This window comes from Phytophthora ramorum, assembly GCF_020800215.1.
Source record: "Phytophthora ramorum isolate Pr-102 chromosome Unknown Phyram_PR-102_s0009, whole genome shotgun sequence".
In the NCBI taxonomy this organism is placed as follows: Eukaryota; Oomycota; class Peronosporomycetes; order Peronosporales; family Peronosporaceae; genus Phytophthora; species Phytophthora ramorum.
Window position 1 is genome coordinate 1,172,969 of NW_027150655.1, and position 136,780 is coordinate 1,309,748.

General features: G+C 53.4%; 37 protein-coding genes across 38 annotated transcripts; 21 read left to right on the top strand and 16 right to left on the bottom strand.

The window, feature by feature from the left end:
* Positions 1–1,452: 1,452 nt before the first annotated feature.
* Positions 1,453–2,064, top strand: KRP23_10052 (uncharacterized protein; the record flags this gene model as incomplete). Its single annotated transcript, XM_067895687.1, has 1 exon — positions 1,453–2,064. One exon carries the CDS (start codon positions 1,453–1,455, stop codon positions 2,062–2,064), a length of 612 nt encoding a protein of 203 aa, XP_067741881.1.
* A 1,005-nt stretch (positions 2,065–3,069) lies between these two features.
* Positions 3,070–5,190, top strand: KRP23_10053 (uncharacterized protein; the record flags this gene model as incomplete). The annotated part of the gene is made up of 2 exons (XM_067895688.1): positions 3,070–3,555; positions 4,513–5,190. The coding sequence occupies 2 exons, from the start codon at positions 3,070–3,072 to the stop codon at positions 5,188–5,190; spliced, it is 1,164 nt and encodes a 387-aa protein (XP_067741882.1).
* Positions 5,191–12,613: 7,423 nt separating this feature from the next.
* Positions 12,614–13,868, bottom strand: KRP23_10054 (Cyclin-K; the record flags this gene model as incomplete). Its single annotated transcript, XM_067895689.1, has 2 exons — positions 12,614–13,101; positions 13,187–13,868. The coding sequence occupies 2 exons, from the start codon at positions 13,866–13,868 to the stop codon at positions 12,614–12,616; spliced, it is 1,170 nt and encodes a 389-aa protein (XP_067741883.1).
* Positions 13,869–14,212: 344 nt separating this feature from the next.
* KRP23_10055 (Small conductance calcium-activated potassium channel protein 1) lies at positions 14,213–15,772 on the bottom strand (the record flags this gene model as incomplete). Its single annotated transcript, XM_067895690.1, has 4 exons — positions 14,213–14,707; positions 14,776–15,062; positions 15,132–15,603; positions 15,686–15,772. The coding sequence occupies 4 exons, from the start codon at positions 15,770–15,772 to the stop codon at positions 14,213–14,215; spliced, it is 1,341 nt and encodes a 446-aa protein (XP_067741884.1).
* A 105-nt stretch (positions 15,773–15,877) lies between these two features.
* On the bottom strand, positions 15,878–17,962 carry KRP23_10056 (uncharacterized protein; the record flags this gene model as incomplete). Its single annotated transcript, XM_067895692.1, has 2 exons — positions 15,878–16,644; positions 17,701–17,962. The coding sequence occupies 2 exons, from the start codon at positions 17,960–17,962 to the stop codon at positions 15,878–15,880; spliced, it is 1,029 nt and encodes a 342-aa protein (XP_067741885.1).
* A 509-nt stretch (positions 17,963–18,471) lies between these two features.
* Positions 18,472–20,550, bottom strand: KRP23_10057 (uncharacterized protein; the record flags this gene model as incomplete). Its single annotated transcript, XM_067895693.1, has 2 exons — positions 18,472–19,238; positions 20,256–20,550. 2 exons carry the CDS (start codon positions 20,548–20,550, stop codon positions 18,472–18,474), a joined length of 1,062 nt encoding a protein of 353 aa, XP_067741886.1.
* Positions 20,551–20,937: 387 nt separating this feature from the next.
* KRP23_10058 (uncharacterized protein) lies at positions 20,938–23,028 on the bottom strand (the record flags this gene model as incomplete). Its single annotated transcript, XM_067895694.1, has 2 exons — positions 20,938–21,633; positions 22,591–23,028. The coding sequence occupies 2 exons, from the start codon at positions 23,026–23,028 to the stop codon at positions 20,938–20,940; spliced, it is 1,134 nt and encodes a 377-aa protein (XP_067741887.1).
* Positions 23,029–24,432: 1,404 nt separating this feature from the next.
* KRP23_10059 (uncharacterized protein) lies at positions 24,433–26,460 on the top strand (the record flags this gene model as incomplete). The annotated part of the gene is made up of 2 exons (XM_067895695.1): positions 24,433–24,804; positions 25,762–26,460. 2 exons carry the CDS (start codon positions 24,433–24,435, stop codon positions 26,458–26,460), a joined length of 1,071 nt encoding a protein of 356 aa, XP_067741888.1.
* Positions 26,461–28,137: 1,677 nt separating this feature from the next.
* On the top strand, positions 28,138–28,680 carry KRP23_10060 (uncharacterized protein; the record flags this gene model as incomplete). The annotated part of the gene is made up of 1 exon (XM_067895696.1): positions 28,138–28,680. The coding sequence occupies one exon, from the start codon at positions 28,138–28,140 to the stop codon at positions 28,678–28,680; it is 543 nt and encodes a 180-aa protein (XP_067741889.1).
* A 174-nt stretch (positions 28,681–28,854) lies between these two features.
* Positions 28,855–29,343, top strand: KRP23_10061 (uncharacterized protein; the record flags this gene model as incomplete). The annotated part of the gene is made up of 1 exon (XM_067895697.1): positions 28,855–29,343. One exon carries the CDS (start codon positions 28,855–28,857, stop codon positions 29,341–29,343), a length of 489 nt encoding a protein of 162 aa, XP_067741890.1.
* A 271-nt stretch (positions 29,344–29,614) lies between these two features.
* On the top strand, positions 29,615–30,228 carry KRP23_10062 (uncharacterized protein; the record flags this gene model as incomplete). The annotated part of the gene is made up of 4 exons (XM_067895698.1): positions 29,615–29,662; positions 29,748–29,825; positions 29,886–30,029; positions 30,100–30,228. The coding sequence occupies 4 exons, from the start codon at positions 29,615–29,617 to the stop codon at positions 30,226–30,228; spliced, it is 399 nt and encodes a 132-aa protein (XP_067741891.1).
* An 89-nt stretch (positions 30,229–30,317) lies between these two features.
* On the bottom strand, positions 30,318–30,764 carry KRP23_10063 (uncharacterized protein; the record flags this gene model as incomplete). The annotated part of the gene is made up of 1 exon (XM_067895699.1): positions 30,318–30,764. One exon carries the CDS (start codon positions 30,762–30,764, stop codon positions 30,318–30,320), a length of 447 nt encoding a protein of 148 aa, XP_067741892.1.
* A 136-nt stretch (positions 30,765–30,900) lies between these two features.
* On the top strand, positions 30,901–31,868 carry KRP23_10064 (N-alpha-acetyltransferase 20; the record flags this gene model as incomplete). The annotated part of the gene is made up of 6 exons (XM_067895700.1): positions 30,901–30,978; positions 31,063–31,153; positions 31,269–31,541; positions 31,606–31,631; positions 31,689–31,746; positions 31,837–31,868. The coding sequence occupies 6 exons, from the start codon at positions 30,901–30,903 to the stop codon at positions 31,866–31,868; spliced, it is 558 nt and encodes a 185-aa protein (XP_067741893.1).
* A 155-nt stretch (positions 31,869–32,023) lies between these two features.
* KRP23_10065 (uncharacterized protein) lies at positions 32,024–33,445 on the bottom strand (the record flags this gene model as incomplete). The annotated part of the gene is made up of 1 exon (XM_067895701.1): positions 32,024–33,445. The coding sequence occupies one exon, from the start codon at positions 33,443–33,445 to the stop codon at positions 32,024–32,026; it is 1,422 nt and encodes a 473-aa protein (XP_067741894.1).
* A 2,833-nt stretch (positions 33,446–36,278) lies between these two features.
* On the top strand, positions 36,279–38,147 carry KRP23_10066 (uncharacterized protein; the record flags this gene model as incomplete). Its single annotated transcript, XM_067895703.1, has 1 exon — positions 36,279–38,147. The coding sequence occupies one exon, from the start codon at positions 36,279–36,281 to the stop codon at positions 38,145–38,147; it is 1,869 nt and encodes a 622-aa protein (XP_067741895.1).
* Positions 38,148–38,277: 130 nt separating this feature from the next.
* KRP23_10067 (DNA polymerase delta small subunit) lies at positions 38,278–39,896 on the top strand (the record flags this gene model as incomplete). Its single annotated transcript, XM_067895704.1, has 3 exons — positions 38,278–38,286; positions 38,433–39,699; positions 39,781–39,896. The coding sequence occupies 3 exons, from the start codon at positions 38,278–38,280 to the stop codon at positions 39,894–39,896; spliced, it is 1,392 nt and encodes a 463-aa protein (XP_067741896.1).
* Positions 39,897–40,272: 376 nt separating this feature from the next.
* KRP23_10068 (Dual specificity phosphatase Cdc25) lies at positions 40,273–40,761 on the top strand (the record flags this gene model as incomplete). The annotated part of the gene is made up of 2 exons (XM_067895705.1): positions 40,273–40,626; positions 40,699–40,761. The coding sequence occupies 2 exons, from the start codon at positions 40,273–40,275 to the stop codon at positions 40,759–40,761; spliced, it is 417 nt and encodes a 138-aa protein (XP_067741897.1).
* Positions 40,762–41,124: 363 nt separating this feature from the next.
* Positions 41,125–42,420, top strand: KRP23_10069 (uncharacterized protein; the record flags this gene model as incomplete). The annotated part of the gene is made up of 1 exon (XM_067895706.1): positions 41,125–42,420. The coding sequence occupies one exon, from the start codon at positions 41,125–41,127 to the stop codon at positions 42,418–42,420; it is 1,296 nt and encodes a 431-aa protein (XP_067741898.1).
* Positions 42,421–42,597: 177 nt separating this feature from the next.
* On the top strand, positions 42,598–45,026 carry KRP23_10070 (Acylamino-acid-releasing enzyme 1; the record flags this gene model as incomplete). Its single annotated transcript, XM_067895707.1, has 2 exons — positions 42,598–42,943; positions 43,030–45,026. 2 exons carry the CDS (start codon positions 42,598–42,600, stop codon positions 45,024–45,026), a joined length of 2,343 nt encoding a protein of 780 aa, XP_067741899.1.
* Positions 45,027–45,103: 77 nt separating this feature from the next.
* On the bottom strand, positions 45,104–45,661 carry KRP23_10071 (uncharacterized protein; the record flags this gene model as incomplete). The annotated part of the gene is made up of 2 exons (XM_067895708.1): positions 45,104–45,314; positions 45,414–45,661. The coding sequence occupies 2 exons, from the start codon at positions 45,659–45,661 to the stop codon at positions 45,104–45,106; spliced, it is 459 nt and encodes a 152-aa protein (XP_067741900.1).
* An 801-nt stretch (positions 45,662–46,462) lies between these two features.
* Positions 46,463–47,836, top strand: KRP23_10072 (Protein 2 in picA locus; the record flags this gene model as incomplete). Its single annotated transcript, XM_067895709.1, has 1 exon — positions 46,463–47,836. The coding sequence occupies one exon, from the start codon at positions 46,463–46,465 to the stop codon at positions 47,834–47,836; it is 1,374 nt and encodes a 457-aa protein (XP_067741901.1).
* A 693-nt stretch (positions 47,837–48,529) lies between these two features.
* On the top strand, positions 48,530–49,951 carry KRP23_10073 (putative O-acetyltransferase; the record flags this gene model as incomplete). Its single annotated transcript, XM_067895710.1, has 1 exon — positions 48,530–49,951. One exon carries the CDS (start codon positions 48,530–48,532, stop codon positions 49,949–49,951), a length of 1,422 nt encoding a protein of 473 aa, XP_067741902.1.
* A 1,589-nt stretch (positions 49,952–51,540) lies between these two features.
* On the bottom strand, positions 51,541–52,362 carry KRP23_10074 (uncharacterized protein; the record flags this gene model as incomplete). The annotated part of the gene is made up of 1 exon (XM_067895711.1): positions 51,541–52,362. The coding sequence occupies one exon, from the start codon at positions 52,360–52,362 to the stop codon at positions 51,541–51,543; it is 822 nt and encodes a 273-aa protein (XP_067741903.1).
* A 4,614-nt stretch (positions 52,363–56,976) lies between these two features.
* KRP23_10075 (uncharacterized protein) lies at positions 56,977–58,810 on the bottom strand (the record flags this gene model as incomplete). The annotated part of the gene is made up of 7 exons (XM_067895712.1): positions 56,977–57,102; positions 57,212–57,231; positions 57,566–57,619; positions 57,687–57,718; positions 57,857–58,433; positions 58,504–58,611; positions 58,741–58,810. The coding sequence occupies 7 exons, from the start codon at positions 58,808–58,810 to the stop codon at positions 56,977–56,979; spliced, it is 987 nt and encodes a 328-aa protein (XP_067741904.1).
* A 754-nt stretch (positions 58,811–59,564) lies between these two features.
* On the top strand, positions 59,565–62,402 carry KRP23_10076 (the record flags this gene model as incomplete). Of its 2 annotated transcripts, none has more annotated exons than XM_067895714.1 (1): positions 59,565–62,402. In XM_067895714.1, one exon carries the CDS (start codon positions 59,565–59,567, stop codon positions 62,400–62,402), a length of 2,838 nt encoding a protein of 945 aa, XP_067741905.1. The 2 variants fall into 2 exon arrangements, with proteins under 2 accessions (XP_067741905.1, XP_067741906.1); XM_067895715.1 differs by having other exon boundaries at positions 61,953–62,402.
* A 305-nt stretch (positions 62,403–62,707) lies between these two features.
* Positions 62,708–64,887, top strand: KRP23_10077 (SNF-related serine/threonine-protein kinase; the record flags this gene model as incomplete). The annotated part of the gene is made up of 7 exons (XM_067895716.1): positions 62,708–62,780; positions 62,842–62,882; positions 62,942–62,971; positions 63,042–63,874; positions 63,948–64,152; positions 64,222–64,320; positions 64,390–64,887. 7 exons carry the CDS (start codon positions 62,708–62,710, stop codon positions 64,885–64,887), a joined length of 1,779 nt encoding a protein of 592 aa, XP_067741907.1.
* A 66-nt stretch (positions 64,888–64,953) lies between these two features.
* Positions 64,954–65,324, bottom strand: KRP23_10078 (Tubulin-specific chaperone A; the record flags this gene model as incomplete). The annotated part of the gene is made up of 2 exons (XM_067895717.1): positions 64,954–65,221; positions 65,281–65,324. 2 exons carry the CDS (start codon positions 65,322–65,324, stop codon positions 64,954–64,956), a joined length of 312 nt encoding a protein of 103 aa, XP_067741908.1.
* A 247-nt stretch (positions 65,325–65,571) lies between these two features.
* KRP23_10079 (Adenylosuccinate synthetase) lies at positions 65,572–67,233 on the bottom strand (the record flags this gene model as incomplete). Its single annotated transcript, XM_067895718.1, has 1 exon — positions 65,572–67,233. The coding sequence occupies one exon, from the start codon at positions 67,231–67,233 to the stop codon at positions 65,572–65,574; it is 1,662 nt and encodes a 553-aa protein (XP_067741909.1).
* Positions 67,234–68,074: 841 nt separating this feature from the next.
* Positions 68,075–68,332, top strand: KRP23_10080 (uncharacterized protein; the record flags this gene model as incomplete). The annotated part of the gene is made up of 1 exon (XM_067895903.1): positions 68,075–68,332. One exon carries the CDS (start codon positions 68,075–68,077, stop codon positions 68,330–68,332), a length of 258 nt encoding a protein of 85 aa, XP_067741910.1.
* Positions 68,333–68,724: 392 nt separating this feature from the next.
* On the top strand, positions 68,725–70,422 carry KRP23_10081 (Adenylosuccinate synthetase; the record flags this gene model as incomplete). Its single annotated transcript, XM_067895719.1, has 1 exon — positions 68,725–70,422. One exon carries the CDS (start codon positions 68,725–68,727, stop codon positions 70,420–70,422), a length of 1,698 nt encoding a protein of 565 aa, XP_067741911.1.
* Positions 70,423–71,031: 609 nt separating this feature from the next.
* On the bottom strand, positions 71,032–72,681 carry KRP23_10082 (uncharacterized protein; the record flags this gene model as incomplete). The annotated part of the gene is made up of 1 exon (XM_067895720.1): positions 71,032–72,681. The coding sequence occupies one exon, from the start codon at positions 72,679–72,681 to the stop codon at positions 71,032–71,034; it is 1,650 nt and encodes a 549-aa protein (XP_067741912.1).
* A 105-nt stretch (positions 72,682–72,786) lies between these two features.
* KRP23_10083 (Isoleucine--tRNA ligase) lies at positions 72,787–75,945 on the top strand (the record flags this gene model as incomplete). The annotated part of the gene is made up of 1 exon (XM_067895721.1): positions 72,787–75,945. The coding sequence occupies one exon, from the start codon at positions 72,787–72,789 to the stop codon at positions 75,943–75,945; it is 3,159 nt and encodes a 1,052-aa protein (XP_067741913.1).
* An 815-nt stretch (positions 75,946–76,760) lies between these two features.
* KRP23_10084 (Ankyrin-3) lies at positions 76,761–79,619 on the bottom strand (the record flags this gene model as incomplete). Its single annotated transcript, XM_067895722.1, has 2 exons — positions 76,761–78,539; positions 79,251–79,619. 2 exons carry the CDS (start codon positions 79,617–79,619, stop codon positions 76,761–76,763), a joined length of 2,148 nt encoding a protein of 715 aa, XP_067741914.1.
* Positions 79,620–79,943: 324 nt separating this feature from the next.
* On the bottom strand, positions 79,944–81,061 carry KRP23_10085 (Inhibitor of growth protein 4; the record flags this gene model as incomplete). The annotated part of the gene is made up of 4 exons (XM_067895723.1): positions 79,944–79,947; positions 80,059–80,276; positions 80,345–80,905; positions 80,969–81,061. The coding sequence occupies 4 exons, from the start codon at positions 81,059–81,061 to the stop codon at positions 79,944–79,946; spliced, it is 876 nt and encodes a 291-aa protein (XP_067741915.1).
* A 110-nt stretch (positions 81,062–81,171) lies between these two features.
* KRP23_10086 (uncharacterized protein) lies at positions 81,172–83,214 on the bottom strand (the record flags this gene model as incomplete). Its single annotated transcript, XM_067895724.1, has 1 exon — positions 81,172–83,214. One exon carries the CDS (start codon positions 83,212–83,214, stop codon positions 81,172–81,174), a length of 2,043 nt encoding a protein of 680 aa, XP_067741916.1.
* A 10,886-nt stretch (positions 83,215–94,100) lies between these two features.
* KRP23_10087 (uncharacterized protein) lies at positions 94,101–94,421 on the top strand (the record flags this gene model as incomplete). Its single annotated transcript, XM_067895726.1, has 1 exon — positions 94,101–94,421. The coding sequence occupies one exon, from the start codon at positions 94,101–94,103 to the stop codon at positions 94,419–94,421; it is 321 nt and encodes a 106-aa protein (XP_067741917.1).
* A 1,086-nt stretch (positions 94,422–95,507) lies between these two features.
* KRP23_10088 (uncharacterized protein) lies at positions 95,508–96,155 on the top strand (the record flags this gene model as incomplete). The annotated part of the gene is made up of 1 exon (XM_067895727.1): positions 95,508–96,155. The coding sequence occupies one exon, from the start codon at positions 95,508–95,510 to the stop codon at positions 96,153–96,155; it is 648 nt and encodes a 215-aa protein (XP_067741918.1).
* Between the last annotated feature and the right edge of the window lie 40,625 nt (positions 96,156–136,780).

Consider the following 136,780-nt stretch of genomic DNA (forward strand, 5'->3'; position numbering starts at 1 on the left):
GCGTGTCTGGGCGGAATCACACCGCTGTTGGTGCACCAACTCACAGACACAGAGTCGGTAGGGTGGGTGACCGAAATGACCTTCATCAGAGCCGACACGCCGAGTCAGTTGCGTCAACGGTTTATCCAGATCCAAGTCGTCGATCAGAGGTTCAAGGAGCCATCCTGGATGCATCCCAACATTGGCGGCGAGGCTCAGTATGTTCAAGGGCGAGCTGACGAGATCGCAGCTATTCACGAAGAGCTCGACGCACACGAGAAAGAAAACAAACTGGGAGAGTGGACAGCCACATCTATCGGTGGCAATGACATTATGTCCAGTGTGTTATTCTCCACGGGGCAAACCATCGCAAAAGCCGGGAAATTGGCACCCGTGACCCAGTTGCTCGTCGCTATTGTGATTTACTGTCTTCGCTGGGTGTTCGAAGAGGTCATGAGTGCTGTGCCACTGAATGGAGGCTGCTACACTGCGATATTGAACTCGGGGCCGAAGAAAGTGGCGGCCATCGCTGCAGTTTTCAGCATTTTGTCGTATCTGGCAACGGGAGTGGTGAATGGAGTATCGGCCATGAACTACGTGAACGAGTCTCTGTTTGAGCTGCCCGTGATGATCTGCTCCATTGGACTGTTGGCCATGTTCGCGCTTCTGTGTCTAATGGGCATCGCGGAGAGTGCTTTCGTGGCACTGATCCTCTTTTTGTTCCACATGTTCACGCTCACCCTGCTAGCAATTTTTAGCATTGTGTACATCGTGCAGCACCCCTCTGTCTTCATGGACAACATGAACACATCGCTCCCTGATGTGACGATGTTTGGGAATGCTGTACAAGGTGGTACTGTCTGCTCGGCCCTGTTTCTAGGCTACGGAACCGCAATGTTGAGTGTGACGGGGTTCGAGAGCTCTTCGCAGTACGTGGAGGAACAAGCCGCCGGTATGTTCCCGAAAACCCTGCGCAACATGTGGGTCTTGTCCAGCACTTTCAACGTCATGTACTCATTGCTGGCGCTGGCAGTTGTGCCGCTTGACACGATCATCTCGAACCAGTCGACGCTGCTGTCGTACATGGGAAGGTTGAGTGGCGGTCGGTGGCTGGAGATTCTCGTAGCAATCGACGCGTTTGGCGTGTTGGCTGGCGCGGTTTTGACGGCCTATGTTGGAATTGTTGGTTTATTCCAGCGGTTGGCCATTGACCGTGTACTTCCTGGCTTCTTGCTCAAACAGAACTCGTGTCGTGGAACGAACCACTTTATTATTTTAGCCTTCTTCATCGTGTCTGCGAGCCTCGTGTTGATCTTGGATGCTGAAGTGACGGTGTTGTCTGGTGTCTTCGCGCTCGCTTTCTTGTGCGTGCTGCTGTCGTTCACGAGTGCCTGTTTGTTACTCAAGATTTATCGCGAGGAAATCCCGCGCAAAAGAACAACATCGTGGACCAACGCTTGCTTCTGCCTGGGTATGATCACGTTGGGAATTCTTGCGAATGCGTTCTCCGATATCAAGGCGCTGTCGTATTTCTTCATCTACTTCGCCGTCTTCTTCCTGGTCGTGTTCCTGATGCTGACCCGCGTGAGTCTGCTCAAGGGATTACTCTACATTTCGCGCAAGCTGTTGCTGCACTTCCGAGGTCACAGTGAGTCAGTATCCATGCAGCAGCTCTCGGTTCAGGGCCAGGCTTTTGTCGGCAGTGTGAAGATTGCCAAGACGATCGAGACGATCAAGAACACGCCTGTGGTCTTCTTCTGCAAGGTGGCCAACTTGCCCAAGATCAACGAGGCGGTGCGGTACGTGATGCAGAACGAGCACACGTACTGCCTGCGACTCGTTCACGTGTGCGAGCCGGATGCGCCTGTGCCGCGTGAGTTTGAAGACGTGGTGAACTTGTTTGACCACATTTACCCGTCGATCAAGATCGATTTCATCGCCGTGACGGGAGCGTTTGACCCGGCGATGGTGCAGTGGCTGTCGAGATCGATGGCTGTCCCTACGAACATGATGTTCATGCGTCAACCCGCTAACGAGAACATCCACCGCGTGTCGGCGCTTGGCGTTCGTGTCATCACTGAATAATGAGTGCATGCTGGACCAGAATTGGCGAATCCTACGAAAAACACAACAAGAGAAAAATTTGCAGTAGGTGATTCTATCCCGTGGCTGGCAGACACTGAATTATTTTACTGAGACCACCAGCAAGTCTTGATTTATGCTATTGCGCTCCTTCCTCGACATCTTCGCGTCGGCGGAACATATTAAGCGAAATTGGATATAGAAAACCTTCACAGCGAAAGTCGAAACTAACTTGATGAGCTTCGGAATATGCTTCCATAAGCACAGTCATCGCGGCATAGATTGCGTGCATGGTACACAAGCAATCTTCACGAGCGGCTGCCGAAACTGCACCCACGACTGGGAACAACGAAGACCTGCATGCACGTTTGCAGAACGGATGCAGGCTCGCCAAATAGCGGCAAAAAATATTCGCGTCAAGTCGGCAAACTGACCACGCAGACGGTGGCGGAGAGTAGAGGTCTCTCTCCTGTTTACAACTGCTCATCATCGATCTGAAGTGCGTCCACTTGACACTCGGGCGATCACCACAGGCTGTGGTCCACAGCAATCCATCGCCCACCAACGCCGTGAGCAGAGGCGACAGTCCCATCCTCTCCCGCCGCAGAATCTCTTTCGTGCCCACGACGTTTTGCAACGAGGACAAGAATAATCTACCAAATGTGCACTCTCAAGCATTGTTTTGAAGACCATATCTTGGGCTCGTTCCTTCCTGCATGTATTATGTATTATATCAAACAGCAGCGTTTCGGATATCTTACCCGAACCTTCCAGTTCACTTGCCAAGTTGGCAGCCCCTGATTCCTGTTGCCGCGTTTATTGCCGAATAACGATGGCTTCAAACGCGCAATGGCCAGCCAAGACTGTGCCGCCTACCCACCAAAACGTAGTCTGGACAAAGTAAACAAGCGACGCGTCTCTCCCTTCAGTTTTCAGCTGGACGACATACGATCCTCAGTTGGCAATTTGCTCTGAGGTGTTCAAGTGCCTCATTCCGTAGTGAAAGTCATGCCCACGTCCAGCAGAGAGCTCCGTCTGGACTTGCTGTCTCCGCAGTCGCCAGCGGGAGACTACGCGCCCCTGAGCGGCATCTCGTCGCTGGCCGTGCACCCGCCCCCAGACTTGGACTGGGTGAGCGAGATGAACTTCCTGCGCGCCGAGACGCCGAGCCAACTGCGCCAGCGGTTCATCCAGATCCAAGTCACGGACCGGCGGTTCAAGGAGCCGTCCTGGATGCACCCCAACATCGGGGGCGAGGCGCAGTTCGTGCAGGGTAGCACAGACGAGATCCACGCCATTCGAGAGGAGCTCGAGACCAACGACAAGAAGGACAAGCTGGGAGAGTGGACGGCCACGTCCATCAGCGGCAACGCCATCCTGTCCAGCGTCTTGTTCTCAGCGGGCCAAACCATCGCCAAGGCGGGAAAGTTGGCGCCCGTCACGCAGCTGTTCGTGGTGACGGTGGTCTACTGCCTTCGCTGGGTGCTGGAGGAGGTCATGAGCGCTGTCCCGTTGAACGGAGGCTTCTACACGGCCATGCTCAACTCGGCGCCCAAGAAAGTTGCGGCCATTTGTGCCGTGTTTAGTATGCTCTCGTACTTGTCGACGGCGGTGGTGAACGGCGTCTCGGCCATGAACTACGTGAACGAGTCCCTGGTGGAGATCCCCGTGACGGTCTGCTCCATCGCGTTGCTCGTGGTCTTTGCGCTGCTGTGTCTCATGGGCATCGCTGAGAGCGCGTTCGTGGCGCTCGTCATCTTTGTCTTCCACACCTTCACGCTCACCCTGTTGGCCATCTTTAGTCTCGTTTACGTGGCGCAGCACCCCTCCATCTTCGCCGACAACATGGACACGTCGCTCCCGGACGTGACGATCCTCGGCGGCGCTGCAGACGCCAGCAACGTCGCGTCGGCTCTGTTCCTGGGTTACGGCACGGCGATGCTGGGGGTGACGGGGTTCGAGAGCTCTTCGCAGTACGTGGAGGAACAAGCCGCCGGTATGTTCCCGAAAACCCTGCGCAACATGTGGGTCTTGTCCAGCACTTTCAACGTCATGTACTCATTTCTGGCGCTGGCAGTTGTGCCGCTTGACACGATCATCTCGAACCAGTCGACGCTGCTGTCGTACATGGGAAGGTTGAGTGGCGGTCGGTGGCTGGAGATTCTCGTAGCAATCGACGCGTTTGGCGTGTTGGCTGGCGCGGTTTTGACGGCGTACGTTGGCATTAATGGGCTCTTCCAGCGCCTGGCAATCGATAGAGTGCTACCCAGCTTCCTACTCAAGGTGAATTCGTGCCGCGGCACGAACCACTTTATCATCTTGGTGTTCTGCGTCGTGGCTTCGAGTCTCGTATTCATCTTGGATGCCGAAGTGACGGTGTTGTCTGGTGTCTTCGCGCTCGCGTTCCTCTGCGTGCTGCTGTCGTTCACGATTGCTTGTCTGCTACTGAAGATCGGCCGTGAAGAAATCCCGCGCAAAAGAACAACGTCGTGGTTCAACACTTGCTTCTGCCTGGGTATGATCACGTTGGGAATTCTTGCGAATGCGTTCTCCGATATCAAGGCGCTGTCGTATTTCTTCATCTACTTCGCCGTCTTCTTCCTGGTCGTGTTCCTGATGCTGACCCGCGTGAGTCTGCTCAAGGGATTACTCTACATTTCGCGCAAGCTGTTGCTGCACTTCCGAGGTCACAGTGAGTCAGTATCCATGCAGCAGCTCTCGGTTCAGGGCCAGGCTTTTGTCGGCAGTGTGAAGATTGCCAAGACGATCGAGACGATCAAGAACACGCCTGTGGTCTTCTTCTGCAAGGTGGCCAACTTGCCCAAGATCAACGAGGCGGTGCGGTACGTGATGCAGAACGAGCACACGTACTGCCTGCGACTCGTTCACGTGTGCGAGCCGAAGGCGCCTGTGCCGCGTGAGTTTGAGCACGTGGTGAACTTGTTTGACCACATTTACCCGTCGATCAAGATCGATTTCATCGCCGTGACGGGAGCGTTTGACCCGGCGATGGTGCAGTGGCTGTCGAAATCGATGGCTGTTCCTACGAACATGATGTTCATGCGTCAACCCGCTAACGAGAACATCCACCGCGTGTCGGCGCTTGGCGTGCGTGTCATTACGGATTAGACGTTCACGAGTCTACTTCGGCTAGCGAGTGGACTTGCTAAGTTAAAGAGAGAGCTCGAGTTTGCTGTTTCGTGTCAAGGATGATCGCACCGCTTTCCGGTATCCGGATACTGTACCTACATGTTCACGTACATGTACACGGATGGTTTGGAAATTGACTTTCGGTTCGCAGTGGTAGACTGCCGCAATGATTGCCAGTTTGCGACAGGTACTGGTACAAAAGCTCACGTGTGATAGGCAGGCACTCTGCAATCATGGGATGTGACTCCGATTAGCATGTCCGACTGCCAGTCGGCGACTGGGGAGTTGGTCATTGTCCATTTCTCCAGTTCAGACTGAGAGCGCAGTCGCCGCCGCGTCACTCTGCAGCGGCATGTCGTCGCCTCTTTTCATCTTGGCAGTGTTCCTCGCAATAACTGCAGCAGCTGAGCACCGCAACACGCTGCACAACTTGCAGAATGAGACGATGACAGAATGGCCATCATTGCGCTTCCATTTCACCATCAAGCGCGACGCCATGCAAGTTCACGGCCACTCCGAGTTCTCTGTGCTGGCTAACCCTGTTGTGTCCACCAATGGCGATAACAGTGACAGCGTGCTGTACGACACCTTTGCTACGTTCGAGGAGGACTCGATGATGCACACCTACACACTCGTAGACGGTATCGCGTACGTCTCCGAGAGCTCTGTGGACGATATCAGCGTTGACCCTTTGGTGAAATGCGTGGAGTCAGGAGTTCTGATTCCAATCAACTCGATCGTGTTGGCACTCAACGAGGCTGTTCCTGTCTCGAGTATCTCATCGAAAAGTAGCGGAACCATCGAGTGTTCCAGTGGGAACACGTTCAAAGCCACAGTAAACGGTTTTGATCTCGGATTGTGTTTCTCGGATTCTTCCGGATTCACGATGTATGGCAACGATATGAATATCGCCGTGGAGTATTTGGAGAGTCGTGAAGACATTGCCGCGCCAACGATCAAGAGTGACGTGAAGAATGAGTGCGAAAAAGTGGCGTCGGCTAGCTCAGTGACATCGATCGGGAGGTCATTTCTGACTGGGGCATCGATTTCTCTCGAGGATACGAGAGAACTGCGAGCTGCGTTCGATTTCGATTTCTCGATTGGTGATGATGATACGTGCTCGTGCAAGTCTACGCCACGCCCATGCATCTTTATCCACGGGTTAGGAATCCTCCAAGAGGCGCCGGAAAACCTGGACACGTTCCCTACCAAGTATTGGGGCAACTCGACCGTGACTGCTCATGCTCCATGCTGCTCGTCAATTAAATTTGCGCTGCTGAATACGATGAATAACTCCTGGACGGACGATGCCCAGCAGCAGAAAGTGTGCGATCGAGTTCTTGCGGTTAGCGAAACCAGTCAAGGAACTGCAATTTCAGACACCATCATCATCACGCACTCCATGGGCAATCTCATACTGGCTGGTGCAATTGCTTCAGGCAAGTGCAGCCTTGACTCTAACGTGTCGTGGGTGGGCTTATCAGCGCCAATGCGGGGGAGTATGGCCTCCAACTACTTCCAGGATTCCTGCAAGAACGAGACGAACGCATATGTCGAAAAATTAGTGGCGAAGACCGGCTATTGCCCCGCAGACGACGGTATCATCTCTCTTGCGTACGAGGGAGACGAATACAGCTCTACCGAACTAGATGCAGCGTATGCGGCTGCGCAGCAGGTTTATCGGCGACACGTGACAGCCGTAATGTGCAGCGACGGGTTTTCCGGCCTGCGGTCAGATCGGCAATGGTGGTATTGGGTGCTAGGCATCGTCATCCCCCATAAATCCTTCGACAGCGATGGCATGGTGGAGCTCGATAGCTGCGCCGGTGGATTCTCCCATTTAATGTTTGGAGACACCTACAAGGATCGATTCTACGTGACAAAACTCAACCACGCAGACACAGCGTTCCGGAATGGCGACGCACTCTTCAATAAGGCAAAAATGCCTGTGAAGTGGTTCGAGTGTCTTCTGTAGTTGACAGCTAAAGGATAAAGCAACAAGAAGATAAAATTATTATGAAGCTCGCGGATTTTCGTTGGGTTTTGCTTTGGGAGGGGGGGGGGGGAGGAAAACATCTTCACATGTCAAGTCGTGATCTGGATATGCTCGACCGACGACTTCAAGTGGCACAAAGGTTGAACGTAGCGCGCCAACAAAGCTGAAGATAAGCGGTTGACCAGCAAAAAATTCGAGTTGAGCTCACTGTCAATTTCAACACGAGGCCTTCTCTCCCGGATGGGACGTCACCAATTCACTAATGCGTAGAAGTTCTGTAGAACTTAATCATGCTCACGAGGAGCGTAAGTCTCTAGTATTGGTGCTCTATGACACCTTCGTCCCGTTCACTGAAGGCACAACAGTGTACGATTACACGGTGGTGGACAACGCGTCCTGCATGGACGACAGTTCTGGGGATGTGCGGAGTCAGATGTCTTGGTTTTGATCGATGCTATCGTGTCGGCACTGAGCGAGGCTGTATCTGTGTCAAGTACCTCTACCAGCAGCGGAAGTATGATCAAGTGCTCCAGCGGTAATTCTTCCAACGCTACGGTGCTTCGGGTTGTGCTTCTCAGACTCGTCGGGTTTAACTCCCCCCCCCATTCACCGATGTCAGAGGGTACGACAAGTCTGAAATCCAGAGGCGACTGCTCAACGGATGTCACGTCACGCGACCTGCATGACGAGACTGAGCACCGTCCAAGTTTGCTTCAAGACAAGACGTAGCAGAAAAGTTTACTAGTGTCGTCGTGTGCCTATCTGGAGGTGGGGAGGGTTGCATGGTGATAACCGGCTCAGGCATTAGCCCTTTCGGACTCTGTAGGCTACGTACCTATAGGAAGAAGTAAATGGCGAAGCAGTGGCAACGTCTTATTCAGTTATACCAATCGGGCATTTACTGCTGACTGGTGGGTTGTTACCCGACGAGGGCACGAGAACGCTAAAACCCGCGCTTGATTTCTCGTTGAATGAGGCGTCTGCAAGTCAACACCGTGAACTTGCATCTTTATTAACGGCTAAGGAATCAGGACACGGGGACTCCAGAAAACCAACACTCTTTACTAAGTATTGGTTGATCACAGTGAATCATGCCTGGACGGAGGATGCCCAGCAGCAGAAAGTTTGCGTTGCAGCGAGCAAGACTCCATGCAGTCAAAAATCAATGATTTCTGACACCATCATTGTCACTCACTCCATGGGAGCTCTGGTGCTGGGTGGCGCAATCGCTTCAGGAAAGTGCCATCTTTGCTGTAAACATAACAAGAGAGGGCATGGACTCTGGATCAGAGCGGTCTCTTGTGTACGAAAATGAGGAATACAGTTCTGTAAACCTCATTTTCGTAAGCAAGAGACCGCGGACGCATGTGGCAGGGGTGATGTGCAGACCGGGCTCATTTCGGCAGTTCTGGCTGCTGGGTGTGGTTCGCAAGAATCCAGCCAAACGACGGCATGGTCGAGCTCCACAACTGCGCTGCCGGGATCCCGACATGCGTGTCAAACTCAACCACCTCGGCGTGGCCCTCCAGAGTGGTGACGCACTCCTGATGCGAAGATGCCAGTGCCATGGTTCGAGTGTTTTTTTTGTAGGTAAGCGTAGGTATCGATCATTTCCCAGCCTGATACATTTCACCCGAAAGCAGACTCGCTGAACGGCGGCATAATATCGATGCCGTGTCAAAGCCCATGATAAACCACCTGATGCCACCGAACCGAATACCAAGCCCCTGGAATTCCTATGTCCCAAGCATCCTCAATGTCAGTTGAGTGGCTGGTTGGGCACAACTCTTGACGGCGTCAATGATCAACCGCAGATCATCCGTCACCCTTACACTGTTCGAATTGCCTCCTAACTGTCGATTGCCTATTCATAAAAACACCATCACCATGTCGTCTCCTCTGCTGCCTTCGCTTGTAGTCATGTTTGCAGCCTTCCTCGCATTCGCAGCTGGCCAGAGCAACTTAGTGCAGGATGGCACGACAGCCGGATGGCCGTCCCTGCAGTTCCGCTTCACGATCAAGCGCAGCGCCATGGAAGTTCATGGTGAGTCCGACTTCTCCGTGCTGGCCAACCCTATCATGTCTTCGCTCAGTGATCCCAGTGACAACGCCAGTGTGCTCTACGACACCTTCACTGCGTTTGCGGAAGATGACATCCTCTACAACTACTCGCTCGTGGACGGCGTTGCATACGTTTCTCGTGGCTTTTTGAATGGCAGCAGTGTCAACAACCCCCCGGTGAAGTGCATGGGTGCGAATATTCTGCCCCCAGTGAACTCGATCGTGGCAGCGCTCAGCGACGCGAAGCCCATTTCGACTATTTTGACGAGCAATGGCAGTACGATCCCATGCTCGAGTGGCAATTCTTTCAAGACTTCGGTGAATGGCATCGATTTTGGACTGTGCTTTTCGGGCTCGGCAGGATTCACGATGTATGGTAGCGACATGGATATCACGGTGGAGTACGTCACGAAGCACATGCATATTCAGGCTCCGACCCTGAGCGAGGATGTGAAAAATACGTGTGAGAAAGTGTCATCACCCAGCTCCGTGACATCGATCGGAACGTCCTTGCTCACCGGAGAATCCATTCCCTCCAGCGCTACGAGGGAGCTGGAAGCTGCGTTTGAATTTTCTCTAGAGGAGTCGTGTTCATGCCAGTCGATGCCGCGCCCGTGCATCTTCATCCATGGTCTCGGAGTTATTACCGAGGAGAAGGAGAATCTCGACTCACACGCATACTGGGGCAATTTGACGGGCCACACGCCATGCTGCTCGTCGACGAAGTACGCGATGCTGAACACGGTGAACAACTCCTGGACCGACGACATCCAGCAGCAGAAAGTTTGCGATCACGTGCTGGAAGCGAGCGATACCAGCGAGGGAACCACTATTTCTGACACCATTATCATCACGCACTCTATGGGCGGCCTCATGTTGGCAGGAGCGATCGCGAATGAAAGGTGCAGCCTGGCTTCGAGCGCGACATGGGTCAGCACCGGAGCACCAATGACAGGAAGCATGGCATCGAACTACTTTCAGGAATCCTGCAAGGACGAGACCAATCGGTTCATGGAGAAATTTGTCGAAACGACTGGCTATTGCCCCGCAGACGATGGAATCAAGTCTCTGGCTTATCAACGCGAGAGCTACAGTACAGCAGCACTGGATAGGGCATACACGGCTGCACAGAAGGCATATCGACAAAATGTGGATGCCGTGATGTGCAGCGATGCGTATTCAGGAATTCTTTCGTCGTACCAGGTAGGCTTCTGGGTGCTGGGCAGTGTGGTCTCTCACAAATCGAAAAAAAATGACGGCATGGTGGAGTTCCACAGTTGCGGCGGCGGGTTTCCTGCATCCAAATTCGGCAATGATTACCACGATCGCTTCTATCGAGCGAAGCTCAACCACTATGATGTGGCGTTTAAGGCCGGTGATGCACTTCTCGATAAGACGAAGATGCCGGTGAAGTGGTTTGAGTGCCTGCTGTAGGGTTCATGTGTAAAGTTAATAGACTACCGTATACTCGTAGTAGTATAACTACATTTCCGACGTCCTAAACGTACTTTGTATGTCGTGGTTCGAAGCTACATGTATTTAACCGGGCCTCTGCTTCTTTTTGTTTAGTTTGTGAATAGTGTCAATGTCAAAGTTGATTCTTTGCGGCTTTCAGTCAAGGGAGGCGGTCATGTAGGCTCTTCGGGAGAATATGCTGATCCGAACTTTGCTTCAAAGCGGGAGGAGACTAAACCTTCGACAGTAATGTGGAGCGCGATCCACTGAAGCGCGGGCTCGAGGATTCCTGGGGGTTAGATCTGATGTGGCGATTGCTATGTGAGAACTCATATTGACAATTGCTACGTCATTCCTCGTTATTGGAAACAAGCAGCGCACAACTCACCATTCCAACTATTTATTTTGCCGTTCGGGACGCTCGAAACATTTGGAATCGTTCCGAATACAAGAAGTAGATATTGAAGTCGTTTCTCCTTTTTTCATTTTGAATCGAGAGCGCGCGAAAGCCAGGTTTAGTTCTTTTCCGACATTCATAGGCATGGTTATGTGCAGTAGTGGGTCGTTCAGAGTCTTGTCGAAGTGCCTACTACTTTGTTGGACGCTTGCCAAGGTGGTTCCGTACAAATCGGACGATAATGGCGGCATAGTGGAGTTCCAGAGTTGGGCTGCAGGCATTCCGCGGTCTGAGTTTGGCGATACCTGTTATGATGGCTTCTACACGCCGATACAACATTTGAGGATGGCGATTCACCCTTGAACGATACGAAGAAGCCCGTGAAGCAGTTTGAGTGCCTGCTGTGGGTAGAATAAACCTTCGATGGCGCCGCAAGTGCATGCTGAGCCTTATCGATCGTGATATTAAGAGAATATGAAATGTGAACTACCGATGAGAGCAAAACCACCGGACTCGTTCAGACTCGTTCAGACTCGAGAGACAAATGAAAGTACTGCTACACCTCAGAATCAAGTGATAGCAATTTCCAATACAGAAATACGAACATCTCTGTAAATTTGCTGTTGTTTGGTAAACGTACTGCCTTGGTGGCCTGCGGTCGTTTTAGAGCGAAACAAGCACACGAATTGATAAGGCAGAAACGCTTTCACAGTCGATGACCTCTTACTTTTTTTCTTACACGTGCATTGGTATCTCCAGCACTGTCCACCCGGGCGTACCGTGTTCCGTCAAGGTGTCCTCCGCCGCACAACCTCGAAATAATCCGGTGGCGTACATCGCGGTCTTGGCGGCGATGGTGTAATATCGTTCAGAAAGTCCTGAGCTATCTGCTTCAACTTGGCTAGTTAGAGCCTACCACTTGCACTGAGTTGCAATAGGTTCGGTGCCTTAGAGCGCGTGGGGTGTTCGTATAGAAGCTTGTATGTTTATGAAGGCATCAAATTATGGCTGAGTACCATGTTGATTGACTCGCAAATTGTTCACTTCTGACCTCGAGCCCAGGACGACATCAACTACTCTGCAAGCGTCACCACCTGCACATGCAACGTCGATTATTTTGTTTACAGCTTTTTTCTCACAATCACCAGCAAGAACAAGTCAACAAGAAATCGTGATCCCTTTGAGGCACTTGGAGCCACGCACTTTCAGACGCCAACTTCAGTGTCGAGTGTCTGTCGTACGAAGACTACTTTGATGATAAGCAACGGTGTTACGGTAGACGATTTTTTACTTTTTACTTTACGGAGGGTTCCATGTAGTTTGGCAAATATACAGAAGCTCTCGCTTCGTATGCAGGTCGGAATGCTGTTTCGTGCTTAGTTCTTCACTGCCATAATATGGTTTCGGGATGCTTGGGTGCGGAACTGCATTCCTTCGCAACGAATATCACCGGAAGTTGGCAAATTCATCCGGTGATCACGCTCAGGCGATGCTTATAGCGCAAACTTGGCCTTCTTGAGACTGCGGCCGTTGTCTGCAAAGGAAATCGTGCGCTTCCGAATAACTGGAGCTTGTGTGCAATTCTCCATTGGGGAGTAGAGCGGGATGCTCTTCTCCACATCACATGGGTCTGACGGACTCGATGGGCTCTGCTCACCCTTGCCTTGGCCCTTCACGATGACCACGCAGTCATCGATCCAAGCCGTGGTCTGCTCCACAAAGGCTGCGTCAATAGAAGGCGAGCCGTCCACGATCGGGAACAGAACCTCAGCATCCATCTCGACCGGCTTGAAGTCATCGTCCTGCGGCTCGGACGTCATGGGCTCTGGCAGAACAGGCCCACGCACGCAGATCTCGCTGGGCTCGTTCGCTTCCGTCTTGTCGGAGTGGAAGATGGCGACCAACTCGACCAGTGCACGAGGGAGCGCACCGGTGTCAACAAATGGGGCCGTGTAGGCTGACAGCACGTGTCTTGCGGCATCTAGTAGGGTTAAAAGAAGCAACTATCTCATGAGTTCAAAGGCTCAAGAGTCAACATACACACAAAAATGCATCCAGTGCAGCACCTTTCAAGACGTCCACTGGCGTCTCCAGCACTGTCCACCAGGGCGCACCGAGTTCCGTCACGGTGTCCTCTGCCACACAGCCTTGAAACAGACCGGCAGCGTACACCGCAGCTTTGGCCGCCAGCGGAGCGTCCACTGCCAGACACGTCCACGTGATGGCGCTGTCGTTCAGGAAGCTCCAGGCCGTCTGCTTCAACGTGAATTGCAAACTGTCCCCCATGTGTGGCAGCGATACAACTTTGTCCACCTCGGCCGCGATGTAACAGAAAGAGTGGTCCACTTCCAGCTCGAAGGCGAGTGCAAGCAGCACATCCCCCTCCAACTGAAGAAGCTTGCCGGCTACTTCCGATGACACAACCTCTGACGTGGTCAGCGCTTTCGCCAGTCGGCAAGCGTCCACGCCCTGCGTCTCGTGGTCCTCGGCCTTGGCGGCTAGCAGCAGGCACGCAGCCGCCACGTAGCGCTCGTCACTCGTGTCCAGCGACCGCCGCATGAAGAAGCGGTGCAGGAACACGCAGGCGGCGCGTTGTGTGGCCAGCGACACGTGCAGCGCGGCTGCCAAGCGGGCGATGAGGCGGCAGGCTTCGCTGCGCCGCTCTAGCTCCGAGGCGAGCGAGACTCCGTCGCGGCGAGACGGAGAGCGCTGCAGCTCGGAGGCGGAGAAGAGCCAGTCGGAAGCCATGGGGCCGAGCCGTGAGGGGCCTGGGGGCGAGGAGGTGGAGCGAGGCAGGAGACGACGGGGCTTGGCTGGTGGTTGGTGTCGGGCTTCTTGGCTGGAAATGGCTGAGGCGGTGACGACCGACCATTGGTCAGAGCTTAGAGGAATTTAAACCAATCAATGGCACGGTTTTCAGCCAATCAATGACGAGTAGACTTGAAGAAAATAAGTGGCACTGGCTTTTTGACGAGGCCAACATTGAATTTTGAAGTTGAAGTTTCCTGATACTACGGCAAACACAGCTCATCGCAGTGCGGAAACTATCCACAAAAGAGTTCATTATTACACCTTTACAGGAGCAGACTCTGTCAGCTAGTCCTCGCTCTCACTGACAGTTCCTGCTTCAGTGCCGCGAGCCGAGCCGCCTTGGCTTGAATACGCCCGAGGATCTTCACCTTCTGCGCCGCCATCCTTTCCACCTCGGCCAGCACAGTGGCCTCCATCTCTGCGATTTGGTCCTCGAGTGAAAGTTCAATGGAAGGTTTCTTCATCCGCAGACTGCGAGCCATCCTCATCGTAGAAAAAAGGTGGCGCTGATCACCAACGTCAGTTCCTCGCTGCAAGTTCCCTGATCGCCACGCAGCTTGCAGAAGCTTTGCTGCATTTTGACGCGTTTCCTTCTCCCACCACCCGAGCTCGATGAGATACCTGACCTGCTTCTCGCTTGGCGAGAGGTCGAGGAAATTGAAGAAAAGCGACTGGATTAGCGCCACGATGAGCACGCCGCAGAACATACCGCCCATGACTGAGAACGCGCGACCAAGATACGTCACGGGAAAGTAGTCGCCCAATCCGGTCCCAGACTGCACACACACAAACATCAGTTCTTGAAGAAAGCTCATCCAACTAATATTCGACTGCACGGTCTTACCAGCGTCACGACAGTGAACCACACCGATTTCCAGTAGTTGTCAAATGCAGCTTGAATTGGTCGCTCCAAGACACGCACAATTGCAGCAGTGAGCAGCGTGTTCAGCACCGTCAGAGGCAGCAGCACATTCAACGGGTGAAGTTTGAAGATGGCCTTGAAATGGAAAAACGGCTTCATGGCGTCTACACCGTTCAGCGATCCCACGAGCGAGATCCACGGTGAGTGTAAAGCAGATGAACTGCGCACGAACCGCGCCAACAAGTACAGCCTCGCAGCCATGAACACACCTGCATCACAATATCCACTTCTCAGCAACCAAAGCTTCGAAACTACAGCTAAAATCACCATTCGCGCACCTAACACTTCCACAGGGTATTGGTACACCAAATAGCAGGAATTGCCATGCCTCACACCAGTAGTTCCTCGCCCCAATGGCTCGCAGATCGAATTATCCTCAGCACTCGGAGCTCCGTGTAGTTGCACGATCTCAAACTGCCCGACAACCCCTGGCGGGATGTGGAAGCTGCAGACAAACAGCTCCAGCAGCAGCAGCAACGGTCTCCATAGTGAAAACCTGGCGCTTTTGGACGGGACGGCACTCTGCAACTGGTTCACGCGTCCGTCACAGCGATACCTGAGCACCAGCAGCGTGGCCAGCAAGACAGTGGACGCCGACACGAAACTCTTGAGTACCAGCACCAGCAGCTCCGATTTTGCAGAAATGTTGTCATTCCGTTGCACAATTTCGTTCTCCATGAGCATCAAAGCAATGCCCAGCAGCCCCACAACACAGGAAAAGAGCTCATAGCGTCGACGCCGTCGGAATTGCTGGAAATATCAGGAGTTTAGACGGCAAACACACAAATTAGACGCATTTCGTAGTGCTCGCGGGTTGTATGAGGGCCGTCACCTGCTGGAGATCGAGGAGGAACTGGACGGGAGGGGGCTGGGCGCTGGGACTCGCCGTCTTGGCGAGAGCCTGCGCCTCCAGACGCATCAACGCGAAATCTCAGATAAAGCAATATCAAAGACCATTTTTGACCAATGGAATAGAAGTTGAAGTGAAGTTACCTTTTTGTTGAAAATGTGCATTTTAGTATATCTAAGCAGTGATGACACGCACTCCAGCCGTCGACACACGCTCGGCCGACAGAATATCTGGCTGCGTGATGAACATCATGTTGCGCGGCACGTTCATCGTACGGGACAGCCACTCGATCATCGCAGGACCGAACTCGCCGTGCACCGACACGAAGTCCACGCGGATCTTCGGGTACATGCTGTCGAACAGCGTCGCCATCTCGCGGAACGAAGCCAGCACGGGCGCGTCCGCCTCCTCGTCCGCGAACACGTGCACGATGCGCAGCGTGTGGGTCTGCTCGTTACGGCGCACGTAGATGATGGCCTTGTTGATAATGGTGAGGTCCGGGACCTTGCAGAAGAAGACGATGGGTGCGTCGCGAATGCTGACGATGGTGCGGGCGATCGTCCGTCCGCCACGAGCGCCCGTGTGCTCCACCTCAGGAGTGCCATCCTCCGCCATTCCGGCAAATGCCTCTTTTCCCGTGCGCGAAGGACACACGCTCTGCAAAAACACCAACACCACACGAAGGATCGTGACACGCTCAAACATGATGAACATCGCAAACATCACCACGATGAAGTAGATGGAGAAGTACATGAGCACCGACGGATCACCAAGCAAGTTGGAGAAAATGCCCACCACCACGAGAAGGAACCCGACGATTACAATGGCCCACGACGCGTGGATGTCGCGCGGGATTTCGGAGCGCTTACCCTTGAGTAGCATGCAGGCACACGAAAACATGGCCATGAGTCCAAGGAACGCGTACGTGTAGACGCCGTTCACTGTCGTAGCGTCGGCATTCAGGATCAACACAAGGCTCGACGATAGCAAGAAGTAGAGGCCGATGATGTAGTGGTTGGTGCCACGCAACTTGTTCTTCTTGGACAGGAATGCCGGCAGCACACGATCGCTCGCTAGGCGCTGGACAAGACCACAAATACCGACGTACGACGTCAGCACGGCACCACAGAGCACGACGAACGCATCGATGCAGACCCACGTCTCGAACCAACTCCCAACGGCCACCAGTCCGACCTTCGCCAGCAGGGCTTCTTCGTGCGCGTAGATGCCGTCGTCGCCGCCAAGTGGGAGCACCGCCAGGATGCCTCCGCCCAAACCGAGGTTGAAGAAGGTCACGAGTGCCCACATGTTGCGAAGCGTCTTGCGGAAGACACCAGGGGCCTGCTCCTCCACGTAGTTGGACGACGACTCGAAGCCCGTGATACCCAGCATGGACGCGCCAAAGCCGAAGAAAATGGCCGTGAACACATTGCCATCAAGCATGGAGCCCGCGAAGTCCACCTCCGGCAGTTCAGTGTGCATGTTGTCACTGAAAACGTGCGGGTGTTGAACACCGTAGACGATGCATGACACAAAGAGAATACTGAGCACGACGATGTGGTGCAAGAAAATGACAACAGCCACACGCGAGCTTTCAGCGGTGCCCATAGCCGAGAGGAGGGCAAACGCGCCGAGGAGAATGATCGTGCAGCCGACAATGGGGATCTCTACTTGGTTGTTGAGGTAGCGCACACCCGACGTGGCCGACACGACGCCCGTGGCCACGTACGACAAGATACTCAAACAGGCAGCCACTGCAGCTGTGCGCTTGGATGTGGTGTTGAGCAAAGCATTGTAGGTACCGCCATTCAACGGGATGGCGGTGACGACCTCTTCGTAGATGAAGCGGAACGAAAACAGCACGGCCGACACCAGCACCAGCGGAATGAGCATCAACTTGCCAGATTTTGCGGCGACCGACGATGCCGAATACAGCACACTCGACAGAATGTCGTTGCCGCATATGGCCGTCGCTGGGAGTTCGCCCAACAACGTACGAGGCTCATCGAGCTCAACTTGGATGTTGGCCAGTTCAGATGGAGGAACCTGCACGTGCTCCGATGTACCGAAGCCTGGGAACTGCCACGTCGGACCCCTGGGGCCGCTGTCCACAACCTCGAGCTCAATCTTGCGACGACGTAAGTTGATGGCACGCGAACTTGTCACGGAACTCACCAGCTTTGGTGAGGACGCCTCTCGATAAAACGCTGTGGGCGACGAAGCCAACAGGGACCCAGTGGCGTTGGTCGTTTCCTCCATGGTTGCTGAGAGCTAGGCGGAAAGAGAAGTGAATTGGTGCTGAAGCGTTTAAGCACCACGGGTTCCAACGCCTTGAATCTTACCACCCAATCCAAGGCAGAGAGAAGCACATGCCCGATTGGGGCGTTAAATTTACTGGAGCCCCTCGACAGCCGTTTAGTTTTTTTCGATCCACTCGTGGTCTAGCCGGCATGAGACCAGAAGGTTTCGAATCCGTTTGGCTTGGCCTCCGATATTTTTAAGCTATGATACCGGTAGACGGTGGCTCGCTGGCAGGATAACATGGATAATGTTAGGTTATCCAGCGTCATGTGCACATGTAAATTGGAATTCACGCTTGGTGACGTCGCGAGTATCATAGGTAATAGTGGGGGCAGAGGTAGACATTTTCCTGGTGGTTTGCCATACGACTGCTGTTTCACGAAATTGTTTGCATGGCCGTCAATAGGCTCATGCTTGTCAATTTGTCTCTCGCTACAATCGAATTGAAATGCGTATCAAAGGAACACCTACGCTGTAATGACTCGCACGCCTGCCGTCGACACACGTTCGGCCGACAAGAAGTCTGGCTGCGTGATGAACATCATGTTGCGCGGCACGTTCATTTTTCTGGAAAGCCACTCGATCATCGCTGGGCCAAACTCGCCGTGCACCGACACGAAGTCCACGCGAATTTTCGGGTACATGCTGTCGAACAGCGCTGCCATCTCACGGAATGCGTTAAACACTGGGCCATCCTCTTCCTCGTCCGCGAACACGTGCACGATACGCAGATTCTGCGTTTGTTCATTTCTCCGGACGTAAATGATGGCTTTGTTCAGGATCGTCAGGTCTGGCGTCTTGCAGAAAAACACAATCGGCGCGCTGCGAATGCTCACAATGGTTCGAGCAATGGTGTGGCCACCGCGTGCACCAGTGTGTTCCACTTGGGCCGATTGGTGCGTAGCAAGACCAATTGCAGCAGCCTTGCCGTACCGCGAGGGCGCGAGGTTTTTCAGAATGACTAGGACACTCCGAAGAATCATCACACGCTCGAACATGACGAAAATGACGAGAGCCACTACGATGAAGTACAGCGCGAAGTACATCAGCACCGACGGATCACCGAGTAAATTCGCGAAAATGGCAATAACAACCAAAAGGAAACCCAGCACCACGACGGCCCATGGCGCATGGATGTCCGTCGGAATCTCCGATCGCTTGCCCTTCAGCAGCATGCACGCGCACGAAAAGAGCGCCATAAGGCCCAGGAATGCGTATGTATAAACGCCGTTGACTGTGGTGGCGTCCGCATTCAGGATAAGCACAAGACTCGATGACAGCAGGAAGTAGATCCCAATGATGTAGTGGTTAGTGCCCCGCGCCTTGTTAGTTTTCGCCAGGAAAGACGGCAGCACACGATCGGTAGACAACCGCCGCACGAGACCGCAAATGCCAACGTACGAGGTCAGCACGGCACCACACAGTACCACAAACGCGTCGATGCAAATCCACGACTCGAACCAACTTCCCAACGCCTCTCGACCAACCTTCGCTAGAAGGGCATCCGCGTTGTTGTAAATGCCTTTTTTGCCGCCGAGTGGTAGCACTGCAAGGATGCTTGCTCCCAGGCCCACGTTGAAAACTGTCACTAGCGCCCACATGTTGCGGAGTGTCTTGCGGAAGACACCCGGTTGCTGCTCCTCCACGTAGTTCGACGACGACTCGAACCCTGTGATACCGAGCATAGACGCACCAAAGCCGAAGAAAATGGCCGTGAAGACGTTGCCATTCAGCGTTGACCCTGCAAAATCCACCGCTGGGTACTCGGTGTGCATGTTGTCGTGGAACACGTGCGGGTACTGAATGCCATACACGACACTCGCCACGAAGAGGATCGATAACACCACAATGTGGTGTAGGAAGATGACCACCGCCACCCGCGAACTGTCGGAGATCCCCATCACGGCCAGCAGCGCGAAAGCTCCGAGCAGAACGATCGTCGACCCAACAATGGGGATGTTCACTTGGTTGTTCAGATAGCGCACACTGTTGGTGGCCGAGACGACGCCCGTGGCCAAGTACGACAAGATGCCCAAGCACGCCGCAAAGGCAGCAGTGCGCTTGGACGTGGTGTTGAGCAGGGCGTTGTAGGTGCCGCCGTTCATGGGGATGGCTGTGACGACCTCCTCGTAGATGAAGCGGAAGAAAAAGAGCACACACGAGACCAGGAGCAGTGGAATGGGCATGAGTTTGCCCGACTTGGCCGCCACCGACGACGCTGTGTACAGTACACTGGACAGTATGTCGTTACCGGAGATGGCGGTGGCTGGCAGCTGTCCGAGCAGCTTCCGGGGTTCCTGAAGCTCCTTCTGAATTTCCACGAGCTCGTCATGCGGGACTTGTACGTGCTGAGACGAGCCCGAGCCTGGGAATTGCCACGTCGGGCCTCTGGGCGCGCCCTCCACGATCTCGATCTCGATCTTGCGGCGTCGGAGGTTCACGGGTCGAGAGCTGGTGCCTTCGCTTGACAGGCGAGGCGAGAAGGCCTCCCGGTAGCTGGTGCTCGGGATCTGGAGGCCATTGGCGAATTCTTCGTCGACCGCCATGGCTACTGAGACTGGAAGACGGACGGGACTTGACTTGGACGCTGCCGATTCCGAACTGACCGCCGAAGGAACTTGGCGTTCTCGAAGCTGCTCGTCCCAGCTTTTGGATACTTTTCAAAAGTTTTGAGTTCCACCACCTGATTACAGATGGCTTCGCCCGCCTCACCGGGTACATGCGGAGCTTTGCGCACTGCTGTTTGTTTACCACCAGAGGTGATTCACCTCCCTTGTAGGCACTGATCAACGGCGGAAGGGACCGGATCCATGCATCGGTAGTATCCTCTGCAGTACATTAGTTGTAAGTGCCTCTATCACAACCACGAAGGTAAGCTTCGCATAAGAAAATCTTGACTGTATTCACAAGCTAACTCATAGTCGCTACATCGATCATGCAGTGATTACGCGCACGCCGGCCGTCGACACACGCTCGGCCGAGATGAGGTCGGGTTGCGTGATGAACATCATGTTGCGCGGCACGTTCATCGTACGGGACAGCCACTCGATCATCGCAGGACCGAACTCGCCGTGCACCGACACGAAGTCCACGCGGATCTTCGGGTACATGCTGTCGAACAGCGTCGCCATCTCGCGGAACGAAGCCAGCACGGGCGCGTCCGCCTCCTCGTCCGCGAACACGTGCACGATGCGCAGCGTGTGGGTCTGCTCGTTACGGCGCACGTAGATGATGGCCTTGTTGATAATGGTGAGGTCCGGGACCTTGCAGAAGAAGACGATGGGTGCGTCGCGAATGCTGACGATGGTGCGGGCGATCGTCCGTCCGCCACGAGCGCCCGTGTGCTCCATTTCAGACGAGCTGTTCGGTGTGAGGCCGACTGCAGCAGCCTTGCCGTAGCGGGAGGGCGCCATCTTCTTCAGCAGAATCAATGAGAAGCGCAGGATCGTGACGCGCTCGAACATGACGAACATCGCAGACATCACCACGATGAAGTAGATTGCGAAGTACATGAGAACCGACGGGTCACCAAGCAAGTTGGCGAAAATGGCAACCACGACGAGGATGAAGCCGATCACAACAGCAGCCCACGGGGCGTGGATGTCGCGCGGGATCTCCGACCGCTTGCCCTTGAGCAGCATGCATGCGCACGAGAACATTGCCATGAGTCCGAGGAACGCGTACGTGTAGACACCGTTGACTGTAGTGGCATCAGCGTTCAGGATGAGCACGAGGCTTGACGACAGCAGGAAGTAGAGACCGATGATGTAGTGGTTGGTGCCGCGCAGCTCGTTGGTCTTCGCAAGGAATGCTGGCAGGACTCGGTCCGTGGAAAGACGGCGCACGAGACCGCAGATGCCGACATACGAGGTCAGAACAGCACCGCAGAGCACGACGAAGGCGTCAACACAGATCCACGACTCGAACCAGCTTCCAATGGACTCGCGTCCAACGTTGGCCAACAAAGCTTCCGAGCTGTCGTAGATGCCACCTTCGCCCTCCAGCGGCAGCACCGCGAGAATGCCAACGCCAAGACCCACGTTGAAGAAGGTCACGAGTGCCCACATGTTGCGAAGCGTCTTGCGGAAGACACCAGGGGCCTGCTCCTCCACGTAGTTGGACGACGACTCGAAGCCCGTGATACCCAGCATGGACGCGCCAAAGCCGAAGAAAATGGCCGTGAAGACGTTACCGTCCAACATGGAACCGGCAAAGTCCACCTCGGGGAAGCCGACGTGCATGTTGTCCTGGAAGACGTCTGGGTGTTGGATGCCGTACACGACACACGACACGAAGAGGATCACGAGGACGACGATGTGGTGCAGGAAGATGAAGACGGCCACGCGCGAGCTCTCGGCGATGCCCACGAAGGCCAGAACCGCAAAGGCTCCGAGCAGGACAATGGTCGAGCCGACGATGGGGATGCTGATCTGAATGTTGAGGTAGCGCACCCCCGACGTGGCCGACACAACGCCCGTGGCCACGTACGACAAGATACTCAGACAGGCGGCCACTGCAGCCGTGCGCTTGGACGTGGTGTTGAGCAGTGCGTTGTAGGTGCCGCCGTTCATGGGGATGGCAGTCACCACTTCCTCGTAGATGAAGCGGAAGAAGAAGAGCACACACGACACGAGCAGCAGCGGGACCGGCATGAGTTTGCCGGCCTTAGCAGCCACGGACGACGCCGAGTAGAGGACGCTGGACAGGATGTCGTTGCCGCAAATAGCGGTGGCCGGCAGGTGGCCTAGCAGCTTCCGAGGCTGCTCGAGCTCCGTCTGGATCTCGTCCAGCTCCCCCTGCGGCACCTGCACATGCTGGGACGAGCCCGAGCCGGGGAACTGCCACGTGGGGCCCTTGGGGGCGCCCTCCACGATCTCGATCTCGATCTTGCGACGCCGCAGGTTCACGGCCCGGGAGCTCGTGCCGGAGCTGGGCACCCGCGGCGAGGCCAGCTCCATGTAGGCCGTGGCCGGCACCTGGAGGCTGCCCGGGATGCTTCCGCCTTCTCCTGCGCTCGAGACCATTGGACTTGGACTGGGGACTTGACGGACGCACTTGACTCGGACGCGGCGAAAAGCGGAATGGCAACCGCTGAAGCGGGTGCGCTTCGCTTACTGGAGCGCGCTTAAACTTGTCCGAGCCACTTCAATACTGTAGCAGGGGACAGGCTGTCGGGTGTAAATGTATACTTGGGCCGAGTCACGGGATCATTTTGCAGGCTTTGAGGCGGGCGGTTTAACAGTTTGAACGAGACTGCGGCTCGTGCCATCCGTCCTGCTCGCCACCTGGACGGCACTCGCCTTCTCTGCCCCAGCAATTCCTCAGGGCTTTGACAGACCAACTCATTGGCACCGCACAATGCAGACGCTCGAGAAGACTGCGGCAGTTGCTTCCGTCCGGATGCGGGCATGCTCGGCTTCCGGATGGGGTGTGGACGTCGCCCCGCCCGCCGCAGCAAGGTGCGAGAATGTTTGCCAGGCGAGTCACTCCTCCCGCCAGACGCTAGGAAACCAGCGGACGACATGGGTTCGCCCAATCTCACTTGACACCCGGCGCCGAAAAAGGGCAGCGCGATGCCTCGTCACATGTTAAAATCCAGTGCCGACTCGCGAGCCAAAGTGATTGCAGCGTCCAGCAATCGATGCGGACCGAGCAATTGCCGACCAGGACTCGCAGTGCCACTCGCCTTCCACGCGGCCGCACTATCCAGGTCGCGTTCCAGTGTCACCAGCTCTGTGGGGCTTTCAAAAGTGGATCCCGGATAGGCTTCGACAACTGGGCTACGTGTACCGGTAGATGCACTCCGACAGCCGTAGTGTGTGGGTGCTTGGTCGCCGCGTTACCCCGGCGTTTGTTATCGGCCAGCACAGCCCGTGCACGAAATATTGCCGGCAGATTTGGTTCCGGCGGGGATGGTACATGGTACACGTAGAAATTCGACTAAGATTGGCTCTCTGCCGCATCTGCCTTTTCAGTGAATGCATTCTGAAGACTCTTCCCTTCGCTCCACTGCTCTCTGTCAAGTTTTCCCGCATGAATTTTAGAGTGGACGGAGTGACAACCGCTTGACAACTGTTGGAACGTTTCCTTCGGCTTTGCCTGCCGGTCTTCGGGTCGTTCTCAGAGGAGCGACCGACCCCCTTTCGCCCACGGGAGGGCCGACGCGCTCCTTTCCATCCGAGTCGCTGGTATCCGAAACGAGCTGCCCCAGCAGGATGTCACCTAGCCTGGAGAGGGGGTGGCGCGGCGGATTCGGCGATAGTACCGAGCCCCACCACTGCTCCCGTAGTGGGCGCTGATAGTAAAGCAGAGCACCCACGCCCTTGTAGTCTAGTGAGCAATCGGAAAACGCAGTTCTCAGTTCTGTTCTATTCCTCATTTCACCGAGTCAATCCCAAGTCAAGTCAAGCCAAGCCTACGTGAAAGCCATGGACAGCTACCTCGAAGTCGCCTCCCCGGTTCCGATCCTGGCCAGCGGGCTCAACGTGCGCCGTCGCAAGATCGAGGTTGAAGTGGAGGAAGGCGCGGCGCGGGGCCCAACCTGGCAGTTCCCACGCTCCGGCACCTCACAGCACGTGCACGTGCCCGATGCCGAACTGGCGGACATCCAACACCAGTTGGACCAACCGCGCAAGCTGCTGACGGAGTGGCCAGCCACGTCCATCAGCGGCAACGACATCTTGGGGAGCGTGCTGTACGCCGCTTCGTCGGTGGTCGCCAAGGCGGGCAAGCTCATGCCGGTCTCGCTCCTCATGGTTGCTACCGTGCTCTACTTTTTCCGCTTCATCTACGAGGAAGTGGTGACTGCCATCCCCATGAACGGCGGCACCTACAACGCTCTACTCAACACCACGTCCAAGCGCGCGGCTGCCGTTGCTGCGTGCTTGAGTATCTTGTCGTACGTGGCCACGGGCGTCGTGTCGGCCACGTCAGGAGTACACTACCTCGACACCCAAATCGACATTCCCATCGTGCTTTGCACCATTGCACTGTTGTTCGCGTTTGCGCTGCTGGCACTTGTCGGCATTGCGGAAAACTCCCGTGTGGCGCTCGCCATTTTCCTTCACCACATCGTTGTGTTGAGCGTGCTTGTGGTGTCATGCGCTGTGTATGCCATCAAAAACCCGCACATTATCCGTGACAACATGAACACGGAATTCCCTGAGGTGGACTTTGCCGGGACCATGTTGACTGGCAATGCGTTCACTGCAGTCTTCTTTGGCTTCGGATCTGCCATGCTCGGTGTCACGGGCTTTGAGTCGTCATCGAACTACGTGGAGGAACAAGGCCCCGGTGTCTTCCGAAAGACCCTACGCAATATGTGGGCTTTGTCTTCCGTCTTCAACGTCTCACTCGGAGTCGGTATCCTCGCCGTGCTTCCGCTTGGAGGTGATGACGGTATCTACGCAAGCGCCGACGCCCTACTGTCCAAGGCAGCGGAAGTGTCCATGGGAAGCTGGTTTGGCACCTGGGTCAGCGTGGACGCCTTCATTGTGCTTTCCGGCTCCGTGCTGACGTCGTACGTGGGTATCTGTGGTCTGGTGCGCCGCCTCTCGACGGATCGCGTCCTGCCGAGCTTTCTGGCCAAGACGAACAAGCTGCGAGGCACGAACCACTACATCATCGGAACGTACTTCCTGCTGGCTTCCAGCCTTGTGCTGGTGCTCAACGCCGACACAACCATCATGAACGGTGTCTACACGTACTCGTTCCTGAGTCTGATGGCACTTTTTGCGAGTGCTGCGATGCTGCTGAAGGCCAAGCGGTCCGAGATCCCACGCGACGTGTCTGCGCCGTGGCCTGTACTCGTGCTCGGCTTCGTGATGGTGGTGGTTGCGATCTTTGCCAACTTGCTGGGCGATCCGTCGGTGCTGATGTACTTTGCGCTGTATTTCATCGCGGTGGCCTTCGTCATGTTCGTCATGTTCGAGCGCGTCACGATTCTTCGCTGCATCCTCGCTCTCATGAAGAAGACGGCACCTTCGCAGTACGCGAAGCAGACGGCTACCAATTACTTCCGCACTCGTGACACGCCCGAGGTGGAGCACACGGGTGCTCGAGGTGGCCGAACCATCGCTCGAGCCATCGTGAGTATCCGCAGCGCTCCCATCGTCTTCTTCTGCAAGCGGCCGGACCTCACGATCATCAACAAGGTGATCACGTACGTGCGCCGCAACGAGCAGACCCACACGCTTCGCATCGTGCACGTGTTCTCGGACGAAGAGACGGACGCACCGGTGCTCAAGGCGTTCCGGAACTTGGCGGTGCTGTTCGACAGCATGTACCCGAAGATCCGCATCGACTTCGTGTCGGTACAGGGCGAGTTCAAACCCGCGACCATCGAGTGGCTGTCCCGTACGATGGACGTGCCGTGCAACATGATGTTCATCACGCAGCCCGACATGGTCTCGGCCGAGCGCGTCTCGTCCGTCGGTGTCCGCGTGATCACAGCATAGCTTTTGCTTGGAGGAGTTGCAAACCTCATGGAATAAGGAGGAAGTCGAATATGAGTTCATTGAAGTGCAAACGTTTGTTGTTTGTGTGCTCTTGTCGTCGTTGTGACTGGGTCAACCAACATCGAAGTGGGTTTCACTCTGGATTTTCAGGTCAAAAAATGTGGGTGAGTTGAGTTGAACGGTACTCGTCTCATTTTTACTTTTGCGTGCTGCCACGTCCAACGTTCGCTGTCGAAGACCAGCATGGCCGCAGCAAGCGTGAGGCGTCGAACGATTGAGATAGAAGTGGTGGAGAGTCCGTTAGACAGCCCAGGGTGGCCGATTCCCAGCCTTGGCTCCTCTCACGTGCGAATACCTGAGGCAGACATCGCGTGCATCCAGATAGACCACCCCCACGCATTGCTACCCGAGTGGCCTGCCACTGCCATCATTGGCAACGATTTCCTGGGCAGTGTACTGTACTCCACGTCCAACGTCGCCACCCGAGCTGGAAAACTCACTCCTGTCCCGCTCCTCATGGTGTCCATTGTCGTACAACTATTCAAGCTCATGTACATCGAGGTGATCACCGTTATCCCCATGAACGGCGGCACCTACAACGCTCTACTCAACACAACCTCGAAGCGCGTGGCGGCTGTGGCTGCCTGTTTGGGCATTGTGTCGTACGTGGCTACCGGCGTCGTATCCGCTGTATCGGCCGTTCAATACCTGGCCACCCAAGTGAACATCTCAGTTGTACCCTGGACGATATCCATTTTCTTCGTGTTCGGACTTCTCGCATTTATGGGTATCACCTCAAGCTCTCGCGTTGCACTCGCAATCTTCCTTCACCACATCATGCTGCTAAGTGTGCTGGCGACGTCGTTCATGGTGTATGGCATTCAACACCCCAACGTTTTTCGCGATAACATGAAAACGGAGTTCCCTGACGTTAACTTGGCAGGATCAACACTGAGTGGCAACGCATTCACAGCACTGTTCTTTGGCTACAGCGCCGCAATGCTCGGTATCACGGGCTTTGAGTCGTCATCGAACTACGTGGAGGAACAAGGCCCCGGTGTATTTCGGAAAACTCTACGCAACGCTGCGCTCCCGACCACCGTCTTCAACGTCTCACTCGGAGTCGGTATCCTCGCCGTGCTTCCGCTTGGAGGTGATGACGGTATCTACGCAAGCGCCGACGCCCTACTGTCCAAGGCAGCGGAAGTGTCCATGGGAAGCTGGTTTGGCACCTGGGTCAGCGTGGACGCCTTCATTGTGCTTTCCGGCTCCGTGCTGACGTCGTACGTGGGTATCTGTGGTCTGGTGCGCCGCCTCTCGACGGATCGCGTCCTGCCGAGCTTTCTGGCCAAGACGAACAAGCTGCGAGGCACGAACCACTACATCATCGGAACGTACTTCCTGCTGGCTTCCAGCCTTGTGCTGGTGCTCAACGCCGACACAACCATCATGAACGGTGTCTACACGTACTCGTTCCTGAGTCTGATGGCACTTTTTGCGAGTGCTGCGATGCTGCTGAAGGCCAAGCGGTCCGAGATCCCACGCGATGTGTCTGCGCCGTGGCCTGTACTCGTGCTCGGCTTCGTGATGGTGGTGGTTGCGATCTTTGCCAACTTGCTGGGCGATCCGTCGGTGCTGATGTACTTTGCGCTGTATTTCATCGCGGTGGCCTTCGTCATGTTCGTCATGTTCGAGCGCGTCACGATTCTTCGCTGCATCCTCGCTCTCATGAAGAAGACGGCGCCTTCGCAGTACGCGAAGCAGACGGCTACCAGTTACTTCCGCACTCGTGACACGCCCGAGGTGGAGCACACGGGTGCTCGAGGTGGCCGAACCATCGCTCGAGCCATCGTGAGTATCCGCAGCGCTCCCATCGTCTTCTTCTGCAAGCGGCCGGACCTCACGATCATCAACAAGGTGATCACGTACGTGCGCCGGAACGAGCAGACCCACACGCTTCGCATCGTGCACGTGTTCTCGGACGAAGAGACGGACGCGCCGGTGCTCAAGGCGTTCCGGAACTTGGCGGCGCTGTTCGACAGCATGTACCCGAAGATCCGCATCGACTTCGTGTCGGTGCAGGGCGAGTTCAAACCCGCGACCATCGAGTGGCTGTCCAAGAAGATGGACGTGCCGTGCAACATGATGTTCATCACGCAGCCCGACATGGTCTCGGCCGAGCGCGTCTCGTCCGTCGGTGTCCGCGTGATCACAGCCTGAGCTTCTGTGCAACAACCACCGCACATTCGTCGCTTCAACTTGCGTTTCCTGTAAATGTAGCTCGAAGTAAGTAGTAATGCCTTTATAATAGCTCATAAACGCACAATACGTGTGTAATTTGCACATTCGAGCAGCTCATTAGCCGTTATTCCGGAGGTTGAGGACGCTGCTGCCATGGGTGTCACGAGGCGGGCGCTGGGGTCCGAGGTCAAGTCGTTGCAGTATTTCCTGAACCGCACAGCCGTGCTGAACCAGTACCGTGAGTTCCTGCGCACGACGAAGCCGCTGGCCGCCGACGTGCGGCTGGACGTGCGGCGCCAGATCCGCTCGGGCTTCGACGCCTGCCGCTTCGAGGAGGACGAGCGCCGCGTGAGTCTCTTGCTGCGGCTGGCGGGCGATCAGCTTAAGATGGTGAGCGACCTGGTGGATACGGCGGTGGCGCAGCAACGCAGCGCGGATGGTGCGCGCGACTGGAAGAAGGGCGATTGGGCCGCGTCCGAGCAGAAGGCGGCGGCTGTGAACACGCAGGACACGTGGATGGACCCGCCGTCGGACGGTGAGGATGGCAAGGAGGACGTCAAAGGACGCGTGGGCGCTGGCTGGCCCTGGAAGAGCGGCAAGCGCACAGACAAACTCAACCTGGAAGGCATCAAGCGGCGCTGACCTACAGCTGCGAACTTTTGCTACTGGGAGCTGCTGGATACATCTAGACGACTACACACATAGATAGAGAAGACGTGACAGAGTCTGCACTGCTAGAGACGCAGGAAGCAGCACCTTCATCGCTGCCGCATAGACATTAAATGCTACAGGCCTTGATATGCCAATCGTAATCGAGTACGACAGGGATACTCGATATCTCGGGTATTTTCGCCCCCAGAAATCAACTTTGACAGTCAGCAAGAAGCAGAGAAATACTTCAAGTGTCATCCTCATGCCGTCGTCCCCAGTGCACGCCAACGGGCAGGCGGCCATCCTGAAGGTTGCAACCTGCCGCCAATACAGCAGAACTGAACGCTTAGCTCCCAGCTGACCTGTGTCTCGATTGCCTCCTTTTGTGGCTGCAGCACACGAACATCACGCTCAACTCGACGTTCACGACGGCGCTCGTGATGCCCTCGCTCAACGAGAACCTGCTGCAGAGGGTGCGCCCACTAGCGTAACTTAACCCCCTAGCGCAGTTCTAACTGATGGTTTGACTCCAGGACGTGTTCGACTACGACTTCAGCCGCGAGCGCATCTTCTTGGAGATCGCAGACGCTGAGATCGCTGCCATGCGCAAGGCCGAGGAAGAGGAAAAGGTGGCAGCAAGCGAGAAGGACGACTCGGACGACGAGCTGGCGCGACAGGTAACGTGTAACTTTACGTGCAGTGGCTAAATAACCAACCTGACGACAAACTCTTTTTTTCTTCGTGCAGAGTGCAAAGCTGTCGCTGTCGAGCAGCATGAGCAGCACAGGCCACCAGGACGCCACTCCAACCAAACCTCGCAGCACTAGTGAAGAAGACGTAGCAGCCGCCATCTCGGCGTCTCTCCGTGAATACTAAGCGTCAATACAGAGCTCGCAACCAATTCGAGACTGATGAAAACCCACTGCTGGCAATTGGTACGTATCATTTGATTATCTTTGCTGCCATTACCGCACGGGGTTGTCTGGGTGCACCATGTTGTATGCCAGCCAGTACAGTCGCCCGTAGTCCACGAAGATCTCCTCTCCTAACCGGATGTCTCTCATGGCGACGACAAGGGCCTTGTCCTCCTGCGGCCGCTTGTCGAAGTGAACGTTGAAGCCCCCGCGGTGGCCTCTGCAGTCGTTGATGTACCGTGCCAGAACCTCCGGACAATTGAGCGCGTCGATGTATTTGCCATCGCCCAACTTCATGAGGAACGACTTGTCCGGCAGCTTCCAGGCTTCGCGATTGGGTAGCACCACCCCCGTGTACTCGCAGACAATGGACCCTTGAGGATGTTTCCTCGTGGCAAAAAGACCCTTGCCAGCACCCGGGATTGTAGAGTCGCGGACCTCCACGCCGTCGTGAAGAGGTAGAGCGTATCCATAACGTAGAACGCCACCTTCGTCCATTATTGTCGGCTGTGCCACGCATCGTTACATGACGAGAGAACTGTATACATTCGTATAGGTACGGATTAGATATGACGTTCCTATTGGTCAGAAGTCATTTTTTGCTGGTAGAGCAATTTGCGATCACCCAGCCGCCATGACGTCCACGCGCAAGTTCTGCTGCGACGACCTGTTCCGCTTCAACAACGTGAATCTGGACGTGCTCACGGAGACGGTGCGTGTCTTGACTACATCTCCATGCTCTTTTCATCTCTCTACGACGTGTGTTGACGGAGCTATGACTGTTTATGTGGAGCAGTACAACATGTCGTTCTACCAGCAGTATATGACCAAGTGGCCGGACTACTTTCTGGTGCAAGAGGACCCGAACGACACCATCATGGGCTACAGTGCGTTACGCTCTCCAATCCGCTGCGATTGCACCCATTGCGGCCTCATTTGATCAGTAGCAAGCTCTAAATTGCTGTGTTCTACCTTTGCCCTACCTTGTTCTACCTGCTTCAGTCATGGGCAAGGCGGAGGGCCAAGGCACCAACTGGCACGGACACGTGACGGCGGTGACGGTGGCTCCGGAGTTCCGCCGCCTCGGTCTGGCCAAGAAGCTCATGGACTACCTGGAGAACGTGTCGGTAGAACTCTATGACGGCTACTTCGTGGACCTGTTCGTGCGCGTCTCCAACTCGCTGGCCATCAGCATGTACGAGAAGTTCGGCTACTCGGTTTATAGACGTGTGCTTGGATATTACTCAAGCGCCGAGGACGGGGAGGACGCATTTGGTACGGCATTGTGGTGGTGGAGGCTGACTGAAGACCGGGTACTGACGTCTGTTGATTGATGCAGATATGAGGAAGGCGCTTCCTCGAGACGTGCATAAGAAGTCGATCATACCATTGCCGCATCCGATCACACCAGATCAACTGTAGCGCGAGAGATTTCCATTCGGAGTGAAGGGGTTTTTCGCTCAGGAGGTCACGCAGCCAGGTGCGCAGGTATCGGAATTTGCTCTGCTATAGCGTATAAATGAGATACCAGCGTTCGTGCTTTTCCTGTGTTGGTGCATCACCTTATCAGGTCTTGAAGAGAGTCACGAAACACCGACGTGAGTACGCAAATAGGGCAATAGATTAATTTTGTTTTGCTGCTTCTCTTTATCCCCCAGGTTCAAGCACTGTTGTCCTGAAGGTTTTGCATCGCCACTTGCAGTTTGCCGACAGCAAACACCATAACCACACGTGCGACGTATATGACACAGATATGTTCATTCCTGCTCTGGAGCTTCGATGACGAACGCAGTGGGTGCGTGGACGATGGGGTCGTTACCCTTGCGCTGGGGTCGCTTAGGTGGTAGACCACGAGGACGTGGGATGCGCGGTGCAGATCCTAGCGGGAGCAGCTTTCGTCGACTTTTGTCTGTGCCGACGATGCGCGTGCTTTCTCTCTCTTGAACACCTTCGGCTGGCATCGACGAGGATCGGTTGTTGATTGTGAACACCACCTTGGCTGGGCTGTTGATCGGAGCTGCGACCATTGGAGCTTCGACCGTCACGGCCGCTGTCCTTGTGGCCACCTCAAGACGCGGAGGACTTGAACTCTTCCGAACCCTACGGTCGGCAGTGGTCTTCGTCTCGATCTGCTTGACTGGGGCATCAGGCCGTTCGTTCATCGGGACACTAGCTCGCCTCATCTCGGGCCTGTCTTTCGATACGTCCCACAACAAGTCGTTAACGTTGAAAATAATCTGACGGATGGCGTCGTAGAGGTATCGGCCTTTTGCATTCAGCATCGCGTCCTGGAACCACTCGGACTGCACTCGTAGCACGACTCGCTTCAGCCGCAGCTCCTCTTTGCTCAGGTCACCCTGGCTGGTCTCTTGAGCAGCGACTTTCATGGTGCTAGCGTGAGCCAGAATCTCCCTGAGCACCACGCCGCCAACGCGCTTCTCCGCTGCCAACCGCTCGTTGACTCGTACCACGAAGTCCATTGGCACGACACCTTCACTGCTAGACTCTTTTCTCTGGCGACTAGGCGAGTACTCATCGTAAGTGTGAAGTTTTGTATTCTGAAGGGCACTCAAGTCGCCCCGCTTGTCCTTGGCCATCAACTCACTCTCTCCGTACTTTGAAATGGCAGCGGACACCATCAGGAGGTCTAGTAATTCCTGCTGCGAGTCGTTAATATGGACGATGCAGCGCAGCACCTTGGGGCTCACAATGTAGTTGACCCACGCGTTCAAGTGCTCCCGAGAGAAGGCGCTCCTGCACTGAATTTCGCTCGCCATGTCGGGCTCATACGTCTTGAAGAAGTGGAGGAATCGGGCGTAGCGCTCGTCGCTGATGCGGCGGATCACCTTGGCTCGCTGGACGCTGTAGGACTCGACGTCGTGCAGCGCGAAGGCGGATCTATCTCCCGGTCGGTGGCTGAAGCTGGTGGCGTCACTGATCGACCTCTTGGTCCTCATGGACCCGTCGATCGTCGACCGAAGTTTGTCGCCGTCGTCGGAGCGCGGCACGAGCGAGGACCGAAATCCAGTGGGCATCACCGCTCTCCACACCACCGGCGCATGGTCCGAGGCCGAAGCAAGCGACGAGTTCCCGCCGAGCGTGTGCCGACGGTGCATCGGCGGCCGCAAGCCCGTGAAAGCATCGTCGTCGTCGCCGATGACCTTCACAGTCTCCGACATGATGGCGAATGAGGCCGTTGTCTTTCTGAGCGGCGAGGCACGCCCTGGTGAACTGTACCAACTGTTGAGCGTCGTATCGCGACGCCTATCCGCATGCCAAGTTGGCAACTGACCATGCGCTTCCAGCTGGCCAGCATCGCACAGGATTACCCCGCCACACGTTTTCAGAGACTCCACAACTGTCGGTCGGTCACGGGTGTTTCGGTGCCACAACCGGCGAGCAAATGGCCGACAGCGAAGCCAAGGATAAGGCGTTTGACAACTAATGCCGTCGAAACGCTGTGGAGCCACCCGAGCCATATCGTTGAAAGTGGCTGTCGCCGTCGTCTCTTGGCTGCGGGCAAAACGGCGATTCACTGCATCGAGGAGACGTTCGGTGCGCGGAATCCCACACGACGGACATAGATGAACGTTTGACAGGAGTTTCTTTTGTGCCACCAGCGTTGACAAGAGAGCCATCGCGGCTGTCATGGCCGCCGCTGACTCTGATCTTGTCGGCCGTTCTTGACAGCCATCTTGTCCCAACCAGCAGTCGTTGGCGAATTTGTCAGGCCATGAAAATGCTTTGCAGGCAACCATTAGGCCGCATCGAATTCATATTTTCACGAAGACTTCACATACGACACTAACGTTACCTGTACATGGTACATCAAACTACGTGCTTACTGACCGGCGTTGCCACGTCGAGGATGACCGGGCCCCATCGAGACTCGAGTCGAGTGGAGGTGACACTTATTCGGTTGCCTTTGCCCAAAAGGTTGGTGACAATGGAAGTCGTGAAGAAGCACTGGAAGTCCGTCTTACGGACATGGCGAGCTCGCTGCACGCTCCATGCGGTCAGGTTACCCACCGCAGACGGCTCGATGGTCTTGCTTGTGTTTATCTTCGTGGTCTGCGTCGCCTATGCATGGTGTTGGTTCGAGCTGGGCTTGGGTTACATTTCACTTCCGTTGCGGGAAGTTGACTTCACGTGCCAAATCAATCGTGGTATCGCCATGTAAAACTCAGTAGTATTCTCAAGGCCATCCATCTACATAGATGCTTCCCTCACGCGGTCGACGCTTTTGAGACGCTAATACATGTACACCTTTTATCTTCCCTGTGCTTCTTGGCACTAGGAGTACCCCTCCCTTTGTGCAGAAATTCCAGACGCACGCATTCTCAGTGAAGAGTACAGTGCCTTCATCCGAGTCCCTTGATGAGATATAGATGGATTCAACTCGGCAGCGGCGAGCGTGGACATCGTATCGGGGAATATTGCTGCGAAACTGAAAGCTACAGTCCACATGTAGTTGGCATGTGTCCTCGCAATTAAAAACAACCTCCGGGGGCAACTCCAGCTCGTATCGAAAACGCTCTCGTGGATCACGTCCACGTGCAGGATACTACAATACTCTGTTGAGCGAAATGGACATTGTTGAAAAGTTCTGAGTGGACTAGAACTCGTGACCATCATGCGTTCTTGTTAGAGCGAAACCGCATATCTGGTGTCGAATTGCCTCTCGAGAACTGTTACTGCTGTTTGACTTCGACGTATTTTCCTTGTATCGGCGATCCGAGTTGCCATCTTTCTTGAGGCGCACGTTGACCGTGTTTATTGGTAATTTCTCAGCAGCAGCTTGAGATGACGTCTTTGCTGGACGCTCAGACGCATTCTTCTGTGCAGCGTTATTTATCACTGAAAGCGGCGCTGGAGGGGGAACTGCACCAATTAACGACTCGTCTCTTGTTGGCTGACTTTTGTTTTCACGATAGCGACGATCAGGGCTATCGTGGCATGCAATTCTTTTCCTGCGTCCGAATCCTTTTTGGCCTTGTCTTGAGCGGCATATCTTTCTCGAGCAAGAATATTTACCTACCGCAGCCGAGGTTTGTTCTTAGTGTCGTCCCAAAGAGATGATGCGCTTGCTTGAGTCGAGATCTGACAGCGTCGTAAAGATACTCACCTCTAACTTCGATCGTGGCGTCTTGGAACTGGTCAGACTATACCTGTTTTACTATTCACTTGAGCCGAGCACGTTCCTTAAGTATCTGGTTCGTCTCCGTCACCACAAGACGCAGGTTATTGTTGCGGTTGAGAATTTCGGCAAGATCTTCGCGTCCAGCAATCAATTCACGCTTCTTGCTGAAAGTGCTGCTATTTGAACGGGACATTGCTTCATCGTACGTTGTGAAATAGTTGTGGATCTTTTGTACTGCTCTAAATTCTCGCCGTAAAGCTGTCGAGCTCGCCGAATGCTTTGCACAGCAACGTCCCCAGTTCGAAGGCATCGGCACGATTCTGTGTTGAAAACATATTCCGTGGTGGCATCATGTTCGACTTCGTAGCTTTAGGTGATCCAACATTGGCGGAGGCCTTTACCGGAGCGTTCGGCTTCGACCTTGTGTCCATGCCAATCCTTCACGTTAACTTGTGGTTGACGACAAATGCGCTGTCGACGGAGGTGATTCAGTTGTTAGCGGTCAATTTGTAAAACAACAATCAATAGTTCATCTCCTAAGGCTCAGCAAAGGTAAAAATCTCAACCTGCAAATGTGAAACTCAGATCATGCATGAGTCTGTCGCTTCCTCATACGCATCACAACCACCTGGTACGTGGTGAATGCTCAACTTAATATTGCTGTTGTTGATAGGCATTTCCGAAACGCCGGCGGTTTCTTGTGGTATTATGACACCAAGGCAACGTGAGATCAAGACACCCGCAAAGACAATCATCGCATTCCCAGCGTGGCCTCCTATTTCGGGATGAATGCTCAAATGTGGTTTCTGTCGATGAACTTACGGACCATTTTAGTGCACACTTCCTTCACCTTGGTTTGTTCAGACTGATCTATGGTGAACCCAAGCGTTTGCCACTACGGCATCTTGGCGCGTGTGTACGTCGAGGAAGACCAATGGGCTGAAGAAGAAGAGCTCACCAAAGGATGCTTCAAGCCGAACAAAAAGTCACCATACAAGGCCGACAAGGACCTGCTGCTTGCATTGGGCGAGTCCCACCTTTTTGTACTCCGTCGAAGACAACAGCGGACTCGATCGTGCGTTTGCATGTCACCCCAAGAGCTCACGTTAGAATGCAGCACACAGCAGCGACTAGCCAGCGAGTTCCAGTGTCCACACGTGCTTTCGTATGATGGCTTTGAACAGTGGGCAGCGATCGGGTATTCGTCCATTATGCAGGTGCAGCTCACGTTCAGAACTGTGACGCCGCCCGGTCAATCTGGCAAAAAGAGCGGTCTTGCAGCGCGAACGAAAGACTTGGTAGTGGTGGTAAAGGATGGAAGCAGGTTGAGGGTCGATTTTGAGCACAATTTGGCCCGAGGTGCGTTCCTGGACGCACTGATGACCGCATCAGCACCACACGTGACGCTTGACTTGGACTACGCAGATTTGGCAAAGCCGAGTCCGCTTTCGGATACCACTAACCATCCTGTCGAGGCTGCTGCAGAAAATACCGAAGAGCAGGAGGGGGCAGCGCGGATGGTGTTTGAATTCCAGAGAGCAGCATCTCGATTAGCAGTTATCCTGGCTTTGGAGATAGACGGCGAGGACCTTGACGTGGCACTATACGGGGAGACTGAGCACGAATCTACGCCCACGGAGAGCCTTTCCAGCGTCTTCACCAGCTCGGATCAACCATTTTTGAGTTTTAGCTTCCGAAGGGAGGTTCTACGCAAAGCGGTGGAGGCCAAAGTACAGCTCGCCTTGCAACTTTCAAGTGATATCGAACTGGACAACCCTCACTGCCATTTTCTGCTCGGCACGGCGATGGAGCTGTCCCGTGTTCTGGACGAGCCGGACTTGTACGCGCTGACGTGGCTAGTCAGCGGATTTATCAATCTGCAGCGGGCTTTGATGGCAACACCGGCAGGCTCGACAAAGCTGGCCCAATCGCAATTGGAGCACGCCATTAAGATATCGCGCGAGCATTCTCTACGACTACAGCTAGCTCTTGCGTTGGCTTGCTGCGGCGACTTACATCGCCTAGGTACACGAAACGCAGCTACTGCAAAGTCGCTGTTCGTGGAGGCAGCGAGACTCATGCCGACAAATGCTCTGGACGTCGTGGGGAAAATGCAGCTGCACAACAAGATCAACCAGTCGAGCGTGGCACTGTCACCCCGACAAGAAAGTGAAACACAAGACAAAAACGTAGTGGACCTGTGGAAGGCTCTGTCGACGGCTCTGTCGACTCCAACGACGAGTCGAGACCCGCTGTTGCGTGCTGTAGTCAAGAGCAGCACGGAGCGTTCTCGCTACTGCTTTGTCGCGGTTCATATGGCAACTGGGGGTACCAGCTTTGCAAGACCGCAGAGATTGCGCGTGTACTTCACCGAGCAGTCGACGTTCGAGTGGTTGCGACAGGAGATCGCTCAGCGGTGCAACGCTGTGCCAATGCACGAGCTCGAAGATGACGAAGCGGAGTCAACCATCGCTGAAGTTGTGGGATTCTACGACTCGGCAAAGAAGAACCAGTCCATGATCCCATGGAGCGCTCGTGTTGTTGACGTTGCCCGGGTGGATTGGCACATTCTGCAGGCGGTGGTGCACCAAACCGAGCGACCTGAGACACCGTCGTCAAATCCATCGCCCAGACACAGTGTACTCGCTAAAACGGCGCCAACTGTGGCGGTCCGATGCTCCAAGTGCCGCACACAGATGCAACTCAAGGACGTGGAGGCGCATTCCGAGACTTGCAACTAAAACATACCAGCCTGAGTATCGGTAAAGTTGAAGTGGACTTTCATTTGAATAAAGTATGTCTTGTTATGTAGCAGTTATGTACCGTTATGTAATCTAACATAACAAACAACCACTTCCCAAAATGGCGCCAATGACAACGGTACGTCCTGCGCGCCTAAATGCACCGCTACACACGTATTTCCTGCGCCTCCTACTGCGGCCCACTCGACGGATTTCCCCTCATCATGTAGCTGACTTCTTCTTCTTCATTCCTGTATCTGTGGCCTGGCCCACGTCTCTCCACAGACATTGCGCCGCTCTGTCGAGTACACACCGACGTACCAGCGCTTCGTGCTCAAGCAAAAGTCGTACGCGCAGCAATTCTCGCACATCTACGTGAGTCGGTTGCAGCAGCTTCGGGATGTAGTAGCCGTACAAGTGCAAGAACACACTGGCGGCCGCGTGCCCGTGTTGTCTAAGGTCATCGACCTCAAGGCCGACGGCCGCGAGTGCGTGCTCATCGGCACGCTGCTCAAGGTGCTGGAGGCCAAGCCGGACCTGTTCGACGCCCTCACGAGCGAGACGGGGGTCACACCCATCGAGAAGATCCAGCGGCCGCTGGCCACCAAGGACGACGAGCTGCTGCTGGAAGACGAGAGCGGCCGCGTGCAGCTCGTGGGGGACATGGACGTGGCCAGGTTCGTCACGGGCGTCGTCCTCGCCGTGCGCGGCCATGTGCCGCAAGACGGAGCAGGAGGACAATTCCATGTGGAGGAGGTGTATCTGCCGTCCTTCCCGCCCCAACATCCTCTGCCGAGTAGGCAGGAGAGTGAATACGTGGCTTTGGTGTCCGGGCTCAACATCGGCCGCAACAATGACAGCCAGCCACTGAAGAACCACGTGTTGGTAGACTACCTCGCTGGCCGACTCGGAGATGAGAAGGAACGGGAGTTTGTAGCCAAGATTGTACGGACAGTTGTTGTGGGCAATGTGATGGAGGCCGCGAGTGATGGAGATGTCCAGGTGCCGACGATCAAGCGTAAGACGGCCGAGGAGTTGGCCCTGGAAGGAGAACCTTTGAAGAATGCCGATGAATTGGTGTCGACGTTGGCTGCAGCCATGTGTGTGGATTTGATGCCGGGGGCGTCGGACCCGAGCAATTACACCTTGCCGCAGCAGAGCTTCCACCCGTGCTTGTTCCCGCGCAGCTCGCACTTTAAGTCCTTCCGATGTGTCACGAACCCGTACGAGGCGCAGGTCGGAGGCGTTCAGCTGTTCGGGGACGCCGGTCAGCCGCTACGCAGTCTGCTGCAATGCACACTCCCGAAGGGCAACGATGACGACGAAGGTGGAGATGCTAGCACGACGACTGAGCAAGACAAGGCCCACCTGGAGCAGGAGCGAGCACTGGACTATCTTCAGCGGTGTGTTGAGTGGCGTCATGCTGCCCCTACTGCTCCTGACATTTTGGCGTGCTTCCCTATGGCCAATGAGGACCCGTTCATCCTTGAAACCTGCCCACACGTGTACTTTTCGGGAAACCAGCCTCGATTCAGCACGCGTCTCGTCAAAGGTGCGAAAACTACCTATTTCACTCTGTGCGTATGATGCCTGTTCGCTAACTTTGTGATTTGCTGCCAATTTTGTGTACCAGGAGCCAAGGATCAGCAAGTGCGGCTAATTACTGTGCCCTCGTTCTCCGAGACGGGAACGATCGTGCTTGTAGATCTGAAGGACCTCTCATGCTTTCCTATTACTATTGGGGCATGAAGATTAGACAGCGCTGCAACACATGAAGAAGCAAAGGCAGCACCACTCGATTGAGGTATGATTTGCAACGAGTTTATTACGGACCGATGTACTCGTTCCCACGTAGCTAGGAGTGATGTAGGGCTTCGCTTCACCAGGACAGCACATGAGTGGCGCTCGCTTTGACACGAACGTGTCAACCACAGTCCCCATTGGCCTTTCATGCAGTTTTTGCACCGTACACTCGAGTACTTGAGGTCAGCAGGGTGCTCATATGGGTCCAGACGGTCTTTCTCTCCAGAGAACTTGTGCACTTCAACGTATAAGATGCAGGACCTTGGGGACCACAAACCTCACTTCTCAATCAGCGTCGACCTGCCCAGAGCTACACTTTACAATGCCGACTCCAGAGGAACTACTTGCGGTTGAGCGCATCTCGGCCGAGGACTTGGCTACTGCATTGCGCTCGGACGCCGAACATCCAGTGGTTGTCGATGTCCGCAACGAAGACTACGAACTGTTAGGCCACATCGCTACCGCCGAGCACTTACCCTCGGCCACATTCAAGGAGGACGCAGACGTGGACGCTCTGGTCGCCAAATTCGGCAACAAGCAAGAGATCGTTTTCCACTGTGGCCACAGCAACACTCGTGGCCCGACGTGCGCGCTGCGATTCATCGAGCGTGCTGAAGCTGCTGGGGTCACGACACACGTGCGTGTGTTAGCTGGAGGCTTCGCCGACTTTGCCGAGGTAGGTTACCCTTTAACGATACACACTATCAATTATTCTCCGAGAACTAAAGTATCTTCTTGATGCATACAGAAATTCGCGGACGCCGCGGATCTGGTGGCGCCTCCAACAAAGCCAAAAGATGAGAGCAAGTAGTGCTTCGTGTTGAGGTAGCGCCGCGTAGGAACGAACGTCTTTCCATTGCCAATGCAGCTATCAAACTTCACCTTGAAACATCCCATTCTTGCCGCAATCTCCTCGGCATCTCATCCGGAGCGCACAAAATAGCACGCTCCATCTGCGATCAGGACTTTGAAGGTCAAGGCAATAGCTGCCGATAATAAATAGGATAGCGGGTAAGACGCTGATGAAGTTCAAGTCAAAAGTGAAACTCCAGCTTGAGTAGCTTGAGCTGAGGCTGTGAGCAAAGCAAAGGTGTCGAGCACACTCACTTCGCAATCAACAAGCAAACCAACAAGCACCCCCCACCAAGCCTTAAGAGCCCCTCGCTCCCCAAACATGACGAAGGCAGCATCGCGTCAGAAGGCCAACAATGCCAACGCCAACAACGTTCCGGCTGCCGCTGCTACCGACGCCCCGGTGAAGCCGGTCAACACGAAGGCGTCTGCGGAGAACGTGAAGGCCGCCACCACCGTCCCCGCAGCTCCGACGCGCCAGGCGCCGTCGCCCGGCAAGAACGCCGTGAACAACACCAAGCCGTTCGCGGTGGCTGACATCACCGTGGCGAGTGTGCAGCGAGCCCGCCAGATCCGTAAGGCGGACGGCCAGCGGTTCGAGAAGTTCCTCAACTTCTTCATCGCCAACGACGAGGGTGCGGCTCGCCCGATCAGCGGAATGGCTAACGTCAAGCGCGAGCAGGTTGACCAGTGGGTCAGTGGAGCCGTGAACCCCAAGACACTGACGTGCATCAAGGAGATCCAAGAGACCCAGCAGGCTCTGCTGGAGATGATCATCGTGTCGGCTGCGATCACCAAGTACGGTGAGCAGGAGCTGGCCCGCAGAGACGCCCTCGGCGAGATGGACATCGTGGTGGGAGCTCGTTTCGGCACCAGCGGTCTCCGCTCAAAGCAGCAGATGCCGCACTCGGTGGGCGTGAGCTTCGTGCTGAGGTTGGTGCTGGGTCTGGCACCAGAGAAGCGTGCTGCATGCCAGCTCCTGCGTGAGATCCTGAGCCACGAGAGCAACGCGCACCTCGTGCTCACGCCGACGTCCAAGGGTCTGAAGCCGGTCTTTGGCGCTGTGGCGGCGGACGCTGGTGACTGGGACCAGCTCGACCAATACAAGCTGAAGCACATGACCAAGCAGGCGCAATCGAAGAAGTTCCAGGAAACCATGCAGCAGCTCGGCGGAGGGTACCTGTACGACGCGATCCGCACACAGGTGAAGCAGGCTGGAGGTGCGTCATTCTGGGATACCGCCAAGGACAAGCCTACACTGCAGGCGAAGAACCTCCGTCCGCGGTCGGGATCTGCTGACCAGAGCAAGAAGCAGCAACAGCAGGCGGTGAAGAAGGACGGCGGCCAAGCGCAGAAGCCGACGCCGGTTGAGAAGAAGCACCTGCCGGTGGAGGTGAAGGTTTCTGTGGCAGTGGTCCCACCGCCGGCTCCTGTGGTGGTGAAGGCTGCGGCGACCGCTGAGAAGAGCATCGCTCCGAAGAAGCAGAAGGAGAAGAACGTAGCGCCTGTAAAGAACGCTACCCCGGTGAAGAATGCGTCGCCGGTGAAGAACGTGTCGGCGGGCACCATCGTGACCAACGCCCCTGCTGGCCGGGCCAAGATCTCCAAGGCCAAGTAAACCTTCAAATGCAGCGGAACCTGACGTGCAGGAATGAAATTCTAGACGCTCAAGCCAGTCGCCATCAACTAACTAAAATACACTACAATGGCTAACTAGGCAACTTGCACACACATCCTACACAAACATTTACATTCACTTTCGGATATCTCATCAAAGAAGTTCCAGTATCCGATCATGACGCCGCCCCCCGACGCGACGGACCACCAGCGCGTGAGCGACCTGTTCGCCCAGGTGGTGACCAGCTCCAAGACCCTCGTGGGCGGCTTCCTGAGCGTGGATGATGCCGCCGCCTCCCTGCAACTGGTCTGGGGCAGGACGGATCTAGTGAACAATGTGACGCACAAGTTCCAGACGCAGCACCACGTGACCCAACTCGGGACGCAGCCAACAGTTCGCACAACGGGTTTCCCCGTCCACTGGCCGGCCGACTGCACCAGCGTTGCGCCCTCTGGCAAACGTGTGGTGACGCTCAAAGTGGAGAAAGCGAAGGGAGACGGCGCCCCCGAGGGAATTTTCTGTGGTAAGCTTAGGGAGTTTTTAGGCTTCGGGTACTAGGAAATTGTAGTTTTATTGACGGTTGTTGTTGTTGTTGTTGTTTTTTTGTAGTTTTTGAAGATAACAAGTTGGTGTCGACGTTCAAGGCGCCCAAGACGCTGCATGGGGCCATTTACCTGGGGGAACGAGAAGGTGGCATCGCCTGGTCGCACGATGAGAAGACCATCGCGTACGTTGCCGAGAAGAAATTGGCCGAGTCCCCGGCGTTCTGGGAGAACGTGAACAGTAAAAAAGAGGGGAAGGAAGCTCTGCCTGGTGCCAAGTTTGAGTTCGAAGATGACTGGGGAGAGCAGTACGAGGGCAAGAAGACGGCGTCCATTTTCATGGCCACGTTGGCGACAGGGAAGATCGAGGAGGTGAAGGGGGTGCCGGCCAACTTGACGTGCGCCGACGTGGCGTTCGTGCCCGGGGATAATGAGCTGGTGTTTGCTGCCACCGAGACGGACAACCCGAAGCGATTGGGTATCATCTACTGCTACAACCGACCCATTGCACTGTATCACGTGGTGCTGAACAAGGAGGACTCGTCCAAGAATGTGGTCAAGAAGCTGGATCTGATCCCTCAAGATGAGGAGAGCAAGGCTATCGGGACAATGAGGAACCCGCGGTTTTCACCTGATGGCAAGCAACTTGCTTTCCTTGCTACGCGAGATATCGCTACCCATGGAACGTGCAGCTTTTTGTGTGTGACGGAGTGGGCCACCAAGCACACGTCGACGGTGATTCCCATCAAGGATGAACCCGACGCGTCGGAGCTTGATGTCACCAAGGCGTTCAATGGATTGTTCATTGGTTCTTTGGCTGAGAAAGCTTGGTCGCCGGACGGGAAGTACATCTACGTCGTGACTCAGGTGGGTTCTCGTCAAGTCTGGAAGTACGTCGAGGTCGCCACGAAGCGCCTGATTTCCCCGGAGTACGTTGAAGGCTCTGGTGTTGCCATCGAAACAGTGTTGGACCGCGACGGTGACTATTTCTTGGTGATGGTGTCGTCTCCGACGCGTCCTGCTAGTGTATTCCTGGTGCACATTGACCCGACAACTGGAAAATACCTCACTTCGTCGATTTCGATTGAAGATCAACAGGGAGTCACGGAGTACATTAAACGCTGGGAAGTGTACTCGATTCCAACGGCAGTGTCGGACGTACCAGCAGCCGAAAAGAAGGTTCCCGAGACGCCCGCCGTCTTGAAGGACCTGCTGATTCCGTCGGTGTCTAGCTCGAGTGACTACGAGGCTACAGTGATGCTACCGAGTACAGCCCCACCGGCTAACGGCTTCCCTGTCATCCTGGAGCTGCACGGTGGACCGCACGGCAATTCGCCAGTTATGTATCGAAGCATGTGCGATTTCTGGGCTGCTTTAGGTTTCGCCATTGTCACCGTAAATTACCGCGGCAGCACTGGATTCGGCATCAAGGCATTGGAGTCTCTGATCGGAAAGGTCGGCACACAGGACGTGTACGACTGCCACTACGCGCTGTGCTACCTACTGGAGAAGAGCTCAAGACTGGGTCTCTCATTGGATAAGTCCCGTGTGCACTGCTCGGGTGGCAGTCACGGAGGCTTCCTCGTGACGCACCTCATTGCGCAGTTCCCGGGGTTCTACAAGTCGATGGTGACGCGTAATCCGGTGACCAACATGTCGAGCGTGTTCTACACGTCCGATATCCAGGACTGGGGCCTTGCGTGTGCAGGTATCGAGCGGTTTGAGTCGATCCACACGTCGCAGAAGCTGCAGAACTCCAAGGACGAACTGCCGGTTCTGACTCCGGAAGCGCGTCTCGCCATCCTCAGCAAACTGTGGCAGCACTCGCCTGTGAGCAACGATCTGAGTAAGGTCACGACGCCTTCGCTGTTCGGACTCGGTGGGAAGGACAAACGTGTGCCACCCAACCAAGGCTTGGAGTACCGTGCGACCATTGCAAGCTACGGTGTACCTACGCAACTTCTTTGGTACCCGGAGGACTCGCATCCGCTGGGCTCCGTGGAGGCCCTCGGCGACTTCTCCGTGAACTGGGGACTGTGGCTGCTGAAGCACAACCCACAGTGAGTTGGGCATCTCTTTGGGAATCTTCAATTGCATTCGTGTTGGTGTTTACATTTGAATAACTAAACAATGACGAAGAGTTACTCCTCGGTCGACTGCAGTGGTGGCGTCACGAGGTCTACAGCATCTCCAAACTTCTGTAAAAAGAAAAGTATCGTCAATTTGAGCTTCATCATCGTCTCCAGCAGAGCCTGCTGGGTCTCTTGGATCTCCTGGATGCACGTCAGCATTTTGGGGTTCACGGCTCCACTGACCCACTGGTCCACATGCTCGCGTTTAACGCCGGCTTTGCTGTTGATCGATCGGGCGACCGAGTCATCATTGGCCGTGAGGTAGTTATGAAGCTTCACGAAGCGCTCGAAGTCTGCTTCGCGGATCTGGCGGGCTCACTGTATGCTCGATACGGTGATTTCAGCCAGCACGAGGGACTTGGTGAGCATGTTTGTATTACCGGTGCTGTTCATGTTGGCTTTCTTGGTGGTGTTCTTGCCTGCCAACGACACCACTTGTGTCGGGGCTGCCGGGATGGTTGCGGTCACTTTGGTTGTCTGGATCTCCGTCGCGCTGGTTGGCTTCTCTGATGCGTTGGTTGGTAGCTGCAGTAGTAGTGCTCTTGCCTGCGTAGGCATCACTGACATTCTGGCGTGATCACGAAGTTTTGTTGGTTGTTTCAAAGTGAGGGAGGAGTGGACGTTGCTAGGAGGGTAGTGATCGGAGTCTCCATCGGCTAAGATACGTTTGTCACCATGCCAATGAAAGCTATTTTGTTATTTCTGCAACGATGTTCATACTGGTACAGGACGAGGACAGAGAACACAGGACGCTGGTGTCTTGCATAAGGAAAACTTCAACTAGAACACCTTCGACATGACTCACTTCGTTCAAGCATCAGCAGCCCAGTCAAACTGACGGGATTTACTCAACTTGCTGGATATGAGCCCTGTACCGATCCATTAGTACATGCAGCTGAGTACAGTGGTCACGGGGGTCTCGCGAAATAAAGCATAGCTGGTGCGGCGGCACATAGAGAGCAAGGAGACACCTATATTGACGTCGGTCTTGCAAGGAAGGAGACCAAGGCCACCACTACCAGCGGAAACTGCACTGGTGCCGCCGCTTAATGCGCCGTAGGATACAGACGGACGTTGCGAGCGGCGAGAGGAGAGGAAAAGATGCCGACGCCATTGCCCGCACCCATACGCTGCAAGTTGTACGCCACGCTTGACTTGCTCGCACGTCGCGACGCGACGATTGGGTAAAAGACCTATCATCTCCAATTTCGATCACTAAGTTCGACGATTCGATTGGTTATCCTCACTTTAGTGACCATCGGTGACACGCTCGAAAGATATGTCGGGATCAGTCAGCCAAAATGGCTGCGCACACCAAACTAAGGACCTCGCCCTTAGTCGAGCGCTGGCCACTGTCGCATTCCCCCGATGCTGCGCAATACGAAACCAAGCGACGTCGACGTCTCAGCGGCGGACGTCGCGCTCCACGTGCAGGAGTCGCAGTCGCTGGACAAGAAGCCGGCGGCCAACAAGCCGACCCCGCCCACGAAGGTTCTGTTCCTGGACGGTGTGCGGGGCCTCGCAGCGCTCCTGGTCTGCACGTCACACTCAAAGGAATACATGGCTGATATTGACCTGGGCGCCATCGCCGTGGACGCGTTCTTCGTGCTGTCGTCCTTCCTGCTCACGTGGCTCTTCATGAAGAAGAGCATCCGGTTGCTAGCGCAGGGGGCTAGTGTCCGCAAGTGGCTCTTTACACTGGCCGACTACTTCTCCAAGCGTTTCTGCCGGGTCTACCCGCTCTTTGCACTCACGAGCTTCGTGGTGTGGCTGCTGCCACCTGAAGCCAAGACGCGCTACTACCTGATTCAGAAACCTGAGGACTTTGACCTGTTCAAAGTGCTCACGTTCGAGTTCGACTACCGGTACTTCGTCTTCTGGACGTTGCCCCTTGAGATCACGTACTATTTCTTCATCCCGGTGTTTGTACTGGGTGTGCTGGCGCTACGCCGCTTCTGGTTCGTGCCCTGCATCCCGGCGTATTACTGGATCCTCAGCAAAGGCTGGTACGAGTTCCGGACGAGCCACATGGAGCTGCGCCCGCACTTACCGACGTTCATCGCCGGCTCAATGGCGGCGGTTCTCTTTGTGAAGATCGACACGTGGATCAAGACGACCGGGTTTGAGTTCCGCAAAGGGCACGTGCTTCTCATTCGAGTTGTCGAGTATATTACGATTGCTGTGTTTCTCAGCATCACTTTCCACGGCCTTTTCTTCCACTGGGTACACGAGAACCCGGCGCCCAAGGAGAAGGGCTTCTCGTTCATCAGTGTGCCGCTAACGGTGCTCATTGTGATCGAGATGATCCTGCCGTCCTGCGTATCGGGGATCTTCGAGTGGAGCGTGCTGCGCTACTGGGGCAAGATCAGCTTCTCGGTGTACCTGTTGCACAGCTTCGTCCTGTACGCGCGCGTGATCGGGGCTCAGCCGAACTGGTACGACAAGGTGTTCTCTCGCTTTGCGCTGATTCTGCTGCTCTCGACGATTTCGTATCACCTGGTCGAGTATCCGTCTCAACTGCTCTCGCAGCGCATCACCAACGCGCTCGCGGAGCAAGAGAACAAACGCTCGGGTGGCGTGGCGACGTTCCTGGGCAACTGGACCAACCCGACGCGGGCGCTGGCGAGCCGACTGGCCTGGGCGCAAGAGGCCAAATCGTCGGGCGTGCTGAAGCAGGTGCTCAAGATGAGGAGCAACTCCATGTCGCTGGCCCAGAGCAAGCCGCACGAGTCGACGGCGTGAGAAGTGGATGTCTGTATGTAAGTGTAATTGGGCATCGTCGTCGTGGGCGTGAGCATTAGAGCGGCCCACGAGACAGCGCCAGCGTGTATCTCTATCGGACCAGTTCAATCGACTAAAAGCCTGCTTCAAGCACCGGTCTAGGAAGAAACCTATAAATCCTCACTTTGTAGGTTCAGAAAACTGACAGATAAACAGTTCAGTACCGCCGATCAGGGTGTGTTCATCCAAGCCACGATCCGGTCGGAATCCCCAAAGCTACGAGCCACAGATTGTTGTCAGCAGATGCAAGCGGGCTGTTCCAGCAACATGCAGGCCGCGTGAAATAGTCGTCGGCTCGAGTGGAGCCCATCTGCCATTTTTGTCCAATCAGATCGTGCGGTAAAGAAATTCAGCTATGTGTCTGATACGGATCGATTTAGGAAGGTATCCAAATATTAGATTCAATTAAACATAGAATTTGTAAGGATAGTCTATATAGATTTATTTGTTGCTAGAGGCTGTAAGCATCGAGGCAGACTACGGTAGTCAGTCAAACACGCCAATCCCGAGATGCCGCTGAAGCCACCTCCCGTACGTGGCGTCCGTCCGAACAGCAAAGCGGCACCGACACTTGGCTTTTAACCCGCAGCGCCGAAACCACAGCACCTTGGACGAGTGAAGTCATACAGAAGCGCAGTCAATCAGGTCCATAAAATGCTGCGCAACCACGGAGCCGAGCACGACGTGCCCAGCGCCGTCCCCGACGACGTGTCTGTCAACGTGCAGGCGGCTCCCGAGGACCAGCCGCTGCTAGACGAGCAGGACAAGGACAAGGACAAGAAGCCCGTGAAGGCCAAGAAGGCGGCGGTGGCGGCCGCGCCCCCCACCAAAGTGCTCTTCCTGGACGGCGTGCGCGGCCTCGCGGCCATTTGCGTCGTCACGCAGCACTCGCACGAGTACATGCAGGACCTGAACCTGGGCGCCGTGGCCGTGGACTCGTTTTTCGTGCTGTCGTCCTTCCTGCTCACGTGGCTCTTCATGAAGAAGAGCATCCGCATGATGAACCAGGGCGCAGGCGTCCGCAAGTGGGCGTTCGCACTGACCGACTACTTCTCCAAGCGCTTCTGTCGCGTCTACCCGCTCTTTGCGCTCACGTGCGTCTCGCTCTGGTTCATGGACGACGACGACAAGAAACGGTACTTCCTCGTCAAGCAGCCCGAGAACTTCGACCTGTTCCGGACGCTCACGTTTGAGTTTGACTACCGCTACTTCGTCTTCTGGACACTCCCCCTTGAGATCTCGTACTATTTTTTCATTCCGGTGTTGGTCGTGGGCACACTGCTACTGCGCAAGTTCTGGTGGGTGCCCTTTGTCCCGGCGTACTACTGGATCGTCAACGAGGGATGGAACGAGTACCGCACGAGTCACACGATCCTACGTCCTCACGTCCCGACTTTCCTCGCCGGGTCGATGGCCGCTATCCTTTTCGTGAAGCTCGACACGTGGATCAAGGCGAGCGGGTTCCAGTTCCGCTTCATCCACAAGATCATTCTCCGCGCGATCGAGTTCTCTGCGCTTGCCGTGTTCCTCAGCATTGCGTTCCGCGGTCTTTTCTTCATCTGGGTGCACGAGAACACTGCGCCCAAGACGCCGGGCTTCCCGTTCATCAGTGTGTCCGTGACCACGGTTTTTGTGTGCGAAATGTTGCTGCCGTCCTCGTTTTCGACCATGTTCGAGTGGAGCTTGCTGCGTTACTGGGGCAAGATCAGCTTCTCCGTCTACTTGCTGCACAGCTTTGTCCTGTACAACAAGAATGTCAGCGCCCAGCCCAACTACTACTGCAGGATGTTCTCTCGGTTCGGGCTGCTCTGCATGCTGGCCACGACGTCCTACCACTTGGTCGAGTATCCGTCCCAGTTGCTGGCGCAGCGTATCACCAAGGCGCTTGCAGAGCAGGAGGCAAAAGGCTCGGGCGGTTTGACTGTATTCTGGGGCGAATGGGCAAACCCGGCGCAGATGCTGGCTCAGCGGTTGGCGTCGGTACAAGAAGCCAAGTCCTCAGGCAAATGGATGGAAACCCTTGGCCTGAAGAGTTCGACGCCATCCAAGCAGCAAGTGCAGGAGTCGGCAGCGTGAGCTGTGTATAATGGGGTGTATGTTGTGCTTCAACTTGTACTATCAACGGAATGAATTCAGTGCAATGCATTTTTGCCTGCTTCTCGACACAACACTTCGATAGCGTAAGGTTGTTGTCACCTGCGTCAAGCTGGGAGCATCAGGCCGCGGTGAGAATGTCGATGAAGGCAAACAGTATTCGAGTTATAATGCAGATAGCTTGCATGAAATAGAGGAAAAGACAAACGACAGCGGCTACCACCTATGCATCTTCTACATGTACATGCAACAGCGTTCCTGAGGTAACCTGAATCGACGAATTCGGTGCAGCTCAGCCTTGAAGTCAGGGGTCTCTTGGTCAAACAGCGACGAATCTGGTGCAGCTCAGCAGGAAACTCTTGATCAAACAGTGACGTTGAAGTGGAAATTCAGCTTACTTGTCCAAACTTGCTCGCCCAGCGCTTGAGAATACACGTAATGAGGTGCATCTCAAGCAAACCCACAAGAAGATCGAGCCCCTAAGGATCACGAGCATCTGACGGTGACCAGCGTCTGAGCATGCACGTAATGAGGTGCAGCCTAGAGTGGATCCATCCGTTGATACTCGACACAGGATTTCCTCAGGAGCTCAAACTTGGCAGTCGCATCACTCACAGCGCTACAGCCAGCCCCGCGCGTCAAATCTCGAGCCTTCTCGTCTCCTGGTTGTGTCGGGACATGCACGCAATGGGGTGCAGTCCGAACACACCAGGCAAGCCGATTAGAGATCGAAGACTTGGACATCGACACCTGCCGCCCAACGGACATTCTAACGCCTTAGCGAGCACGCAATGAGGTGCTCGCCTTAACAGTGCCCGTCGAAGGGTTGCAGGTATCGACTGCAAGGTTGGAACCTGGAGTCTGCAACCGCACGAAATGAGGTGCAGCGCAGACACAGTCCGTAGAACGCTTGAGACGTCGAATATGCCTTGTTGCCTCTGTGCACGTGATGAGGTGCAGCTTTGGCAATGTGATCCGAGAAGATAGCGCGACGAGGACGTTGGGGCTTGAAGTTTCTTGCGTGGCCATGCTTGTGATGAGAAGAGGCGCACGCATCTTGACTTGGTTGCTTGGTGCGGTGGGCGTGACGAGTTCAGGCTGAAGCGCGTATGAAATGAGATACGGCTTCAACAGGAAGAGATGATCTTGATCCGAAGGAGGTGTTGCTTGCATCTTCAGGGCCCTGCGCGAGCAACGCACGTAATGAGGTGCGAGCCAGCGCACGTCTTGAAGGACAGGCCGCTTCAACATGCAAGAAGACACATGCAGACGGAAGGTTCTTGGGTCTTGAACTTGTCGACGCGAAAACGTAGATTCACCATTTACCCCTCCACCTCCATTGTGAGAGAGTGGAGTGGCACGCTGGTGAAGCGCTAAATAGGCTATTCTAAAGCCCCGTGCCATCAATGAGGACGCGTGGAGCACACGGAAGATAGAGACACGGGACTTGATCTGTGAGCTGATGTTGCCAAACGGCGGTCTTGATACCTAGGCAGCAGAGCATTCAAACAACACCCTCAATGTCAGCCACATCTTGTGCCAATCGAAATGGTAAAACTCCACCTCAGTACCTAGAAGAATCGAATAGCAACCGACGTCGTGAGTCCTGCCACGAAGCGTTCGCGCTGTTGATACTCGTACGAGCGCGCGTGCTCGTTCACGTAGAGGTGGGTGATGTCCTGCAGCGGGACGCGCTTGGGCGTTGCACTCTTCGACACCTTGACGATCTTCTTCTGTTGGTTACCTGCCGCCACTTTCGTCAGCTTCTTAGATTTTTGTTTTACCTTTTTAGCCGCTTTCTTGGCTGAAATCTTGGGCGTCTGCGTCTTCTTCACGGGTGTCACGAGGTCTGTCTTGGGTTCCTGTTGCTGCATTGCAGACTCCTCCTTCCTCTCCTTCCTCTCCTTCCTCCCCTCCTCCTTCTGGGCTGCAACCTCCTTATCCACCTTTGTCTTGGCAGGAATTTGAACCTCCTCCTTCTCCTGCTTGGTGGTTACCGCCTGCTTCTTGACGTCGCCTCTTTCTTCACTGCCGTCGTCCGAGGCTTCACGTCGACGCTTTAGACTGCGCCCAGAGGCCACGTTGTCTTCCTTCGAGGCTGGAGTCTCCGCCTCCTCCTTTGCCTGCTTCTTGGCGCCACCTCGTTCTTCGCTGCCGTCGTCCGAGGCTTCACGTCGACGCTTGGTGCTGCGACTGGCAGCTACGCCTCCTTCCATCCTGGCGCTGGCGCTGCTGCGTCTTGGGGGCCGCGGAGGCGTACGCGCTGTCGCAGCGGAGGCCGTGGACGTGATTGGGCGCGCGCGGCGGCGGATGACGTAGCCCAAGTTCTCCTTGTTCGCCTCGTCAAAGTGTTCGAACTCGCGGTAGATGAGCGGCAGTAGGTGGTCCAGCATGACTGCGATTGCGATGTGAGCCCGGAGTCAGGCTTTGAAAACGAGGCGCCAAAAGATTCGCGCCAAAAGCTGTTCAAGCGGGAGAGCAACCGGTAAAGTACCGGTTGTTGTACCACTGCAGTACCAGTTAATATACCGGTATAGTACAGGAAGTAATGCTAGGTTCTACAAATAACCGGTATACCGCGTACTAAAGCGTATGCTGAACAAAAATACCGACGGGACTTCGGCCAGCAACCGGTAGTCACCGATAGTCACATCTGTGTATCCAAACATTAACATGGTGTTTCCTCATCAACATGAAGTGCGACCACTAACATACATACCGCAATGCTCACGGGGGGTATAAATGACGGTGCTCGCGCAACAGATGGATCCGTTTATGACATGAAGGCTCTAAAGCTTATGTAAAAACATGAAATTAGACAACAGCGCTTTCAACAATGTCGTCTTTAACGACAGGTGAAATGCTTCTAGCTGGTTACGTTGTGGTTACCGCGTTTATGGAGGCTTGCATCTCAGCAGTTTGTTCTATATCATAGCTTGCTGGATCAGCACCCGCTCCTGTGAGGCGGCACTTCCTAAGCCAGCCGAGATAGTGGTTGGGGGCAGCTCATCCCATGCTGATACCATCCACTTCACGATGGTCGGACGCTAGGGTGCTGACATCGCAAATTTGTCGGTGCTGGTGCTAGCGGTGCATTGTCTCAGTTGATCTCGTAGGAACTCTACCCATGCGCCACGCAAACGATCCCTCAGTGGATTGATTCAAACGGCGTCGGCAGGCTGATTCAGTCATGTCAAACCAGCAGGTACCTTCTGTAGGACTACGTTTAAGGAGCGTGCATACTCGTCTGTTCCATCTACCCGATGACCGCTAACATCGTCGAGTAGCAGCATAACCGACGGGCTTAAAGGGTCGCGGTGGTCAAATAAAATCGCAGAAACTTAAAAGCAATTTGACCAGTCCGCCATGCTGCCTCGTTTCCGTAAATTTGAACATCATGCTCTTTTTGGAGAGCTTGAATGCCAAACCAAGCGTGACGCCCTAAACCGTGGCGAAAACGCGCGTTTTCAGCACGCACTTCAGGTACCTTTTATGGCTTTGACTTTAGCATAAGAAATGGAGTGTACTTGACGCCTTCCGAGTCACCTAAAATCATGGCCGTGATGTGTTCATTGTCTGTCGTACAGATCTTAATACACACAGTTCTGGAGCCCGTAGGTGCTAGCGTTGTACGAGGAAGCATCTCAAAAAATATTCCAGTCCGATCAGCGTTGTAGACCTTGGTAATACCCTCTACGTACATCTTGTGATGAACTTCTCTTGCGAAATCAGCAGCACATTGAGCAGCCGCAGGAGGCTTCTCTTGCCCAAAATATGTTCGAGCTTGAAACTAGATTCTATGCCTAGCTACTTGTAGACTAGTTTAGTTTTGTTGGTTCTCTTTGTCTCGCACATGCTGACGAAGAACCGGTCCAGAGTCACACTCATGATGAGGGAAGAGTCGAAGTGTTGGACGACTTGCATCTTAAGCTCCACTGTGTGCGCCTGTCGTTGGAACTGCCTGCGTCGACGAACGCCCCCTCCGCATTGGTAGGGCTCAAAGTGAGTTGTGAAATTGGATTCGCAGCACCAGCTCCAAAACAAACAGGAAGATGGTTGGTCAAGCAGGGTTCTAGAACTACTCGTAGGCAGCATTACTGTCCGAATAGAATGCGACGATGGCTGGTGGGAAGCGACTGAAGGGCTGTGCTACCCTTGTTAGATCACGAGTGTCCTAATCGAAGCCTAGACTAGGAATCCTATGGTGGTGCCTAAAATTACTAATCTGCAGGAACAATGACCTTTCCACGATACCCGCCTTTGACATATCGCCACCTTTGACATGAGCATCGCGGTACTGGCGGTTCCTACCGCAGCGCCCGAGTTGGACGCCTACCTAACATAAATATCTTCCTCGTTGCCCGGTTAGTAAACATAATATGAAGCAAATTATTATTATATTGCTTCTCTGAAATAATTTCTTTTGTGGTGCCACTTGAACAGGCTCACAAATTTTGTTTACCTGTTCATGTTCCAACGTGGGACGATCCCATACTTCAAGGAAGAGGAATACGCCAGTCCCTTCATCATGTTGCGCCTAGGTCCGATTTTCGATGCTATCTTGCGGTCCGCTGCGCAGCAGAGACTGATACATAAGCTGCCCGTTAGTGGGAGGGTTGTGCCATTCATGGACGTCGGTCGAAACTATTTGGCAATGATAGAGGCTAACGCTCATGCCAATTTGTTCCAGCGCTGCCTGACGTTCAATCACAGGTGTACTTTAGCGATAGTGAAATAAATTAGCACCCGGACGGTACCGCTAAGTAATTGCAGAGATACACTATTGTATTGTAAAATATGGTAAATATTGATATTGCCGAAAAATATGTTGCAATATACTATATATATTCGGCTAGTAGTTGCCCCAACAAACTGTTAGATTAGCATCACCACCACCTTCAATACGTAGAACTACACGGCGAGGAAGTGCCCGGAGACGATCCCGATCTCGGTGATGATCCCTGCGAACATTACTTTAGGCAGAGTGGGTCGAGTCGCGCAAACTCGTACATATCAGAACAAAATCGTGCGATTACGAGGAGTACAGGACCGTGAGTAAGGATTTCCTGCGTGATGGAGAGTTTGAGCTGCTTCGTGTGCGACATCATGATTATCTCCGCATAATCGCAAACCGTCCGCAAGTAGACCTAACTGCTATCATGCATCCATACCAATTGGATTAGCTGTCTCCCGCCTGATAAAGAGCCTATATGAGTAGAGATGCAGATAAGAATTAAAAAACGGAATGGGAATGTTTATTGAGTATTTGTGTTTCACTATCTGCATGAATGAGTTGTGCATTTTTCTAAGAGGACTACACATTACAGCACATTCAATTGGTTTACGCTCCACCAAGACGTACGCACCATTCATCACCCAAGTAGGCACAACATCCTGAAATTATTTGGACAAGCCGTTGTATATATTCAACACAAAAATGGGACCGCTTACGTCCTCGACGAAACGACACCCACCAGGGTGTAGGACACACTATGATATTCGGAAGAGATTCAACTAAACCTTGTCAACTCCTGACATTTTCCCAGTAAACTGCTCTGCAAAGTTGCCGAAAGCCATTTTGTTGCCAATCATAACATCGATAAGGGAATCAGTTATCTACAGTGACATCGAAGCGGTTATAGACTGAGCAATATAGTTCGCATTGTGTAGCCCCAATTCCGTACGCCTTCATGACACTCCATAGCCTGGGTTGTACCGGCGTGTAAATTGTCTACGAGCTCACGGTGTACGGTTTTGTAGACCTTGACCACCAGAGCAGCAGTTTGACCAGTACCAGGACGAAGATTAAACACTCGTTTCACATCGCATGGAGGTAGCCCTAGCAAAAGGTTCCCCAGCACCATGGTAGAAACTTTGGACAAGCTGTCCAAATGGAGGTCACTCCAATTTGGGCTCCCCCAACAATTTGCGCGCTATTCAGCCAGGTGCCAGCAGAACTTTGAAAATGGCTCTCTCCCTGGGCGGATGAGGTTAGACCTGCAATACCAACGTTTGGAATGGACGAGTCTTCAACAGTTACATCATAGCCTTGGGCACTCGACAGAGACAGAGGATGATGCTCCCGTATATGTCGAACCACGCTGTTGGTAATTGAGTAGAACTTCCGTCATTAGCGCTAGCAGTAAACCTCCTTTGCGTTCTCTGTGCGCTACCCCCCCCCCCCCCCCCCCCCCCCCCCCCTCCCGATTGGGACACTCCCCTCCGGGGCGATCAATTTAATTAACTGCCAGCGCTCGGGATGTCGTATTGCCCCGGTGAATAGTCGATGTGGTGCCGTTCTCCATCTCATCTCGAGAGCAATACATTAATCTTCAACAAAATGCACCCTTTATTATAATTATTTATTCCTTAAAGGATGTCGATGTAAGTTCTTTCGCTTTCTCTGGTGCCGACTACAACTTATCTGCGTCACTGTTAGTTGTGGAACTATCGTTGAAATCGTCGCTGTAGAGCGCAACGAGAATCCCGCTGCGCTTGAGTTTATCAAATTTACATCGTTTTCCTAGACTTCCATCGCATTACCATCACGTTCCAACCCACCTTGTAGCTGTAACTCGCGAGCTCACGCTTCAGCGGTTGGTACAGTTTTTGCCAGCACAATGTGGCAATCACTCGAGTCATTTCATAATAGCGACATTTTATTAATATTTTGAACTGGTCTATTTTTCTAAATAGGCGATTTTCCTTTTGCTTTTTGCGGGGTCCGGTTACTACGATCCTCTTCTCTCATTGCAGATTGAACACTAGGCGTGCTAAGTGTGCCCACTGTATGCTTAACATGCACAATGATTCGTTACACTTGGGCAAGATCAATTCATACTTAAAGGGGAAATCATAACTTTGGTGCCAGTGCAGTTTATTTTTTAAATTTGGCCAATCAGCGCTGGAACTGGTTTCCTCGAAATGCTCATGTTAAAAGAATACCAGTTTAATAATGTACCAAAATTCGGGCACACCTGTGACGTGGCGGGTTTTCGGGATGATCATCACGGGTCGACGCTGTTGGCAGCTCGCCACGCACGTGAGGCTCGCGGCGGCACATCGTTCCTTGCTGCAGGCTGCTGCTCTTGGTCATGACCGGTAGCCGACACGTGTGGCATGGACACTCGCTGCTGCAATGCACAACAGGACTGTCAACGACGAAGCGGCAGACGATGAACGACGCACAAAGCGCAGACCAGAAAGCTCCGGTCTGTGGATGAATCCTGCCGTTAAACGTACTGGTCCGACACGTGCGGGTACTGTTTGTCAGGTGTCGACGTTCAGCAGATGATGAATGGAGCTCGCTCGCTCCCCGCAACCAAGAGGCTGAACTGCCCTCTGACACTTTCAGCACGAGAATGAAACTATCTTCTTATATGCTTAATTTGACTATAGTTAAACTGCAGCTGGGACGCCGGGCCATCTGCGGTTGCGCTTGCCTGCGATGACGACTGAGCTGGTACCCACGGCGAGCCGCCCGGTGGAGGCAGATCCTTCCGGGAGACGTCCGTGTCCTTCCTTTCTACTTGATGCCCTTGCGAATTTCCTGCGGCGCAGCTTCCTCACTGACTGACTAGCTGTCTGTCTGTCTACCTTCCTTCTCCGAGGCCGAGACGCACGCGAAAGTCAAACAAACGTCATGCCATGCTATGGTACTCATATTAGCCTTCCGACGAGCCAATTATAACGTTAGGGGACAAATAAAAATCCCTACCTCTCTCCTCGCGCCCCGCTTCCCCGACCGGCCTGGTGGCGTCTATGGTGTTGCTCTAGCCAGCCCGCACTTGCTTCCGTTCGCAATGGGTGCCCCCTCCCTCTATATACAAAAACGACTCGCTCTCTGAAGTGTAGTGCTCCCTCCATCGGTCCTAGATCCACTCAGACCGCATGTCGAAGATCGACGAGCGGCGAATGTTCATTTCGGACGGTCGTTCCACTGCCGGAGGAGACTTGTCCTTCGACTCGCTCTCCTCCTCCGGCTCTTCATCCTCGGGCACCGACTCCGGGATCTTGATGGACGAGCCTCTGCTGGACGACGCCCTGCTGGACGCCACCCGCTTGCTCACGACCGGCGACTTGGCATCCACCAGCGTCGCGGGGTTCTCGCCCGTCTGGCCAATGTATCCAGGCGTGAGGCTCTGCATCTCCTCCACCGCAGCCTGAATCGCCGGGTCCGACGGCTCGCGGTGCTCGTCGTTGCCCAGCTGCGTCGAGAAGGCCGGGATGTCCTCGCGTGGCCGCTGCCGCAGCGCCGCCGCGATGCTGGCGGTGGACGACAGCACGCGGCCGCTGCGCCGCTGGATCTCCATCTGCACGGCCAGCGCTTCCTCGATGTCGATGTCGGCGCCGTACTCGGTCCTGCGCGGCAGCTGCACCTTGTTCTTGGGCTTCATGCGGCCGAAGATCCTGCGGATGCAGCGGAAGAGCGCCTTGAACATGGCTGCAATCGCGTTTTTCGACTCTGAGCACAGGAAAGAGAGCGGATTAGCTGGCGCATGCGACGCTTTCCTGTCCTGGTGGAGTGTATGTACCGATTCGGAGCCTTCTTCCGCCCCGTGCGCGCGAGTGAGAGAGAGCGCCGCTGCCTGTTGCCGCGTTGCGCGTGCAATCGCCAACCAACGTAGTGTCGGCGTTCCGCCCTTTGGAGTTGTGAACTCAGCAACAACTGGCCGCGAACACACGCGAAAAGCTTCTCGATCGATTTTCTCGGCTTCACTTGCGGTTTGTATGCGGCATCACGCAGACGAGCCAGGAGACTGACTATGCACAAGCTAAGTGCGATTTAGCGATGGGGCTGACAAGCATTTTGGCCTCTACACCGGTTTCCGCTGTCTCCATGCCCGCTCTGCTGTCTGTGCGGAGGAAAATGAGCAAGCTGCTTGAAGCGAGCCATTTGGCGTCACCCCCAGCTGACGAACGTCGTCATTGCTGCCGCTGTCGCGCAGCTACAGCTTCCCGAAACCTGTTCGTAAGGAAGTGTCCTCAGTGGCTGCAGATGGCGCTGCGGCTGCACCTGTGTCAGCTGGATAAGACCCAGCTCAGAGCGCTGTCTGCTTAACATTGCAGCCACCAGACCATCACTTGCGCCTGCTTGCGCCAGTGGACCCAATGTCTGGTCCAAAGTTGCAATGCTCGACCACAGTGGACGTCCATCCACACAGACTGGAAGGCCTGTCGATCCCTTTGCTTTGCTCGTACGTCAACGTACCCATCTAAAGCAAAGTCACCGCACATTGCCCACGGCAGAAGAGAGCGCCAACCATATTATCCAGGCTGGATTCCAGCAGCGTAGGGGAAATCAGCCCCCCATGGCCAGCAGCGCCAACGCCTTCCTCGCTGAGAAAAATGGTTGTGGCGAGCACTTCGCTCACTCCAAATGCAGCAAATGCACTGGCGCCTGCAGTGACCAACACGCCAGTGCCACCGTAAACCGTCGAGACGTCTGCACCTGATTCGGCCACGTATCGGATACTCTGGTGTATCATCACACAACATTCGTGGGGTCCACCCCACACTGATTACGTCCCTCCCAAAGTCGATATACCTCTTCAACCGTGCGCTCAGTTCCCCTTCGACAGACCCACCGACGACCATGACGGACGCTGGCGCGCTGCTGCACTCGTGCGCCGTGTACCTGTACCTGTACGACTCCGAGAGCAGCTCGTACACGCAACAAACCGACGCGGCCGTGGGCTGCGCGCTGCTCGCGGGCGATTCCCCCTCCTCGTTCTCGCTGCTGCTGTACGACACGCACAAGGCGCCGCTGCTGCAGCTTCCCGTGACGCCCAGCGCGCGTTTCGTGCCGCAGAAAGACCATTACGTCAACTTCTACGAGCGCCAAACGCAGCGCAACTTTGCCATGCGCTTCCGGGACGCGGCCTCGAGCGAGGGCTTCCTGGCCGCGGTGGCGTACACCAAGGCGCAGGTTCTGGTGCATTCCGCCAAGTCCTTCGACCTATCAGCGAGAGGGCCCAGGCCCGTGGTGCTCGTGGATCAATTGTCCGTGGGTAAGGAGGACGCTGAGCCTCTGACTGTCGGAGACGTGGCCGGCGTCTCCCTCAAGAAGTGGCAGGGCAGTGTGGGTGACCGAGGTAGCTTCTTCTCAGCTAACCCCATGGACATCAGTAAGCAGACGACGATGGACGCCACGAGTGGGAGTGAAGTGAAACGCATCCGACTAGTAGAGGCTGCGGACGACAATGACGACCCGTTCCTGCACGTGCTTGCGAGCGAGGCCCTCGTGGGCATGCAGAAGGCGGGAAAGAGGCTCGTGACCGTCACGTTCCCGCAGACACAGCAGTGGATCATTGCAGAGGTGGAACTGGCCAAGGTCAAGAAGAACACGAGGGCGAGTGCAGGTGCAGAGCAAACTGCGGCGACTACTGGGAGTGAGGACGCACAGGGTCATGAGGAATTGGTGAAACGAATGGCGAGCTTGTCTCGTATGGGCAGCCAGAGCTCAGGCTTGATCGCCAGTGTGAAGACGAGATTGGACAGTCGCACGTCCATGGAGGCGAACGGTGAAGTGGACGCGGCTCTGCATCGAGAAGCTTCCCTTGAACAGCAGTCGGACCCTCCAGCAGGCTACGTCCCGGTGTTGCTGGCTGGTCTTCAACTGCCAGGTGAAAGGCCTGGCTCATTCCGCTCATTACCCGTGGAGAATAACGAAGTGCAAGTACCAGCACAACAAGAGACGATGTCAGCCCCGCACACGTCATCACTCACCGCAAAAGTAATTGAACCTTTGAGGCACTCTTCCGAGATGACAGACATGGGGAGCAGCATCAAGGCGACGTCGTTATCGACCGACATGGAGCGCCTGATGAAGGAGCAGTCAGACTTGGCACGGCTTCGTGAGCAGCTTGAAGAAAGCAAGCGCAAACTTCAATCCGAGGATGTCAGCACGAGTGAGCCGTCAGTTCGATCCCCACGCCCATCGAACTCGACGAATGGCACCAGTGCTCATTCCGCCAGCTTGATCGAGTACAAACCAACGCAAGACAAGCCAGTCTCTTCCTTTACACCCTCTTCGTTTGCGCTCTTGGGATCGGCCACATCGCCCATTGGGACCACCGGTAGTTCCTCTTACGGATCAACTACTAGCAGATGGAGTCCGCCAAATGTGGACCTGGCGCCGTCATTTTCCCCGTCTGCGTTTGTTCCTCCATCACATCCGCCCCCAGCCCCCAGTTCGTACTCGTCGTCGCTTACACCGTACACCAATCGGTCGTTTCCGTCGTACTCATCGACACAGGGGGTGTCTGGACCAGGTTCATCGCCGGATGTCGAGAACGGTATTATTCGTCTGCAACGATCATCCACGTCGATCGAATCCACGTTGCAAGACCTTCAATCCAAGATGGATCGGCTGCTCAACATGCAAAACTCGATGAAATCGGGCAAAAGCTCGAGCAAATATGGTGGTGGCTCCTCTTTCTCACCTGCTTCCTCTTCTTCGGCGTCTTCGTCTTCATCGATGCTGCTGAAAAACCTGGAAAAGGCCCTCGCTCAACGTGACCAGCTCCAGGACGTTAACTCGCGTCTTCAGGAGGCCAACGGTGAGCTTGAATCCACTGTTGAAGACTTGCAAAGTCAGCAAGAGTCACTTCAAATGGAAAACCGAACGCTGCTGGACAAACTACAAAACGGTAACCATTTGCAACAGGAGAAATTCCGCTTGGAACTGCGAAGTGTTCAGCAGCAGCTCAGTCATACACAGGAGCAAATGCTGGTGTATCAGGAAGAAAACTTCCATCTTCGGTCAGAGCTTGGGGCGAAGGATGAGCAGCTTGCAAAGGAGAAGGCGAAGCTGCAAGAGGATAGTCGCAAACAGTTGGAGCAGCTTCAGCGGCAGGTTGAAGATGAGGTTCGACAAGGCTCGAAGGATTCGATCGAGAGAATGGCGACTGAAAAGGCTACACTGGAGGCGCAAGTTGCAGAATTGACTGCTCAGAAAAAGCAGTGGGATGTCGAGCGAGAGATGATGAACAACCGACTTAGTCAAGCTCAGAGCCAGCAGGTGCAGCTCCAGGACGAAACGGTCAAATCACAAGCAGCTCAGAACTCGCAAGTGCAAGAACTAATGGCCCGTGTCCAGCAGCTTGAGAGTGAATCCAGGGTGGTGAAGCAGCAGGCAGAAGGTTTCCGCTCGGAAGTCCAGCACCTAGAGGAGCTGCTCGCATCGAAGGAGCACGAAATGACCCAACTGCAATCAGCAAAGAGCGACCAGGAATACGCTGCACTGAGTGAGCTCTTCAAGGAGTTCATGAACGATATTTACTTCCACTTCCAAGATGCTTTCGATGAAGAAACGGAGTTCACCGGCAAAGAGATTGTGATGGCGATTCGGAAGATTCTCAAGCAGAATACGATGGACATCCTTTCGAAGCTGGAGGAGTTTTACCATCAGCAGGCGCTGCACCGCCAGTGAAGGTAGGTAGCGGTTCAGGTTGCATTCTTATTGCTTTTGGAAATGAATTGAATGGCAAGAGAGAGATGGCAGTGGGACTATCTCTTCTCTGGTGACCAGCAATGGTTGAGTCTGAGGAAAATATGCTGGCCACTAAGACAGGATGCAAATGCAAGCTGCTTTCAATTCGTGTCGTGCGCTATATTTGCTGGAAAGACAGTTTTTCTTGCGCCAAGTGAATTCAGCGATACATGCCACAGGTGAAGATAACTTTAGCTTGCCAAGTGCAGGTAGACCCGCCTAAAAGCGAGCTGTAAGGGTGGAAGATGGATGTGCTGGTGCTTGCTGCAAATGGTGGCGCCGACACAGTGTTCGAGTCGGTGTTACGTGTCCTGCGAAGTGAGTGATTTTCTAAGTTGATTAATGAGCTCAACTGACCATGGTGCCCGCTGACGTCCAGCCTCGGCAACTCCGATCGACATCCTATCGAATTTACCAGAGGTAGGTTGCTGCAACCTATAGTGTTACCATTTCAAAGTTGGGCTAACATGCGCTGTCAGTCACCAGAAAAGCTTCAAGACCACCAACTGGTACAGTCCTCTAAAGTGATATTTACAAATGTTGGATCCCCATTGATGATAACTTGGGTGTGCTTCGTAGCTGGTTACGAGAAAGCACCTCGACAGAGCCTTTTTAGCTGCAATTATCAAAAACAAGCAAGTTGCTGAGACTACTGCATGCATCGACAGCACTGATACGTCTCACTTGAGTAGTGCGGACGCTTCACCGACGGTGGCTCCGGGGAGATCTATCGACACCAGTCACCTGCTACGCAAAATCGGAAGGAAAAGCAAGAAAATTAAACTGTTGACGGATCAAATGGACTCTTTCAAAGTGAAGGCGCAAGATGCCATGGAGAAGGCTCAGCATCTCGAGATGGAGCAAAATCAATTCTTCGAGGACGTGCGCGAGATGAAGGTCCAATTCGATAGGCTAGCTGAAAATCACCGCAAGTTGATGTGGGAGTACCTCCCTGCGCGTGACCCAAGCCTGCGCTCTATTCCCTGCCTAACCGCTCAGCTGCCGGAGACACCTACGGCAGTCGGTATATACCCACTGGAGCAAGTACTAGGCTACGGCCAATACGCGGTTGTGTATTTATCAAGCACACCCGAACGCGCTCGTCTAGCAGTCAAGGCAATCGACAAGCAGAAACTCGTTGATCTGGTCTCGCTGCACCGCATCAGCTCCGAAATTGCGTCTTTAAGTGACCCTGGCATTCGGCACCCGAGTATCTTGGAGCTGGTGGAAGTCATTCACACGCGCAAGCACATCTACTTGGTCACTGAGTGTGGAGGCAAGGACTTGTTTGAATTCTTTGGCACTCGTGTGGATGGACTGGAGGAGGACACGATTCGCCCACTAATCTTACATCTCGCTCAGGCTGTGGAGGTGTTGCATCGCCACAACTATTGCCATCGGGATCTGAAACCGTAAGTGATTGTGCTGAGGTTGAGATGCTATCGATATCCGGATACTATCGCTCACAAAGGTTTGTGTTTGTAGAGAGAATGTCCTGTACTCGCCGGAAGATACACACTTGGTAAAGCTTATTGATTTTGGTCTATGCACCAAAGCAGCGACAGAACAAGATTGTGCTCTTCATGACTTCTGTGGAAGTCCAGGCTTCTTTGCTCCTGAGCTGCTGTTGCACGATAGCTACGACGGATTAAAAGCGGACGTTTGGAGTATCGGTTGCATCCTGCTTGAGGTACAATTCTACCTATTGCGAGCCACGTACTCTACTCATTTCTGACTGAGGGTGCCACCGCTTGCTTAGCTGGCGCTTGGGAACGAGCTCTTCTCGTCGATCTGGATGTCCATGTACGAGATTTCAATCCTGAAAGAGCCCAAGCACTTTGCCGAATGCGTTAAAGCGGTAGGATATTCCTTGCGTGGATGCGTCCAAGGCACGTGGTGAGCTCACGCTGTGTTGGTCTGGCTGTAGGCATTAGCACGTACACGAGATTTCTGCCACGGGTCCGACTGGAAGTATTCAGGCAAGCTTCGTAGTGCACTGCTAGGCATGCTGTGCGAGAACGCGTCCGAACGGCTTTCGATCAACCAGGTGCTGGATCATCCCTGGCTCGCCGCCGAGACCCCGCCTCCGCCTCGAACGCATTCGGACTCACGCAAATCGTCACCTGTCAAGACAAAAGCGCCACACGGTCCCTCTTTCAGTGCTGCAGCTCGGTTACCTGGAGATGCATCAACACTTCAAGCCGACGCGAGCGTGCATCCGCTGCCACCGACGTCAGTAGACCACCCACATACAGTGTCGTCCGCTCCAGGCACCCCACGAAGTCACCATTTGCACACTGCAGGGACCAATTCCCTGGCGAAGTTGAGCCTCCCTAGCTTATCACCGGAGAAACCTTCGAGCGGATGCTCTCCAGAGCGCAAGAGCTCACCGGACAAATTGGCGCTCGGCATCACCCGAGTGTAACAAGAACTCAAGAAAGACAACCAATTGAGGGTCGGAATGGCTAATTATTTGCCTTTGAAGCACTGTCTACTGGATGGCCGCGAGCAGCTCCTGCGCCTCCTTGAAGCTCTCGAGCGGCTCCACCTCGTCCTTGTGCGCGTCGATGAAGTTGGACACGTCGGTGGCCGCCTCTTTGAGGCGCGTCTGGCAGTCTGGCAGCATGGTCTCCGTTTCCACCAGCACCTCCTCCTGCTTGCGGATATCGTAGTCGTCCTTGCCGTCCGCGCGCATCTTGTCGATCTTGGCCTGCTGTGTCTGGTGCTCCTTGGCGTAGTACTCGAGGTCCTTCTTCACACTGCCACACAAGTGTAAGTCTTGCAGCAATACACACCACACTCACACGCTCGCACGCACCGGCGCAGAGTGCCCACTTTGATCTTGAACTGCCGCTCCGTCATGCTTGATCGCTTCTTGCCGACTGCTCGCCGCTCGACACGAAACACAAAACCGGTATTCAACCAGTATACCACGTGGTAGGACACTATTTTGTGTTTTGTACTCAAACTGAAGGACAAATTGAAGCCTTTCCTCCAAGCAGACATGTATTTACCAAAATGTGCTAGCAAATCTGTCCGCGTGGCTGCCTACCTGCCCGCTGCCTCTACAGGCTCTGAGGTCGTGAGTAGCGGAGCACGTCTTCGTCCTCTAGGCGCTGGAGGTGTACGCCTTCTCCAGCGGGTGCGGGCGCGTGATCACGTCGAAGCGGTCCGGGCCAACGCCGATCCACTTGATGTGCGTGCCCAGGAGCTCCTCCACGCGCAGCACGTACTTCTGTGCAGCCTCCGGCAGCTCCTCGAACGTCTTGCACTTCGAGATGTCTTCCTTCCAACCGTCCAGCTCCTCGTACTCCACGACAGAGTCCTGCAGCAGCTGCAGGTTGGACGGCATGCCGTCCAGCTTCTTGCCCTTGTGCCAGTACGCCACGCCGATCTTGACCTTCTCCAGGCCAGTCAGCACGTCCAGCTTGGTCAGGTTCAGCTCCGTGAAGCCGTTCACCATGTTCGAGTAGCGCATCTGGGGGATGTCCAACCAACCGCAGCGACGGGCGCGGCCGGTGGTCGTGCCGAACTCGGCGCCAACCGTGCCCAGGTGCTCGCCGACCTTGTCGTGCAGCTCCGTCGGGAACGGACCCTCACCCACACGCGTGCAGTACGCCTTCACGATGCCGATGATGCCGTTCAGGCGGTTCGGAGAGATACCACCGCCAGTGCACACGCTGCCGATGCTAGGGTTGCTCGACGTCACGTACGGGTACGTGCCGAAGTCGATGTCCAGCATCGTGGCGTTGGCGCCCTCCACCAGGACCTTCTTGCCGGCCACGTACGCGTTGTTCAGGTACGCGACGGTGTCCACAGTCATGCCCAGGATCTGCTCCTTGATCTCGCTGTACGCCTTGATCTCAGCCTCGGCGTCCGCCTCCAGCTCCGGGTAGTTGTCCTTGTAGAACTTGACCAGGTCGCGCATCTTCTCCGAGAAGTCGTCGAAGTAGCGCAGGTCGCCCACGCGGACGCCGTTGCGCAGCATCTTGGACGAGTAGGCCGGGCCGATGCCCTTCTTGGTCGTGCCGATTTTGTTGCGGCCGCGACGCAGCTCGTTGATGCCGTCCACCTCCTGGTGCAGGTCGAGCACCATGTGGGCACGGTCCGAGATGAGGATGCGGCCCTCGTAGTCGACACCCATCCGCTTGAGCCCCTCCAGCTCCTCCAGGAAGCTCGGCAGGTGCACCACGACACCGTTGCCAATGATGCAGATAGCGTTGGGGTTGAGGATGCCCGACGGTACGAGATGGAACTTGTACTTCTTGCCCTGGTGCACGATGGTGTGGCCAGCGTTGGAGCCGCCGGCCACGCGTACGATCACGTCGTAGGATTGGGAAAGGCTGTCGACCAGCTTGCCCTTGCCTTCATCACCCCATTGGGCGCCCAGCACCACGTCCACGCCGGCGTTCAGGCCGTCTGTGTGGCGGTGCGGGTTGGCCACGGCGCTCTCGATGCGGTTGAGCTTGGCCACGACCTCCTTGAGCATGGCCTGGGTCACGGCCTCCCGGCTCACGGGCTTGGCCGCGCCCTCACACTCAGCGACCGAGCTGTCGTCCATGGTGGCCACACCGGCCGCACCCAAGAGCGCCACGGCCGCGGCCATCGGTAGCAGGCCGGCGAAACGGCCCTTCTGGACCTGGCTGGCCTCGGTGGCTAGTGCAGCCCGCAGTGTGGCCGACGCGTGGGCTGCGCGGAACTGCTGGCCCTGGCATTGGGCCGAGAAGCGCGCGGCCGCGCGAGCAGCCTTGGACACGACGTCGAGTCGCATCGTAGCAGTGTCTTCCTCCGGTCTCCCTGCGGCTCGAGGATCCTCCGACGGAATGAGCTCCAGTGGCTCTGGAGGCCGCAACGTACGGCTGGCGTACCGGCGGTGTGCGACACACGAAACCGGTTACGAACCACGCAAACATGTTAAGTGAGATCTGAAACGAACGATCGCATTGGGGAGGCCATTCTGAAGGCCCTTGCAGAAGGCTGCGTCATTCGCATGATCGTCGACGAGCAAAGCGCGCTCCAAAACGTAAACATGACTTGGCAACACAAGTTCAAGGACACCCGGGATCCCGGTCAAGACTGGACGCGTGCCCAGCTTCATGGTCCACAAGTGGACCATCATCAACGGCGAGTTTAGCCTAGGAGGCTCGGGCAACTACAGCGCGGTTGCATTCGATGGAGCCCGCCACGCAGAGATTTTTGAGACGCACACGGGTCAGGCGCACCGCACCTTGATGCGATCAAGCGCGAGCTCGAGCAGCTCTGGGAAGAAGGACGGGTGCGTCGAAGAATTCTGCTTGCTTCATGTACTTTGGGGAAACCAACGAAGGCATTGCTATGATGCGTGAGGGCTGTGGTGCGCTACCACATCGTGTTGCGCGACATCAAGCCGTGTACAAGAAGAAGGTTCGGCAAGGAGCTGAGGTGAGCGGCGACTATGGCGATCTGCTGCTGTCCGTGTTCGACGCGCGCGGCTAGGCTGCTGCTGTTGCTGCACTCTTGGTGCGTCGCTGTGCGGTTGGACGAAGACAAGCAATTTGCCAAAGTTAAAGTTGCTTCATTTGAAAAGCACATCCCGATGTCTATTTCCTGCGGGCGAGTGATGGACCGACTCAATGTACAGTCGTGGCAGTAGCGCCGACTCCTTCGGCCCCGGCGATGCTGCCATGATGTTTCCGTGCTGCAATGCCATCGATCAAGTGAAGCTCTCCAAGACGAAGACCCAGAATCCAGTTCAAACGACCAACATCAACGACCGGGATGGTTATCGGTACTTGCGAAGCTGCAAGACAGAAGAAGAAGCCGACGATGCGACAGACAATGAAGAGAGAGCCTGGGGCTTGGACTCATTGAAAAGCTTGCTCCACACCTAAACTAAGGTGCTGGAGCTGTCATTGCTGCCGCCGCTGTAGCTGCGAGAGCTCATACGATTCTTTTTCAGGTCGCGCCGACCAGCGGGATCGAGCCCGGCGTTACCAGGTAGAGCCTAGTGCGCTGGCCGCCAGCCAACGAAGCGAAGTCCGATCTTGCGCGTGCTCGAGGCGTGGCCGTCTTCGTCACCACATCATGAGGAAGTAAGGCTTAGATACGCGACACGGTTGTAGAGTGTGCACGCCGGCCATAAAATGAGTAAGCTGCCTTCCCCGAACACGCACGTGGCCACCCGCTCGCTGCGTGCCGTTGTCGACTTGGCCCAAGCCTCCAGTGGCAGCGGTGAAGGCGAGACCCAGGAACTCACACCTCGATTTACGGGGTTGCGAGAAAGATGCGTCTCGACGTCGTGTCCAAGGCTGTTCGTGTGGCCACGCGTTTCTCGGCCCAATGCCAGGGCCATCAGTTTCGCGCGACCCACGCTTCGGCCACGTTGCGGGCCGCGTTGTCCGTTCAGGCCAGTCAGGCCCAGCGGCGCAACAACCGCTATGGCCACCTGCTACCTGTGGCCGCCGCTGTTGCCGCGCTCGGAGCTGCCGGAGCTGCTAGTGTCGACTACGACGCCAAGTGCGAATGCGACTGCGGATACGAGGACGAGCCCGAGGAGGAGAAGTGTAACTGCGTGCCCAATAACGAGCCCGTAGACTCCGCGACGGCTACCCAAACCACGCTCAAGGAGGTCGTGGCCAAGCTCAACCGCATCGAGAGCGCCGTGGCCAACCCGCACCGCCACACAGACGGCCTGAACGCCGGCGTGGACGTGGTGCTGGGCGCCCAATGGGGCGATGAAGGCAAGGGCAAGCTGGTCGACAGCCTTTCCCAATCCTACGACGTGATCGTACGCGTGGCCGGCGGCTCCAACGCTGGCCACACCATCGTGCACCAGGGCAAGAAGTACAAGTTCCATCTCGTACCGTCGGGCATCCTCAACCCCAACGCTATCTGCATCATTGGCAACGGTGTCGTGGTGCACCTGCCGAGCTTCCTGGAGGAGCTGGAGGGGCTCAAGCGGATGGGTGTCGACTACGAGGGCCGCATCCTCATCTCGGACCGTGCCCACATGGTGCTCGACCTGCACCAGGAGGTGGACGGCATCAACGAGCTGCGTCGCGGCCGCAACAAAATCGGCACGACCAAGAAGGGCATCGGCCCGGCCTACTCGTCCAAGATGCTGCGCAACGGCGTCCGCGTGGGCGACCTGCGCTACTTCGACGACTTCTCGGAGAAGATGCGCGACCTGGTCAAGTTCTACAAGGACAACTACCCGGAGCTGGAGGCGGACGCCGAGGCTGAGATCAAGGCGTACAGCGAGATCAAGGAGCAGATCCTGGGCATGACTGTGGACACCGTCGCGTACCTGAACAACGCGTACGTGGCCGGCAAGAAGGTCCTGGTGGAGGGCGCCAACGCCACGATGCTGGACATCGACTTCGGCACGTACCCGTACGTGACGTCGAGCAACCCTAGCATCGGCAGCGTGTGCACTGGCGGTGGTATCTCTCCGAACCGCCTGAACGGCATCATCGGCATCGTGAAGGCGTACTGCACGCGTGTGGGTGAGGGTCCGTTCCCGACGGAGCTGCACGACAAGGTCGGCGAGCACCTGGGCACGGTTGGCGCCGAGTTCGGCACGACCACCGGCCGCGCCCGTCGCTGCGGTTGGTTGGACATCCCCCAGATGCGCTACTCGAACATGGTGAACGGCTTCACGGAGCTGAACCTGACCAAGCTGGACGTGCTGACTGGCCTGGAGAAGGTCAAGATCGGCGTGGCGTACTGGCACAAGGGCAAGAAGCTGGACGGCATGCCGTCCAACCTGCAGCTGCTGCAGGACTCTGTCGTGGAGTACGAGGAGCTGGACGGTTGGAAGGAAGACATCTCGAAGTGCAAGACGTTCGAGGAGCTGCCGGAGGCTGCACAGAAGTACGTGCTGCGCGTGGAGGAGCTCCTGGGCACGCACATCAAGTGGATCGGCGTTGGCCCGGACCGCTTCGACGTGATCACGCGCCCGCACCCGCTGGAGAAAGCGTAAGTTCACTCAGAACGACGCTGAACCATGGCAAACATACGGGTCTGGTACAGTGCAGGCGATCAAGTGGGCTTTCTTGGGTTGTGAGTATCTGGTTGACCCGTGGTGATTTGAGATAATCATTCATAGACAACCACCACTGTACCTGGATGTCAGATCTTGCTCTTGTAAAAGCAGCAGGATAGGCAGCATGGCAACAACTTTGGAGGCCGTAGCAGCCGAGCGCATTTCCGAGAATGATGGAGATGGAAGGGCAATGCCAACACTTCCAAGAAAGTTGTGGAAATGAGTCGAAGATACCCAACTTGGGTGTGTGAGCGGACTTCTTATCACTGGAATACAACAAGTCGCATACCCGAGTTTTGCTGGTGCGTCGTATGATCGGCCCTATCCATAATGCCAGCAAATGGGCGAAAGCAGGAATGCCTCTATCGTGGATTGTCAAGAACAGAGCAAAATTCAATTCTACAGTGGGATGTTGCATTCTTGGCATCGTTGCCTCCCTTTAGGATCGATACAAATGAGTTTGCCATTCCGTGCGGCAACTCAAGAGGTGCGCAATAATTGCGCTGGTTTCGTTCAGCACATTTCATTTAGCACGAGTTCGCCTCATCATTCCCAGTTTGTGTCCGCGCGAACGCTCTCTGGGATAGCAATCGTAATCTTCATCGATGCGGCGTCGCTGGCATCCACATCCCGACGGCAGCTCCATCCAGCGGAGCCTCCACGCTTAGCATCGTTCTTTTCGTGTAGCGATTCCAGCAGCATAAGCAGATTTGGCGGAGCATTGCGCTGCTCAGCGATATCCAAGATAGCTCCGTAGCCGATAGCACTTGCATCTACCATCCCCTGGACGACAGTGTTGCCTCCAGGTGCAGGTGGAGGAGCAGTGGCCGTTGAGGAGGCCGACGATCGCGCTGAAGATGGCGCTGGATCAGTATTGTTCGACCAGATCGAATAGCGGGACGGCGCGGGAGCTGGCGTCGAGCTCCACGCTGATGACGACGCAGGAGCCGACGCGGTTGATAATTTCGCGCTGTTCCCACCTGGGAACAACGATATAATTGCAGACTTGGCGCTTCGCGGCTGCACCAGCGCCTCCATCGTCTTCCAATCGCGCACCAATGCACACGTCACAAGCGCCGAGAAGAGATAGCGCTTCGGGTCAATACTGAACTGCTCGCGCAGCGCCCCTGGCTGGCACGAGCTGTGACGGGTGTGGGACTTCTTGGCGTCTCCGTGGTAAAGCATGGAGTAGCGCAAAAGCTCGCCCACGGTCATGCGATGCACACTTCTGCGCGGGAACGCCAGCCAGCGAGGGTCCAGCTCCAACCGCTTCACATTTGCGGTGATGGCCGCAACCCACTGGCGCTGCACCTCAGGCGTGAAGGCGTCCAAGATCAACTCCTCCGTGCCCGCGGCGTCGCAAATCTTGACACAGTACGGTCGCAGTGAGAACTTGCCGCGGTAGTCCAGCGGCTCAATGTGCATCCCCCTGGCGAGCGCGAGACTGCCCTTCTTGTTGGTCTTACTATGGAACGGGTTCTTGGACTTGTCGAGTTTCTCTCCGTCGTGTTTAAAGTACACGATCTCCTTATCCGTGAGTTGCACGTACCTCATCCTCCAGTTGGCCTGCAAGTTGCCTACCCCTCTCGAGCGTTTGTCCAGATAGGCCTCCATCCTGCAGACCTCGGGCGCCGTGTTGGCATCCTCCTTCTCCGTCTGTAGCTGCAACTTGGACAGCGTCACGTACTCGTGCAGCAGATCCAGGATCCATACGGGGAATCGGTGGCGGTAGAACTTGGCGATGTCTAGCACGTCATCGGTGGCTCGTAGCGACCGGCCGAGCTCCCGGTCGTAGAACACCAGGGACAGCAGCATGGCGGCCAGCTCCCGGTACCTCTGCGTGGCCGCGTACAGGTCCAGCAACCCCCGCAGCGCGCTGAGCGACACGGTCTCATTTGTAACCATGCACTGTTCCACCAGGTAGTGAACCCATTGGCTCAAAGTGAGCGGCAGTGCGGCCAGCTGCTTGCGGAACAGCGCGGGCGCCATCGTCTCGCTCACGAAGAGCAACACGTCCAGCATCACGCCCGAGCAGCCCGAGGCCTCCGCGGCCGCCAGCAGCGCGCACTTGTCGGCGAATGAGCGCAGTGGCAGGCGGTACAGGTCTCGGAAGTCGCGCACGGCGTCCGCGCTCTCGTCCAGCAGCCCCAGGTGCACGCACAGCAACTGCGCCACGGCATCCTCCGCCGTCGACATGATTCAAAATGGCCTAGGTAAAATAGATACGTTTTATTATCCAATCACAGAGCCGTATACATACCAAGGTTTGACTGACACGCGAGCGGCCCAGAATCGGCGGTGATGCCCGGAGCGGACGCCAAGGCGCTGGCGGCGGCCATGCGGCAGACGCTCAACCTGCCGCGCACTTGCTTCCCGATGCGGGCCAACGCAGCTGCACGCGAGCCGCAACTGCACGCGCGCTGCGTGTCGCTGGCCTACGCGAACCAGGCGGCGGACACGTCGCGGCCGCTGTTCGTGCTGCACGACGGACCGCCGTTCGCCAACGGGAGCCTGCACATGGGCCATTTCCTCAACAAGACGCTCAAGGACGTCATCAATCGCTACCAGCTGCTGCGCGGCCGGCGCGTGTGCTACGTGCCCGGCTGGGACTGCCACGGCCTCCCCATCGAGCACAAGGCGCTGACGCTGCTGCAGCTCGAGGCCGACGCACTGTCGCCCGCGCAGGTACGCGCACTGTCCCGGCAGCTGGCCCGCAAGGCCGTTCAGGAGCAGCAGCAGGACTTTGAGCGCTGGGGCGTGCTCGCGGACTGGAGCGGCGACGTCTACCTCACGATGAGCCCAAGCTACGAGGCCAGGCAGTACGACGTGCTCAAGAAGATGGTGCACGACGGCCTGATCTTCCGAGGCTTCAAGCCCGTGTACTGGTCCCCGAGCTCCCGCACGGCGCTGGCCGAGGCCGAGCTCGAGTACCAGGACGACCATGTGTCGCACGCCGCGTACGTCAAGTTCCGCTTCAATTCCATGGGCAGCAACGGCAACGACGACACGGCGAAGGTGATGAACAAGTACGGAGACAAGTTGTCGGCCGTGGTGTGGACCACGACGCCATGGACCATCCCGTCTAACCAGGCTCTATGCGTCAATGCAGAGCTGGAGTACGTCGTTGTGAGACCTCGTGACGCCCAGTCGGACGCGTGCTACTTGATTGCGAGCGCACTGCAAGAAAGCTTTGCGGCCATGCTGCAAGGGGACACAGAGGCGCAGGTGGAGCTGCAAGTGCTGGACACGCTCAAGGGCGCGAGTCTCGAAGGCGCGCACTTCACCCACCCGCTGGTGGAACGCGACGCGGTGGTGCTTGTGGGCGAGCACGTGACGACGGATGCTGGTACTGGTGTCGTGCACACGGCCCCGGGGCATGGCCAGGATGATTATTTCGCCTGGATGGCCCACCACTCGACGCCTGGAGAGCACCCGGACATCCTCTGCCCGGTGGACGCTGACGGCTGCTTCACTGCCGAGGCTGGACACGGACTTGCGGGCCTGAGTGTGTTGGATGAGGGCAACATGGCAGTCATTGATCTGCTGAAGAACTCGGGCAACCTGCTTTCCATTGGCGAGTACCACCACCGATACCCGTACGACTGGCGCACCAAGAAGCCCGTTATTCTACGCGCTACGGCTCAGTGGTTTGCACGGCTGGATGCCCTCCATGCACGCGGTAAGCGTGTCCTGGAGGACTCAGTTAATATGGTGCCCCCTAGCGCCCGTCGACGCCTGGAGGCGACGCTGTCCAGTCGTCATGAATGGTGCATTTCGCGCCAGCGTGCTTGGGGCCTGCCGATCCCCGTATTCTACCACAAAGTCACGGGCGAGCCGTTGATCACGGAGGAAACCATCGAACACCTTCAGGGCATTGTGAAGGCGTATCGCGTGGAAGACGAGGACGGAGAGGCCGAGCGCGAAGGGGCCGACTGCTGGTGGGATCTGTCTGTGCGTGAGCTACTGCCTGAATCGCTTCGAGATCAGGCCGACCAGTACGAAAAGGGCATGGACACGCTGGATGTGTGGTTTGACAGTGGCAGCAGCTGGCATGCGGTTCTACCGGGTCTGGTTGAGCCCAACGAGGAAGGACAGATTCGTGCAGATGTGTATCTCGAAGGCTCAGACCAGCACCGTGGTTGGTTCCAGTCCTCGTTGCTCACGTCACTTGCCATGCAAGGCACGGCGCCGTACAAAAACGTCATCACTCACGGTTTCACTCTGGATGAGCGTGGCAGCAAGATGTCCAAGTCACTGGGTAACACTATTGTGCCCAACGACTTCATCAATGGTTGCACTATGCCGGTGCCGGTCGTTGACAACAAGAGCAACAACAAGAAGAAAGCGAAGAAAAACGATAATAAGCCGCAAAAGGCTCCGAAGGTCAAGCAGATGAAGGTGCCGGCATACGGTGCTGATGTGCTTCGCTTCTGGGTGGCCACCACCGACTACACCGGTGACGTGAGTATTGGCCCCGCTGTCGTCGGGAAGGCCAGTGACGCGCTTCGTAAGGTGCGCAATACGGCGCGTTTCCTGCTGGGCAACCTGCAAGACTTCGACCCTGCCCAGCACGCTGTTCCACAGGAGCAGATGCAGTTCTCGCTAGACCGCTACATGCTGCACGAGCTCAACTCGTTGGCGCAGTCGGTGACTGCAGCCTACGACGCGTTTGCCTTCAACCGTGCGCAGCACGCGCTCTCGCATTTCATCTCGACCGATTTATCAGCCTTCTACATGGAGGCTACCAAGGACCGCTTGTACTGCGACGCAGCCGACTCGCAGACACGCCGCTCGGCTCAGACTGTGCTCTGGCTGTCGCTGCAGGCCATTACTCGCGCCCTTGCGCCGGTTGTGCCGCACACAGCGGAGGACATTCGACTTCACTGGGTATCTCAGCTGCAAGGTGGCATTCCCCTCGAGGATGTCCCCGGAAGTGTCTTCCTTGAGGAGGGCTGGATGCCTAGCGCTGAGGAGTGGAACCATGACGACCTCGCTCGCGACTGGACTGCTATTCGCCAGCTTCGGTTTGAGGTGAACCGTGTGGTGGAGCAGATGCGCCAAGCAGGGCGCGTTGGCAGTCAACTAGAGTGCAATGTGTATGTTGTGGCTGCCGAGTCGGACCCGCGCGTTGCAGCACTTCTGTCTCCGCTTGCTAGCAACTCCACGGAGCTCGAGGATGTTCTTTTGTGCTCGAGCGTGGAAGTGGTGGCGTCTGATGCTGAGATTGAGAGTGCTGAGCAATTCCAGGCAAACTGCCAATTGACCATGGGTTCCAATGACGCCCCGATGGACGTGAAGCTAGTGCTGACTCCGGCGAAGGGCCATAAATGTCCGCGCTGCTGGAAATACGCGCCTGAGGTGGACGCCGCCGAGACACAGCTATGCCTGCGTTGCGCCAAGGCCACGGATCTGCGCAGCGTCACTGACCTGGCGAAGAAGCTGATCGAGGAAGACGCGTAGGGTTGGATACCCTGTCTGGATGAGCAGTGGATAGAGCTTCACTGGTTCATCAGGATATACAACCATCGTAATAGAGCAACATAGCTGGCGTTGTGGACGTCGACAACCGCCATACCTTTTTACCACAGAGTCGGCCTGATGCATCGTGTGCAATGGGCTGACGTTGTCTGGCTCGGGTGATGGCCTCGCGTGCTCTTTCAGCCTCCTGGTCTCTAGCTGTCTGCGGCTGGGTAGCTAGTCGAGTTAACAAAGGTGGGTGGGCAGGGCAGTGTTGTCTGTGAAGGAGCGCGTGAGCTACGTAGTGTGCAGTCAAGCAAGCCGTGGTGTCAATATAGACCCCATGCCTAGCAGTGATCTGATTCTCCTGGTACGGCTGGTAATGGTAGACTGAGCAGATCTCTGATTGTATGTGTGCTCATTAACATCGCTCACTTGTACCACATGCTTACCACGTGATCACCATATGATCAGATACATTATACAGATCATCGGACAGGTTAGCAGATTTCTGCTGTGCTGACACGTGGGTATAACGAGGGACAGTAGCAGTTCAAGCGCCCGATAAGAGCCCAGCTCCGTGGTATTGTATCGAGATTGGTTTTCCGTCGCGCGCCAATCCTGGGCATTGGTTTTGTTCAGAGGCCAAAGTGATCGAACTTCATTTTTGTTTTTGTTTGTTTGTGTTTTTTCAGTGAGGTACATTGATGTCACTTAGCATAAAGCTAAGTGACATCAAATGTGCTAACGACACTCGAACTTGGTGGTGTGAACATTTATGTGAACTCCATGATAAATGAACTCAGCCTTTACTATGTTCATACAAGCGTGCGTTGCCCGAGGCTGCACTTGTCCAGGAGAGCTAGGCGTGTCAGTGATCTGGACCCACAGTGATGTCGATCTGGGGACGATGTGGAAATGTACTCGACGACATCGAGGTGGCCAAACTCGGCGGCACAATCTGTCGCAGAGTCACCTGCAACGCGATGATGCAGGCTAGCTCCTTGCTGAGCCAAGAAATCTACCACATTCAGGTGGCCCATGAGTGCAGCGAGCCATATCGGCGTCGCGCCGTCGTCATCGACGGCATCTAGCATGAAGAGGCTATTGGAGTTCTCGACTAACTCATGAACGACAGGGAGGGCTCCAAAGAATGCGGCAAGGTGAAGTGCAGACGTCGTACGAGGATCAAACGAGCCCAGCATTAACTCGAAGCATCCTCCAGAACGTGGAGGATCCAGAACTGAGGCTAACTCCTTTTGGTATTCGTAGGGGGCTCCGTGACGCAGCAACAGCCGCACCATGCCAGAGCGTCCGTGTCGAAGCGCACCCAGCAAAGGCGTATCACCCAAATCGTCACAGGCATCAATATTCGCTCCAGCATTCAAAAGAGTCAACACACTTGAGGTATGACCATTATGCGCCGCGAGATGCAGTGCGGTTGTTCCAGCGTCCTCGTTTCCTGACGTTGTCAAGTCTACGTCGGCTCCGTGTGCTATCAGCAGTACCAGCCCAGTCTGCCAACCGGTAGATGCTGCAATGTGCAGCGAGGTCCACCCTATGAAATCTTCTGGCGGTTGCTTGACTACGCGACAGTTAACCAGGCTGCTGCCATGGCCTTTCAAAGCTTTACGAAGCCGACGCACATTTTGGGATTTGCAAGCTTCGTGCAACGCAGATTCGTAGCGCCGTGTCTGGCTTCTCAGAGAGTTGGTGGTCTCGTTCTCCGTCAAAAGGTCCGTGCCCCACAAACTCTCGGAAATTAGACGGGTCTTCCATTGTTGGGGCTCCTCCATCGACGACTCGGACGGGTAAGCTGCATTGCGCGTCCGAATCGGTGTGGACAGTAGGGCCTTCATCTTGTGGAGCCACCAAGCTACGCCACTGTATGCGCCATGGTCCGCCAGTGTCTTGGCGACCAGAAAGTGTCCTCGATGAAGAGCACATCGCATCGGTGTTGCCCAGTCACTAGCGCGGCGGACATCCAGAGCCGCTCCTGCATAAACGAGTGCGTCCACCACTTCCACGTGCGCCGCGTTGAAGAGGTACTGCGGTGGAGAGCGCGAGTCGCCTTGTGACACCGTCGAGTTAGCGGTGTTAGGATAGTCGCAGGCGTGGTGCAGTGGCGTCATCCCGCGAGCGTCACGCGCATTGACGTCCACATCGGTCCGTGCTACCAGGAACCGCACGACATCTGCACGACCCAATCGCGCTGCCAAGTGGAGCGCTGTGATTTCCTGCGAGCCGCAAGTCCGTTCGTCAGCATCCAAAGCTGCAGCCGTCACCAGGAACTTAAGGATGTGCACGTGGCCACTCTCGGCTGCAAAGTGAACGCATGTGCCCAGCTCGACGCCATGACCGACGTCGGTGTTCAGCGGCGCAAAGGCGTCGGCTTGCGCACCATGTTGAAGCAGAGCTTGAAGGACTTGCAGCTGGTTGTATCGAGCTGCAAGGAGCAGCGGCGTGAAGCCTTGCGCGTTGCGGATCTCCGCGTCGGCGCCGTGTCGAAGCTGGATTCGTGCGGCGTCGGCCCGACCGCAGCGTGCGTACAAGTGCAGCGACGTGTCCATCGTCCAGTGCACCGAGGGCTCGAAGTGCTGTTGATGAAAAGTAGCTTGGACCATGTCTAGCACGGGTAGTTGCCGCCCTGTTGGATTGTGAGCGACTTAATACTCGGCTCCCGTGGAACCAGCAACCCACTCTGTGTGTGGCTTGAAAAAAGGAGCCCACGCAGAAGCGACAAGCGGCAGCTGAGAGTCCATCGTAGCGATTTCTCATCACTCGAGCGACTTATTCACGAAGGTCTCAGGGGCGGGAGAGACCCCGAGTCGTTTTCGATTTGCACCGAGGATACCTCTCGCGAAATGGCTTCGACAATCGACTAGCGAATCTCCAACATGCACTTGGCAAGGGCGGCACCACTGCTATGCTGGAAATACAAGCCCCGCAGCTTACCACGACACAGATTGAGACTTTCACGGGCTCGAATCGAGCCTCGATGCACCCCAACCTAGGTGGTTGAGGACTTTGAAACCGCTGATTCCGGCAGCCGCGTGGGCTGCGCCGGCACCGGTGCAGGATTTGCCGTGGACCGAGCTTCTTCGGGAAGGAGCTCCTCCATTTTGCTGATATATGTACTACGAAGCCCAGTCGAATCACCAGCAAACATACCGACCAACACCTGCAGCGCTGCCACGGCGTGTTTTTCACTGTCTGTTGCTGTTTCTGTTGCGGCTTCCTGCTCTAGTCAACAGAACCCGACCACGGACGGAGGCTTTTCGACTGCAGCGAAGGTTTGTCGTCCACACCGACTCATCGTCTCCTCCAGCCTGCTTCACGTGCGTGGGGATCGCGTCGTACAGGGACTCGCCGCCGAGCTGCTGCATGGCTTCTTGGAACTTGTCCGACTGCACCTGCTTGAACATCTGCCTTAGCTGGTGTTGCTCGAGCTTGGTCCAGCCGCGCGCGTCCGCCATAGCCTCCCCGATAGCCGGCTTCAGACCCTTACCCATCGGCGTCAGCACCATGCAGAATCTCAATGCAGGAGCTGGAACATGGCGCGCTTCCGGCGGCCCAGCACCAGCCGCAACACGAAGCTCGCATCCACCGATGACACCCTGGGCACTGCTATTGGTGTTGCCAGCGTTGGCGCTGCTGTTCTTGCCGGTAAACGACATATCCCGCCTCGAAGCTGCAGCGAAAGTGGCGACGGCTTTTGTGGGCGACTTCACCGCTACCCGTGTTTGTGGTCGCCTTGGTTGTTTTGGCATTCTTGTCACCGTTGGCGTTCTTGCTGCTGCCGTTGACGGGTTTTGGGGTTATTGGCGTTGTTGGCCTTCTGTCGCGACGCTGCGTTTGTCATTCTCGGGGAAGCGCTATCTGAGGTCGACAACCAGTAGGGAAGCGTGTCGACGACCCAATGATGGATGCACACCTGTTGCCTGCTTCGGCTTGAGCTTTGGGGGACGATATCTTTGACCACCACCAGAACTGTTAGCTTTCTAGCTGGAGAAGAGATCATGGAACCAGCAACAACACACAATGGGTAAAACCCGATAACGGCATCAATTTTGAACTGGATCCATCACATGACCCATCAGTTCAACTCAAACTCACTTGATCCCGAGCTGCGCCTTGCAGTCCTGGCAATACCACTTGCCCGCAGGTTGGTCCGTGAGGCCGACGCAGCTGAAGTGGAACCACTCGTACTTGCAGTCGTCGTTGTCGCAGCCCACCATCTGCCCGAACGACACTCGTCGACAGCTGCAATAAATAGGTTCGTTCGGGTCGATGGGCAGATCTTCCGACGCCAGCAGTACTGGCCCAGGAACCGCCTACACACAACAACAACAACTCGTCACCCACCATCACCAACACTAAAAACACAATTTGACAAACCTACCGCCGGCACTGCCACTGCAATCTCAGCCACTGATCGCTTCCTGGAGGACGTGGTTCCAGCACTGGAAGCTTTAGACACGACGGGCGTCGCCGTCTTCAGTCCACCACTAGCAGCAGCAACTGTATTGTGTTTGCTACGGACATGGGCCACATGGGGCGTCACATGACTCTGCTGGGTGGTGTGGTGCACCTGGTGCACGGTGGCTGTAGCTGCCACTTTTTGCTTCTTCCGTTGTGGGCGACTGTCCTCTTGGTACTCCCCATTGGCCTTCAATAGAGTCGCGTAGCTCTCGAGGTCCCGGTCCAGGCGACGGATGTGGTGGTCCACAATGTCGTAGCTCTGGGCAGCAATGGCGATCTTCTCGTCCAACTTCTGCACCACTCGTGAGTGTTTTTCATGCAGTGCGGCGACTCTTTCTTCGCTGCCAATGAGCTCCAGGAGCTCTTCGTCAGTAGGGTCACCTTTTGTCTTGTCTGCGCACCTAGCGAGCACTTTTTGTCGGGCATCCACTAAGTACGCTTTCTGTTCGCTCTTGAGCTCCTCGACCAGCGGGTAGGACGTCTAAAGGGAGGAGAACGGAGCGTTAGAGAGGGGCGACAACGGGCGCAGTACACGCAGACGCACCTTGTCCAGCTCCCGCATCAGGTCGAAGTTGCGCTTGAGCTCCGACGGGAGCATGTACATGTTCTCCAGGCAGTCTTCCACGTAGGTCCCCATGATGGCGAATTGGGAATTCGCTAAGTGCGGCAAACGTACTTAGTCTCAACGACATTCTTTCTGGGACAGTGGATTATGGTTGAAGTTGCCTTTTTAGTGACTATCTATATCTACTTGGTCTTCTTCTTGTCGGAGGTGGAGCTTTTAGCTTTGCTGGAGGCTTTCTTTTTGTCCGATTTGTCCTTCTTGACAGCTTTCCCAGCTCTTTTCTCGGTGGTTTTGGCGCCATCTTTGGTCTTCTTTTTGGGCGACGCGTCTTTAGTCTTCACTTTGGACTTGGAGCCGGCGTCTTTTGTCGAAACCTTCTTCTTCGCCGTCTTCTTCTTGTCGTCCTTCTTGCCATCTCTGGATTTGCCTTTGGTTTTGCCTTTCGCCTTGTCATGTGCATCTTTTGCTTTGCTTTTGGTCTTGACTTTTGTGTCCTTCGCCGTCGTGGGCTTCTTCTTGGCAGCAGATTTCTTGCCTTTCTTCCCCTTCTTGCCATCCTTAGCATCGTCGTACGTCTCGCGCCAATTGGGGTCTCCCTGCTTTGCGATTACCACGGCTCCGTTCTTCTTCTTGAGTTTACGGCGCATGCGCTTCATCGCGTAGCGCTCCATGGCTGCGCGTTTGCGTCGCTTGCGCCACTCCACCAAGAATCCTATGAGCAACACAAGCCCGACACTGGACAGACCGATGATGAGCCCCCAGGGAAGTGGACGCTCGTATACCCACGTGTGTTCATTGCGACCGTCCTCAAAGGTTTCGTCCACGTTGCCAGCGGGGTCTCGAGCTCGGATTCGCAGCCGAAAAGTGCCCGAGTCTAGCCAACTTTCAATGTCTAGTTCGCCAAGTGTTAGGGTCCAATTGCGAACGACAAGCTGCTCCACCGTGTCAAGCAAATAGTACTCGAACACGCAATAAGGCTTGTCGCTTTCAAACTTGAACACAGTATCGGAGCTTCCGCTTGTCGGCACCAAAGTGAACTGTGCCAGAGGTCGACGCGCGTCTCGATACCAAACATCGTTGTCGTAGTAGTCGGGAGCAGTGAGACCACCAAGGACGAGCACATGACGCTGAAAAATGACCCCAGCATGACCAGAACGTGGATTTGGTCTCCACTGGCAGATACTCTCTTGAGCGTCGACGAAAACATCGCGAAGTACTTGGACCTGATCTACTCCCAGAACGTCAGCCCAGCGCAGGCGGCCAGTAGTTGCGTCTGTCACTTTGCTCCCAATGTGCGTGCAGCCATCCCAATTGGTTTCATCTTGGGTCGTGGTGGTCTGAGCTGCTGCCGCCTCCGCATCGCCATTTGCGCCTTGAATCACTTGCACTCTGGCGTATTCTTGACCCTCGTACGCGCTTGGCTGCACTGTACATTGCTCTACCACGAGCTTCGCCAATGCGATATAGTCGCAGATTGGCATACGTTCCCGTAGAGCTATGGTCTGGTCGAACGTAAGAGACGTGAGGTCTTGTATCATGTTCACTCCAGCAGCTCCCAGCGCCAACGCGTCCGTGTCTACCATTGTTCGCAGGTACGACACATCGCTCGTCGGTCGAACGTACTCGGCGAACGAAGTATCCGCCGAATAGTCCATGATCCAGTTAGTAGTTCCTCCTTTCCAGACCCAAACATCCTCGAGGGTGCGCTCTGCGTCCTCGCCAAACATCAGGATCAGTTGCTCGTCGGGATCATCTCCTGAAGTTTGGTCGGGGGCCCCTGGTAAAACTAGTGACACGTGCTTTGCCCGTGGACTCCAAGGTGCCTCCCCCGTCACCCTTGTCCACGTTGGTCCTGTAGCACTGACCCACACGTCGTTTAAAAGCTGCGTTTGTGCTTCTCCAGTTCCTTCTTGAGTGTCTGAGGCACCTGTCCGTCCACCAAAAATGTACAGCAGCGATTTGAACACCACCATCGAGTGCTCGCCACGAGGCGAGAATTCTGCGTGGAGCGTGAGCATTTGCCAGTGTTGACCGTCGGTAGATGTCCAGATATCGTTGAGGTATGCACGATAGCCTCCACCACAAGCAAATTCTTCACCTGAAGGACGTTTTCGAGCATTCTCTTCAACTCCACAGTTGCCCAACTCGACAAGCGCGTAGCCTCCAGATAAATACAGGGCGTCGTTGAACACGGTCACGGCGTGGAATTCACGCGGCGACCACATGTTGCACACGCAAAACCCTGTTGAGGTAGCTTCATCTACTTGGCACGATGCGTCACCTTCACATTGATCATCGTCTTCGCATTGCAATTCTGGACGAGAGGCTTTGTGAACCAAGGAACTTTGTGGGTAAGCGCAGCCTGGAGTCACCAATTTCCAGGACGAACCAGCGTCACTACTACGCCAAACATCGTTCTTGAGTACAGCAAACTCCAGCCACCGGACATTGAGCGGAGCCATTGTACCTGGCCCAGTGCCTCCTCGTTGTTGGGATTGAGGAACTGGAAAATGCTCGCGAGCGCGGCCACCAAAAACAAACAATTCATTCTGAAAGGCGAGCGCTACGAAATTGCGGCGGGGCGAGAACATATTATCGGCCAGATAGGCTCCAGGCGGTTTGGTAGGGTCATCACAACCAGAAGGAGGGCTCACTGCCCAAGCTGCCGCTGCACAAGCTATCCACGCTGAGTATGTGATGCCACGGGGCGGACGCTTGCCGTTGTTTGTCTGTAACCACGTCACATTAGCCACGATCTGTGGCAATGGATCGCCCCACTTGGTAGTTTTCAGGATATTCGTCTGCACACTCCACGTTGGGCCGGTTGTACTCCAGACATCGTTACGCATTGCACCTCCACCAGGGTATGCTCGTAGGTCTTGAGAACCCTGAACGTTCGAGTCACCTCCCAGCACAAAAAGCCTTGCGTGCTGCCCAGTCGTACGAACATACTCGTCACTAAAGTCTAGTGCTGCAACTGCGTGGCCGTGGCGATCCGTCCAGGGGGTGATCTCTCTCACTGCTGCATTTGTGTGCTTCGTTCCGCTAACTTGAGCCCAATTCGCGGCATGCACGTCATACCACGAGAGTAGCAAGGCTAACAACAACAACCAGTTTTCGCGGAAAGACCATCTCTTTCGACCCATTTCACGCGTTGAATGTGCTTCAAGACAACATGAAGTCGCGAGACAGTGAAGCTGTTGAGATATGTCTACTATTTCAAGCGCGAAGCGCATGCCATTTTCGGATGGAGGTCGAGTACGAAACTTCATATTTCATGCACAGCAAAGAAAGGAAACTGAGAACTAAATTTTAGTTGTCTCTTGAGTCCAGTTTGGGAAAAGGTTCAATCGTAAATGATCTCAGTTGGAGTGTCAACGCTGGTTTCGCTCTTCATTCATACGTTTGAGATTGCTGTGAATAAATTGACACAGAACCATGTAGAACCATGTGACTGCTCTGTCTTTTTTTACATCGACCTCACCCTAAGGCACGCAGCTTTGGTCTTGAAATGTAACTTGGTCTGTATTTCGAGCTGCCACACTTAAATTGAAGCTAAAGGACGCTATTCTACGTGATGCTGCTTTATACTGGAGCTTAAAAATTGTAAATCGACTGTACATGACTACCGACAAAGCACTGGAAGACCCGGAGATGAACGTGGCTAAAGCGGCTGAATCTAACCATAATTCCGTTGCTGAGCTGTCATACCTAATACACAGCGGTGGCTTCTTCGCTTCATTGCTCAAACGTAGAGTTCCTGATGCTACCGAGCAACACGGCTGGATGAATTGGCCCATAGCCTCGAAACAGCCCAAATACTGCTGCAGACGATCCTCTCTGCTGTTATAGCTTTTGGGAACCAGCCTTTTGTTACGGCATTACAACTAGGTACATTCTATCATGACGGTAAGCTCGCGACAGGCAGTGGGTGGATAAGGCTTGGCAAGCGAACTCATTTCTAAAATCTCAACACACCGCTCACAGCCCATCCAACGTGAGTGCATGTTGCCCCTATCACTCCCAGCAAACACCAACCGCTTGGTGCAGACATTCGACGATGCGGTATGACGATGCGGTATGACGAGCGAAAGAAGCAGAGTAAGGTGAGCAAGAGTGACGTCTGTAGCACACACACTGATGCGCTGTTTATTTATTTATTTATGGGCTGTAAGCTGCATTGTGTTAATTTAAAAAAAAAAATGTTACAGTACTTCGAAGTAAGTAAATATATACAAACGGGTGTCGCTGAGCTTGATCGCTTATGCATGCCATGATACTACATGTACATGTGCATGTCTCTTGGCTGTGCAGGAAGGAACCTGAACAGCCTCTTGTGTCCATTCATTTTGGTCGTACACGTAAACATTACCGCCTCCGTAGCACGGGGCCCGTAAGCACTTTTTGCAAAGCGTAAGCCAGTGTGAGTACATGTACCGGTATGTACATGTAGATCGGTTGATGGGATCCTAAACGAGGCAACGACTTCGTCACATTGACGATTGTGGTCAAAACTTGAATAACTGAAGAAGGGGCGCTTTATTTTGGCAATTCTGTTTTTCCTATAGAAGCCTAACATATACAGCAGTAAGTGTTGGAATGCACATCTGGGACCTGGAAAGTTGAAGAGAAAAAGAAAGCTGAGAAGCTAGGAAGGCTTAGGAGCTGAGATATCAGGTCACTGTACGACAATGGGCTTGAACCCGTTGCCCAGTAAATGTTGGTAGGAGCCGATGAGGCAGGGCTCTAATGTTCAATGCATTTAGTCTTCATTTTGAATCGCCACGCGTACGAGTGCGCCTGGAACCGGTACAGGTTCCAACAGGGTTATGAGCCCAAAGCACGGGAGGTCATCAGATTCCAAGATGTCGAAGCCGATGAAGTACACCAGCGATGGAGTGCCCAAGAATTGGGATGGCAAGGATTGGCAGACGTACAAGTGGGCCATGTTGACAGTGTTTGAGGAGAACAACCTGGAGGACATCGCGGACAGCACGTTGACCGCGGCAATGCTCCAGACCTCTTCTGAAGAGAAGAAGGAGGAGTTCAGGCTCAAACAAGTCAAGATTAAGCGCATGGTAGGGACGTCGGTGCCTCCGGAGATCCTACAGCAAATCAGCGACAAGAAGACCGGATCGGACATGTGGGAGGAACTTTGCGACCTGTTTGAGGGTAAACAGAGTGAAGCGACTCGAGCCTACACGATTCGTCGCTTGGTGAGTGAGCTTTGGCAAATGAAGCTATCACCTGGAGCAGATGCAAATCTCCACCTGTGCAAGATGTTCAGTGTACGAACAGAGCTGACGAACTTGAAGTACACTATTGAGGATATGGACATGGTCGAGATGATGCTCGAGAGCCTGCCGTACCAGACAGAGTTCGAGAGTTAAAAGTCATCGATCCGCTATGGAGCAGATCCAAGTGTGTACACCCCGATTAAAGTTCGCGAATTGATTCGTGCAGCTGCAGTCCGACAGACTGCATTCCGCGGCAAACGGAGTTGGAAGAGCGGGAACCGGAAGCATGATGGTGGAAAAGATGGCGATCATGGGAAAGGTGGTGACCACGAAAAAGGTGGCCAGCAGGGCAAGTCAAAGGGCAAGCCAAGGGCATGTTTTGTTTGTGGTAGTGAAGATCACCTCAGGGCAAACTGTCCGGACAAGGACAGTAAGCAGAGTGGTGCTACTGGCTATGAGCAAAAGCGCAAACCGAAGAGCAACGTCACGATTCGTCAAATCGGTGACGAACCAACAGGTGTTCGTGATTATAATTCGAGAGTAGTTGCCGGTGCGGTGACTGAGCAACCGATGGATGAAGCTGCTGACGAACAGGAAGTTGATACTGAAGTAGCAGAGTTAGGTGTAGCAGAGCTACGTGTACAAGAAGATGCAGAGAGTGCTGGAGCAGAACCAGTTGATGGTGCAGCTGCTGACAATCTGGCGGATGCAAATCAAGGTGCTCCTGCAGAGGCACAAGGTCATTGGTGGTATTTCGATACAGCCTCCAACTCGCATGTCATTGGAGATCGTGCGTACTATGTGTCCTTCACGGAAGACACGACTGAGATACAGAGCGTGCACGGCATCACGCCGAACTTGGCGTCGCGCATCACTGGAGTTGGGACTGTGGCAATCGTCACTGAGGTGGATGGTGAGCAGACGGTGGTGTACATTGACGACGTGTTCTACATACCCCGTGCTGAGTTCGAACTGTTCTCGCCTGGGCTTGCACGTGACCAAGGATTTGAGTTTGCTGTCGACCCTGCGACGATGAACTTCCACATCTCCATTGAAGGAAGGACGGTGATAGTCGCGACGCAGCATGACGCTATGTGGTGCTTCCGGGTGACGCATCCTTCGATCCCAGGCAACTTGAACATCGGTCCGGAGTGCCGAGCAGTGTGCAACTATACTGTGGCCGAAGGGGTGGCACCACTGTCACTCTGGCACGAGAGATTGGGCCACACGTGCCCTCAATACCTGAAAACCATGGTTGACAAAGGTTTGGTGCGGGGAATGATGCTCACCCAGCGTCAACTGGACACGTGTGATGCCTGTCATCTGGCGAAGCAGAAGAAAAGTAAGCATCGGAAGAAACTTGATCGCGCTCTCAAGCGACCGAATCAAGTTGTGTATGCGGACCTACTGATCCCAAGTAAGTCAAATGGTACTCGATTCGAAGCCGTACTTCTGATAATGGATGGTTATTCGCGTTACGTGACGGTGAAGTTGCTAACGTCGAAGTCGAGCACTAAGGTGAACCAGCACCTGAAACAGTACGTTCTTTGGGCGGAGCGGCAAGCTGGCAGGAGTATGGGTGAAATCTCGTTTGAGGTCAACCAAGCCCTGACGGATAAGGGTGGCGAGTTTGTCAACACCGCCATGGCAGACTGGTACGCGCCGCAAGGGATTGAACACGTCCGGGTTGGACCCAAGAGTTCTCAGTTGAACCTTTGCGAGCGCACACATCAGTCATTGGTGGAGATGACGAAGGCAACGATGTTACAGGCAGGATTTCCGGTTAGCCTGTGGCCTGAGGCACTTCGCAATGCAGCTTACGTGAAGAACCGGGTGTACAATAAGGGAACACAGGGAATCCCGTACGAGAAGATGTTTGGCATCAAGCCGGATGTGCATCACATTCGCAAGTTTGGAGCGTTGGCATACGTGCACGTCCCTGTGACGCCAGGACGCCGAAAGCACCACAACAACGCAAAGATTGGCTATGTGTTGGTGTGGCGAGGTCGATGAAACCTATACCGCCCAGGGATTCGTATAGCGCGCTCCAGGAATTCTTCCTCCCGGAATTGAAGGGGGGAAGACTTGTAGGAGTCAACAAGTATCCAAGATCTCACCGCGAAGCGAAACCTTGGGTTCTTGGTGGCGTGGGTACCTTGCGGAATCCCTGTCGGCTCGTTTGTCTTTGACGAAACGGCACTTCACCGAGCTTGTGGCCTTGAAGTTGTGCCGAGCGTACGTCCACTTCAGGATGCACTCTCAACGACAGAAAGGCAGAGTGTAGTCTGGATTTCACACCCAGAGTATCGGAAATTCAGGATGCACCTTTACCCAGGATGCACCCCAAACACCAATAGCCAACAAATACAGATTTATATACAATATAAATAGCCGTCACTTATTCTTTTCGACCCTTGGACGGTGGGTCACTCGCTAGGCTCACTCGAGTCTTACAATTTAGACACCTAGTCAGTCTGGACACTCGTATAAAACACGCACCACTCTCAATTAAGAGAGAAACTATCAAATACTATAGTCAGTCGATACACACAGCAGTTAAACTATCACTTCGGGGGACAACTGCTAGTCAGTCACCTCGAATAGCAAGGGAATATGAAATGGGCAAAACACCAGCATGCTAGCGACCCAACTAGGATATGAAATAGGTGGGTCAACCCAGGGTGCCGGAGCGCCTCTGGTCACCACCTAACTGGACTTGATGTTATGAGGTGGAGATGCCACAGACGACCCGTCCTTAATGGTCGCAGCGCCCCTTGTTGTACCGCGGTCGTAGTCTCGGGTCCTCCGGATTTCCGTGGGCAGGCTTGGCCGAATTCACTTGCGCAGTACGGGGTAAAACAAACTCTGTTGTTGGCTGTAAGCCTTAAGCTATCAATTCTTTCTAGATCTCGGCTCTGGGTGATTTATCTTGATTTCACTATGGCTTGGGTCAAATTGTCTTCGCTTCAGTATGGTCTGGGTACATTCTCTTCGTAGCTTCAAAAGTGTCGACTCGACAGTTCTGTTGGGTTCGTTGGCGGTAGTTCAATTGCGTTCCACTTGATGACGTACCACTGTCTTCGAAGTGAAATAGTCAGTGGTCAACCGTCAAGATTCTGGTATTCCGGAGTCAGGATTTTGGAGTCAGGATTCAGGATTCAGGATGTACTTGACATCCAGACTCTTTGGGCTTCCGGCGCACGACTTGGGTGTTGGTAGTGGATGATCTTGGTTCAGTATCTTTAGTAGTCGCTCTGAACCACAGCAAGATGAGGTACAATCTGAGATACGTTCTCAACTGCACTTTCCGCCAGGCTTTAGGCACTCATCGTAAGGGAAAGTCCGGGGGCTGGACATAATGCGGGTTTGCAATCGTGGATTTGTACACATCCAGGATACACACTTCCAGCCAGTTGGGCCCATCTGTGGTTAGGCGTAAGATCTTTCCATAAATCAGTCGCACTCCATACGTCACCCGTGTCGCACGGGTACATCCGAGTCACATTCTCCATTTCATCCAATAGTATCCATGCTCGAAATTTTAGACCAAAGTCGCGACGGTGGTGCGTCACAGAAAAACCAGGAACACTTCGTGTCATTGGGCTATGCGGAGGACGTCGTAGGTTGTAAGGTGTACTACCCCGATGAGCGCACGGCAAAGTTTGTGACCGACTTACGTGTGGCGGAAAACGTTGTCTACCGAGATCGACACGATGCTGAGCTGGACGAAGATGACTTGAGTTCGCTGCACTTTACCAAGCCCGTGCCTGATAATGATGCATGCAGATCGAGCATGGCGATGGTCGAGATCAACAGTACAATGCCTTCTGGACTCGAGGAGGGCGAGGATGTAGTTGACGAGTCTGAGATCATGGACACTATTGAACTTAATTCACTTTATGATGCTGAGGATGTTGACGATAACGTCGAGGGAATTACGGACGTAGTGAATGACGCAGATGTGGATACCGGCCGTGTACGACGTGATCATGGAGCCTGTGAAGAAGTTGAGCATACTGAAAGCCAGGAGACTGCTTCGACTGGACACGAGGAACCTGTTGCCGATGGCGAAGATGGTGTGGGTGCCGACAGTGTCAACATGGAGACAGCGATTACCGCAGACAGCGAACCCGGACTTGGACTCGGACGACGCTACTGCTTCTGTTGTGGCTTAAGATGAAGTTGTGTCGGATGCTGGAACATGAGGATCGTCGATAGCAGAAGAAGATCACGAAGGTGACGATCAAGATCTCAGTAACGAGGAGATTACAATTGCTAGTGTCTTTGCATCGGAGGATGACGAGGACAGAAATTCGTCGAACATATTGAACTTGGAGGAAGATATGGACAACGAGAAGGAGGAGAGCAAGTCGAGTACTTTAAGTATTCAACATGGTAATGATCGTGAAGTGATCGATGCGAGTGCGGTTTTGACGGACAACCAGCTAAAACAGACTGGAAAGCGCGCACACAGAGACGAAACTCAATCAGAAGAAGAGCGTGTGGAGCAAGAAGCTGCTAAGGCGAAACCAAAGAAGACACGCCGCGGACTTCTAGAGGCTAGCGAACGCAGACGACCGGTTTATCTTAAGGATTATGTCTTCAATGCTGTCCAAGCTACCTCACGAGTTCTGGATCGGAATAGGAAGCCTATCCGAGGGAGTGATGCCAAAATCCCGCGGAACCGTTGTGAAATGCTGCGATCCAAGTGGAAGGAGTTCTTCCTCATGGCAGAGATGGAGGAAATGGCAGCACTTAAGGCAAAGGGGGTCATACGGGAGATTGCCAGTGAAGAGGTGCCAAATGAAGCCCTTCCGATCAAGACGATGTGGGTGTCTGCGGCGAAGACTGATCACCAAGGATTCGTGATCCGGTTCAAGGCGCGTATAGTGGCTTTGGGGAATTACGAACGTTCTGGTGTCGACTTTCGCGAGACGTTTGCCCCGGTGGCGAGGATGTCGACATTCCGGTTGCTGTTGGCACTGGCTGCGAAGCTCGGTTTGCACGTGTATGGTGGTGATATTAACACGGCATACTTGAACGCTTGGCTTCGAATTCGACAGTATTTGCGATCTATTGATGGGCACCGATGTGAAGTTAATGGGCATATGTACGTCGTTCTCAAAGCACTCTATGGCTGCGGCAGTCAGGAAGGGATTGGAATTCGGAACTGAACCAGTGGCTTCGTGAGCATGGCTACCAGCAGTCACTAACGGAACCATGCTTATACTACCGCTTCGATGGGGACACGATCATGTATGTGCTTGTCTATGTCGACGACATATTTGTCGCGACCAACAACGAGCAGTGCAAGAAGAACTTGTTCGAGGATCTGGACAGGGCGTATGGCATTAAGGACCAAGAACAGCTGAAGGAATATCTCGGGATCGAGGTAGATCAGACGGCAGAACATATCATGATTCGACAAAGCAAGTATGCGCGTGAAATCCTGGAAAAGTTTGGATACTCTGAGGTGCATGCAGTCGGAAATCCAATGGAGGTGAACGCTCGCCTGGCCCCCACTAATGACGAGGAAGAGGTGAACACCGAGTTCCCGTACAGAGAGGCCATAGGAATGCTCATGTACTTAACGACAAGTACGAGACCAGATCTGGCACCTGTGCTGAGCCAGTTGAGTCGCTTTGTGGCGCGTCCTTCGGCGAAACATGTCGGAACTGTGAAGAGAGTACTGCGCTATCTAGCTGGAACGGTTGACTATGGAATTATGTATACCAGACAACAACAAACAAGTGATGCAGTTCAGTTGCATGGATTTTGTGATAGTGATTGGGCAACTGACCCGGAGGAAAGGAAAATTACTACCGGATTTGTGTACGAACTGTCGGGTGGAGCTATTGCGTGGATGTCGTGCCGGCAATCGGTCATCGCGCTGTCCACGGCTGAGTCTGAATACGTGGCCGCGTGCGAGGCGACCATGGAAGCTCTTGCCATGAGGAACATTTTGCAGGAGATTCTTCCGTACAACTCGATCAAGTTGCAACTCGGCATTGACAATCAGACTGCGTACGTGATGGCTACGAACCCACGTACAGCCGTCGAACTCGGCATATTGAATTAAGATGGCACTATGTGCGCGAGCAAGTGGAGAGAGGAGCCATCAAGTTGCACAAGGTGAAGAGAGAGGACAATACCGCCGACTCGTTCACCAAACCTTTAGAGAAGAAACGTCTCAAGCGACTGCTGCAGGGCATTGGAGTTGGCGCTGCTGATTAAGTCGAAGAGTGATCTCCGAGAAGGGCGTGTTGGAATGCACATCTGGGACCTGGAAAGTTGAAGAGAAAAAGAAAGCTGAGAAGCTAGGAAGGCTTAGGAGCTGAGATATCAGGTCACTGTACGACAATGGGCTTGAACCCGTTGCCCAGTAAATGTTGGTAGGAGCCGATGAGGCAGGGCTCTAACGTTCAATGCATTGAGTATTCATTTTGAATCGCCACGCGTACGAGTGCGCCTGGAACCGGTACTGGTTCCAACAGTAAGACGTCCTAACATGTGTCTGTCGGGGATTTATTGTGGCATTGACTCTTGCGAGGCGACCAACAGATGTGTCAAGGTAGGTCTGGGATCACATATTAATAATACCTGTACACGCCATTTGTGTAGGCACCGCCGCTTGCCACCACTGCACGTACTCAAATAGTGAACTACTCATAGCCTAGAATATCCGTGCGGTTTACCTCCACTTTGTGAGAGTGTTTTGTTGTGAAGTCCTTGAGCTTGAGTAGGCAAAATTGAGCCTGAATGAGATTGAATGTTAGCTTGCTCGGGGTCGAGCACTACACATGCAGGTTGCTGCAGGGCCTGCAGCTCTCGACAGCCATCCATTCCAGCTAGTACAACGCGGACTTAATCGCAGCTTGAACTGCTACTTCCCAGTCTGCGCCAGCTCTTGCTTGGACCGTCGCTCAGCTAGGTCCCAAGTTGATCTTCAACTGAACAGAGAGTCCTCAGCTGTCCTTCAAAGGTTCTATCCATAGTACTATTGTATTCGTCGCAAGTCGTTAGACCAAAAGTTAGTCATCGGTTTTAATGATTCACAGCCCTAAAATTTATACAACACACAACGCTTACAGTTAGTTAGTGTATAGTAAAATTCACAACCATATCTGCGGAGTACACTAGATCAACGGTACCTATCTAAGATGATTCTTCATTCTTGGACTGTAAAGCCCTCCTGAGTCTTAATATCTATTATACGTTCCATTTGGGCCTGCGACTCATAAAAGTGCGCCACATTGGCTATCGAGTCCGAATATTATTCACGCACAAACAACGGGTCTGTCCAGGCGAGATTTTGAGTGTCGGAAAAATACTGCAAGAATCGGTCCATTGATTGCCAATTGCCAAATAAAACAATTGGTTCAATGAGTGAGCTGAATTATAGCAAGGCCAATGCGACGACGCAAGGGTGTCAATGAAAGCATGAGTGAGGAAGGCTGACTGTATTTAGCGAGCTCAGCTGGCGCATAACAAACGGCATATTTAGCTACTGTAATCTTGACAAAGGTTAATCTGGCGTGATGATAAGCTAATTACTAGTATTAATGTCCGAATACACGCAACACATTTCCCCACCCCATCCCAACTTTTATCTGAGACGACAGAATTCCACACCGTATTTCGCGGGCAGAGCAATTTGGAGGATCCTGGCAATGAATGCCAGGCTGGCACCTCGCTCATTCCACAACTCGAGCTGAAGAGCTGAAGTCACAGCCCGTCCTCCTCTCTGCTGCAGCCGCAACATATCAAGATCAAGCATGCAGCTCGCACGAATCCTGTTGTTGGTTGCCGCCATTTCAGCGAGCTGCAACGCGCTCTCTTCGACTGCCACTTCCGGACTGAAAATAACCTCGAAGATGGTGGTGCCCGACCAGTTGCGATCACTTGGTGCTGACCAAATGAGCGATAAGAGCAGCATGAGATTCCTGCAATCCAGGACGGTTGAGGAAGAGCGAGCGTGGGACATCAATAAGCTGGACGATATCTTGAACAATCCTGACGTGCGAAATGCCAAGTTTGAGAAATGGGTGGGCAAGAAATATAAGATGAAGGATATCACGACCAAAATCCAGGCCATCACCAGCGTGGACGAGAAGTACCTCAGAATCCCGCTGTTGTATGGTGTCCACAGTGGCCAGATTTCAAGCAAGATGCTGCCAAAGGTTCGCTACAAATGAAGCTAGTTTGAGGTGGATATCAAAATTTGGCTTCGCGTTGTATGATGTGTTCTTTCTTATTATCGATGATAGTCTATCACAAGTCCCTGAGTACGCTCGCTATATACAAACATCACTCAAGATCGAGCCAATTACCTTTGACGCATCTGAGTAAAGTGGGGTCTGTGTGTAAGAGCTCTCTCCCTTCCACCCGCAGTTCCGTCGCATCTTACGATGCTGCTACGTTTGGCATGGAACTGGTGGCATTAGCGAGCCATGCAATTTTACTTCCGAAGTAACTTCAGTAACCGGTAGGCGCACAGACTGGCTACCAGAGGCGTCGCCTCGTACGGATATTGTAGTCTCCATCAAACGGCTTGAAGAAACTAGCGAGGAGGCTCCGCCGTTCATGTTCGAATCCGCCGTGCCAAAGTGAACACGCTTTCAATGCAGCAAGAATCTTGCTGTGTGCGTAAGTTTACGAGACGAGTTGACGTCGATGTTGGAGACTGTGAAAGAAAAGTACTCGTCCATTAACTACTTCAGTAGTACATGGGAGTCGAGAGCACGGTGCTCATTCTCATGGTTGATGCAGAAGAGCTGGCAGTTGGTGTGCACGTCACGGGTGAGTACAGGCATCTTGGTGGACAGACCTTTCTTATTAAGGGCACCACATGCCCCCATTAAAGCCTGCCGGAATGGTATCGTTGATCACGAGGACGTCAACGTCATATGCCGAGTAGTTCTCAGCGTCAGACGCCTTCTCTTAGACGGACACTCCACTCTACTCGAAGTGGCGACACTGGATAGGAGAGTTGGCGTACTCCCTGAAGTTGTTGCCTTACGTGTACCAAGCAAAAACCAAAAAGTGAGGAATGCAGCCTGGTGCAAACATGGGCAGGATTGACCAGGGGAAGCTTACAATCTAAACTCTACCAACCAGTAACTTAGTCTACCACGTGCGCAACCAATCTTTGCTCAGATTGCCTTGTCCCGTGGTGTCGCAAGCGTTCTACAGCATGGGCGCACTGACAATGCAACACACATTTGCAATTTGACCGCTGGACAAAATCCAACGGGGGATCTCCAATCAAGAAACATCGCAAAATGGCGGATCCGTTCCCGTCGCTTCCTCGTCCAGTGCTCATCCACATCAGCGAGTATGCTGTCGACAACTTCACTCGGGCTTTGTACCCTCACAAGCGAACTCTGCCACTAAAGCTCCTCCAGAACCTGACCTTGGTGTGCAAATCGACCCACGAAATAGTCGACAAAATCACGGATTCCCTTCAGGGTGAAGTTTCTTATCTTGCATTGGAAGATTTTGCAGCCCCTGAAGACGCCGAGTATGCAATTGAGGAAATCAAAGCGTACGGAGCCCCCGTGCGTGATTTTCGCCTTCGACTGGGCCCCTACGAGCCAAGTCAAGGACCCTACGACCCGAGGCACTTCGAACTGAGACCAACCATATTAGGAGATGTGGAGGATCTAGACATTAACTGGAGCACCATGTTCGAGTCTATGCCGGGGCTCAAGAGACTGGACCTAACGATGGTGTCGATACTCAGTGAGCATCTCCCAGATATTCTGGAGGCTGCAACAGAGCACTGCCGGAACCTCGAAATCCTGATTCTGCCGAGAAAAATTGACTTCTTTGGGATTATACAAGGGCCAATTTTTGCTGAATATATGACTGCATTAGTTGTAGCACTGGAGAAATGGTACGTGGGAGGAAGCTGTGGAGGGCTGCGGTAGCTTTCAGTGCTGTCGTGTGACGAGGTGGATAATGCATCGCGCAGCACGCAGTTGGTCGAGGCAGTGATCCGCTTCTGCCCGAGAATTGAGTACGTGAACGGGTTTCAGCAGGCACTGGATCCCGATGCTGAAGATTGCTCAGATATGTGGTCGATTTCGCTGGAGACGTGGCAGGCTTTCAATGCTTCTTGCACGTCGTTGCGTGCATTTAGCTGGACGCTTGTTCCATTCGGTGACTTGTTTTTTCAAGTTTTTGGGGAACACAGAAAGCCTCAGCTGGAGGCGCTTTCTCTCACAGCTAACATGAGCTGGAAATACGAGCACTACCTGCGCGAGTTTCCTGGTTCAATTGTGCGTGTTGACGAGTTCGATCCTCACCCAGGATATGGTGTATCAGCGCGTGACGTCGGTGCCGCCCTTAGGGGATGTCCAGCACTGTCAAAGTTATCCATTCTGATTGATCATGAAACCAACGAGGAATCGGACGAGCGATACGTAGACCCATTTGTCTATGGGGATGATTTTTGGGAAGCTGTGGTTTCTTCGTGTCCGCTGTTGGAGTTCATTCAAATGGTGGACACTTCAGTAAATCGACTCGACAATATAAGGCCCATCGACACGTTGACAGGGCGCGCTCTTGTTGCTCTCGCAAGGCTCAAGTGGTTGAGCCAGTGTGAGCTGGATCCTGCACGACCGAGTGGCCAGGAAATCTTTGAGTATCTACGATTGGTATCGAAAAATGAGGGTATTGTCAGCGAACGAGTGCTTGACATCATTATTGGAGGCCACCACAGTAGCCGACTCGCAACGTTCTACGCAACCATTGTGACGCTGCTCAAACTGTTATCGGAGACCCGTGAGGACTCCCTTGGCGCAGCTTCCTGCCCAACTAAACCTGTTCTGCACATCTCAAACCCGTACGAGTCGAGAGTGAGAGCAAGTTGGTGCGAGGGTTACATGCGTGACGAGTTGAAGCCACTGCTCTCGTCCGTTAAAGGGATGCACCCTTCGATAACATTGCGAGTGGTTATCTTCGGACGTAATGGGAACAAATTCACCCGAATCAGCCAACTTACACTTAGCTGGCGTCCTGAACGTGGAGATCACGGACTCTTCTCTGACATCAGCCAAGAAATATTGTGTCGTGATTCGGACAGTGATGTGAGCATTTACAGTGCTAGCGACAACGAGGACGAGAACATGAGTGAAGACGAAGAAAGAAACATCGAAATGTGAATTGATTCCGCAAGGCTATCGGATAGCCCGCCTCAAACATCAAACGAAAAAAAACAACCACTTTTAGGTACTTTTTTACACATACCGGTAGTTGGTTTTTCAGATTAAAGATACCTAGCACGGACACTGAAGGGCATCCACTGTGTTATGGCCCGATTGTTTGGGTGAGGTCTTTCAAAGAGTCCCCAAACCAAATCCAACGAGTTCCTCTTTTTTTCTCCCCTAGAACGTGATCTGGAGTTTACAATCTGCAACTTACACGAGACTTGGCACCTCTCGTACGGCAGTCACCCTAGTAAAGGAGAGCTGAAGAATATCGCATGGGTATCGAAAAGTGCGTTGGAGTCGATTCGCGGCATTGACAGGCCTTGCGAGCTGCTACATTTTGTGAAACCGACTAATTTCGCGATAGCTGATGACGCCGAAGCTGTATCGTATAGTGAAGACACGAGGCCAATTCATGCGTGCTACCGCTTACACCACGAAATGTCAGTCATCAAGATTAACTGAGACCTGATCTTTCTCAAGAGACTGGAGCTAGTGACACTACTCAGCTGGCATATCCCGGAGATATTAAAGGGTGCGTCAAGTACTCACACGACATCTTCCTCGCATGAGTAACAAGGCATTTCTAATGTGGTCAAGATTTCAAAGTGATACTCATTGCTTTGGAGAGGCGGTAAAGCAGCTAACAGCAAAAACACGCAATTTTTACTGGGAACATCATATCGCGTATCTGGAGCGAAGGACTTTGCTACGAATACAGAGTGATTGATCTATGGCCGAAGGACATCTACATGTAACGTTAGTTGCTTTTTGAGTCTCCTACATTTTATGCCGAGATAGTAATGTTATATCCGAGATCAGCGAGGAATCGCTCGGAGTGGCGAAATGCCGCGCAAATTCGGTTGTGCATCTTTCCAACACGTACGAATCAAGAGTGGATCGGAGGTGCTTGTTAGATCGGAAAGAAGACGACGGAGACCGTGGGGTCCATCGTGATGCAGGCATGTAGGAACATAGTAGCGATGACGAGGCCAAAGAAAGAGTCGAAGGCAGTATGATTTACGTATCTGGAGGGTCATGGCGTGGTTCATAAGTTACGACAATGACTCATTCTCACCTTGATTTTCTTCTGTTCATCGTCAATGCAGTTGTTTTTTGCTCAAAATTTGAGGTCAATGTTTTTTTAAAGTTACGTGTACTCATTTGACATGGCAAGCGAAATGCTACAAGCTCTAAGCAGAACCCAAATGCAACTTTGTATTGTCTATCTATCGTTGGGAGAGCAGGTCATTGATTAATAGCTCCAGTTATATTAGAGTAGACACTCAAACCACTTTACTGGCATCTTGGCTGGATTCAAGAGAGCGTCACCGTGCAGAAATTGCATGTCGTAGTGATTGAGCTTCGTCTTATAGAAGCGATCATTCCACTTGTTGCCGAACTTGGTCTCTGGAAAACCAGCAGAGCAACTACGAAATTCTACCATACCATCGTTTTGGAAAGAATGGTGGGGGACCACGAAGCCTAGTACCCAGAACTCCAACTGGTCTGACGAAAGCAAACCTGAAAATCCGTTGCTGCACATAAGCGCATACACATTCGATCGATAGACCTTTTGGGCTGCCTTGTACGCCGCATTCATGGCTGAAGAGCTATGGTTCTCACCCTCGTACGCCAAACCTTTTAACGCAGTGGTAGGGGGGCATCTTCCACTGTTTTTCACCATCGATTTCATGACGTAGTTGGCTTTTGAGTGAGCTGAACACATGTCTTGGACATAATTGGAAGCCATACTTCCTCGCATTGGTCCTGCTAAACCCACCCAAGTCGTACTGGAATCGAGACGGCACTTCCCCGTGGCAATCGCACCACTAAGCATTAGGTTCCCCATCGAGTGCGTAACGATGATCGTATCAGCGATTACCGTCTTCGTACTTGTTTCACTCACGGCTAGAGCTCGCTCACACACTTTATATTGCAGTGCGTCGCTCGTCCACGTATTGTTCACAGTATTGAGCACCGAGTACTTGACGGATGAACAACACGGCGCGTGCTCCGTCATATTCGGCCAATACGACGGCAGTGAGTCCTGGTTCTCGGGCTCCGCTGTAGTGCTTCCCATTCCGTGAATAAATATGCATGGGCGTGGCGTTGACTTGCACGAACAACTCTCCCACGGAAGACTTACTTCAGCTCTCAGCCTCCTGCTACTGCTCACGGGAACAGATTCTCCTGTAAGAAATGCTTCTCCAACTGCTGTAATGGACGTTGCCGATGCTGAAGACGTGCATTTCTCGTTCGAACTCAAGATTGGAGCCGCAATATCCACGTGGCTGCTCAGATAATCCACCTCGATGTCCAAATCGCTGCCGTACATTGAAAACCCGTACGAGCCCGAAGCGCACAATCCGAAGCTGATACTGTTGACCGAGAGCTGGAATAAATTTCCATCAGGACAATCGATCCCATTTCTTGAGAGGCTTGACACGGGAGTGGCTGTGTTGACTGCCGCCACAATGGCGTTGATCGGTGGAATAGTGTCCGACTCAGTGTGTAAACACCTTACCGACGGGGACCTTCCACCCTCGATAGACCTGCTGAGGTACGCGATGCCGTCGACGAAAGTGTAGTTATAAGTTGCAGATTCTTCCTCGAAGTGTCCAAATGCGTCGTACAGCACTTGGCCGCCATCTTTTGACGTGACGGGATTCGCGTACATGAAGAAATCCGACTGCCCAAACACGCCCATGGCCTTGCGCTTGAGCTTGAAATGGAATCGCAGAGCTGGCCATTCCGTCGTATTATTCCGAAGACTGCGATGGTGCTGATCGGTAGGTAGCCCAGTCTCCAGGGCGAATACGGTCTGGACCACAAGTGCCGAAAACACGGCAGCCATACACAAGTGCGACCCCATCCCCACGCGTGAAAATCTACAATGGGACTGCAGCGTTTGTGATCTGGCGGCAGCTCTCACTCGCCAGTGGAGGGCCGATGAGACGGTATTCATCGTGCAAATGTTGACTTCACACGGTACTGAAGTGTTTGGTACCGGTATGCGCATTTTCCCGTTCTGCAATCCTGCAAAGCTGCATGTAATGCTCGCTTTGGCTGTTTAACCTACATTGACTTGTCGGATTGTCCATTCTGTATATTTCCCATCAATGTACAATCTTCTGCTTTGCCGGGGCGTTCGTGACGCATCAACATGGCTACACGAACCATAAACGAAAACCCAAGCAGCGATTCTGAGCAAGCTGCCTTCTCAACGCCTCAAGCTCAGCTTCTGATGAGCGACCAAAGTTGGTTCTGCGATGAGAAGGGCCGTCCTCCTTTCAGACTCTGCCGTCAAGTGGCTCGTTTGGGTGTAGTACAGTTGTGCCGTCTTGGACAGACCAGTAGGTGACAAAGCCGACGGGCTGTTGCTTCTAGACGACAAAGTGGCGAAGAACTTCTCCTTCCCGGTATCGAGCGTGGAGGTGGTCGAGAAGAGAGCTGCACACCATTCAACACTTCACAAGAGCACGGCTGCATTCTGCTCGCTCAGCCCAGCCTACCGTCGTTTCGATGCTTCTCGAGATTCTCTGGGCGGCCCACTTGTACAGTACACGTAGTAATTCAAAGTTGACGGCCACACTCGGAGGATCCTGATGCCGTAAATCACGGCAGACATACTATCAGAGCGACGAGATGCGACAAAGTGTCTGCAGCTTGCTCGATCAGATCAGGTCGTGCAGTCTATTATATCCGACGACGGAATTGACTACAGATCATCCTGTCCTAACTAATAGTTGCCGTGGACCAGACCACTATCAGATATAGCAATAATATCAGATAGAGGAGGACGGGTAAGAACGCGAGGATGGTGTCCTCTTTATTTGGCTTCTATACCTCGCGAATAGCTCCGTTAAATGCTCATTTGGTATTTTACCATGGGGAGGAAGACAAAGCACGTCGGCAACCTTACGTTTGACCACAAGAAGAAGATCTGTCTGTGGAAACGCGATTCTCCGTCCTTAACGCAGGAGCAACTAGCTGAAAAGGCGCAGCGTGAGTTCGCGCTTGTGAAGCAGCCTGTTCAAGGCACCATATCAGCGATCCTCAAGCAAAGTGACCGCTTCCTGAAAGTTCGGGATGAAGATCGCGAGACCAGGCGTGCTAGGCCGCTGAACTTTCCAGAGCTGGACGAGGCGCTTGCTAACTGGGTGTTGCATTGCCAGGCTCGCCGCATCATGCTTGATGGCAACATGGTTAAAGCAAAGGGATTGCGTCTCCTGGAGAAGCTAGAAATCGCTGAGGACCAGCGAATTGGATTCTCAAATGGGTGGCTTCAATCATTTCAAAACCGACATGGTTTTAAGAGCTTTCGTGTGCATGGTGAGAGTGGATCAGTTGACACCTCCTCGATTCCTGATCAAATCAAGCGCCTCCGGGATGTTGTCAAGCCTTTCGCGCTGGCTGATGTGTACAATTTTGATGAGTCGGGACTGTTCTACAAGTTGTGTCCTGATAAAACCATCGCAGCCCGTCAAATCGAAGGTGCCAAAAAAAGCAAGACTCGGATTACTGTGGCACTTGCGTGCAATGCTGATGGCTCCGACATGCGCGAACCATTCTTCATCGGGCATGCCAATAAACCAAGATGCTTCAAGAAAAAAACTGGTGAACAACTGGGCTTCCAGTACCGCAACAACAAAAAGGCGTGGATGACTGCCGTGCTGTTTCGTGAGTGGCTGCAAGCTTTTGATAACGACATGGAGAACCAAATGCGCAAAGTGCTGTTGCTGCTCGATAATGCGTCGTCGCATATCATAACGGAACTGGAGCTTCGCGGCGTTTCCGTTCATTTCTTACCCCCCAACACTACCTCCAAGTTGCAACCATTGGATGCAGGAATAATTGCTGCACTAAAAAGACGCTACCGTCACCGCCAGCTACAACATGCCCTCGATAAAGAAGAGGAAGGCGTCGACAGGGACATTTACGCAGTGGATCAATTGCTGGCAATGAAGTGGGTAAAGTCATGCTGGAGAGAAATCAAGGGGGATCTTGTCCTCAACTGCTTTCGCCACACAAAGTTGATACTTGGACGATCGTCTTCGCGTCGTTCCTGCCGGGAGACTGACGAACTGATTGCTGGTGAAATTGTGTCGTGCATGCAGCGTTTGCGAATTCGTGACCCGATGCAGATTGACGAATTTATCTGCAACCCCGCCGAGGACAACACTGAAATAGAAACAGTCACCGACATGGAGCTATTGGACGAGTCATCAGATGCATTCTTCATCGAAATGTCATCTGGGGAGCCACTGCAGGAAGATGAGAGTCACGACGACGACCTGAATGTCGAGGGTGATTCGTATGAAGAAAACACTGAGCAAAAAGTGAGCGCAGTGCGCAGTGTTATCTTCATGCTTGCTGATCATCCAGACTTGGAAGACAAACTCATGAGAGATCTTCGCTCCCTTCAAAGCCGAATGCGGGAGCAGCTCAGACTGGAGAAGGAGGAATCGATGAAACAGACTTCAATCACCAGATTCTTCATGGCCAGTAGCCAGTAAAGGGCTCAAGAAGGGACTTCTAGATGCGCCTTAACCATAATATTGCTCATCAATTTTCGGTCGATGTGATATCAAGTTTAACATTTGACAGGGATATCAGCTGTCTGTATACTACTGACTGGGAACGAAGTCGGTGGATTGAAACCATATCATTTATAACAGGATATCAGCGATGAGAGGGACCAATTAGGACAGGATGATCTGTACAACTGTTTGTCACCATACTCATGCCGCGGCTGGTTCACGGCTCCGACACCCACTCGGACGCCAGCTGGATCTGCGTCAACTTCCAGTAGCGACAAGCATCGTGTACTCACTACGAACCCAGGTGCTGCGACGATGTATTGCGATATGGACGACGAAAGTTGCCGATTTTCCGTGGAGTAAAACTTCTCGAGCGGCTGTGCAAGTTTCTATTGATTTGAACACCCAACTGCAGGGCAACAATGGGCGGAAATTTGTCGCCATTCAACTGAAGATGTGGGGCATTGGCTCACTACAATCGACGGCACGGAGCAGCCGCAAGAGGGTCCAGTGTGACCGTTAGGGGAAGTGAACTTCACCTGCGCGTGGCACGAAGAAGTTCGCACCACCGCGAGACGCGATTAGGGCATCCAGTGGTTACGGGTACTAGCTGGCGTTAGACAAACTAATAGTAAATGACATTAATGTACCTCACTTGGAAATCAAAAGTATCTTTTGATGACCGCACGATCCTAGTTTTTCTGGGGTTTAAGCCACGCTGGTTGCACCTCCTAAAAAACCAGTCTTCGAGCGTAAACATTGGAACCATTTCACAGGCATCTTCGCCTTATTCAATGGCGCGTCCAGCTTCGTCCGGTAGAAGCGATGGTTGTAGTTATCGCCAAACCTTGCCAATTCAAGTCCTGTAGCACAATTCTGACCCCCCCATTTTGCTGGGATTTGTGCGGTATAAAGTGGCCTAGCACATGACCCACCTTGGTTCGAGAACACGGAGTACGCAACACAAGGGGATGTTGCAGCTGACTGCCAAAAGGGTTGCCGGCGCAGACCGGGGAGACGCAAGTTTGGACCGGAAGATAAGCTAGTCGTCAGCTGAAGGATGTAGGTATAGGAAGTCGTTAACTTAGCTAAGTGGCATCAATGTACCTCACTGAAAACGAAACGAGATTCGCGTCCTCAAGGCAATGAAATCCATTATGAGTGGCCCGTCAACAAACAAAGCAGGAAACATAGCGCCCAACAAAGTCACGGATCGATTTGCACGTTCTCAATTCGCTTATCGAACGTTGTTGTCATTGCCTGAGCTCGACGCCCGTCTGGATAAGTTTTGCTTGCAGATTCGGTGTACTCCACTACAATCGCAATATCCATATTGCACACATCCAATTCGAACTTGTCGAAAATGTGGTCCATTTGAAATACTTAGTGGCATTTGAGCACTTATCCCACTTTCTACTACTTTGAAGTACTTCAAGTATTGTCTAAACTACAATAGACATTCAAACCACTTGACAGGCATTTTTGCCTTGTCGAACATTGCGTCGCCTTCCCGGAAGGTCATATCGTAGTGATTTAGCCTCGTTCTGTAGAAGCGACTCTGCCACGTGTCTCCAAACTTTGATGCAGGAATTCCTCCAGCACAACTCTCAAACTCAACCATACCATCGTTCGCTTCTGACTTGAAATCGACCAAATTGTGCATGAGCCAAAACTTCGCCTTGAATATAGAGATTAGCCCCGAAACACTCACGCCGCACATTAGGGCAGATACTTGCGCCTGGTAAACCTTTTGAGCCGCTGCAAAAGCTGCATTGAGCTTTGCAGAACTGTAAAATCCATCCTCATTGGACAAGGACTTCACTGCAGGCTTCACAGGACACATGCCAATAATGTCTGTGTAGGTCTGGATAATGTAATTCGACGCATGACCACACGAATCCTGTATGAAGTCCGATGCCATACTTCCACTCATGGGCCCTGCCGACCCCACCCAAGTTGCACTGGAGTCAAGTCTGCACTTTTTCGTAGCGATCGCTCCAGCCAGAATCAAACTCCCCATGGAATGAGTGACAATGATCGTATCTGCGACTTTAGAACCCACGCTCGACTTGCTGACCGCAAGAATCCGGTCACACACTTTTTCCTGCAGGCTGGCGCTCGTCCACGCGTTGTTTTCAGTATCCAAAAGTGCAAATTTCATCGTCGAGCAGCACGGTGCGTGGTTTGCCAAGTCATCCCCCCAGTAATCGTCGAAGGCGTCTTGATTCTCTGGCTCTTCAGTTTTGACGCCCAAGCCGTGAATGAAAATGCATGGGCGTGGCGTCGACTTACACGCGCAAGAATCCGAATCGCTCCACGAAAAATCAACAGCAGCTTCGAGAGTTCTCGAATCTCCAGGATTAAATCCTGTCCCAGAAAGCAAAGCGGTTCCAACCGGGGACAGTAAACTCGAAGCCGCTGTCCTGCATTCAGATTTCGTCGTCGTGGATGGTACAGCTACTGGGATATCCACACGATCTCGCAGATACTCGACAGTGATATCGATGTCACTACTTTGCATCGTAAAACCTGATGACCCAAGTGCACACACTGCAAAATCGACGCCATTCACTGAAACCTTGTACAGATTGGTCGACGAGCACTGGATATCGGTCCCGGCGCTTGGAATAAGTCTTGCCTCATTAAGCGCAGCGACGATAATGTTAATCGGCGGGAATATTTCGGACTCGGACTCCAAGCATTTTACCACTGGAACACTGGCGCTCGAATCTCCCACGATGCTTGTCGACAGGTACGCGACGCCACCCACCAGCGTGTAGTTGTACAAAGGCGAGAAGGTAGCGAAGACGTCGTACAAAATGTTAGACTCATTATCCAGCAGGACCGGATTGGCGGCCATATCGAAGTTCTTCTGGCCGTAGATGTTAACGGAGCTGCGCTTGAGTGTGAAGTGGAATATGAGGGACGGCCAATCTGTCGTCGGCTTATGCTGGTGGTTCAGCTGCTGTGGCACGGACAGTCTGCTGTCCTGGGTCGCTGTAGCGAGTACAAACAAGGTCGTGAAGACCGTGGAGAACAAGGTAGATAGAGCCATCTCGCTACAGGCTGCTAATTGCTGTTCTGTTAAAATAAAAAAAAGCGAAATGAACAGCGGTGTTGTCGATTGCCACCGGGCGTTGTCATTTCTTTACAAAGCTCTCTCAGCTCGGATAGACAACAGCTCAACCGCTGTTGTCAACAGTGTTGACGTGAAGGCGCCCAGTTTTATGAACGAACTAATATGATGAATTGCTGCTCTGTGCGATAACTATTATAATGGATCAAACTTGCACCAGACGAACGGTTTTGTTTCGACTTACCATGCCTACTGCCTGTATTAGTCTTTCGGAGGCATTTTCAAATCGTTAAAGTAGGCAGCACATCAGCTCCGCCGGTCGTCGACCCCGACGAGGCAACGTCGGTGATTGGGCAAGATCGGCCTTGCATTGGAACACGTTGAGCTCAAACCTTTTTGCCAAACCAGCAATTTGACTCCAGGTCTCCCCGGTTTAGTCTCGAAATATTCGAGTTTGACCATTTCGGTCATGAAGCCCGACAATCCCACCGTTCTGCATTTGGACAGCGCCAGCAAACATGAGTGAAGTCAAACTCCTCAAGATGGACCACTAGCCGTGAATAAAAGCGCTGTATGTACACAGCACGGGCTACGTGTACTGTAGCGCAGGAAGCGTTGTTGGTTTGCTTGAAATGGAAAAGTGAGATTGCTGTTAGCACTGAAACGCACTACAGGAGAGGCAATACCGTCCGCAATCAACGTCAAGTAATATATGGATCCCGTAATTTACCGTCCCGTAATCTGTTAATAACGGGAAATACCACAATAAACGCAATGCAGATGCATTACAGAACGGCATTGTCGTATTAGTAGTTAAGTCCTTTCGGTTGCGAGTCGCTCTCTCATGTTTTCGGCAATTTGGTCGATCGATTCCATGGATGATCGCTGGTTTTAGCCTGACACAGACTATTACCGATTCCAATGTTGTGCCTACCAAGCACTTGCGATATTAGCAACATTATCAGTTGCAGCTGAACAATCCACGCGTCACATTTGACTTCAATCACTGGTCGCAAAAAATATGCTTTTTGTTATGCTACCCACACAGCGTGCAACATAACCAACTGTCGATCCAGGTTGACAACCTCCAGTCTCCTAAATGCCATCGCCACTCAAGAAAACTCGGGCCAAGCCGCAGTCCAGTCCAATTACTCTCTCGCTTTTGTCCCTGCCCGCTCCCGTTCGACTTGACGTCGGACGTGGTTCCCTCCGTCAATTTGTACCAGCTCCACAAAGTGGCGCCAGTGTGCAGAACCTCGTTGCAATTGGTGCGCAATGTGGTCGCCGACCGCCGCGCGGCCACTTTAACGTTGGGCTCGGAGGACTCCATGACCCAAAACGACATCCCTTCAATGTACCAATTAGCGGAGACCCAGGGTGCCGACGTGCACGACTTGCGTCTGAGTTTGGGCAGCGGATACAGAAGCTACTTCGATCCGCAACCATCGTTTCTGGACCAGTCCGACGTGGATTGGGTCCGGGTTTCTGGGGATTTGCTCAATTTGAGCCGCCATGTTCCCGGAATTTTGGAATCTGCTTCGAAAAATTGTCCAAAGTTGGAAGGAAATTACAGTCCGATGGATGGTGCTCCAATTGAAAAGTTGATGACGACGTTGTACGCTGTCATGGAGAGGTGGTATGAGAGTGGAAATGGACTGCGACAATTGACGGTACCGACGAGAAACGAGGTGAAGAGATTTCGCGGCAGCACCGAGTTTCTGGAAGCGGTGATGAAGTTTTGTCCTCAAGCCGAGTACTTGGATGGATGGAAGAAGGTCGTTTCGTATAGAGACGCTCAGTGCGAGGAGATGTGGGTAGTTTCATTGGACACATGGGCGGCGTTCAATGCCAAATGCACAAATGTGAGGACCTTCAGTTGGGCTGTGGTACCGTTTGCCGAACCTTTCATCCGAGTGTTTGGAGACCACGTCAAGCCGAAGCTGGAGACGCTGTCGCTTTCTGCGAACAGGTTAGTGGGACTGCGAACGGTGCTTGCGCGAGTGCAACGGCTAGATCGTGAGGCCTCCTGTGAATGACGATGATGAGGACGATGTGGTCAATGGTGAAGCAGCCGACGAACCAGGCTACGGCTTACTTACCACAGAGCTTAGTACGGCCCTAAGGGCGCGTCCTGCTCTGAAAACTTTGTCCATACGAGTAGTGCTACCTTACTGTATGGACCTCCTGCAAGAAATGTTTTCACCAAAAGTAAGCACCAAAAATCCAGATACTTCAGCGTGTAAGGCTTCAAGTGTTGGAAAGAGTAAGATGTGGATGTACATGACTATGCTATAAAAAAAACAATACAGCAACACTACCTTTTCAGCTACAGCAGACACTCAAACCACTTGACAGGCATCTTCGCTTCACTAAGAAGCCCATCGCCATACAGGAATTCACTGTCGTAATGATTCAACTTGGTCCTGTAAAAGGGAGATCTCCAGGTGTCGCCGAAGTTGGAGGCTGGAATCCCGGCGGCACAGCTTTGAAACTCCACCATACCGTCGTTGTCGCTAGATTTGTGGGGAACTGTTGCGCCTAGCACCCAGAACTCCGCTTGATACCTGGATACTAGTCCGGAGTATCCTATACTGCACATTAGAGCGGACACATTGGCTGTATAAGCTTCTTGGGCTGCTGTGTAGGCTGCATTGAGCTCCGTCGAGGCGTATCTCTCGCCCTGGTACGCTAGAGACACAAGAGCTGTCGTTGGAGGACACTTTCCGGTGATATCTGCGACTTGCTCCAGGAGATTGTTGGTATCGCCTGCACACGAGGCTTGGACGAAGTCTGAACCCATGCTTCCTTTCATTGGACCGGCCATTCCTACCCAGGTGGAGCTCGAATCTAAGCTGCATTTTCCAGACGCGATTCCTCCAGCCAACAACAAGTTACCCATCGAATGCGTAACTAAGATGGTGTCCGTGATAACGGATTCCGTGCTGGTTTCGCTGACTGCTAGAGCTCGATCGCAGACTTTTTGTTGCTGTGTGTCATTGTTCCAAGCATTATTTACCGTGTCCAAGACCGTGAACTTCATCGACGAGCAGCACGGCGCGTGGTCGGTCAAATTGCCCCAGTAGTACAAAAAGGAGTCAACATTCTCAGGCTCCTCCTTATCAATGCCCATACCATGGATGAAGATACACGGACGAGGAGTCGACTTGCACGAACAGCCATGCTTGTCAGGATGATCGCCCGAACGGCTTTCTGAATGTTGAGATGAATCCTCGGAATCATCCGACCAGAACGTAAAGTCAAACTCGGCTTTCAGATTCCTTTCACTGCTGGAAAGGAGCTGTCCCGTGAGAAGTGACTTTCCAACCGACGTCACTGAGCTCGGTGATACCGTCGTCTTGCACTCGGCGGAAACCTCATCACGTGGCAGAATCTCCACTTGGGTGTCCAGATACTCCACTTCAATGTTCATGTCGTCTCCGTAAAGCTGTAGATCGTCGAGTCTAGACGCGCATAAAGAGAAGTCGATGCCATTAATCAGCACCTCGAACAAACTTCCGGTCGTACAACCAGTTGCGTCACTGCCACTCGCGGCCATCGCAGTCGCTTCATTTATCCCAGTCACAATAGAGTTAATCGGCGGCACAATGTCCGATTCCGAGTCCAGGCACGACACCGTCGGGGTGGCGGTAGAATCATCCAGAGAACTCCTTGACATGAAGGCAACTCCGTCGACTAGTGTGTAGTTGTGGATCGTTTGGCCTTGTTGAAACGTGGCGAATACTTCGTAGAGCACCTTGTCCCCATTGTCCGACACAACGGGGTTGGCGAGCATGGAGAAGTCCGAATTCCCGTAGATGTTCATGGAACTGCGCTTGAGTGTAAAGTTGAATCGTAGAGCTGGCCAGTCGGTTGCCTCGGTCTGTAGCTCACGAAAGCGACGATCACCATTTTGCTGAGCTGGTATTGCCTTGATCAGCGCAAGAAATACTACGAAGCACAGGTAAACGAGTAGTTGAGAGGAAGGCATCTCGCTGCAGGTTGGCAGCAGCAAGAAAACTCTTGATTCCAGCGAAAAAACTCTAATGAGCCGTGAATCCTACAGGTCACCATGTTCGAGTTTCGTGTAGCGTGGCGGAAAGTCCACTTCCCCATCATTGATGGCGATCGCTAATGATTGCTGAGGCACATTGGTACTCATGTACCGATACATTGTACTTCGGTTTACTATGGGCTCACCTCACCATCCAGGATGCTTGCTGAGTTCATTAATCACGCTTTTCTCTCTGTACACATGCACGATAGGGCACTCCCGACGTGCTTGTCATAGTACTCAAGTAGTACTAGGGATTTGTATTCCGTGCAATGCAAACTAGTCAAGTTAGATATTATCCCCGCTTAGGACTTCCAGTCCTCACTTCTACTTCTTCTTCTTTTTTGGACCTCCAACACACAAGCTACCTTCCAGGCCGACTTCCTCCTCAAGAACCCTATCTACCTTACTCTTCGCGCTATCCCCCGCTGTCCTAATTCCTCTGCAAATCCTTACTCCAACAAAGGTTACGACACCAAACGGTCCCGACTTCAACAGTGTGTGTCGACCGAACGAAGTTTTAGTCTACAGCAGACACTCGAACCACTTTACGGGCATCTTGGCTCCGTCCAGGATCGCATCACCTGCTAAGAACTGCATGTCGTAGTGATTAAGTTTCGTCATGTAGTAGCGATCTCGCCAATTGTCGCCGAACTTGGATTCGGGGATCCCGAGGGCGCAGCTCTGGAACTCCACCATTCCATCGTTGTGCTTGGACTTGTGAGGGATCGTGTGGCCCAAGACCCAGAACTTGGCTTGGTACTTTGATGTCAGCCCCGAGTACGACCTGCCGCACATTAGAGCGGACACATTCGTCCGATAAGCTTCTTGGGCCGCTTCATACGCGGCGTCCAGCTTTCTGGAGCTGAAGTTCCCATTCTGGTATGCCAGAGATTTCAATCCCGTGTTCGGAGGGCACCGTCCGGTGATATCACCGACCTCTTCCCAGAACCGGTCGGTCTTGCCAGAGCAGGTTTCTTGCACAAAGTCCGAGGCCATGCTTCCAAGCATCGGCCCAGCCATTCCTACCCAAATCGAGCTCGGATCCAGACTGCATTTTCCTGTCGCTAACGCACCGGCAAACATCAAATTGCCCATGGAGTGAGTGACAACGATGGTGTCCGTGATAACCGCCTTCGTGCTGGTGTTGCTTACTGCAAGCACACGGTTGCAGACTTTCTCTTGTTGAGTTTTGCTAGTCCACGTGTTATTTACAGTATTCAGGTGCGCAAACTTCACCGAGGAGCAGCAGGGCGTATGGCCGATCAAATCGTCGCCCCAATAGGAGAAAGAGTCCTCGTTGTGCGGTGTTTCCTGCTTGACACCAAGCCCGTGGATGAAGATACACGGACGAGGAGTCGACTTGCACGAACAGCCATGCTTGTCAGGATGATCGCCCGAACGGCTTTCTGAATGTTGAGATGAATCCTTGGAACCATCCGACCAGAACGTAAAGTCAAACTCGGCTTTCAGATTCCTTTCACTGCTGGAAAGGAGCTGTCCCGTGAGAAGTGACTTTCCAACCGACGTCACTGAGCTCGGTGATACCGTCGTCTTGCACTCGGCGGAAACCTCATCACGTGGCAGAATCTCCACTTGAGTGTCCAGATACTCCACTTCAATGTTCATGTCGTCTCCGTAAAGCTGTAGATCGTCGAGTCTAGACGCGCATAAAGAGAAGTCGATGCCATTAATCAGCACCTCGAACAAACTTCCGGTCGTACAACCAGTTGCGTCACTGCCACTCGCGGCCATCGCAGTCGCTTCATTTATCCCAGTCACAATAGAGTTAATCGGCGGCACAATGTCCGATTCCGAGTCCAGGCACGATACCGTCGGGGTGGCGGTAGAATCATCCAGAGAACTCCTTGACATGAAGGCAACTCCGTCGACTAGTGTGTAGTTGTGGATCGTTTGGCCTTGTTGAAACGTGGCGAATACATCGTAGAGCACCTTGTCCCCATTGTCCGACACAACGGGGTTGGCGAGCATGGAGAAGTCCGAATTCCCGTAGATGTTCATGGAACTGCGCTTGAGTGTAAAGTTGAATCGTAGAGCTGGCCAAGTTGTAGGTTTCGCGTTTAGAGCTGCAGAGGAGACTGCAGACAGCAATAACCACGTTGCTGAGGCCATCGCCACCCAAAGAAGAGGAGACGCCATCTTGGTGTTTAAGAGTTGCTGAGGCGAAGTATTGCTTGTTGGTCTGGAGCACAAAATGAAAACTGAGCTGGGGCGCCTGAGACTTGAAGCGATGCCAAACTCGAAGTTTGAGCACATCCAATAGAAGCAGCCCATGGACGTGTGGAGGAAAGAGAGCGATGACACTGTTATAGGGGGGGGGGGGGGGTTAAGAGGTCCTCTATTTGTGTTTAGCTAAGAAACTATAGAGTCCTGGTATCGCTGGAGGCTTTGCCTTATTAATAATCCTTTCTGTGGCTCAGTGTCGCTGCTGGTTTTCAACAGCTCGTCTTGGATTCGGATCCGAATCGTTGCAGGTACGCTGTCGTGGCAGAGCACCTCTTTCGTATATTTTGCCAATTGGTGCGACTTGAGTAATGCTGCAACCGCTTTTTGTAGTGTCTTGTGTGTTGTTTTCCAAACAGTTGATGCAGTATCCGCCACGATGGCTCCGATGCTCTGGTTCACTCTTGCCGCCTTTATGTCTACTTGTGACCCTTGTACAATGAGTCTTACTGTTGTAGACAAGAGAGTCTCTTGCTTTAGCTGTCGGGTTGCTCTTAATATCATCCGTGTTGTCACTATAACTCCTGCTAATTCGTGCTCAGTTTGAAAGAAGCCCACCCACTCCACCCGTGGTGGACTTTGTCCCAATAAAACCCAAACCCCTCGCTTTCCCAGTGCATCTGCTCGTTTCACGGAGTGAAATAGGACATGCCACTCATGCAGTGCTATCGGCCAACTCACAGGTGTCAGCGCCGTGAACACAGCATAACATTGAGCGACGCGAAAACCTAATGCTTGGGTTGGGGTGTGAGATGTCATCCCCCGAATCACTCCTTGGGTCTGGAAATCAGCCGATTTCCACAACATCCGCCTTGCTTCCTGTGTTGTGATTTGTTCGCTGTCAAATATCTCTCGGTTACGGATTAACCATAGCGTGCATTGAGTGCACGTTGCCCATATGAGCCATATAACTTGCATTGCCGCTTCACTCTCTTCTCCCCAGTCTGGTATGCTCTGCATTGCTTCTGCGAGGAAGTTTGGCGAAGTAGGCGGCGCTTTTCGAGCTGCAAGGTGTGGGAGTAGAGCAGATAGTTCGGCCCTGTGCAGATAATGTCCTACCCATTGGGGGAGCCATTCTTGCCACACATCCTGTGCTCGAGTGCAGTCCCATAGTATATGTTCGATAGTTTCAGGAGTGGTTGAACATTTTTGATGTGAACATTTTCGATTTGACGGCCAGCCTGAATGATACAAGTTCAATGATTGTGTACATATCCGATAAATCGTCCACCTTTGAAAGTCTGTTAGGATCCCGTCTTGGTGCCATATTTGCTTAGGCTGCTGTGATTGCACTGCTCGTGCCCATACATGCGTCTCGGCTCCAGTTGTCATTTTGTCAAGTACTCGTTGAATTGAAAATTTAGGCTGTCGTCTCAGGCGTTTGGATCGTGCTTTTCGGATTGTTCTGCGGAGCCCGTCGGCCTTCGTTGATGCTGGTGCCACCCAAGGTGTTGGGTGCAGATGAGGTGTGGTCTCAAATGCTAGTCCTGATACTCGATGTTTCAATTCTAGCGCTTGTACATCCTTGTCAAAACTGTCATCCAGATCTCGATAGACGATCGACCAAGTCCAACCGTTGGGATTCTGCGCAAGACATAACACTGTTGATTGTGGATCTTCCTCTACTGTTGCAATTACGGTGCCATCGGATTGTGCACGCCAGATATACTTTTTTGTGAGTGAGGGAAATTGCCTTGGGTGAATAGGAGTCAGCTCTGATGTCCAAATCTCTGATGGCACGCAGGCAAATATGCTAGCGCACCATCGCCTAAGCTGACGGTAGTGCCTGATTGTGAAAGCCCGTGTTCCTCTCGGTGGAGTCAACACATAAACCCCAGGCGATTCCTCTTGAACTCTGATTTTAATCAACGAACATGGTTGAAAAAGGGGGAAATCTTGCGGGCGTAAAGGTTTTCCTTTGTCATCTACAATACAGGCGTTATTACTCCATTTACTGGTCCTCCAATAGTCTGTATTCATCGTCATATCTGGCCGATCATTATCTCGATTTAATACACATTTAAGCGTGTCTCCTCGAATCCAGAAGCAAATAATTGATTCTCGTAGTTCCTCCACTTGTAATGCAAGATCCAAACGGTCATCTATAAAATTAAATTGGATTGTTTGGTCTGCCCATAAGTCAAGACGTCCAAGGGCTTGAACCGTTGGTAGTGTTCCCCATCTTCTTTTCCGACGACCTTGTTGCGCCTGGGACTTGGATGTGGGATTAAACGCACAACAATCTCTCGATGCATCTAGAGTTGGATGCGCGAGGGAATGCCAAGCTGTCTGGTAATTGTCGGGTGTACTCTGTATCCAATGCTCTGCTTGGTTTATCCGCGTGACTTGCAATGCTTGTTCAATGTTTTGGAGTCCCAACCCGCCTTGCTCTTCCGAAGCAAAAATCAGGCCTGGTGCAAGTTTATGCCTAGCCTTAATCTCTGCAGTTGTACCTTTCCATATAAAGCGTTTCTGGAGCTGCTCCAATCGCCGTAATGTATTTCTCGAAATCGGGATGTGCTGACCTGTAAACAGTATCGCTGGTAGCACCACCGTATTAAATAAAATGACTCTCTGTTTGACCGAATTCGCTACTTGCGTTGCAACCTGGAGGCGTTTTTTCACGTTGAGAATGCGTATTTCCCAATTCAACGAATCCGTATCATGAACGCCAAAGTGGTAGCCTAGTATCCGAGTTGTTTCTCCCTTCGCCAGCACGGGATATCCATGACACCTTGTTTGGGTCCATGCTTCGTTTAAGGGTATGAGTATACTCTTTTTTGGTTGTACTTTTAATCCCGAGAGCTCCCCAAATATCTGGAGAATGTCATTAAGTGGCTCAATTTGTCGTGTAGCTGATAGAAATACTGTGCAGTCATCTACGAAACCATTGAAGACGTGCTTACGCCCATGGGAGCCAGGGATTTCCAGTCCTGTTATATCCGGATGCGCTGTGATCGCTCGTCCTAGAAAATCAATTGCTATGATAAACAGGAGCGGTGCCAGAGGGCAACCTTGTCGGATTCCAGACTTCACTTCCCATTTAGTCGATTCTTCTCCATTCACCAGATAACTTGCAGTGGTTCCAGTGTGCAAACTATATAGAACATCCAAAAATCCTTGTGGAAATCCAAATTCGTCTAATGCGGTCAGCATAAAGTTCCGATCCAGTGTGTCGTACGCTTTGCGCTCGTCCAGACCAAGAAGAGCTGGGGAATCAGCCCAATCCCGCTCCGGATCGTTGATAACTGTTCGAAGTAAGGCTTGAACCATCGTCACACTTTTAGTCATTAGGCGTCCCCGAACGAAACCTTGCTGATCCGGACTGATGATCCTCGGCAAGAATCGATGTATTCGCTCTGCGTAAACTCGTCCTAAAATTTTATAAGCTGTGTTAAGCAACGAAATCGGTCGGTAGTCCATTGCATTACTCGAATCGCCCTTTTTCCGTAATGGAACCACGACAGCATCTAAAAAAGACTTCGGAACTGCAGCATCTTTCTGAATTGCTTGAAAAACAAGCGTAAGGCAATCTACCATACTGTCTTTAAAATCCTTGTAGAAATCATGCGATAGTCCTGTAGTGCCCCCTGACTTATCCCGCGGGAGTTGGTCAATGGCACGCAGTACTTCGGTCTCTGTTATGCGTTTTACAAGATCATCCTTCTCTGTTTTGCTTAGTTTGTGTGATTCGGGTACGCTTTGAAATTTGCATAGATCTGCCCGCATCGTTGATGGGTCTACGGAGGAATGGGATCCACCCAAGATATCATTCCATTCACTTGCCATTTTTTCTGCTAGTGGCATTGTGTAATGGGTCTGCTTAGACCCACTACTTAAGCTTACACGTGTGCGCACGTGTAGGAGGAAGCGTAGGAGTAGTTTTACTTAAGTTCAGTATACTTGTATCCACAAGTATACTTAAACCTAGATAAATGAACCAAACGGAAGCTTTGGTGGTAAATGAGAACTGTATTGATTGTAAATGGGGTTTCCTCCTAAAACTGATATTTCTAATGAGAGGTTCTGCCATTGGATGGCTGGCAGAACCCCTATCTATTGAATGACTCTCATTGGTAGAAAGGTGTTACTTTCTACCAGTCATATGCCTTTTGCTATGAATGTGGACCACCCTGTGGTGGTCACCTGAATGTATGCCTTAGTGCATGTTGCACTAAGGTAGGAGGTGAACCGAATGTGTAGCCCCGCTACACCATCCCCCCGTTAGGATTTGACGTGCCGGTCTCGACACGTCAATCCGTATTTTCTTCGGGAGAACACGTGCTCATTCCCAATGAGCACGCCAACGACGTCTTCGTCCAAGACGCCGGCCGCTTCGGCAACAGCAAGTGCTGTCGTCGCCTCCAAGGCGACGACGGCCGCTGCCTCAGCCACGACCGCTACTGGCATCGCCTCGACGGCGATGCCGACAAGCGCGGCAACAGAGAGTCGCCTCTCTGTTGCTGGATACCACTCGAGATGGCATGAGAAACATGCCATCCGAAACAAGACAGGCAAGATCATTGCTGTCGAAACCGGAGTGGGTATCTACTCTCCGGGTGGAGAGGGAGTTCCCCTCGACTACGGAAGTGAAGTCGAGGAGGGGGAACTCGAAGGAGACAAGGACACCTTGTCTCCGGGCCACACTGACCCCAATGTGGGTCTACGTCGTCCACGCGAGGACGACTCGAACGCTTCGAGCTCGAAGCGTTCGCGCAGCGGCAGTGGAACACCGCTCGCTGCCGCTGGAGCCTTATCGACTCCGCGGGATGGAGATGACTCTGCTCCATCCGCTGTTGTTGTGGCCTCGCACACTGAGCCAGTGCGCGAGCCGTGGATGCCGTCTCAGTCTGAGATCGGCAGCCGATTCGGTGCGACCGCGCCACCGAATCTATACGCGCTGTATTCGTGCAACGCCATCGTTGACGATGACGTCGCGAAGCGAGTACACTTTGATCCGTTAACGAATCAAAGGCGCGACTACTACATCGGGCTCTTCCATGAGCTCCGATGGTTTGCGAGCAAGAAGACTTCTCGCAGAAGCAAAGTGCCCGAGTGGCAGGCACTTTGTCAAAGTTGGAGTGCCTTTGTTGAAAACTTCAACAAGAACCCCGCTGGCTATCGCGACCGGATTAGCCAGGCGCGGGAGCGCTACGAGAAATTCTCGAAGCGTGGTAAACTTGAACGACTGCACCATGGTGCAGTCGGTATTGGACTTCCTTGCGCAGTGCCTTATGACACTGCTTGTGAGTACTGCTACCCCGGAGCAGTACGCATCACCGAGCGGGACGTCAACGGGTACACGTCCATGTGTGTACCTGACGACCTCAAGACCCTGCGCGCCAGTTTTCAGGCGCAGGCGTCTTCTAGTGCTGCGGATAATCGCAGCACTTATCCGAGTGCTGTAGGCGACTACAGCGCTCGCCCAAGTTTTACGCCCTTCGGCGGAGGTGGCGGTGGCGGCCTTCGTACGCCGTCACCATTTCCGGAATGTCCTCCATCAGGACATTCCGTGATTCCCACGTATCGTGTTGGGGAGGAAATCCTCTCCAACGAATACGAAAATGAACCGGACCTTGGGTCTGGTTCCGATGACCAACAATTCGCTGGACGATCCAGCGAGTTGCCCCGCGTGCGTCTCGCAACGGGGGTGGGGGGGGGCGGGAAGATGCCCCGGGTTTGGTCAACCAAACCTTGAGTCTCGCTTGGAGGCTGTTGAGCGTCTCCAAGCGTCGCAGTTCGCTGCTCTGCGTCAGGAGCTGAGCTTGTTGAAGGCTCAGCTCGCGGAGGTTGCGCAGACGACCTCGAACGTAAAGGTCGAGGTCGGGACGAGACTCTCTGGCGTCTCGAAGCGCGTCGCCGCGCTCGAGAGCGCTTTGGCGAGTCACCAGACGTAGGTGACTCGTGCTGCACGTACGGCTTCAGTCGCCCAACGTAAAACGTTGGGTGCAAGCGCATGCTGGACGGTATGTCCAGTGTGTACGCGTTGCCATGCTTCGCCAACACGGTGAATGGCCCAATGAAGCGCGGAGCAAGCTTGCTTGCTCCGAAATCGGAAACTGCATGTTTAGCTAGGTTCTGAGTAGCTAACAGAACTAATGAACCAACTTTGAATTCATTTGTGTTTCCCCTGCCGATGTTATCGGCATTCAGCTTCTGTCGATCGACAGAAGCTGCTATTGCATCTTGGACAAACCGAATTACGGCTTGTCGACGCTGGACAAAGTCCATTGCATCCGAGCTGAACCCCTGGTTCAGTTCGTGCTCCTTGTTCGCAGCAGGCCCGGCCTGCGCGTGATGTTCGTTGTCGTTTAAAGTGTCTACGCCCGTCGTAGACACTGTCTTGTTGTCGTCATGACTGCGCGCAGTACGTGCGCGAGTCGTCACAGCTGATACATTGCTGAAGCGGTCAACAAAGACCACAATACCAGTCCTCCGCTTGTTGTCTTGCGGAAGACCAAAAACAAAGTCCATTGAAATGGACTGCCAGCACTCCGACGGAGTCGGTAGTGATTGAAGCGGAGCCTGCGAGTTGGGCGCAGGCTTCACGCGCTGGCATACCTCGCAAGCACGAACGTACTTGCGTACCCACTTGTACTGGTGACTCCAATAGAAGTCACGCGTGAGAAGCAAATATGTCTTCTCACGGCCAGGATGTCCCGATGTCGGGGCATCGTGGTACTCGTACGTGATCTTGAGCTTCAGCTCATGATCATCCGGCACGACAATGCGATCTGCGTTGTCGTCGACTGCGCTGTAAAGCAGCAGACCATTGTGTACACGATAACGGTGTACACGGGCACGAAGGTGTTTGGTCAGCTTCTGACGAGACTTGTCAGAAGGTGTGGAGAAGTACTCCACCAATTGCTTCGCATCCGCATCATGTGCGTATGCGGCCTTCACTTCGTCCAGCAAGGACGACGAGGGTGTAGTCGTCCTGACGACGCCAACTGCGTTGGCGTCGGCCTCTTGCACCGCATAATCTGGTCGACGCGAAAGCGCGTCGGCCACGACATTCAACCTTCCAGGTTTGTACTCAACCTGGAAGTTGTATTCAGCAAAGAATGACAGCCACCGTGCCATTCTTTGTGATATGTGCGGCGACTTGATCGCCGTACGCAACGATGCGTGGTCGGTGTAGACCACGAATGGTCTACTCCCAAGTAGATACACTCGAAACTTTGCGAGTGCATACTTCATGGCAAGGAGTTCCTTGTCATGTACCGGGTAATTGCGCTCAGCTGGCTTCAGCTGACGCGATTGGTAGTAAACCACACGATCACGACCTTCGTGATCGAGTTGCATCAGTGCGCATCCGATCGCGAAATCGGATGCATCGCACACCACGTGGAATGGGCGATCTTGGTCGGCCACCGCCAAGATCGGCGCCTCAGTCAAGCCCTGCTTGACTGCTTCGAAGGCCTGCTGACAATCAGCAGTCCATTCCCATGCAGCCTCTTTCTTTAAGAGCTGCGACAGCGGGCGAATCTTGCCCGCGTAGTTGCTCACGTACTTGCACAAGTACGTGGCGAGTCCAAGGAACTGCCGCAGTTCCTTTACATTTGAAGGCGTAGGCCATTCATTGATCACTCTGACCTTTCCTGGGTCAGGGCGTACGCCGTTCTTCCCCACGAGACACCCAAGTACGGGTATCTCGGTCGCCCCGAAGATACACTTCTTCAGGTTCGCATAGAGCTTGTGCTTTCGCATGAGCTCAAGCAACTTGCGGAGATGCTCTGTATGCATCTCCACATCCGATTTCCCATTCACAGCCCGGCTGTGAATGAACACGTCGTCGAAATAGCTCGGTGCGAAGTCGCGCACCGAGCGCAACAAGTGCGTGACGCACCTGTTGAACGTCGCTGGGGCGTTCTTCAGCCCCTGCGGCATCACGAGCCACTCCCAGAGCATGCCGCTCGGAGTGCTTACCGCCGTGAGAGGGATATCACTCTCACGCATGAGGATCTGATAGAACCCGTCTCTCAGATCCAGAGTACTGAAGATAGTACTCGAGGTCATCGAATCGATGATCACATCTTTTCGAGGTATCGGCGTCTGCGCCGGTACCGTCGCATCGTTCAGCTTGTTGTACGCATGAACGATGCGCCACCCGCCCTGTGGTTTCTTCACACAGAACGTAGGCGCGCTGTGCGGGGACTTCGATTCCCGCACTTGTCCTGCATTGCGACGACTTTCAAAGAAGTCGTCGATTGCCTTGACTTGCTCACGCGGCAGTGGCCACTGTCGCGTGACGCAATACTTCGTTCCCGGCACGAGATAAATCTCGTGCTGAACACCCTTATCCTGCGGTAACTCCGCAGGAATGTCGTCCGGGAGTACATCCTTGTACTCACGCAAGACCTTGTAAAAGGGGCTCGCCTTGAGCGAGTCCCAGCCTTGCTCGTCGAAGCGTTCCTTCTTCGACTTCGCGCTGAGGGCGCCCGCGCCCTCAGAGATGAGCTGATTCAGCTCTTCTGCTTCACACGTCATCCTCTCGACGTCCGAGAGGATGCAGATCTGCTCGATGCGTCCATCGTGCAGTTCGCGAGCGAAACGCTTCCAGCTTGTGACTGGGAGCGACATCAACTCCGACGCTAACGTCGGAGGATTATTCAGCCTCATCTTCTTGTATTGGAGACCAATACTCGTACGCGTCAAGACATTCAATGTCTCGACGGTCGTCTCCAACTCCTGTGTCTGCCCGGCAGACACTGCTTGTAGCGTCTCGGTCCCTGACCGAGACTTGCGCAGCTTTTCTCGCTTGCGCCGTTCACTTCTCGTGCGGAGCCCGGCTCCGCGAGTTTCTTCTTGTCCAGGCCCGGCCGTGGACAGTTGTTCCTTGTATTCGCCGGCGGGTTTTACCCGCGGGCGCACGCGTTCAAGCCCGGCTTGATCGCGCACCGCTTCGTCGTGCAGCCCGGCTGCACGCGAGCTCGCAAGCATTTCCGGTGCGGGACGTTTGCAACCGTCCGCACTGCTTGCAGCGTCGGCTCCCAGAGCCGACGCGCCTTCTTTACCTCTACGCCTAACGGCGGAGTGTCTTTCGACCAATTGTGTGTCGACATTTCCTGTCGACACTACCGCGTCGCTCCGGACGCTTCGAGACCCTCTCGAATCGGATTGAATCAGGCCCTGCTGATTCGTTTTACATCTTCTTCCAACGACTCTCGCAGTCGTTGGCGTTCGCTTGGGGTGACCGGAGACAGCCGCATTCCGCGCTGTCTCTGATGGAGGGCCGCATGCACCACGTGGTGCATGTGCTGCGCCGACAGGGCCATCGCTCTCTGTCGCGCTGCTGCTGCTCCCGAAGCGCACGATCGTGCGCTTCATCCAGTCGATCACCGGATCATGCCGTGCAAGCCACGGCATGCCCAACACCATATCGAACTTATCGTCCAGTTCCAGGACGATAAGCTCGTCGACGAACTCCTTCTCTTGGTAAGAGAAGCGTACGCGTACGATACGCTTCTCGGTTCTAACAACGACACCCGTTGCTAGCCTCACTTCCAATAGACTTCGAGGTGTTTCCACCTCCTCGAAGTCAAGCCTTGGAAGGCTCTGCAGTCGAACAAAGTTGTTCGACGCTCCACAGTCCACTAGAGCACGAAGAGACTTCTCTCTCTTCGAGCTTACCTTCAGGATGACAAGGTTCGGCTTGTCATCTTGCTTCTTGCAGTGAGATTGACTCTCACTGGGGGCAGCGATCTTTGGGGCGTTCACATGCAGTTTAGCCTGCCGCAGGCTAAACGCTTCTTGCATTGCAAGCGCAATTGCAGCCTCGAGAGTATTTGGATACTCTCGGAAGAGATAGGTCTTCACAGGCCCATCTCTAAGGCCCTTCATGAACGTGACGACCTTTGTCGCCTCGTCAATCGGGTTGGTCACGATGTTCGAGACCAAGTACCGTGCCCTTTGGGCGTAAGCATGCACGTCATGCTTGCCCTGTTGCAGATCGAGGAACTCCGCCCTCGATCGGAACTCGTTTTGCGGGGGCTCAAACGCTAGTTTGAGCTCCTCCTTGAACTCTTCGTACGTGCTAAAGCACGTAGGGTCTGTGAGTCGGCGTCCGTACGCCCAACTCCTTGCTCGTCCGCCAAGACATGACATGGCGAACGCAACCTTCGACAACGGGTCGACGATACGTCGAGCCGTAATGGCAGTGTCGACCTCGACAAGCCAACGGAGGAGAGGTTCGCCCTCTCTTCCAACGTAGCTGCTTACGTGGAGTTTTAATGACTCCACGCGCGGTGTGGCCGATGGCGACACCGAAGTTCGAGTAGCGGTTTCACGCTGTTCCTTCACGATGAAACCCAGAGCAACTCCGTGTTGCTCCGTCGGTGATAGCGTTCGCAACATCGTTGCTACCGCCGCTTCCCCAATGACTGTTGACAGTCGTTGGAGGGCCTCCCACTCTGGTTCCGACAGGTGGGGGCAGTCTGCACGCGCAACATGCGTTGCAGACGTGTTTGGGCTACCCACGGACATGTTACTGTCCGAGGGCAGGTTCTCAGCCCCGCGTTCGTATTCCATACGAACGTGTTAGTCGGTCGTTGGACGGACTACAAAGTGCTACCAGGTGTAATGGGTCTGCTTAGACCCACTACTTAAGCTTACACGTGTGCGCACGTGTAGGAGGAAGCGTAGGAGTAGTTTTACTTAAGTTCAGTATACTTGTATCCACAAGTATACTTAAACCTAGATAAATGAACCAAACGGAAGCTTTGGTGGTAAATGAGAACTGTATTGATTGTAAATGGGGTTTCCTCCTAAAACTGATATTTCTAATGAGAGGTTCTGCCATTGGATGGCTGGCAGAACCCCTATCTATTGAATGACTCTCATTGGTAGAAAGGTGTTACTTTCTACCAGTCATATGCCTTTTGCTATGAATGTGGACCACCCTGTGGTGGTCACCTGAATGTATGCCTTAGTGCATGTTGCACTAAGGTAGGAGGTGAACCGAATGTGTAGCCCCGCTACACATTGCTTCTGGGTAAAAATGCCCCGGAGATGGCTGAATATTAGATATGGTTTGATCGCGTTGCCAATCTGCGTGCCGCTTGTAAAATTTCTTTAAATTGCTCGTTGTTGGTTGTAGTGCTCGTCCAAATGTACGTTGGCCGTGTCGAACAAGACAGTTTCTAGCAATATTTTGTAAGTCATCTCGTGTTTCCGCGTGGCGACGAAGGCTAGCACGAACACGACTGTAATAAGCTGTCGTACGCTTTTTATCCATTTTCGCCACCTCTCGAAGCATGTTTGACATTTGAAGCGCAAACGTATCCCATGCTCGGGCTGGACAGCTTTGTTGTAAGAATGTGGCCTTCAGGTTTTGTAGACGCTTGGATATTTGTTTGCGAAGCCAATCCGGGGAAGCAGTGGGAATGGGATATCTTGCTTTTGTCGATCGATTTTTATTAGATTTTTGTAGTGTTAACCACACTCTGACTTCTTGGTGGTCCGATTTGCTGGCTGGTAGTCGTGCCTCCACCCACTGCACCATTCCGGCCAAGTCTACACTCAAATAAAATCGGTCCAGACGGCTTGCAGATCGGTTTCTCCAAAAACTGTAATGTGTTAAAGGGTCAGGGGTATTATCGTCATCTGCATGTGTTGTGAGCAGCACTGCGTCAAGGAGATCAAGGTGATCTACTAGCTGACTGAGTTCTACACTTTCACTCGACTTCGTACTTGGCCGAGCATCCGTAAGACGATCTAGCGCAGGCTGAAGCACTGCATTAAAGTCCCCACCGAGAATCAATGACTTTGCCTTTGATGCCCAGCCGTGAAGTCCCGTGAAAAAACTGCGCTGACTTTTTGTGTCATTTGGTGCGTAAATGTTCATGAGTGTCCATCCGTGATAACTTACTGCTATTTGTCTGCTTGTCCAACTCTGTTCCCTCCATGGAATAATTTGTTCTGCCACGCGTGGTTGAATGAGAATCCCCACTCCTCCCGAGACTTCACTCGTCATAGTCCAATAGCTCAGAGGGTGTCGAGAATTCTTGATTCCCCAAACTCGATTCCATAGTGTCTTTATCTCTTCAATTTCCTCCCTCGTTTTAATATGCGTATCTTGTACAAAAATAATATCTGCCGGTGAGTTGTTTGTACATTGTTTCCACCCGCGCAGCCAACCTGCCCGGCGTTCCTGTTTAAAGCCCTGTAAATTTTGTGTGATGATTTGTATCTCGATTCGTTGTCGTTTACCTTTTCTGCTGGCTGATTCAGATGCACAAAACAGATCTGCAACTTGTTGCAACTCTGTGTATAAGTCTGAACCAGATGAAGATATTGTATCTATCATACTAAGCTCTTTATTCCTCCATCCCTTCCGGTGGAGAAACTTGCAATTGCTGCACCGCCAGAAGAGACTCTAAGGCAGCCCAGTCTCCATCAGAATCATTGCCGTAGTAGGCTCGCTGTACCGTAGCATTATTTTGTAGTGTCCGTAGAAATTGATCCAATATCTCCGCCAGTGACTTGATAGGGGGTTCGGTTTGGTCATTCATTGAAGCTAGTTCCGGAGCATACGCATACGCTGCAAGGATCTGTCTAGCCAATTTTTCTGCTTTACTTTTTCGACAGGCTTGTAGCAGCGGTACTTTGTCTGGTTTTAGTTTGTTTAGGCTACTCCACAGATCCTTTGAGTGAATATAGCCATCATCCTCCATCCCAGCTCGTTGATCCCGAATAAACGAGATCCATGACTCCAGTGAGTTAACAGCTACTTCATCAAAAACTATCCCAGTGTCTTTTGCTTTGGCAACTTCTGACTGAAGATCAATTAGCCCGATAAGAAGGCAATCGATTCGGAGCTGCCGTGTCCAGGTCATGATGGTATTCAGTGTCAGTGCTCTCAAGACATACTCTGGCGAGTCGATGCGTTGCAACCACATAAGCATCTCGTAAGGGTATGCCTGAACAGCATTTTCCCACTTCATTTTGTCAGCAGGTAATCGAGGGAACGGTAGATTGGACAAATCATTCCAGTCTACCTCCAAAGCGTTCCACTCTTCTCGTTTAATACTCTCACTGCGCCTTCCGTTTCCAGACGTGAATCGAGCATGCTGGCTGTCTGGTGGATCAACTGGAACAGGAGCTACAGGAGATCGGTTTTTATCAGGACCATAACCAACCTCACCATTGTCTGGTGTCCACTCCGAGGTGTCCAGTGATATCATGTCAATGTCGTTTTCGTCCGGAGTGTCTATTCTGTCTATACCCTCGTGTAACAATCTGTTTTGCCACTCCTTGAGGGTATCTTTTGTTTCACCAAGCGCGGATGCTATTAGATCGACCTGTTCGTCATCTTCCCAGTCAGCATTAATGAGCATTTTTTGCTGTCCTGGAGATAGACCATGTGGTCCTGGTGTCGGGAACGCACGCAATTCTTTCTGACGTTCTTCACTGTGTAGTGTCACGTCGCATAAATCCTCTCGCTCCGGTTTCACTGAATTCGTTGCTTTTTCATCTGTGGGCATGTTCTTGACGACTACTTGCTTACTAACTGTACTGTTCACCTTTGCTTCTGAGTCTGTTTCAACAGATGACATTTCTACATCCTGATCATATGCGTTTTCCCAGACCTGAATCGGCGATGTTACCAGTTCCTCTAGCACATCATCCGATGGCGCTTCGCCTAATTTCAACCACGCATAATGTTGTGACCCGTAAAATAACACTATCGGTCGCTTTCTGGACTCCTCGGACCCGTGACAGTCCTGCTGAAGAAGTGCCATCCAACTCTTGGCTTCCTTCCACGCATAGTTAAACTCTCCACTGGATTCTAGCGCATGGGTAGTAGTATTTTTATGAATCGGCTTGAACACCTGGAAACTAGGGTTTTCCAGACCCTCGTGTCCAACCACCACATATATTGGACGTTGCAGTAGCTTAGCTAACATCTTGAGTGTCCAATCATTCCCCCATAACGCTTGTGAAATAAAGGCCGTCCGGGCAGAGCTGGAAGTACACACATCCTCAATGTATTCCTTTAGGCTAGCCTCAGACTCGTTGACGGTAAGATTTCCTGCGTTTTCATCTTGCGCCTTCAAAATTAATTGGCGAATGGCATGCGGAAATTCTGCTTCAAAGCCTTGGAGTGCTGCAATTTGAATCCCCTTTTTCAATTTGACCGTCATATTCTCGATAGCAGATGTAGCTGTTGGCTCGTCAAATGTTTTGTTAAGCAGCGCCATTGCGACTGCGTAGAACTGACAATTGCCAGTTGCAGGTGTTTCAACCGGACTCAAACCACAACATTTGAGAACTGAAAATCCTGTCGCTAGATCAAGTTTGTCCATATCCATGGATTGAACGAGCATCGTGTCTCCCTTATCAAAGCGGGATTGGTTTCGGTGGGTCGCTTCGATGATCAGGCGATTCTGCTTCGTCAGCGCTGCGGATCTAGGAAGGAATATTTTAGCTGGTGGCGCCACTTTTTCTTCAATTTCATCTTCCTCTTCACTCATCGCCGTTTCCACTAGATCCACAACTTCTACCTTCGTTTGATTTATCTCCGTTCCCTTCATATTATCCGCACTGATCACCTCATTGTATCCTTCAGCTGCTGTCTTTCCCGGGCGAAACGTTTTGTTGCGCGTAGGATATTTCCAGTCTGATGAACTTACTCGTGCCTCCGTCGGACGGCAAGGTGCTGGGGTTTCTACGTCATCTGTTGTGCGCACTGGTTCCATTGTTTGATGGTGTTGCCTTGCGTGTTGGTCACTGGGATGGAAGCTTCTCATCGCCCCCCACATGTTTTCTAGCTCCTCAAAACTAGTCACTGTAGATTTTCGGCGCACGACATGGGCCAATTCCTGCGTTGAAACTGCGATACAGTTATGGCCTCTAGACCACGCATCTGGTTGGGCTCGGCATTGAACCACTGTATGGCCTGGAACTCCACAGTTGTAGCACGGTGGAGCAGGGTTCTTGCCCACGTGATGCACCAGTATCTTTGTACCCATCCAGTTAATGAATCTGACTTTTTCTAGGAACTTAGGACAAGCTGGTGAACGGAAGTAAATCTCCCAAACTCCAGTCTGAAACATTTGCCGTCCATACTTGGGCTCTTGAAAGGTTACATAGCTTCCGTTGAATTTCGATCTAATGAAAGCATCTAATGCTGCTTCATCCATGAATCGAGACACATTTAAAAGCTTCACTCTATATCTCTCGTGGCGCTGCTCGTTTCGAATACCATCTGATCCAATCTGACGTCCCCACATTCGACTTCTTCTTTGCGCTGGAGTATCCAGGGGGTCTCCATCCATCGGACGTGGGTTGAGCAGCAGAAAGCGTCTGTTGCGGAAAGGAATCGATTTGAACACTTGCGACCATTTGTTTGATGACTCGCGTGTCCAGAAGAAGAGGTGTACTGAGTGTTGTTGAGGGTTGTAGCAAACTTGCTTAGTCTCTCCTAGCATTTCAGTCAATCGGTTCTGATCAAATCCAACTCGCTTGGCCCCTTGTAGAATGGCCCCCACCAGCCTGTCTCGAGTTTGAAAGTCTGGGTAGACAGGGAATTGTGCTGGCAATTGAATATACAATTCACCTTCCACTTGAATATAGATCGTGTTCTGGATAACTCGAAGTAAGTCGTTGTCACATGTGCGTTTAAGAAATTGCGGTAAGCCTTGAGCTAAAATGTTTCCTTCAAGCAAGCCTTGCGTTATCTTCCTCTCCAGTTCAGTCGGTTCCCGTAGCTTAGTTGGAAAATCATACTCCGCCATATATGCAGCTCGCATCTCTGCAATTTCCTCCGCTCTGTATACATCAGTCCGGAAACGAATGATGGTGTCGACTTCTTCCATTGGTTCATCTTCCTGCTCTTGATTCCCTTGAACCAGCGGATTCAATTCCCATGGATTCGTAGAAGTTGTAGGCCGAGCCTTCAGCGAGTTCACCCGTAGCTCGATCGTATCCATAAGGGATCGAGGCGAGTCATAGATCGATTTTGTCAGATCACGCAGTCTATTTTTCCACTGCTGACAGGTAGCTCCTTGTCCAAACACTTCAGCCCAGAAAAGTCTAAAAACACTATCCAGCTCACTCGATAACAAGATCGGAAGATGTTCCTTGTCTGCCGGTAATACTTGTTGTTCATGCAGTGCAAAGACCACATTAAACATCTCCTGCATTAATTGCCGATCTTGTGTAGTAAGTTGGCTCCAGTCCTTGGTTTTATTTCCCACTTTAGTAAGAAATTGATCAAACAAAACTGGGAACGGCGCTCGGCGAGTGGAATTATCCGTTGTTTTGGTTTCATCATCCTCTGGTTGGTTTTCCTGTTCAACCTCTCTTGTCGGTTCATTCTGGGGCTCCGACGACACTGCCGTCTTAAATCCAGCTCCAGCGTAATTAGCCGATCCCTTTTTCACTTCGTCCTCGTCTGTATCATTGGGATCATCTCGAGTTGACCCTGATCGCACGAGCATACTGTCCTCTCCAGTTCGTGGTTCATTCACTCCACCTGATGCATGTGCACCTTGATTCGATGGCGTAGTAGATTGAGCCTCGTCGCGGACCTCAGTCCCCACCCGCGACGGGCTTGGATCCGGCGGATCAGCTTGGGCCCCCATTGATGCACTGCGGAAGTTCGGAGTGCTTCAAATAGAAGGGCGTATAGTTTAAACAAGAGATATCTTTCTCGAGGGTCCTTTCGGTGGCCTCTTTGACTGTATCGCTCTGTGTGGGTCACTCCCAGTCCCCACGGTTTGTTCTCGACCCCCGGCTGCTGTGACGCTTCGGTGGCTGATTTGGAAGTGATGACACTGTTATAGCTGGCATTTGCCTGAACTTTTGCCGTTCGATCGCCTACAAGATGTCGCCTATATATCTTGTGCTTTGATTTGGCACATTTTGCACTCCGAACAATCCTGGCTTGTTAGTATTGCAAGACATTGCCATCAGCGATTCGCTGACAGCGAAGCAGTGTAAAAACGAGTTTTATGAGTCGGGCGCAAGTTTCGCTTCACCGTGCTGCTAGGCAAAACTTAACTTTCTTTTCCCTGGATGCTGTGTCTCCACGTTGCTTGGTCCTACTCTTTTCACGAAGTAAGTTCTTATCGCTGGACTGCCGTCGATGTTACCGACGAGGAAACAATACCCGGATCAGCAAGTCATGCTGCAGCTAAGACTGACAATCCCGAAAAGATTGGTCGTAATTGCATTTGCTGAAAGAGAAAGCGTCGTCATCTGCGGCTTCAAGTATCCTCTAGACACGCGGAAGGACGCGTCAGCAAAAGGTACGGCTTCAAAGGTACATTTACGTAGAGCTGTGCAGGTGGCATTGAAAGCCCCCCCCTCCCCATTTCTCCTTTCGATCTACGCGAGACAAAAACTCAAAAAGAGCGCGCCCTGCACTCAACCAATCACACATCTCCCACGCATTGAAGTACTCGACGCTCGGGCGACCCCTTCGATGAACTCCGTGCTACTAGCCTTGCTACTACGCGAGGCTTGTTAACCTCGCGATAAGCCCAAGACTCGCGAGAAGCCCAAGACTCGCACGAAGAAGGAGATTCCTGCCGCTCTGCCGAATTTCCCAATAGTTCTTTAAGTTGTTCCCCACCTCCACCGTCGGGTGACAAACTTCTCTAGTAACACCGTGCCGGACTGGAAGACCCCCTCCCTGCTGAAGGAGGTGAACGCTCGGCATGCTGCCGGATAAGGACTAGTTGAGATTGTGTGAGACTAACTTCTGCTGCAACCGGAAGCTCTACAATAGGTTCGTGTTTCTGTCGCGGGAGACGCATGCCGATGGCAGAGCTGAGAAAGAAGTACCGTCCACTTCGCCGTTCGTGGCTCCGCGTTCCAGCACGCAATGCAGGCCGTGAAGGTGTCGAGGGACCAGTTCTTCAAACTGATCAAGCAGAAAAAGAGAACCACCTTTCCGGTTCTGAAATTCCGGAGTGTAAACGGCAGCCCCAACTCGATCTACCTTCACACACACAACACATACCTCAAGCTGGTCGCGGAAGGAGAGGATCATTATGTAGTGTTCCACCCAAGGTTCTTTCGCGCCGCCCTGGGGAAGGGCATCCGCATCAGCCACGCCGTGCAGTCGCCCGGCCACATGGCCGTCTCACCCGGGTCCGCGGAGACAGGTACTACATCGCATTCTCCACGCACATGGAGTTCCCGCAGAGCGGCGCCAAGGAGGGAGTTCGGAACTGTGATAAGCACCGATGGCACCACGTTCAGCGCGACGGACCAGGGATGCAGCAAGCGCCGCTTTGACGCCATCGACGCTCTCAAGTCGCGCCTGTCGAAGCTGGACAACGAGGCCAAGGCTGAGGTCCGGAAGCGCCACCCCGCCAAGATCCACACGGCGCAGAATCTGGCCACCAATAAGGTGACTATGGAAGCGAGCATCAAGATTGCCAAGTCCGTGAAGCAGCGGGAGCGCGCTCGACTACGTCGCGAGATCCATGCCATCAACACGAAGATCACGAATGCGACGACGGATTTCCACCAGAAGTTCACGAGTGTGCTAGCAGTGAAGTTCAAGACACTACTGCTGCCGTCGTTCCAGACGTCCGAGATGATCCGCAGATACGAGGAGGAGATGGAGGCGGACGGCACTACGCTGGCCCCAGCCCAACACTACATCGATCGCAGAGGTAGGAAGCGCCGCATCCGCAACTCCACGGCGCGTGCCGCGCTTTCCCAGCGGTACTTCAGCTTCCGGATGCTGCTCGAGTGCAAGATGAGGCGGGCCGGTGGACGGCTCATCACGTGCGAAGAGGAGTACATCTCCAAGACGTGCTCCAGCTGCGGCAAGATCAAGGCGAACTTGGGTGGCAGCGAGGTGTACAAGTGCGGCGGTCATGGACCGCCATCTTTATCAAGAACGTCGAGATGCTCTTTTGATGAGGTTGAACCCCAGCGGTGTTGCCTTCATCGGGGATACCTGCCCTTGTGGACTCTATAGGACCAAGAGACAAGTTCTCCTTCGGCGCGTAAGCAAGTCCATGTGTTTGTGTTTGTTCAGAAAGTATTCGGGGGTGTCAGCTGCCGGAAACCTGTGGGGGCCCCTGCTCTGAGCAGGCTGCTCATTGAGTTGATTACTGCACCAGGCAGCACTATCGCATAGGACCAGGCTAACCACAGTCTTCGCTTCCTACGATTTACCCACGAAAATCATGTTGATGCCGAGGGTGGATCTCAAACGCAGCTTCGAGCTGGCCAAACTTATAATTCATTTTGCATTCTTCCACCACCCAAGTTCGCTGAAGTCTCGTAACGATGTCGTCACGTTTTCTGTGCTGGACGACAATCTTCATAACGATCTCGCTCCAAGTAGTCGCAACTCAAGCTGCCGATGCTCAAGATGCGGCAGCGACGGAGAGGAAGTTGAAAACCGAGTTCGATCTTGACTTTTGGTCAGATGACGACTCGTCCGACAATTCCGACGATGAGCCTTGCGCGTGCAAGTCAACCAAGCGCCCCTGCCTCTTTATTCACGGTATGGGCGTCGACGAGGAAAAACCTGTCAACGCAGACTCGTTTTCCTACTACTGGGGCAACTTGACCGATCATGCCCCATGCTGCTCGTCGATGAAGTACACTGTGCTGAATACGGTTGACAACGCGTGGACAAACAACACTTTGCAGCAGAAAGTCTGCGATCGCGCAGTGGCAGTGAGTAAAAGAAGCTCCAAGACTGTGGTCGCAGACACCATCTTAATTACCCACTCGATGGGCAATTTGATGCTGGCTGGAGCGATTGCTACTGGGAAATGCAGCTTGGATTCGAGCTCGACGTGGGTGGGCATGGCCGGCCCAATGCAGGGAAGTATGGCGTCGGACTTTGTTCAAGCGTCTTGTGCTGGAGACACAAACGTCGTATTGGAGAAAGTCGCTAACGTTACTGGGCGATGTCCTCCAACTACGGCGCTGATGTCACTTCCCAGTCAGGGAGGAAACTACAGTTCTACCGAGCTCGATGCAGCGTACACAGCAGCTCAGAATGCTTATTCGACGAACGTATCTGCGCTCATGTGCAGCGAAGGGTTTTCTGGACTGCCGTCAAAGTACCAAGCTGAGTTCTGGGCCCTTGGTAGTCTAGTCCCGTACAAATCGAAGAAAAATGATGGCATGGTGGAGTTCACGAGCTGCGCAGCGGGGATCCCCGAATCCAAGTTTAACGATTCGTGGCAGTCTCCCTTTTATCGGACGAAGTTGAACCACTACGACAGTGAGTTTCTATATGGTGAGTCCGCCTCGAATGAACAGAAGATGCCCATCAAGTGGTTCGAGTGTCTGCTTTAGGAGACCGTGCACACCACGTTAATTTTTTTTTCTTTACTAAACCGTTTTAACATCTTTACTCAGCCTGGTCTAACAACGATTGCACTCACCAGCACAACATCAAATTTATAGCAGACATTCAAACCACTTCACAGGCATCTTGGCCATATCTAGAAGTGAATCGCCCGCCAGGAACTGCATATCGAAATGGTTGAGCTTGGTTCTGTAAAAACGATCATGCCAGGTGTTGCCGAAGTCGGAGTAGGGGAAGTCAACCGCACAACTGTCGAACTCCACCATGCCGTCGTTCTTCTTGGACTTGTGAGGAACGATAACTCCTAGCATCCAGAACTGCGCTTGGTAGCTTGAGAGGAGCCCCGAATACCCTTCGCCACACATCAGAGCGTCCACGTTCGCCATGTACACCTCCTGTGCAGCCTTGTAGGCGGCGTCAAGCTCCGTGGAGCAGTAGCTTTCACCCTCATACGCTAACGAAACCACCGCCTCCTTGACCGGACATTTGCCAGTGATATCCCCGTACTTCTCCGCGATGGTATTCGTTTCGCCAGCGCAAGAAGACTGAGTGAAATCTGAGCCCATGCTTCCTTTCATAGGCCCCGCCAACCCAACCCAAGTCGTGCTGGAGTCGAGCTTGCACTTCCCGTTGGCAATGGCACCAGCCAGCATCAGGTTGCCCATCGAGTGGGTGACTACGATGGTATCCGCAATTGTGGTCTTGGTGCTGGAATCGCTCACTGCAAGTGCGCGGTCGCAGACTTGCTGCTGTAGGACTTCGTCCGTCCAGCCGTTGTTGATGGTTTCGAGCCGCGCGTATTTCATGGACGAGCAGCATGGCGCGTGGTCTGTCAGATTTCCCCAATATTTCGGGAACGAGTCCTGGTTTTCCGGCATCTCAGGTGTGAGTCCCTGGCCGTGGATGAAAATACACGGACGCGGCGTAGACTTGCAAGAGCACGTTGGGCTATCCCCCAGCGAAATCTGAAAGTCCGCGCTCAGCATTCTTTTAGACGAAATCGGCTCTCCCGTGAGCACAGAGTGTCCGATTGGAGAGACTGAGCTGGCCGAAGCCTTCGCTTGGCATTTGTCCTTGGGGTCGACTGTCGGGGCCACAATGGCGATTTGACTCTCCAAATAATACGCCGAAATGTCCATATCCTTGCTCTGCATGGTAAAACCCACGTCCGAGCCGCACACTGTGTAGTCAACGCCATTCATCACTGTCTTGTACAGGTTCCCAGTCCAGCACTGAGTATTAGGATCAGTGCTATTCGCACTGCTGTTGGTGGCTTTGTTGATGGCAGCGACGATGGAGTTGATCGCCGGGAGTTTGCCTGATTCGGTGTCCAGACACTTTACGTGCGGCGTCGGGACACCCGAAGAGCTGCTGGTTGTGTACGGGGTACCTTCAGAGTACCCGACACCGTCCACGAGTGTGTAGTTGTATAGGGTCTTGGCTTCCGTGAAAGTCGCGTACACATCGTAGAGCACCTTTTGGTTGCCTTCCAAGACGTTGGCGTTGGCGTACATGTCGAAATCAGCCTGACCGTTAACCTTCATGGAGTCTTGCTTGATGGTAATGTGGAGTCGCAATGCAGGCCATTCCAGTGTGGCCCCTTTGTTCTGGAGAAGTCGTTCCTGCCGCGGAATCGCAGCCGCAAACGCGATACTTGCTGCAATTGCCACCAAGAAGCTTAGCCGTGATGCCGCCATTTCTGAAGTTGCTGCGACGGCTAACGAGGTTGGTACGTGCAGAAGAAAACGAAATGGGCTGGGAAACCTGTCGTTCGATCAGACACACTTCGCACTGTCCGACACCTGCTGTTTTGCTGCACGATTCGCACAATCCTCCAAGCTTTTCTTGGTATCATCACAATCGCTAAGGAGCCTGAAGTGCACGCAGCCATAAGCGCTGAGCGAAGCGAAGAGCAAAGTGTTGATATTCTGTCGATCAAAGGAAATTTTTGAATCGACTTCTTGGTGACGACGTTCAATTCCCTCCTTGCATCTGTTCAACGTGTGAATCGCTTGAGGTGGTCGCGTTGGCTGGTGCTGTACGTGTATATTACTGAAGTATTATACTGTATTGCTTGATGCACGCATATGCCCTGCACAAAGTGCCGCTTGCAGTGCTAGTTGCACCGCGATGTGCGATTTCCTAATGCACCACTCTGAAACAGACAGAAACAAGGGTAGCCACGCTCTATTACGTGCCCATGTAAAATACGAGGCCGATGATTGATGTAAGTAAAACTTTTTCCCACCTCGCCAGGTCCTTTGCGCTAAAATTTGTCTTCAATCACGAGCTGATGGGTGTGCGCGTACATGTAGGTACTGTACTACTTTCATTGTTTGGCATGCAGTATCCTATCCTATGTATATAATACGGTAATGATGCGGAGGCACTTTCCAAGCCCAAGCGTGTTTACGAAGTATATAGGTACAATGTGTTGACCCATGAGTTTGAGCTTCGTGGAGATGTCCCCGCGAGGGGACCGAATACAGATTTTTATTATCTCTTCGTGCTACAACAACCTCCTGACGCAGCCGGCATCTACACGCACTACATTTACAAAATAGTTTTCTTCTAGCAAGCCGTCCTGGGTTCGATCCAAAGACTTGAGGTTCTCACCGTGGGACAGCCAAGATATTGTTGAGCTTAAGAATCTTGAAGTCTCCCTACCACGAGCTAGTGCCGAGATAACGCTTAAACTGTAGCACGAAGCGGCCGCTATCATAGACCCTGGCCTTGAGTGTTAAAATTGCCAATTGAATAGCCGAGGAACTGCACCAATTTATGACGGCTCAGCAATGAATCCTACGCGTTTGCCGAAAGGTTTCCACTCTGCTCTAATAATTACAACAGACATTCGAACCACTTGACGGGCATCTTCGATTCGTCTAGCAGTGCATCTCCACTTACGAACTCCATGTCGAAGTGATTAAGTTTCGTTCGGTAAAAGCGATCGTGATAGCTGCTGCCAAACTTGGATTCTGGAAAGCCACCTGCGCAGCTAGCAAACTCCACCATTCCATCGTTCCGTTTTGACTTGTGAGGGACGGTCTTGCCTAGCATCCAAAATATCGATTGGTACACTGACAAAAGCCCGGAGAAACCTTCACTGCACATGACAGCATACACATTCTCTCGATAAGCCTTCTGGGCTGCATCGTAAGCCTTATCAAGTGCTGCAGAACTATGGTTGTGATCTTGGTAAGGGAGAGACTTCAGTCCAGTCGTGGGGGGACATTTTCCAGTAACCTCGGCAACATTCTCCAAGAATGCAGTCGTCTCACCAGCACACGAATCCTGGATGAAATCCGAGCACATACTTCCCTTCATCGGACCTGCCAGGCCAACCCACGTTGAACTCGAATCCAAGCTGCATTTTCCACTAGCGAGCGCACCGGCCAACATCAAGTTCCCCATTGAGTGCGCCACTACGATAGTGTCACGAATGGAGGAATTTGTGCTGGTATCACTCACCGCCATCGCCCGATCGCATACTTTCTGCTGCAGAACGTTGCTCGTCCACGGATTGCCCGACGTGTTGAGGTATGTGTATTTTATCGACGTACAGCACGGCGCATGGCCTTCCAAGTCGCCCCAGTAGTAAAACCGATCTCGATTTCTTGGGAGTTCCTTCTTGACTCCCAAGCCGTGAATGAAGACACACGGACGAGGTTTTGACTTGCACGAGCACGAATCACCCAGCGAGAAATCAAACGCCGCTTCCAACTTCCGCGAATCAACTAGATGGATCGGTCGCCCAGTAAGTACTGACTGACCAATTCCCGTAAGAGAGCTCGGAAATGATGTCGTCCTGCATCTCCTGATAGTGTCAGCGTCCGCCGCTGGTTCTCTAATATCCACATGAGCTTCCAGGTACTCGACGGCGATATCCATATCATTGCCATACATCGTGAACCCCGATGGGCTCGATGCACACAACGCAAACTTAATTCCATTCAGCGAAACCTCGAACACGTTACCACTTGAACATTTGAAAACAGCACCAGCACTTCCTGACACGCTTGAAACAATTGTAGCTGCGTTAATTGCCGAAACAATTGAGTTGATCGACGGGATCTTTCCAGAGTGTGAGTCCGTGCACTGCACCGAGGGAGTGAGGGAGTTGTTGTCAACTGCTCT